The 119,903-nt window shown below is 40.1% G+C and overlaps 3 protein-coding genes and 1 long non-coding RNA gene across 9 annotated transcripts; 3 read left to right on the plus strand and 1 right to left on the minus strand.

Annotated features, from left to right (window-relative positions):
* Positions 1-4,278: 4,278 nt before the first annotated feature.
* On the plus strand, positions 4,279-8,447 carry LOC145454327 (uncharacterized). 5 transcript variants are annotated; one of them, XR_013920097.1, is made up of 7 exons: positions 4,279-5,779; positions 5,834-6,055; positions 6,835-6,991; positions 7,138-7,237; positions 7,640-7,807; positions 8,036-8,128; positions 8,202-8,447. XR_013920097.1 is itself a non-coding variant. In XM_080332318.1 (4 exons), the coding sequence occupies exons 1-4, from the start codon at positions 5,597-5,599 to the stop codon at positions 7,209-7,211; spliced, it is 720 nt and encodes a 239-aa protein (XP_080188444.1). In that variant the 5' UTR covers positions 4,279-5,596; the 3' UTR covers positions 7,212-7,574. The 5 variants fall into 5 exon arrangements, 2 of the variants coding, with proteins under 2 accessions (XP_080188444.1, XP_080188445.1); XR_013920095.1 differs by having other exon boundaries at positions 6,835-7,075; positions 8,202-8,446; XR_013920096.1 differs by lacking the exon at positions 8,036-8,128 and having other exon boundaries at positions 6,835-7,075.
* A 34,125-nt stretch (positions 8,448-42,572) lies between these two features.
* LOC145453248 (uncharacterized) lies at positions 42,573-101,429 on the plus strand. Its single transcript, XM_080331245.1, has 3 exons — positions 42,573-42,820; positions 42,936-43,037; positions 100,928-101,429. The coding sequence occupies exons 1-3, from the start codon at positions 42,614-42,616 to the stop codon at positions 101,075-101,077; spliced, it is 459 nt and encodes a 152-aa protein (XP_080187371.1). The 5' UTR covers positions 42,573-42,613; the 3' UTR covers positions 101,078-101,429.
* LOC145454395 (uncharacterized) lies at positions 88,670-91,957 on the plus strand. 2 transcript variants are annotated; one of them, XR_013920115.1, is made up of 3 exons: positions 88,670-89,192; positions 89,636-89,796; positions 91,891-91,957. It is a non-coding gene; the product is annotated as an uncharacterized LOC145454395 (long non-coding RNA). The 2 variants fall into 2 exon arrangements; XR_013920114.1 differs by having other exon boundaries at positions 89,148-89,796.
* Positions 101,430-102,779: 1,350 nt separating the features above from the next.
* On the minus strand, positions 102,780-119,691 carry LOC145453249 (uncharacterized). Its single transcript, XM_080331246.1, has 4 exons — positions 118,686-119,691; positions 118,040-118,263; positions 117,437-117,535; positions 102,780-103,233 (listed from the first exon to the last, which is right to left on the minus strand). The coding sequence occupies exons 2-4, from the start codon at positions 118,220-118,222 to the stop codon at positions 103,063-103,065; spliced, it is 453 nt and encodes a 150-aa protein (XP_080187372.1). The 5' UTR covers positions 118,223-118,263; positions 118,686-119,691; the 3' UTR covers positions 102,780-103,062.
* Positions 119,692-119,903: the final 212 nt, after the last annotated feature.

Below are 119,903 nucleotides of genomic sequence, written 5' to 3' on the forward strand. Positions count from 1 at the left end.
TGATTATTATTATGTGATTAGCGATTATAACGCAAGTGGTTTTGTTCGCGATATCCAAGAAAGCATTCAACATCTAGGGGTGGATATAACATTACAAAATTTACACTGAAATGTATGGCTCCGTAGCTAGAACAAATTCCACAACGTATGGAAAAATATGCGCGTCAGTCAACAAGTTCGTATCGGTGGGAGCGATATTCTTTCTCCGACACGTGTCCTCGAAAACTCTTCGCTGGTGTCTGTGATTTCAACATGTCAATAAATAATGGGTGACACTCTCTTCTTGGCGGCATATTGAGCAATTGGCGGAATCTGCTATTCCTATTTCAAACTTATTTGATTCCATTGTCACATTACGCATTATACGGTATGTAAACAAGCTATTTGGGGTACAGGACTTCTGAATAACGCGAAACAATAACTTCGTATTGTTAATTTATTCGCTAAAAGCTTTTCGAATGTCAATCAAATTGTTACGTCATAGGTTTCCAAATCCCTAATTCGTAAACCAAGTCAATTAGTGCTCGCGATTACAATACGACTCATTATATCTATCACCCATAAAGGATGAACGGGCATGTCAAAAAGCCGAAAATGAAATTCAAAGAAGGTTTAGAGAAGTGGTTCCCAGATTTTTTCGACTCATCGCCCCCTTATCAAGCTCAACACAAATTTTCGCCCTCTTTAATTGCGGTCCGATAAACGAAGCATATCAGCCGGTAATTATTCACCAATCTCTGATCGCTGGTGAATTGACTAACAAAGAAAGGTCCTTTTCCGAGTAGGTGCTCGGAAAACCGATTTCCGGGTCTATTTTCCATCTAGTTGACCTTTTTTTCGTCAATTTTAGAATCGGATGGAAAATTAGCCGTCTTCACTTGCATTTTCTGGCCGTGGTAATTGAATATATCTCCCTGCACGTTCTAACATATTCGCCCCCAGTCACCCCCTTGTTTCTCAAAATAGCCCACTGGTTTAGAGCACCAACTATTCGTATACTGGAGTCAGGGGTAAACCAGTCCTTTTAGTTTATGCCGAGCTTGACGCGGAGAATAAGGATTTCAATTGAAGTCAGTCTTACGAAGAAAAAAAACAGAGCAGTCTCTCAGCTCAGTGCAGTCGTTCTCGATCTGGGAGGTGGAAAGGCAAAGAAGTTCGAGAACCACTTTTTCAGAGTCCTAATGGAAGAACGTGGATAGGGGTTTAAAGATAATTGAAAATGTATCAGGTTTAGCATTGTTTCGAATCATGACGGCAAATAGATATTTTTTTTTCAATAACCGTCACTTTCTCATTACCGAACATCAGCACATTCACTGAGCAGCATTTATGAACTATGTTATTTAGAAATAAAATCAAAATACGCTGGGGAAAAATGCTAGAATTTTTCACTCGGCCCACCAACGTATTTTCTACTTCTCATTTGGCCCGCGGAGGAAAATGATTGCCCACCCCTGACTATGGTATCAACAAAATCATGCGTAAATATAACACTGGTAAACACAATTGTTGTTGACTTTGATCAGACAATTGATTTCGACTAACTTTTGGGCGCTAAATTCAAAATTAACTTCCGTTTTTCTCTATCACGTCAAGTTTTTGGGTCAGGTACCCACGCCATTGTCTCATAACCCACATTAAAGTACTATTTTTAATATTTTGTGTTTATTGTATGAAACGTTTCAAACACCATAAGCAGTCGAAAGTAAATCAATAGACTCCAAATTAACATTTGCACTGATTTAGTTACTTGATTTGAACTGATATTGCTTCTGCAGGACAAATAAAGTGCTAGTTTCAGGGTTCAAAGTTACGCTAATAAGTCATATTTATGTGGGTTGTCTCGTTTGATACTCGAGCAATAGTCAGCTAACATATGTAAGCTCAAATCTACTCTGATATCTTACCCCCATCATCTTCAGATATTTGGGGATGCCAAGGTTTTCCAGGAAATTATTTAGACATGTTAGCTTTTTTTAATGTCTGCTGTCCGACATAAACATATTGCAGTGGCCCATGTGTAACAGGGTTACATGTGCATTGTTACTGTGTGACCGCTAAGAGAACACAACATTTCAAAGCTGACACATATCATGCAATCCCAATTGTGCTTGTGATATTGCAACAATTCAATGTTTCTGTTTTATTCACGAATACTTACTGAGTGTGCAATTGTTACTGCACCTAGGACGTTGCCATTTCGGAGAATGTCACACTGAAGGATCCTTTTTGAGATAACAATAGGCATTTTACATTCACTTGAGTTGTAAATCTAGATTCCTATCTCCTCCAGCAACCCATAGTAACAGTATCATGCCAATAATGCCAGTATCACGGCAATACACAAATCTACCGAAAGTAGCCCTACGATGTAAACGCCGTTTCTCATGATCTCTTGCCAAGTAATCTTTTCACAATTCGCAAGGATGCTAAAAGTTCCGAATAATTCTCTGCACTGGGTTGTAACTGTGCGATAAGTCACGTGATGTAGTATTGTTCCATAACAGATAGGAGAGAGGGAGCAAGAGCTCCGCAAGATCTTCATCTTCATCTAAATTATTGAGCTCATAGGCGCCGAGTTATGGGGTGGCGGGGTGGCGCAGCCCCATGACATAATTATGGGGTGGCGGCCACCCCATACAAAATGCTTTAACGCCCGCCGTCTATGCTGTCAATTAGCGAGTCTGTGATGATCGCGTAACTGCCAACTATTTACTGTTAACCGATACGCGTGCGACTAATTGTATACGCAGCTTAAACTAGTCCTTAAAACGCCCCAATAAATTGCAATCCGTGATTAGTAATCATACAATCGAAGCGACCTCGTTTACGACGTCGATTTCGAAACGTGTGCTCTGAGAAACAACAACTTTCTCTACCGGACGAGCGATATCACGTTCTACTTCTCTCAATTAAATTGTATTTGCACGCATATTCGTTTACAAAATAATTCTTGAGTTAGTTTCGTAATAGCCTTTTTAATTGGAGCGCGAAATAGGACAGTGTGTTTGTGTATGCCTGCGAATTGAAAGTCAGTCCTGCGCTAAGTGCGCATATTCAATTGCAAACAATTGTCGCGATGTCAGACTCGGAACTCCGTTGTGCCATACGCAAGTTGAGGAATTACTGATTAGATGCGCGCTCTCACGTTTGCTATCATCTCTAGGCTACTACTTCTTGTCTGCTCTATACACTCGTATTCCCTCGAAGACACTTATCAGCAATGTTACCTCTAAGCTGCGCAGTGCTGAGACGGTCTCTGCGCACAGAAATTCCACGTTGCACACAAAAAATCCGAAGTGATGACCTTTTTTTTAGTCGTTACGCACTGTTGTCCAAGGGTGTGCGCAGCGAGTTGGTGAGTGTTCACAGATTTGTCAAAAATTAGAGGGAACATTGCTTATCAGTGTTTGATTTGTTATTAAAAACTGCGCATTGCGCAGTGCACGGCGTTGAATTATGTTGTCAAATATTGATGCATCAAGAGATTGTCGGTGGCGGAAATTCTGAATTTATTCGATTAGTTTGGGCGGGAACCTTTTAAGTTCCAATAAACTTCATTGCTGGACGGACTCTATCGGGCACAACCGTGTCGAGGATCGAATTTCAAACCACGGGGATTTGTATTTCTATTGATAAGGCTGCGGCATGCGCCCATACTGCTCTCGCTGCAATAACACCTGGTTAATTAAAATCGCACCATTTCACGATCAAATTCGACTGGCTGATCGGGACTCGCGTAGGCCGTAGGTCCCTGGCTGATATTAACCAGCACGTTGTCGGTATTAAAACCCTGGGTGCGTAGCCAGTGAGTTTCTCATTTAAAACTAGAAATCCAGTCCTTTTGAAATGGCAATTCACTAATTCGTATTATCGATACTGCGTACTGAAAATTAGCGAGAATCATTTGTATGCGAAATGGGTCATCGATGTCTCATTGGCACCATCGGCGGTGGTATGATTTAGAGCCGCCGCATGCAGTCCTACTACACTGTCAATTTGAGATCCCAGAATCGCGAAATTATCCGCTTGAGGCATCACAAAGGAGAGCTTTCAGCGCATGGCCGCAAAAAAAGCTAGGCGCTATAGAGAAAATTTCTCTTTTTTTCCGCTTTGCGTAAGTTCTGTGTTGCCCGTCTCGCTCTTTTGCGATTCAACGTGCTGGGAACGTGACAGGAACGGACTGTGCTGCAGATTTCAAAACTTTCTTGGTGAGTAACGGTGTTGCATCGCGCCATATCAAGAAATTGGAAGGTAGGTAAATAGCTTCAGCATTAATGTACCCTGTTATATAGATATCTGATATAAAGTACGATCCTAATCTGTATATAGCTCACGCATAGCTTCAGCAATATGCCAGGCTGTTATAACAGCTATAGCTATAGCTCTCCGCTATAAACTTGGAACATTGCGTAACTAGCGATTAGGGCTGGGCACAATGCTTATAGTACGCGGATTTTGAATGAGTATCAATTAACTCTTTCGACGCCACGTATCCCCATATGTTCGCTAGAGATTGTCTTCAAACGCCGCGTATCCCCATATGTTCGCTAAATCGAGAGCGTATTTTTGTCTCGAAAATCTGACATGCCGTTTTGCGTCCATGGCAGTCGGGGCATTGTGCGGTAATGAATTCAAAATTCAAGACTTGCTACTAAGAAACAATTTTGCTGGATTACCTGTTCGGAATAGTAACTTTATTTGATATATATTTCAACGACGGTAATGATTTTCAACAGATGCCAATACCTAAAGACATTTTACATCATTATCACCAATCTTTAGCGACACATCGCGCGTTAAGTTAATATAAGGATCTACTGAAGCCACCAAGTCAGTACTTGTACTGCGACAACACAGACTTCACACCAATATATACGTATTTATTCATGTTTTTCAAACGTAAAATTGCATCGGGAGATGACGAGGACTCAACGGAGACAAATAATGATGTTTTTGTGCAGATCGTTGCTTGTAATAGTACACAAATGGGCTCCGTCGGTATGTTACTGCGCCTAAAAAACAAACTTGAGTACCGGTACTAGCAGAAGTCAAATTTTCGAGCCATTATTGCGGATTTGACGTCACAATGATAACCTTGAAATTGGGGTTATTTGGTGAAAATCGCGGCGTTTTGAAGACAATCGTCAAATTTAGCTCGGCGTCGAAAGAGTTGAACTGATTTAAGTGTATAGTGGTAAAAGACGATATTTCGAAGTATGAGACGCTCTTTCGCCATGAGTATCAATTTTTCAACGGGAATTGAAGTTGTGATACTTATTTCTACTGTGTTAGCATTGATTGGCCGTATTGCAGCGTACCAAACAGTAAAAAGCTTTGAATCTTGTCAATTTATATTCTGTTATGTTGTCATAATGCGTGGTCCTAGAATACTCAACTTGAAGCATGAGTCGTGATCCATCAATGCACTATGGCACTCGATTTCGCCCAGCCCTACTAGCGTTGGTAATCTACACAATTTAGTGAGCAGTTGTGATCGATGCATCTTGTAGGGGGTTAAATGGTGTTACGAATTGTGATCTAGAATGTTTTTCTTTTCATTTTGTCTAAAAATAATTATATTAGAGTGTCGTAAATGTCAAATGAAAGATCATGTTGGCTGTGCCCATTTCGTTGGGAGTTCAGATCGGATTACAAAACATTTCTTGTAACGTCACAAGGACCATCCAAGTCTGATTTATACATGCAAGCTTGTGATAAAGACTTTTGGCAAATATTCACCATTGGTGTGACGCGCCATCTGTTAAATCTGCAAGAAGTAAGAAGCTAATCAACTGAAATGTGATCATGCAACTAAGTCTTGTTGTTTCAGTTGTGGAAAAAGTTGTCAACAAATCAAGGTCGAAACAATATATCCGATGAATCAGCCTCGATTGCTGAATCGGATACCACCTTGCCGGGAGAAGCGTCGGTTGATGAGGATTTAGATACCACCATGCCGGTAGAGCCGTCAGTCAACGACGATTTAGATACCACCGTGCCCGTAGAGCCGTCAGTCCGTTGTGATTTAGCTTCTTCTGAAGCAGCTATGCCAGTAAGTATTTGATAAAATTTTGCAATGAATTTAGCTAACCTGTCTGCCTCAGCAGTCCATACTTCCTCGAAGACGACAACTCGACAGATCTCCTTATTCTAGTACAGTGGTTCTTCAGTTCTTGGCCCAAACATAGGTCGCGAAAGGTGTAATTTTGTGGCGCGACGGTACCAGAGCGGTCTTTTATTATGTATGTAATATTATATGAGGTCATTGAAACAATAAAAATATCTTCGCTTTTCACGCGATTTACTGTAGTTGGTTTGAGCATATCAGAGGTCACTGAGTTTGGTACCACGGCCAATAAGCGAGACACGCGGAGAAGTCGCCACCACAACATGACTTGATCATGAAAATGTGCCGACCTTTGTATTAAACAAATTGGTTTGATTTCATGATGAGATTTTTTTCAACATTGGTTTCTCTGGAAAACACCGTCAGAGACCTGGGACGCTTTAGTGTAGAGTTGTACAACGAGCGGTTGCCGGTTTATGAGGCCAAAACCCGTCCACGCTTGGACACATGAATATATGGCGTTGGGCCAACATACGGCTGGGCAAAGTGCGGTGCCAAAAAGTTCGGTGGCGATAATTGACCGTCGTTGGGTGGCCAAACCATTCGTTATTGATATAATTGGTCGGCACCCAAATGCATTCATTTTGGTGTGTGTTGCTTGGGTCACGAGATACCACTAAAAGTCAGATTTGGGTCGCGGTCTAAAAAGTATTAGAACCACTGTATCTAGTAGGACACCAACTCATATTTTCATCAATTAACAGCCACCATGCAGTATCAAGCACCTCGATCCTCCGATGCCCTTGCCGGAATTCAGTGTGAAAGTTGAACTAGCGCTGAAGCAACGTACAGCTTATGAAGTCTTCAACCTCGTAGTGGAGCAGTGTGTAAATCACATCCTGAACAATGGTGACATGACCAGTAAGTCATCGTATCGAAAGTTTTGGGAAGGCACTTGTGGAAAAGTATCCGTGCTTAGGATCTACCTTACAGAACCCCCCCTTGGTAAAGTAAACTGGTCTCATTGGTCTAAATTCATTTGCACTGATCATCTCATTTTTTTCTAGAAAAATATCAACACGAAACTGTCTCAGAAATTGAGAGCGCTCAGACTTCTCAGAAAACGTCCTGCTTCCTTTAAAAACGCTTCCGTGTCAGCAGTGTCAGGTAAATTACTAAATAGTATGTAATGTGTGTATAGAAGTACATAGTTTGTACTGTGAGTATATAGAAGTAGTCCTGTGACGTGCGCCGGTTTAATTACAACGTAGTTTGTACTGTGAGTATATAGAAGTAGTCCGGTGATTTGCGCCAGTTTAATTACAACGTAGTTTGTACTGTGAGTATATAGAAGTAGTCCGGTGATTTGCGCCAGTTGAATTACAACGTAGTTTGTACTGTGATTATATAGAAGTAGTCCGGTGATGTGCGCCGGTTCAATTACAGCGTAGTTTGTACTGTGGGAATAGAAGTAGACCTGCATTGTTCATGGGCATAAGAGCGTTGTGGGTAGGAAATTAGACCAGACCCATTGGAGTATTGTGTCCCTACTAATATTTACACATTCAGGTGGATTCAAGTTGACTGTTAAGGAAGCGACTCGTCAGCTGCAAAAGGAATTCGACAACGAGGACTGCAACTGGCAATTGTACGGACACCGGCGTGCTCAGCTAACGAAGAAAGGGATCCCTCAATGAAATTCTGCAAATGTTCCCTTCCTTGGGTGATATCAGACTGGTGAGTGAACGCATGTATGATTTATCATTAGGCCTCAGCGATATCGAGTGCGGGTCAGTGTATTGACTCTGAATTTAGTATTAGGGTCGAGACTAGTATTCCTGTATCACTCATTCTGATGTCACCAACATGAATGATGTGGGGTAGGAATTATGTGCCTTTTATACGGCCACAAAGAATAAAGTGCCCGTTCTTAATATAATACTCGAAAAACTCGTATTTTTCCAGGTCAGGGAAGATTTCTGGAAGTTGATCGCACCAATTGATGAGATGAGAACTAATTACACAAAAATGATGCATACATTGGATAAGATATTCAGGGTGAATTGGGACTTGCAAAGCTATTATGATTTAGAACTGATTGATAATAACTTCTCGATTTTTTGTTTTTCAGTTCAGTGTGAATGATCAACTGAAAAATCTGCTGAAAGTACAATCGCAACTCGCCGATGGCAGAGTAAAGTGGAAGAAGACCGACGCCAGCCTGAACTCTAAGAAGAAGTCCACAGTATCTGCATTGTCAGTGGAACAGGTACTTGATTATAACTAAGTTTATATAATGATGTCAATCACTGATACATGCAGCTGACTTGTGCGGCAGTGGTGAACGAGATAGTGTAATGGTAATGCGTCCGGCTTCTCGATCGGTAGGTCATGGGTTTGATCCTACTACCGTCTGCAGAATCACTTTCGCCAAACAGTAACAATCTCTGAGTGTAATATTGTTTGTGTTTATGTTTCTTTTTGATTGAAACTTATGCCCACGTCAGAACAAATTGTGCTCGTTGCCATTGCCGAATCTGGGTATTTAGGTATGACTATAGCGCATCCTGTAATTGTAATTATTGCAGGTTTGCGGCATGTCTGCAATTTTGTTGTCAGCGCAACCGTGCCGGCCGATTGTACAGTCCGATAAAATTGATCACTACTATGTATTTCGCACAGCGTACCGATGCTGATTTCAGCAAAGTAACGATCCTTATTAGATGTACAAATTCGACCTCATCGCTAGAAACGTAGCTTTCATCGCGCGCTCTGAGAAACACTATCTCTTATTGTGATTTGACGACCAAATATACGTTCACCTTCTACAAATTAAAGGGCATTATTTGCATCGATGAGGGCCGCAAGCCGCGTTTAAAATATTTTGTGAACCATTTTTGTGATAAATATTCTCGTAGCGCAAAGTTGAACAGTGTTTTATTATGTGTGCCTGCTAGTTGGAATTTATTCCAGTGCCCATAATATTAATCCAATTATGCTTTGCGAACGTAAATCGGGAAATGCAGCAATGCTGTCAAAATCGATGTTTTAATTAGCAACCGATTGTCGCGATGTGAGCTACTCAATACTAAGTAAAAACCCATTGCGTTGACGGTAAGGGATAATTACTAATTGGCCGCGCGCGTCTGTAATCATCATTCTTGCCTGTCTTCCGTGTTCCAGAATTGTCGCGCCGTGTTAGTGCTCAGTCCAGCGACGAATGCCGAGTGCGCGGCAGTCAATGACCTACTTTCGCAATCATCTCAGCGGGAGATCGCGTCGCTATGCGATATGCGTGCACAGAATAATTTCACTAATTGGCCCCGCGTAACACTGATAACACGGCTTGTTGAATTGCAACTGAATTTTAGCGTCAGAATGGTCATTTCAAAAGGAAGGGGTTTTGCGTTTCAAAAGGTGGGGGTTTCGACACACCCTGGCTACGCGCCTGCCGCCACCCCATGCAAAAATAAGTCGGCGCCTATGATTGAGCTTATAGGAGTTTCAAATTACACTGGATAAGCTGAATGGGGCATTGGACCTATAGCTGATAGTAAATGTAATGTTAATTTTTCTTGCCATAACCTGCAGTCTGCATCAAATATGTGTCTGAAATATCCTCGGTTGATTGCATCGTCTAACCAAAAATGGGCGAATGTATCGGCCTAGATCGATACGAGTACCTTTTTTCTAATAATTCAATTGACACCTTGGCTATATAACTTATTTTATGATAAAAGTGTGGATTTCTATACAGTATGGAAAAGTGGCAGTATGGCTATAAATTCGTGAAAATTTGCAAATTTTGGGCATTTGTCGTAGTGCTGAAACTTGACGAGACAGAAGAAAACCAGCAGCATTTTCGGAATTAGCATACCAAAATTAGCCTGTATCAAGTGTAAAATCAAAGTCAACAAAATTTTCGGTCAAAATTGTTGGCCAGTGTAATCAGTCAGCTGAATTAAAACTAAGCTCGCTTGAAAATTACGGAGAGACCTGTTCAAACATTACTTTCAATTGCATGTAAGCGGTTGCTTACAAGATGGGAGCAATTGAAATATTTCAATACTTTTTTCATGTACAAACAGACGCTCGAAGTTGCAAAATGAACGTTGAACTCGTTTTATTGTGAAAATCGGACAATAAAATGGAAACACCGAGCCTGGTAGCGTCAACGTTGTAATTGGATCATATCCCTGCAACCTCGCTATGGCGAACGTCTCGTAGAAAGTTTCATATTTTAACCCCTATAATAATAATTTCTGCGGTTTTTATCGAGTGCGACGAAATATAATATGACGAAAATTGCAGTTGCAGTGATTCCGATCACAAAGCCCGCGATGTTCAATACCTTCGCTGCGTACGCTTTTGAACGCGCTTTATGTGGATCGCGGGTCCGCATTGTGTTGACCTGAAATGTATTGATGTAAAAATAATATCAGTTACATGATATAAAATAGAATATGCATGGACGTCCAACGGGAGCGGGCTATAGATGCCGTCACGGGATCTTAAAATCACATCACACCAGCACACCAGAACAATGGTTGTCATCCGGTGGACAATTACGTGCTCGCTTTTGCAATCGCAATATTCCCGGTTACAGAAGGATCAATTTAGTCGAATGTGCTTTTGGAACAGCACATGCAAATTTACGAGGACCACAGATTACGCACGGGCAATATCATATTACCGATACTTATTGGTCATTACGGCACTTGGAATTTCACTACAATTGTAAAGAAGTAGTGATCTGACAGCGTAGGTGGCGCGTGAATTACAGATCACCATCGGGCTGACTAACGCGAACAACCAGGGCTGTGGAGTCGGTATATTTTACCACCGACTCCGGCTCCGACTCCGACTCCACACATTTTCAATATACCGACTCCGACTCCGACTCCGACTCCTGAGTCTTTAAACGTACCGACTCCGACTCCGACTCCGACTCCTGGGTCTTTAAACGTACCGACTCCGACTCCCGACTCCGACTCCGACTCCAGCATTATTACCAATTTACCTCGAAAATTATATGCCACATTGTCGGTTGAATGACTATCATACAACTATTAAACATATGCAAACATATGATTAACTGTGGCATGCTGAATTATTTCATTGTGGCACAGCTCGAATAATCCACTATGCAATTAACATGAAATAAAGATTTGCTAAATATCCTTCCTTATTCAAGTTTTTACAACATGGACTCTCTAATATCCTGAAATGTATCAATCATTCAAATATGGCAGATATCCAATCCTGTATAATAAAAATGTAGATGAAAAATCCAAGTGTAGCTCTTGTGTATGACTCTAATAACAGCAACTAATAAAGAAATTGAACTTACTAATTTTGTCATTACACATCCTGATTACAAGCGCAAACACTCTTACTACTAGTAATAGACATTGGTCATAAATGGAATTTAGTTAAGTAGTCAAAGACCATAGCCTATGTCTATTCTACATGTACTTAATCAAGTATTCAAGGATTGGGACTTGCAGTCTTTCTTAATCATTTGTTCGACCCAAACAGCTAAGCTACAGTACAAATATTTTTAATTTTGTCAAATGGGAAGCATCGTTTGGTCATATTTACATATGTTTACAATTTTACAAAACCAGCCGATGCATTTTCTCTGTCACAGCATCATGTTATAATTCCAAAATTTGCATCAATTTTGACTGCATCGCGAAAACGCATCTTGCGATTTTCTTCCCCTCTGCAACTGAGTTGTAATTTGCAAGTAATGTCTTTTATCTATATCAGGGGTGGGCAACTTTTTCGGCGAAAGGGGCACCATAGATTTACGAACCATTGTGCGGGCAACGGGAATGTTGATAACCTTTTTTTAGTCGTCGATAGGAGCGAACCGAATTATGAAACATTGCAAACAAGACTTATATTACCACGCTCTAAAATTGATAACATTATGTCATCCAACTGTGCAGTGCGCAATCAGGCCCTGGTCGCGCGAAGCGCGCAATTTTTTGCAAGATAACGACTGAATTAGGCTATAGCTATATCAATAAATATGTCGCTAACATACATTGGGGGTCGCATCTGTATACCAATTGGCTCATTTAGCAAGGACAGGATTATTCGAAGTTTAGACATAGCAAAATCGACGGTATCAGTGAGCATGCCTCTATCATTTTGTGCAAATGTTTTGTCGACGATCTCGCTGCGAGTGCACAAGCAAAGCCGTATCTCATAATTGCGAATATAGTTAAACTCAATTCTGCGAAGAATATGTATTTATAATTTTCAAAAGGGGGCTAAAATACTGAATGCAAGAAATCTAGTGACAATGAATCATGCGAAGTTCCGAGAAAAATTTCAAGTCAAATAAATCTGCTATGAAATATTCTACTTCATGGTCATATACGAAGATCTGGGAGAAATGTGGCTGACCCCTGGATACGTCAATGCCTCAGAACTGTCGGTTTAGTCATCATCAAATTTCTCGGTCATGCTAACCAAATTTTCGTTGGCCTTGCAATTGTACCAGATGTCATAAATAATTTCGAGAATTACCTCGCAGACCACACCTAACCTTCTCGTGTGTCAAATTTGGCCTGCGTGCCACGGGCTGGCCGCACCAGATCTGTATGGTTATTAATAACAGTGATTGGTGGTACATAAAAATTATATTGAAAATTCTTTGATAGCAATAAATGTTTTCATGATAGAGAAGTTGGAGTCGGAGTCGGAGTCGAAATCATAGTCATTCTCACAAACTCCGACTCCGACTCCAGTCAGTATTTTCCCACCGACTCCGACTCCGACTCCAGCTATTACAGTTTTCACGACTCCGACTCCGACTCCGACTCCATCAAGCGAAAACTACCCCGACTCCGACTCCGACTCCACCGACTCCGACTCCGACTCCACAGCCCTGCGAACAACCGACAACTTTTATTTTGAGGCATTCCTGTGCGAAGTTAATTCGTGGAAACTCTTTCTCCCCACTACAATTCAGAACGGATATCTGGTGTTTATAAAGCCGAGCTCAGGTCAATCGAGATGAAGAAGACTTTCTCCACCTGCAACGCCGTTGTTTTGAATAAAGACACATAATTCTGAGCTTGCCAAATAAGGTTTCTGGAGGCCAATATATGCATCATAGAATAAAAAAATCCGTTAGGTATCTGACCCACAGTAAGAGTCGGTGATTTATGCAGGGGCTGCAAGATAGGCAGTGCCTGACCTGTCGTCGGATATATGGAAGAAAAATTTGAAATCCTTCAATCATTATTGATATTCATGAATGACTAATTTTGATCATTCTTACACCCAACAGTAAGTAATGTATATGTTTATTTATTCATTATTCATTGTTCATCAAACTGTCATCAAACGGCGTTGCTCAAAAGTACTATCGAGATTTACATTAGAACTGCTGGCAATATCATCTGCCTTCAGGTGGATAGTGGAGCGCTGGCAGGCATCTAATTACGTTATTCTTACAGACTGCCTGAGTGGCCTCTAGCATATAAGTAACAGGTCGCATTCGTGTCAACCCGGAATCCTGCGTGAACCCTCAAGCGACCAGCGTCGGTGCAAGTATCCATTACATATGGATACCAGAGCATGTTGGAATCCCGGAAAATGAAATTGCAGACGCAGACGCATAAGAGGCGGCAAGCGATGAATCGCCAGCTACAGAATTCGATATCGACACGCCAGCAAAAGACGCAAGTGTTTTATTACTCGAGCATTGCCGGCAACTTTGGAACAATGATTGCACCCGTGACCAAAATTTGTTCCGGGTACATATTAACTGCAGGCTATAGCGATGAACACTAAGAAAATTACTTTTCTTGAAAATAACATCATAGTATGTATGTAGAAATTGGGTTGACTTTTCATATTTCAAAATGAATCCGGAAAATGCATTTCTTCAAATACGCGGTCGTCCGGTCGTGTATTTGTTGTTGTTGTTGTTGTTGTTGATTGAGGTATTCATGATTTTCGTCGACTACAATGGTCATTAAAGCCAGGCCGATATTCCTTATTTCTGATTCCGCAACTGTCGACTTGTAGCACGGCGAGGGCTGTGGAGTCGGTAAATTTTACCACCGACTCCAACTCCGACTCCGACTCCACACATTTTCAATGGACCGACTCCGAGTCCGAGTCCGACTCCTGGGTCCTTAAACCTACCGACTCCGACCCCGACTCAAACCCCGACTCCAACAGAATTACCAATTTACTTCGTAAATTAAGTGCCACAGTGACGGTTCAATGACTATCATACAACCATTAAACCCCACGACGGGATAATTCGGCATGAGTCATTCCAGCACATATGGACAAATAGACATATTTGTAACGAAATTTACGGTCAACGTAAGGTTAATTGTTTTCGGCTAAGGTTTTCTCGCTGACTATCTTTTTGGCACATTTCTCGGAGTCCCATATTGGCCCAAACTTCGTATGTCTTGTTGCATCCTGGCGTGGTAATGCCTGCAGCCAAAATGCCTATTTCTATTTTCTATAAATTATGCGTATTTTTTCGTAGGGGAAGGGTATATAATAACTAAAAATGTATCAACGTTGAATCAAAAATCGAAGAAAGTTGCATGAATGATGTATAACTTATGTTCATTCACAGAAATAATTTTGGGCCCCTCAATTGGATGTTTTGAGGTGCAGCAGTTACGGTCCTGATAAGAGGTCAAAGTCCGATCGGTCTTTACGGGTTAGGACTTTTCTATTGGAGATATTCCGCGTTTCAATCGCGTCCGAGAACCACCCGACTAATAAACGATATAATAATTGTATGTGGTATATTCGGGATCAAATCCTGGTTTTTATAACCACCATCGGGTAAAGGCTCATACTATGTCTTTAGAACCAGACGTACACATCCCAAATTCACATTTTCGATTGGCAATACGGGGAAATTAACCCATTAGGGTTTGTTTGAGGGCTTTGTGTGACTAGTAAATCAGCCGAGAATGTGATGGAGATATCTGCTGACATTGAATTTAGTACTGTACCCAGTTATTTTAACATGAATGTATCCCAAACATAGCAACTCATATTATATAACGTTCATGTGAGGTTGTGCACCACACCACTAAATATTATCATCCTTTATCATACAACGAAGCAATATTCTGACGATTTAATTTTGTACCACACAAATACAAGTGTATTTAGTTAATCATTTTGTGCACAAAGTTTCAAAGCATATATAATGTACAAGGGGCTCTCAAGATTGCTATACAGCTCCTTTTTCTTGAACGAGCTATGCGCTGCGGGATACAATACCAGGGTTGTAACCAAGTCACAAGGCTCCGAGTCACAAGTCAATCTCACTTTTACAGTTTTGACTCGAGTCAAGTCGAGTCATTTTCAATTCATCACCGAGTCAAGTCCGAGTCCAAGTCACTGAGCAGAGGGTCGAGTCCGAGTCGTGGTGTTTTGACTCGAGTCCGAGTCCAAGTCATTGTGTTGACTGCTCAGTATCCGTTAAAGTCTTGCTGTTTGGTGATATCGAATGGTTCGATTTTATATTATACTGATTTTCCTCACTTTTAGCAGTTTCTGGTCGCATTTTCAAGTAGCAGTAACAATAGACGAAATGCCAATAGTGCGGTTACTTTACTATTCTTCCAAATTACAATGAAATGTCAGCCATTGTCTCGAGTCATATGACTTGGTTCGAGTGATGCGCAATGACTCGAGTCCAAGTCGAGTCAATACACAAATTGGCGCGAGTCGAGTCGAGTCATTTCCGAATTTAGAGAAAATGACTCGAGTCATGTCGAGTCATCAGAAAATCGTGACTCGAGTCATTACAACCATGTACAATACCTATAGTTCGAACCATCGTGTTGACAATAACCCTAGCAAGCTGTATTTTACCTGGGACTTGGTGATCTAATAGTACGCGCAATTCAGTGTTCATGAATGATAATAAGCCACTACATTTACGAAAAATAATTGACAAAATTTTTTAAGATTTGACATGTTTTGTCGAATTTTAATTGGCACTGAAATCTCATTAATGATATGTCCTACTACTAGGCTACACCATTTGCTGCGGAGCAATTTTTCTTCAGTGCCCGCATACCGTCTCTTGAGCCCCTCCCCCTATTTCGCTCCCTGATCATTTCCGCTCCCTTCAAAATCCAAATCACCCCTTGTGGGCGCTGGAGGCAAGGTTAAGAACCACTGCTATAAACGAACAGCAACCACGCGTAGCAATGTCCTTGCAGTAAGGTGTAGCTTATGACAGTATTACCTGACTAGCCAAGATGACAGCAGGAATTCCCAGCCAGAAGCAGCAGCAAAGCATGTTGATCATTGAGCATAGCAGCTTATCAGGCACATTGGGGGCATCCTGTGAGCAAAAGAACATACCTAATATTAATATAACACGCCCCGGTATAAAAACATGAATTTTCTTTCTTATTTTACTAGCTCTCTGATTAATATGTTGGATGGCCTAACTCTAGCAAATGTTGTAACCACATTATCAAGCAGTATGAGCAAAATTGTGGTGGTTGTTTTGGTATCCATGTTGTTTCGACAACAGTGGTCAATAATGGTATTGGTGTAAATTTACACCAGGCCAATATTATTTATTATGATGGAGTATCTGCCAAAGGAAGGCGTGGCCAGCTCCATTGCTTTCGCGGATCAAATGGCGAGGGGGTGCCTTTGGGCCATACGTCGGCGACCCACGACTCGCGAGCCATATGTGTCTTTCTTTTACATCTGATGCGCATGTTCGTACGGTTGAATCATAATAAATGATATGAAAATAATGGAAAGTAATAATCTGGTACAATCACGATTACGGGCTGCATCGGGTACGTTCGCCTACGCCCACGGCTAGAACCCGAAAGACGCGGTTAGGCGTACCCTTTCAATGTGAATTGATAGCCATCCATTTTAGGCTTAGGAATATCCTACTCAACAGTTTTTAAGACCATTTCAAATCAGCAAAGTTCGTCCAATGCAAAGTTGCGTGTATAAATGTTATATTTAACGTGACACATATTTTATTCACCGTCAGTGCAAGTAAATTGTGATTCAATAGAAGTATTTCCGGCTCAAGTTATCGCCAGAAATCCAAACCATCACTCACCCTGATATTCTCTTGCTGGTACCAACGAACGACCGGCTGACTCTGCACAGGGGTAAGCGGATATTGATTGGCGTGGTGAACATAATGCGACTCCGTGGTATGTGCTGACTGAAAGCCGGGCGGTTGTAGATTTGCAGTGTGCCGAGGTAGATCATGAGGTTGTGCGTAAGATGTGGCTACTCCAGGTATTGATTGTGGCTTCCTCACCGCCCCCGTAGCTTCGTTCTGATATGGGGGGGTGCATCGGCTTCTGGGGATTTCTTTTCTTGATGCATGATCGTGTTGCTTTTCAAGTGGTTCAACTTAGTGGGATACTTTGTTCTAAACATATTTTTAATAATGAAGCCAACGGAACAAAAGCTACATACTTAAATTTTATTCTGTTCATTGGTGCAGCGGTAATATTCTTATGCATATGTTCGCGTTCACAGAAGACATTCCCAAGTTTTCCACTTTATGTTGCCACCTATCATAACTATAGGGCGATTTTTTTCAATGTCAAAATAAGTCACAATTTTGTCAAAATTGTAGCGTTAGGTCAAAAAATTTTCAAAATTGTTTACAAAATCGAAATTTCTTTGACCCCTGCATTTCGTTTGTATCGTAGATTTTGCACTATCGGTAAGCTTATCATTCGATATTTTACAGCTTGTAGCCTACTTTATAGGCCTACCGTTGTAGACGGCCCTTTGTCAGCTCATTGTGAATCATAAACGGCCAAATGAAACAAATAGGTTGACATGGTGTTATATTCAGCGTACCTCAATATCCTAACTGAAGCAAAACTGCTTGGTCATTACATGGTTCTGATATCAAGAGGCGCATGATCAAACATTGTGATGTAGACTAGGGTTATCACATTTCTGCGACCCAAATTCCGGACACTCTTCAGCGCCCACTAGTGGATTTCAATATGAGTTTTGACGTCACACTAGAAAAGCTTTGCTCATAGACCAGAGGTGGTCACGATCCGGTTCAGGAGTATGTGGCTGTATGTTGGGTAACCGACCTAGTGGTTTCCGACCTTTCATGGTCGCGACTCCGTCTCCAATTTGAAAATGTTCCGTGGCCCAGATCAAAATTTGACGAACTGATTATTAGGGCAAGTTTTTGTTGCAGTTAAATCCGTGGATAGTTGCATTTATTTTTGACAAAAGTTGCAGTAAAAAGTTGCACTAAAAGACCACATTTTGCTCGGTTAACTAAAAAAAGGTCAACATTCTGGTTCAGCTCCCGAAATACCCGTAAGAGCGTTACTTCAGTGCTGATTTATGGTATTTCAGTCGAATTTGGCCGTGTATTTTAACAAAATCGAAAATACTTTCATGGAAAATCGAAAAAGTTGCAAGATGTTACAAAAAGTTGCATGAAAATTTAATGGACAAAAGGGGCAAAAAATTGCACTATAAGATTCCTTCAAACAGCTTAAGACAGCATTTGACATATCTTCCGAGTATTTAGGAAGCTGCCGGAAGCTGTAAAAAAAGAAGTTGCAAAAGTTGCAAAAAACTTGCCCCACTGATTACTAAAAGAAGTCAGCATCTTTTCCCAGACTTACTCACGGGCTATTTTGAAAGCTGATTACGTTCAACATATTCGCAAACCGCAGAATAAAGCCAAACGACCCCAACGTTTGGAACCACTATCTTTAAATAAAGCATTTAAACGGCCTTAACGATCTCTAGGAATATACCGTTCTCCTATAATTGTGATTACAATTAGGCTTATTCCAGTCAATGAAGGTTGTTTTTATTTATATTTTATTGCAGTTTTTGCGAGGGTCGTAGTCTCCATATTAAAATCAATAAATGTTATAGTAAATCGCACGCAGCGCGAAGAAAAATATCATGCATCAGCATAAATAGTCCCAAAAATAATGTCTTTATGTTGATTTACGAAAAAATTATGAGCCTACGTCAAGTCTTCAAAATTCCGGACATTTGGCATATTTTAGAAATTCCTCCCGGACGTTAGCTTGAACAGTAAAATTCCGGACATGTCCGGGAAATTCCGGACGTATGGCAACCCTGATGTAGACAAGATTGTCAGAATGAAGCAACACGGTAAGTCACCAGCAGTGTAAGCACAACTTCAGAGTTGTCAGCAAACAACTGCTGCTGTTTAACGTTCTCTCTCCATTCTTGGCAAGCTACTTAGTAACGACAGACACTTTCTATTCGAGAAGGTAGGAAAGTATCTTTCGTTGTACTACGACAAATCATAATTATTTCTACCAGACATGGGGTAATCGCGATTAGTAATCGTAATCGATTACGACGATTACAGCATTTTGAAGTAATCGTAATCGCAATCGATTACATTCGAAAAAAATCCGAAGCAATCGTAATCGTAATCGACTACTTCCCATATCTAATCGATTTCTTTGTGAAAGAACGATTACTTTTTGTTTGTACAAGGACTATGACATAAACTGAATATTCGTGAAAAATAATGAGTTAATATACCACGTTAGCGATAGCACAAACGTCTGATTTTCAAACGCCACTACTCATTATTACGTCAGAAGTATTAGCTCCGCTCGTCATTGCGTAAGAAGTATCCACACATAGTAAACAGACATGCGATGGACATTGTAGTGTGATTGTTAGAACACCCCCGTGGTGTATATCAGGTTATCAATACACTACTGAAGCCCCTACCTCGCAGCAGGATATTGATCACCACTCTGCCTATAGTTTCAAATAGTAACTTCATCATCATTGGTTTATGTATTGATGTTCGGTTGTGCCCAGTGAAACGCAGTTTCAACGTTTGGCTTGGCTTGGCGAGCAGTAGGCCTACGTACGCACGTACCGTACACCTGACAAAAATTCGGAGTTTTGTACTCGTCGAATAAAACATTGCAGTTTCCACAACGAAGCATTACAAATAAACAGCTGCTAGTGCAGATATATATCATAACCGAGCCGTGCTTAGCCGTTTCTCGTAACAGCAGCTCGCAGTATCTGTATTAAGTTGAAGGCAGAATTTTTATGTTCACTATATCTTATTCTCATATAACTACTTGAAACGGGCGCCAATCGTTATTTCACAGTTCGTTACTCAGCATTTGGACCTGCCGCCATAACCATCCGCTTATATAGCCTGACATGTTAGCTTGGGTTGTAGCTAGAGTCAGAACCAACAGCAATTCGTCCCCCAGTCCAACCGTTGGTCAATTTTCAAAACTGAATTTCGTCAATAATATTGGTCATTGAATTTGATTACTATTTATTTTTAACCTCTCTCAGCCCCGAGTGTCAGATTTACCTGTAGAGCTGGGGCACGTAATTCATAATTATAGCATCTGGTATGTTGTTATAATTACTTTATTGTATGTTGTTATTTCGTGACCTCCAGTCTGTTGATTAATCAACAGATATTGTACTCGCCCAAACATAGCAGACTAAAAGAATATCTTTCGTGAGACGCACACGCAAATTGTCATGGCTTTATTCCTATGTGGATGCGCCGGGTGGCATTTGCATTGTGGGCTCAGATTGGAAGGACAGGACTATTATTAGTCACGCCCACCTAACGCGGCTATTGACAATGGACGAATACCTTAAGTTTCGACCAAGGTATTTCCTTGGTATCACATCCCGTGGAGTTGCGTGTTGGCTGAAACTGCATATGCCTTTTGGTGTGTTGTGGGATCGTGGCGCGGTAATGACCGGCTCCGAAATGCCTGTTCCCATAAAATAGCCTATGCATGTTTTTTTTTAGGGGGAGAGGTATGCATTTCAAATCCAGCTATCTACTGGAGCAGGGGTCACCAACCGTTTTGAAACAAAAAGCTACTTCTTGTATAGTGTGTACTGATTATTCCGACGACCGACGGGTTACCACTTACTCCCGCCGTTTATCCGTTCAGTTGGATTTCTTCACTTAGAGGAAGACAATCAGAGCACTGGGCCGGGTTTCCGCCCCTTACTAAGAACATAAAACGCTCACTCGCCGGGACTCACACCAGCTCCTCCGGGCTCAGTTGAGTTGAGCCGCCGCGTGGGCGAAGACGGGCAATGCCCCGAGCGACTACGTTCGTATGTTCCCTGGGGTCGGCCGACCCATGTTTAACTGCTGCTCATATGAAACCAGCTTCAACTTTCAAATCTTTCATTTGAATATTTGCTACAGCGACCGCGGGCGACTCATTTGGTCCGCGTTGGTGACCACTGTAGAGAGAGAGAGAGAGATATGATATTCTTTTTCGCCTGCACCATCGAGATGCTTTGACGACGGAGTTGCGATACGGCCCCATGAGGTCATCTAGTCTGCGCCCCCGTTTTTTTTTCTACCCCATGCTATCCGTGATTGCTGAGTGCCTAGCAGGATAGCTGCGGATACCATTTTTCGAGTCTTTGGTATGACCCGGCCGGGAATCGAACCCACGACCTACCGCTCGACAAGCCGGACGCATAACCATTACACTATCTCGCTGTACTAGAAACATTTGAATCGCGAAGCTCGAAGAACATTTTCAAGAATTAATTGAATTCTCGAAAACACTCTATAATTTATGTTGATTTACGAAATACTTTTGAGTCCCCCTCGAGCACGCTCCCCACCCTATTAAGGAATTTGGGGTGCGGCAGGTAAAGACCTGGCAATAATGCAAATCGTTGGGTGCGACAAATCATCCCAATAAAGTTGGGCAATTGGTATATTATGACGTAATAAGCAAATGACGCATGATGTATGAAGACGGTTGATATCTCATTAAGCCTTTTCATCGCAATCCTTGTGTATTGTCTTCCAATATATCATTTAAGATTACAGTCCTAAGAAGCAAAACAAATGTAATCGTGAGTAATCGTGATTACTTTTCGAATGTAATCGTAATCGTAATCGACTACTTCCTGATTTTGCTGTAATCGTAATCGTAATCGTAATCGCGTGATTCTGAAGTAATCGTAATCGCAATCGATTACATTCATGAAGTAATCACCCCATGTCTGATTTCTACCATAATGCGTGATGTAACTACTGGAAATCTTCATAGGGCCAGATTTCGTGAAAACATCAGTCAGTTTTTAAGTCAAAAACGTTTTTTTCATGCCAAACTACTTCATAAAAACAGACATTTTCAACCAGTAATGAATATGAGTAGTACAATTTTAACATAATGTATGAAAACACATAATTTGCATACGTGAGGTCAATATTTACTCAAAATTAAGTTTTTTTAGGTAAAACAAATGCCACAATTTGGATTTTTTTGTCAAATTATTCCGTTGTTTTGGTAAAGAAAATCGCCCCAATATTCACCAATTGAGCTCGCTTATATGCAGCCATGTACCATGTACTATATTTGCGATAATCAAATATTTTTTTAGAAAACGTTCAGGAATCAAAGTTGAAAATTCGCTTAAAATTCTGTCTCTCATGAAATAATTTACAGTCACACAACTGCAATGCGGTATTATTATGCACAATTCTCGTAATGCGGTATTAACAGGAGCAATTAGCGAAGTTGCCTATATTTATTGTAGCCTATACTGTCATTCACAGCCATTGGGAGGATTGGCATTCTTTGGCAATTCGATTGGAATTTCGGAAAGTCACAACTGAGACTGACAAGGTTCTGATTTCACTGAAAAGTTCCGCCATGGAAACGCTGTCCTCCAATTGAGGGATTGCCCTGTGCTATAGCTTTTTACCCGAGGATGTCACGATCAGTCGGAGGCAGAAGTCGGAACAGCAACATCGATTTTACCAAAGTCGCAATAAATCTGATCTTAACTCAATTTCAAGTAGGTTTGACAAATTGCTATCACGGTCGTACTATCCTTAGACTCAGCATCTCGATATATCATACTTGTATTGCCCATCAAACTTTCATTGCCGAATGATATCAACTCTCACATCAACTGCTGCATAATCAATGGCAATTGCGCGATAGAATTTGAATGCATTGGTTTCCATCATACACACGCCATAAATAGCAGCTGTGTGCCGTTTTACGTGACCGAGAAATTAGTATCATGACGAAGTCACGTTGAATATCCTTTGAAGTTGTATTGAATAAATGTTATTACACCAGTCGCTAGTGATTTGAGAGCAAGTTGGCAAGGGATTGTCATTAATGAAAATACAATCACAAAATATTTTTTCTGACGCCTCACAGTTTTCTACAAAGAAACAGAGGATAACGAAGTTGGAGATTATTCTCCTTTTAACATCATCGACTGCTACAAGCCGTGATAGATTGTTCGTGACGACTATCGCATCGAGATAAAGGTATCCTTTTAGCAACATATTGAATGTTTTCGGAATGAAATAAATATACTGGGCATGACAAGCAATGCTGTGGAGTCGGTAAATTTTACTACTGACTCCGGCTCCGACTCCACACATTTTCAATATACCGACTCCGACTCCGACTCCCGGGTCTTTAAACGTACCGACTCCGACTCCCGACTCCGACTCCAGCATTATTACCAATTTACTTCGAAAATTATATGGCACATTGTCGGTTGAATCACTATCATACAACCATTAAACATATGCAAACATATGATTAACAGTGTCATGCTAAATTGTTTCATTATGGCACACCTCGAATTATCTACTATGCAATTAACATGAAAGAAAGATTTGTTAAATATCCTTCCTCTTTCAAGTTTTTATAACATGGACTCTCTAATATCCTGAAATGTATGAATCATTCAAATATTGCAGATATCCAATCCTGTATCATAAAAATGTAGAAGAAAAATTCAAGTGTAGCTCTTGTGTATGAGTCAGCAACTACTAAAGAGATTGAACTTACTAATTTTGTCATTGCACACTATCCTGATTACAAGCACACACACTCTTACTACTAATAGACATTGGTAACTAATAGAATTTAGTAAAGTAGTCAAAGACCATAGCCTATGTCTAGTCTACATGTAACTAATCACGTATTGAAGGATTGGGACTTGCAGTCTTTCTTAATCATTTGTTCGACCAAAATAGCTAAGCTACACTACAAATATTTTTTATTTTGTCAAGTGGGAAGCATCGTTTGGTCATGTTTACATCATTTTTACAATTTTACAAAACCAGTCGATGCATTTGCTCTGTCACAGTATCATGGTATAATTCCAAAAATTGCATCAATTTTGACTGCATCTCGAAAACGCACATTGTGATTTTCTTTCCCTGTGCAACTGAGTTGTAATTTCCAAGTAATGTCTAATTTTACCTATATCAGGGGTGGGCACATGAGAGACACATGAGATTTACGAACCATTGCGCAGGCAACTGGAATGCTAATGACCTTTTTATAGTCGTCCGATAGGAGCGAACCGAATTAGGTAACATTGCAAACAAGACTTATATTGATACGCTCTAAAATTGATAACAATATGTCGTTCAACTGTGCATTGCGCAATCAGGCACTGGTCGCGCGAAGCGCGAAATTATTTTGCAAGATAATGACTGAATTATATCCATAAATATGTTGCTAACATACATTGGGGGTCGCATATGTATACCACTGGGCTCATTTGGCAAGGACAGGATTATTCGACGTTTAGACACAGCAAAATCGACGGTATCAGTGAACATGCCTCTATCATTTTGTGCAAATGTTTTGTCGACGATCTCACTGTGAGTGCACAATCGAAGCCGCATGTTGGACGACACGTTATCTCCTAAGTGCGAATAGAGTTAGACTCAATTCTGTGAATAATATGTATTTATAATTTTCAGAAGGGGGCTCAAATACTGAATGCAAGAAATCTAGTGACAATGAATCATGCGAAGTACCGAGAAAAATTTCAAGTCAAATAAATCTGCTATGAAGTATTCCACTTTATGGTGATATACGAAGATCTTGGATAAATGTGGTTGGCCCCTGGATACGTGTATGCGTCAGAACTGTTGTTTAAGTCATCATCAAATTTCGCGGTCATGCTAATCAAATTTTGGTTGGCCTTTCAATAGGCCTTTTGCAGGACTTCGATCACGTGACTAGATACGCATAGCAACAACAAATTGGTTAGCAAGCTACTTTCTCGCGCACCTGCTTCAGTGCTAAATATCGCATAGTGTACTGTTGATTTCTGGTTGTAAACGTTTCGGAAATTTGTTGTAGAAGTCATCAGAGATTTACCTATGCTAGATGTCAATCCCGTACAAAGCACATAGAATGATATCGTCAGAATTACGCAAAAATCCGTCGTTAACGTAGCCGTATTTCGGATACAGTATATTATCGTTTTCGGGCTGTAAACGTTCGCAAGTGTCATGGAGATGCGCAAGGATTCAAATATGTTGGATGTATTTGATTCATGAACTATGTAAACTCCTTGCGTCAAAATGATCGACATTGTAGCCGTTATTTGGTAGTCAACTATGATTTTATGACACAAAATTCGACATTGCAGGACATTGACTGCGTGATATTTATTGCAGCATTAAGTTAGGTGTGGATAGTATACTATAGTTGTATTGTAGCGGTAGTTGGTAATCATTGCACCATTTTGATGATTGATATCGATTGCAATATATATAGGATACTGCTATTTTTAAGCCTAAGAGACAATGACTGCCAGTGCCAGTACGTTGATGTGTTATGAATTCATGCAATGTGCTACATACCATATATATATTAAATATCCTAAGCTATTGTATGACTTCTCAGTTAAACAATTCAAAATATTTAGACCTCTACACCTATATTACAAGTTATTGATCATTCTGTCATGCTGCCAAGTGCCACTACCCGAAGGAAAATGATCATCAGCTCCAATTGAGGGTGAAACAAACTGTCCCGGGGCCTGGATTACTTGATTGATTGATTGCCTGGATTGGATTACTTCACTCTATGGCACAGTGCAAATATCTTGAGTTTCAAGACATATGGCTATACCACATGCATTCGGATTAATGATCTGATGAATTATCCCAAGAGAGCCGAACATAGGCAACTAAGAAATTGATGATGCCCTCGTCAAGAATTCAGCCTGGAGCCAATTATTATCACCACATAAAATTTGGTCATGCGGTAGAAGGCAGCGTGGTTTCGTGCCAACAGAAAATGTCAGCAGATGATCTGACCACTGACTAACTGTCCTGAACTTCTTTCCCGATGTTGATGTCTGCTTTGAAAATGATATTTCATTTCTGTACAGCAAGACAAGCACTCTTCCGTGGATGCTATGAATATGTCTAGACAAGTGGCTATGGAGGTAGAGGAAAATACATAGGCATAACAGTCTCGGCAGTTACTGAACTTGATAAGGTTAACATCTATTTTTCTTCAACTATTTCTTATGCTCTGGGTATCGAATGCACAAAAATTAATAAATCGATCTTCTTTGCAAGTTTATTTGTAAATTCAATGAATCAAAGAATATCATAAGTTCAGAATATTACGGAGTGAATGCGAAAGAAACAATGTTAGTCGTCTTTAGAGGATGTTTTTGAGTTGGTTGAGCCAATACACAGAGGGGGTCAGCAACGAAGTACTATTTTACCTGAGTACAAGCGTCATTATGAGTTTAGGCTACTTCCACTTCTACTTGACACTTTTTAGGTAGTACTTTTTTGTCAGGTTTGGGATTTTGTCAACTAGAAAGTAGCTTTGGCGCATGATTGCATCCCCTTCAAGCGTGAGGTTGTCATAACAACTGGGCAAAATAGCCCCAGTACCACGGTAACTAAATTAATTTTTGAAAATTGCACTTATTTGTGGTGTCATCACCCTTTTGCATTGATCAAGAAGATGCAACATGCAATGTTTACAGTTGTCACATGGTATCAATTTCTAACACTAAGTGACCCTCAACCAAATCTACTTCATGTAACGAATTTCTTGACCGCTTTTCAGAAATTCATTTCTACTTCCACTTGAAGTACTTTGGACATGTCCTGGAAGTAATTAGTGCTACTTGTACTGGAGTATAAATTAAGGCATTACTTCTACTCGGTTCCCAACAATGACCACGTTGACCACCTCTCGGTATAGGATGACCGATCTTGTCACTGCGTTTGAGCTGCTCTAAGAGTTATATGATAGTTACTTCCCTTAGTTCGCTAAATATCGCACATATGTGACATCAACTATTTATCAAAATCGAGTGTGATTTGCCAAATCCACTTCAATCGCAGTTGCGAAGTAGTGGTAATAAAATTGGCATTGTATAAGGCAACAATAAAGTGCACTGATTTGCTTAGTCTTGACGGCAGGTTCTCCCAAAAGATACTTCCGATGTGTTCAGCGACATTTGTTTTATAGCAGCACGCCAGCACCCAAACCAGCAGACAGTATATCCTGATCCTTATGCGGGTCCCAGTTGCTTCAGCCATATCTTCCATCCAAAATCAGGCGCCACAACAGACAAATAGTACTGCTTGATCTAACAAATACTCTTACTAGAATATAAGCCAATCGCTTTAGGCCCTACTTCAAATGCATAAATTTAAGTACATATGATCAGAGTTGAGTACCGTAATACGACTACGTTACCGATGGATTTCTGCGTAATTCTGACGATATCATTCTAAATGCTTTGTACAGGATTGACATCTAACATAGGTGAATCTCTGATGACTTCTACAACAAATTTCGGAAACGTTTACCACTAGAAATCAACAGTACACTATGCGATATTTAGCACTGAAGCAGGTGCGCGAGAAAGTAGCTTGCTAACCAATTTGTTGTTGCTATGCGTATCTAGTCACGTGATCGAAGTCCTGCAAAAGGCCTATTGTACCTGATGTCATGAATAATTTCGAGAATCACCTTGCAGGCCACACCTAACCTTCTCGTGTGCCAAATTTGGCCTGCGTGCCACGGGCTGGCCGCACCTTATGTGTGTGGGTATTATTAACAGTGATTGGTGGTACATAAAAATTATATTGAAAATTATTTGAAAGCAAATGTTTTCATGATAGAGAAGTTGGAGTCGGAGTCCGAGTCGAAGTCAGGGTCATTCTCACAAACTCCGACAACGACTCCAGTCAGTATTTTCCACACGACTCCGACTCCAGCTATTATAGTTTTCACGACTCCGACTCCGACTCCGACTCCATAAAGCGAAAATTACCCAGACTCCGACTCAGACTCCACCGACTCCGACTCCACAGCCCTGATGCCAAGGGCGAACATAAGTCACGTGATGAAGTATTGTCGTTCCATGGCGGATATATAGGAAGGAGGGAGCAGGGTGCCACAGTTATCAGCTGCCATGTTCACGTGTGAAATTGTGGATATTTATTCGATTTTCACACTAATATGCTGCATTGCGTAGTAGAAGAAACGTGGGTTGTCATATGAGTCAGAGTCCAAGCAGTAATCATAACAAAGACCGTCGCCATAGTGAAAAATGACTGTAGATAACAAAACATCATGATTCCATAGAATCACATCAACTACGGAAATATCATTATTTCGGTTTGTGTTTTTCTGAGCTCAGCTTTCAATACAACATATTTATTAAACTCGAAGACTTTTCCGGTGCCTCTTTTCAAGAGTTATCGGCACACTAAAGGGATTTAAACAGATTTAAAAGCAAAACCAAAAAGGCAAAGTATGACGCAACAATCAAAATCACAGACCATGATATTCGCATTGTATCAATGGCAACAATAACAAACTACGAAGTATACGGACATACGGTAATATAGTAGCAACACAATTTGTAAATAAACAATTACACGCACGGAACAACACGCACTAATGAGAAATTTGTAGGTTATAGAGGAAATCTTTCTGTCTACATAAAATAGGTTTGCTCAACTGAATAATAGTAGACTCCAACACTTTTAAATGAAACACAGACCTACCACGCGCAATGACAGTGAACATATTGTCATCATAGCGCTGTGCACAGGCAAGGTTTTCGCTCAGATGCTGACCGATTGACGAAGCATATGCTTGGTAATCATCATAGCAGTCTGTTTTTGCAGCCAATTTGCACTGACGTGCGAGCTCCGTGCGATCATTTGCGCATCATTTGCACCTGAGCTTGTACAGCACCGCGAAAAAGCTCATTTACAGCGCATCAGACTCGTTTAGACGTTTGTTAGGATTTATTCGCACACCTGGTCTTGGAATATGCATTCGTAGTAACTAACTATGTTGTGAGACTTTTCACCAGGTAAACATCTGCTCCTTATTGTCTCTGCTGCATATATTACTATAAATTATTGATCCTATCTCAATCCACGTGATCTTATTACTGGTAGAGCTGATGGATGTGTATTCTCAAGCGAGAGCCCGTAATTAAACTACGTAACAAAATTTTAGTTTGTCTTCGTGTTTTTATAGTTTTTGGCTAATTTCAGGACCCTGGCATCAAAATGCCTCCAGTTTTTCACTATCATCGACCATTCACCGTCTGTATGGACCAGGGGTGACAAACTCAAGTTGCGTCGCGGGCTGGATTCAAGCTATCAAATCGCTCGCTGGCCGGTCCAGTCAACAGACTCCAAAATGTTACGTCGTGCCCTGGCTTTTCACTTGAATATTTCATTTTCAAGCGTATCATATAGGGCAGACCTGGGCAAAGTGCAACCTGCGGGCCAAATGCGGCCCGCGAAAGGTTGCTTGAATTTCAAAATACAAAACCTACTTTTTAATGTTGCTGCGTGGACTAAAACCATAGGATGTATAAACTGACGGCAAATTCGTTTACTATCAAGCCTGTTCATTAACATGCCACGAATATGTTTGAGGAGTATAATTTAAGTCGGTTCTATTACAAAAACACGAAGACATACATTCGGTCAAGGGATGTCGAATTTTGATTTTTTTCGGAAGAACTGCAAGCTTGGCTCAACATCATCAACACAATCCGTTTCGCCAAGCTGCAAACTGCTCGGAAGCTAGCGACCAAGACAATAAGCTCTATAGTATCCCCAGGACTGTAACTGCCGCACCAAAACCCGCCAATTGGGGGACGAGCTCGAAGGGAGCCTAAACTTATATCGTGTATGAACATAAATTATGAAGTATATTTTTGAAAACTTCTTTCAAATTTTTCTCGCGACGTGCGCGATTTAGAGGGCAATAGTAGGGCATTTCGGCGTCAGCCATAACAGCGCCACGACGCACCAAGACAAGTCTAGGCCAACACGGGACTCCGAGAACGCACTGCAATTGAAACTGCTGATCAAATTAACTAAGTAAAGGGAAAAAAGTTTGACAGCGAGAAAACCACATGTCCAATTGTCCATAGGCCATAATTCACATTGAGGAAATATCAATTTGGAATCGTGTGCGTCTTTTAGTTTATTACGCTTTGGCGATTTCAATATTTTTTTCACATAGCAGACGGGAGTTCGCGAAATAACAACATGTAACGAAGTAATCATACCAACGGGGCCTCCCGAATATTTCCAAGACAACACCTCACTCAGCTCTAACGGTAAAACTGAGTTCGTGAGTTGAGAGAGGTTAAAAATATAGCAAATAATATACAATTACTAATATTATTGACCGATTGAATCATGAATCATAGAAAAATTCCGCACTTCGCGCGATTAGGGCCTAAAACGTTGTCAATTAGTGTAGAAAAGAAATCTCGCACGGAAGTAGTGTAAAATACGTGCATCCCGATTGGGGTCTGGTGTGGGGGGCCACGCCCCCCCCCAAGAAGTTTGGTTTACAACTATATGGAGGGCCCAAAACCGCCGTTTTTTGGGGCGCGCGGGGGGAGGGCTAACGAAGTGCTGTTTCGGCCATCCCAAATACATTTTAATGTATTGATAGAAAAACGCGGATAGGGGTTTAAAGAGAGTTCAAAATGTATCATGTTTAACATTGCTTCGAAATATGACGGCAAATGAATATTTTTTGTAATTAACCGTCACTTTCTCATTCCCCGATATCAACACTTCCACTGAGCCCCAGTTAGTGTAATTCACTGATTTCAACTTAGAAATAAATCAATACGCTGGAGAATACAGTTAAAATTTCTGACTCGGCCCGCCAACATATTTTCTGCTTGTCATTCGGCCCGCGGAGAAAAATAATTGCTCACCCCTGATATAGGGGCTTTATTGTGGCAAGTCGCAACACTTTTTGTCGCGAACAATGGAATTGACAAAATACGCGATCCGATTAAACAGAGGCGCTAACGGCGATATAAGTTGGAATATTTTTGGATTCCGGTGACGATAGTCAAGACCTCAATTAACTGCTGTTGTAATATGCACCAGAATAGCGGGATTTGACTGGTATGTCACAAATCCCTTTATAAGCTAGCTAGCTATCTATTTCTGTCTCAGCTCAAGGGTTTATTATATTAGAACAGGATTGGCAAACTGCGGCTCTTTGAGCCTTTGATTGTGGCTCTTTAATTATTGCACATGAGTTTCGTCATTTAGCTGGATAGGTTGGACCTGATTATAAATTGATACATTTCATCACGCATTAACAATATGTGTGTTGTTTTCGTGTCGTTTTTTGTTTCTTTATGATGTATGTTCCATATCATAGCAGAGTTACTTCATTTCTAGTTTGATATCTTTTCACTACAAATTTGATTTAACGTCTATATCCAATATAGAAATCACAATTGATGCTTGTCTATGCGAAATTCACTAATTTTATTTTGTTCTGTTTGTGGATATTTCGTTATCAGTCAACCCATTGAAAGTAAGAGTGAAATAAATCAACTATAGTAAACAGGTCAGGGTTGTAATGAATCGAGTCACGATTTCCCGATGACTCGACTTGACTCGCATCATTTTCTCAAAATACGGAAATGACGCGACTCGACTCGAGTCAATTTTTGTGTTGACTGGACTTGGACTCTAGTCATTGCACATGACTCGAGACTCAGACGGCATAGGGCCAACATTTCATTGTAATTTCGAGGAATAGTAAGGTAACCACACTATTGGGATTTCGTTTATTGGTACTGGTACTTGAAAATGCGACCAGAAACTGCTAAAAGTGAGGAAAATTAGTGTATTATAAATGCGAACCATTCGATATCACCGAACAGAACTATGAAAAGTGGGGTTAACAAAAATTTACAGTGAAACTGAGCAGTCAACACAATGACTTGGACTCGGACTCGAGTCATAATACCATGACTCGGACTTATCTCTCTGCTAGTTGACTTGGACTCGGACTTGACTCGGTGGGGATTGAAAATGACTCAACTTGACTCGAGTTAAAACAATAAAAGTGAGATTGACTTGTGACTCGGAGCCGTGTGACTTGGTTACAACCCTGAAACAGGTTAAATATTGCATATTGGTTTGTCTCACTCTACAGCAGACCGGGGCATTGTGCAACCCGACGCAATTCTGGCCCGCGTAAAGCTCCTTGGAATTTAGACCATAAAATATACTCATTAATATTATTGCTCCTTTGTGGAAATGGATTTTCGGCAGTAGTTCATATCAAACTGAAGGCGTGAAATTTCAAGACACGACCACATATTTCAATAAATAAGAAATTCAGCGGCAGAAGTCCTTTCGAAATAATCAAAGTCTACCCATTTTACTGCATATTAGCCTGGTATTATTTCCAAGAACGGTAATTTTGTTACTGTTTATCACAAGCCTTGAGTTGATATTTGCACAAGACAGATGTCGGTTGCACGATAATTTGGCTAAATTCCAACTAATCCCCGAAGGGGTCCGCGGGCTCCGTCACAGTTCAAAGGGGATCGTCTCCGATCACAAAAAGGTTGAAAACCACTGCGTTAGAGCGTTACCCGAATGTGGCTACTTTGTGTAAGTGGCTTGTGCGGAGTATTCCATGAGTTGTCACGCGTTGATGATGATGAAATCAAGGGACTAGACTCCAGGAATGAAAAATATCACAACATCACAACGGTTCGCTCTGAAACCTACTCCGACTATATGATTTCTGAAAGGAACAGAGGTAAATTTTACTTCCATTGTAATCAACGTGTATCAAACTGTATAACAAACGAGCCTATATGTAGCCAGACCATAGTCTCAAGATTTCAGACTATAGCTGCCGCTGTGAGGTAGTGCGGAGCGGATCGACAAATTCTCTGGTCCGACTCCGATCCTGTTTTTCAATTCTCTGGTCTGGCTCCGATCCGGCTCCGGTCATATCAGAAAAAGTACTGATCCGGCTCCGGCCAAAATTGAAAAAATCCGGCCAGATATCCTGTCCGACTCCGATCCTGTTTTTCAATTCTCTGGTCTGGCTCCGATCCGGCTCCGGTCATATCAGAAAAAGTACTGATCCGGCTCCGGCCAAAATTGAAAAAATCCGGCCAGATATCCTGTCCGGCTCCGGTCCATGGTCCGCACTACTGTGAAGCGGTTGTGTGTTCTTGAAATTATTCCAGCTTGGTGTTTTCTCGGCAATACTAGATTTACCAACTGTTTAGTGTTTGTATACCTTTTATCACTCAGGCGCGCAGTACTATTTTACGCTGTCCGTTTTCATACGATGTTATTTTTAAAACTGATATTGTCGCGTCATAATTTTCCATTTGGTTTTGGTATTATTATTATTGTTATCATCACCGATGAAAGCAAGAATAATGTTTGTGGTGCTTTTTATTTGACTACGTCTGACAGGCATTGACTATTCATTGTGTCAGGTAGATGAAACTGTGATAATCGGCCATGGCATTGACTCTACTTGTTCATTGTCTGGTATACTCGTGCTCCTTAATATACGAAGATCTGGAAAAATTGAAATGTAAAAAAGTCTGCCATTCACCAAGCTATACAGTTTTCATTCGTACCAGGAAAACAAATGCCAGGACATTAACCTTACGTCGTCAGCGACCCGCGATTATTCAGCTTGACCCACATTTCATGGGTATCCGCGGTGATAAAACATAGCGTTTCTTTAGCCTATTTCGCTTGATGCTAATTTCGATGATACCGAGCTCGGCGGTATATCGCTAGCAGCGCTATTGCTACAGTCAGGGCCGTAACAGCACTTCGTCACCCCCCCCCCCCCAAAACGTTGGTTTTGGGCCCCCATAGGGTGGTAAACTGGACTTCTGGGGGGCTTCACCCCCCATACCCCCTTCGACTATACACTGTTTACATTGGATATACGCTGTTTTTTCACTGGGTGTCCGTTTAGTGAGTCAGCTTTGCTTGCTTAATCGCGCGAAGCGCGAAAAATTTCTTTAATTCGTGACTGAATCGGTCAATATGATCGGTATTGCTTAATATTATTATCAATTTTTATCCTCTCTCTGCTTCCGTAATCTAGTTAACCGGTAGAACTAAGTAAGGTGTGATTGAAAAAGTAGGACCCCTCAATAATAATTGTACATCTCCGGGTGTATACCCGTTGGCAGGAACGAAACAGCACTTCGTCAGGCCCCCCGAAAACTTGAGTCTTGGGCTTCCATAGGGTGATAAACCGACCCCCCTCCCAATCACGTTGTTCGCTTTTGCCATGAAATTACAGTTGTACTGTATATTGTTCAGTTAGCCAGCGCCAAGCGCGAAGATTTTTGATAATTCATGATAAAATCGGTCAATAAGATCGGGAATTGCATATATATTGCTATCAATTTCTTGTCTTCTCTACTCACGTAATCAGATTTACCGGCAGAGCTGAGTGAGGTGTCTTTGAAACTGTAGAGCCCGTAAATAATTATTAAACATCTTCTGACGGGTGGACTCGTTATTGGTATGACTTCGTTACATGATGTTACTTCGTGACCTCCTGTCTGCTATATCAAAAAATATAGGATCGCCCAAACGTACTAAACTAATAGATCACACGATTTCAAATTGGTATTTCTTCACTGGCATCTAATTTTTCCCTGCGGGGTGGTATTTGTCTTGTGAGGTTCAGACTACCCAGACAGGAACATTCAGCGCCAGTCATTTAGGCGCCTGTGAACAAATAAACCTACATGTATTTCGTATATATATAACGAAGTTTTCGGTCATCATAAGGGCAGTCCTTTTCGGCCAAGGTTTCTCGCTGCCGATCGTTCTGGCACGCTTCTTGGAGTCGCGTGATACATGGTCTAATACTGTATATGTCTTGGTGCGTCGTGGCGCGGTAATGGCCAACGCCGATATGCCCATTTCTATAAATCTTGCGTATTTTGTCTTGGGGGAAGAGTACCCAATAATGATAACATTTGGCAACTTGAAATCGCGCGCGGCGCGAAAAATTTTTGAACAATTTGTATAAAGTTTAAAAAAAATACCCTATAATTTATGCTAATTCAGCAAATATTTGGGGCCCCCTTTCGAGCTCGGGCCCCCCCCAATTGGGGTTTTGGGGTGCGGCAGTTACGGCCCTGGCTACAGTGATATATATGATCGAACATAATTTACATCGTAATGTGTCCTATGCACCTCAAATGAATCGCATATGAAGCCACAATGTGTCGGTTTAATATGGGTCCCAACCCAATCCCCAGCCATTTTAAGTCTAATCTACAGCCTGCATTACGTCATTGTACCTGATCGACTTGATTACTATCATTTACCGATAATTACAGTTGACTGGGTTACTCACCGAGATGTATTTATAACATGGGTGACTAAGTCACAGAATCAGCTTAGCCGAAATGATAATGGTAACACGTTACGCGTCCACGTCTACGTTCCTCAGTAATATTGATTCCAGGAAGGCGAACCACCAGTACGCAACCACTTTTTGTTGATCCAACTTCAAGCTGCTACGTTGCTGCTTCACGATCGGAATATCATCGCTCACCAAGTCTGGAGAGGTGGAATAGATGTTTCAAGTTTACAGCCTAACGAAAATATTTTGGCCATTTTATAACATGTCGGCCAAGATGTGTAATGAGCATGATGGTGTCCACGCACTTGTGCGGTGATGAAGGCTATGTAGATATCGCAGAATTGTTACTGAACTACCTAATAAAGTTAGATAAAAATAACTTTTAGGTATGATCATCGCTCCTCTATTACAAATGTGTCTTCACCTCGAAAAGCCGTGCTTAACGTCCAAAACTATATTGAATCTTGAAGCCTGGAATCTGGTATATATATAAAGATATATGCACTATTCCTACTTTACAATCAATTTCTGACAGTAACGAATATTATTTTTTCCGTATATACGTCCTAGAACAGGGGTCACAAACGCGGTGCCCGCTGGCCCCAGGTAGCCCGCGAGGACCAGATAAGTAGCCCGCAAGCATTTTCTAAAATCGATCGAATAGCAGCATTTCCCAATATTCGTCAGATTATTACCAGTGAGCTTTCAAAGATATAGATTGATGGAAAATACGTATATATAAACACTAGGGTAGTCCAAAATTTGGAAAATCTTAAAAAGTTTTCGTGATTGTGTCTCATTCTATAGATTATTGATGAAAAACAACAATTAGCCCGAAAGAAGCTTACAGGAAAGCCGTTAAGATTTTGGGCAAAGCGTTTGAAAGTAGCTGCTCAAGAATGGGCGTGCCACCGACCATAGAACGGCGAGAAGACTAGTAATCGCATAAACACGGCTCTTGATTGGCTAATCGGCTATGCTTCAATGATCATGGCAGCAGCAGCTTGCTGATTAGGTGTTCAAGGAGTCTGCTACCGACGGCGGTTCTGCCAGCGCATTGTTGCTAGGTTCGCAGATGATGATTTAAGATTAATTCAGGACATGTTGTGGTACGAAATACATGATGAACAAGCAACAGCTGCTTCACAAAACATTTTACAGTATGACTGCTTTATTGTGAAGAAAGCGGCTGTAGCCTACATGCCATGTTTTCATCGAGGAAAAGCAAAAGCGCTCATGCAAGCGGTGAACGAATTCCCCGTTTAAGAAGGGATCCATCATCAGTGAATACAATATAAAGCTTGACTATGACACTATACTTTGTGTGATCTTATTGGACCCAAGTTGTAGTATATAGTTGATGTTTTGAAGGTTCTAGGGATCGACTGAATCGGCCGGTTATGCTTGGCAGTTATGCTTACAGCAAATTGAATTCACTAATAAGAGTTGTGAAAGTCCTTAATGATGCTGTAGAAAAGAGGTGTAAGGGAAGCACAGGCTATGCTGGATATGATATCCAAACTGTGCTGGATATACTTTATGAAGCATAGTCTATGCTTTTCTTTACACCTCTTTTCTGCGGGATCAATAAGGACTTTGACATTCCATATCCAGCGTAGCTTGTGCGAGTGTGCGTACATTACCACCTCTGTTCTGCGTTATCATTAAGGACTTTAACAACGCCTACAAGTGCATTCAAATTGCTGTAAGCATCTGATAAGTGCCAAGCATAACCCGCTGATTCCGCGGATCCCTAGAGCAATCAAAACGTCACCTATATACTACAGCTTCAGCCCAATAAGATCACACAAGGTATAGTCTCATTGTTAAGCTTTATATATTTGTATTCACTGATGATGGATCCATACTGAAACGGTGAATTCGCTTAACGCTTGCATAAGCGCCTTTGCTTTCCCTCGATGAAAACACGGCATGTAGGCTTCAGCCGTTTCCTTTAGAATAAAGCAGTCACGCTGCAAAAGCTTGTGTGAAGCAGGTGTTGTTTGTTCATCATGTATTTCGTAACTCAACATGTCCTGAATTAATCTTAAAACATCACCTGCCAAACTACTAACAATGCGCACTCAGAATCCCCGCCGGTAACAGACTTCTCGAACACCTAATCAGCAAGCTGCTGCTGCCGTGATCATTGAAGCATAGCCGATTAGTCAATCAAGAGCCGTGGTTATTTGATTACTAGTCTTCTCGCCGTTCTATGGTCGGTGGCACGCCCATTCTTGAGCAGCTACTTTCAAACGCTTTCCTGTAAGCTTCTTTCAGGCTAATTGGTGTTTTTTATCAATAATCTATAGAATGAGACACAATCACGGTGACTTTTCAAGATTTTCCAAATTTTGGACAACCCTAATAAACACTTAAAATGATATCAGTAATATACCAACATGTAATAGAATCACGAGATATTGAAGACGTAGGATATCGCGCACTGCCTATACCAGTGGTCGGGAACCTTTTTCGACCGAAGAGCTATATTGGCCCAGTATTTTCAATTGTAACTCGCAAAGAGCCATACATGTCAATCAATTGTTACGTTACAATTGAACATCCGTGACGTATTGGTAGCACTAATATATGGGATTCGTAGTGTGCGCCTTATTTTTCTGCCCACATAAGTAGGTGGAGCCAAACATGGTCACTAAAGCGGTACATACCCACCGTGTGATACGGCAGTGACGTGGGGTCAAGGAATGCAAGTGAGGCAGTGCTTCAGATGTCGTCAGGGATGAGTGAAGGAAAAATTGTACACCATTCAATGGTCATTGGCATCTTCTATCGATGTTAATGAATGACTCGATTTTGAACATTTTTATTCCCAAAATCACGAAATTTTCATGTTTATTGTTCAGAAATAAAGCGCGAAAGCCTCACCTGTGACAGTGCAACTCATCGTAAATGGCTTAGAATTTATGGTCCCTGATATTAATCAAATGTAATGTTCGCGCTGATTCTGAGAATTCAAGTACTGACCAACTCCTAAAATATTTGGCGCAACGTAACTTTGCTTTACACACCTACATTTTACGGCGCTGCCAAAAAGCTATTAATCAATCAAGAAAAAGGAAAGGTTGTTATTAATTTGAATTTGTAATTCTGAATGTCACTTCCAAGGCATTTCATTTCTCGGTGCAGGTCAGGAAGACATTATTTATTTGAAAACTGCATTGTCCTACAAGTGTCGCTATGTCTGCTATTCTCTTTCGTCAATCAAGGTATCGTGCAAGACATGCTATGATTGGTATATCGAATTCGCGAGTAGTGTTAGTCGCCGGCACGACAGCAACTTATATTTGGGGAGTTTGTAAAGAGGGCGGTACGAGCATCCTCACCCTGGATACCCCACTGTCTTGACCTCTCAAAGACATATTTTCGGTTCCACGAGAATAGTTATTCTCACCGTCATGAAAATTCACTAACAAGTTGCTGCAATTTTGATAAATTAATTGCAAAATTAAAATTAAAACAAAGAACCATATCTTGTACCCAAAAAAATCATATATGGCTCGCGAGTCATGGGTTCCCCACCACTGGCCTATACAGACGAAATGATGGAATGTCACCCACGTTCTTCTTGAAATGGCGGGGGGTTCTGTTATGGTAGCTCTACGTCCAAGACAATTCCAAAGTGGTAAACAGCAATACTATTCTGTAGCAGATAGCAGTGAAGTACTAGCAGATTTTCAATATCTGTATGCCAATTACGTATGGTATCTTTTGACATAGCTTGTTTCTCTTGCACTCAACTCAGTTTAGCACCATGTTTTTAACTTTCTGTAATCGTTGCTGCTGTCCGGTATAATGCAATCTGTCATGTCTGGATGGAAATGTACAGTGGTGTATGCGCAGCAGCTATGAAGGTTGCAAGCGTGTTTCGTTCAACTCATCGTTGTGAATCAGCCTTTTCAGACATGAACTTCATCAAAAACAAACACAGAATACGCCTCACTAATGCACAACTGGAACACTCACTAGGAGTTGCAGTGTCAAGATACATACCTGCAGAGTACAGCGCACTAGTTGATAGCTTGCAATGCCAGCAGGCTTCCCACTAACTGATATAGAAACAGATAATATGAGGTCCAGTCTATAGTGAGACTTGAGACATGATATATTTCAAAATTTGAGCTGACTGTTGTTGTATAATTTATACAAACATGGTGCGAAGTAATTCATGATTTCGTAAAAAATCTTAGTGGTTAGCAAGTTGAAATGAGATGTTTTGATTTGAAAGACTCTCTTAGAAGTCATACCGCAATGTGATTCCTGCCCAGTGCTACGAATATCAAAGTGGAAATTCAGTCTGATGCGGGTAAACGGCAGGAGTAAACCGTAGCCCGTCGCTTCAATCAGTACCAGAGAAGTAGCTCTTGATTGCAAAAAGGTTGGTGACCCCTATCCTAGAACGTGCCAAAACTAGGTAGCAATATTTTTACGATGGATCAACTGCGACCATTTCATTCGACTTCAGTATGATCATTGATGTTTATATTTGTGATGCGTCATGCTCCTGCATTAATTTTAGTAATAATTCCACAAATAATTTCATAATGTACTGGTGATCTCAATGAAGGAATAAAAGCTACATAAGGCAAAAAGGCCGAAATATAGCGCGAGTAATGTGAATATGATTAAAACTGTTTGAAGAGCTTCTTGGAGGTACAGAACTTCAATATACAATTGAATAGCATATTCATATTGAAATGAACCCTAATATTTTCGGCTGACACTCGTCAGGGGTATTCGTCAGCAACTAGTAGAGAATTTGAAAGAACATTGTATATCAATAAATCGTATCACAAAATATGACGTCATCAGCATGAAATTACGAATGAGAGAGCGCTCAATGTACTATTTTTAGGTGGTACACGAACTCCCTTTGTTGACAGAGTTTTGGCTGGTGTATTTTGATAAAAGTCGACTCAAAGGCACACAAATAGAAGTGTGAACGGCCCCTCCCGACGACGCTGTCAACAAAAGGAGTTCGTGTACCACCTAAAAATAGCACGTTGAGCGCTCTCTCATTCGAAATTTCATGCTGGTGACGTCATATTTTGTGATACGATTGTTGATATACAATGTTCTTTCAATTCTCTACTAGTTGCTGACGATTACCCCTCACGAGTGTCAGCAGAAAATATTCGGGTTCATTCCAATATGAATATACTATTCAATTGTAGATTGGAATTGTCCATGACGTAAACATCTCGGTCGCATACCTTATTAGTTTGTGGATTTAATTACGGAGATTACGAATGGTCCGTGGACAAAATAGCACGCGACATAATAGCATGTGACACCTCAGCACGCGACAATTGGGCATGCGACACTTGAGCAAGTAGGTAAAATTTAGGGTTAGGGCAGGTTATGGTTTACAGTTAGATTGAGGATTATTAGGTTAGGTTAGGGTTTGGTTTGAGATTGGAATATATGTAAGGGTTGATTTCAGGGTTTGGTTCGGGTTTAGGGTAAGTTTTAGGGTCGTGAAACCATCATGTCAAAGTGACTCGTAATATAATATCACATGCTGATCTGTGGTTTTAATTGTGTTGCATACTTATATGTAGGGCAACCGGCATAATATCGAACTACTCTATGAAGCCACTAACTTCGCGTGATCGAAAGGTCACAATACAAACACTTATGGCGACCAGTATCGGTTAAGGCTTACCACTGCACTAAAATGCTGCGCGCGGACTTTCAGTAGTTCACAAAATTTGTTAAGGTTAATTCTATATGAAGTATGCGCTTATAGCCCGACGCTAGGCCTACTGTTGTTTTTGGCAAATAGAAGTGAAACAACATACTAGATTGCAAGTGCATTAATCTTGAAAACCTTCGAACCAATCAACCACAGAGCCGTAAACACACCGGTCGTAATGTATAAATACCAGTATAACTTCAATGTCAGTCAGTCAGTTGTTCCGTACAATGAATATTATTCGGCTGGAGTATGCAGAATAGTGATGAATAAAATCCGCACGACACACTACAAATGGTGTGAGCGCTCATGATGAAAATCCAATGTGTATGTTGCCTGCGCAGTACATCACTAAGCTTCAAATGATAACATATTTGTTGATGAAGAGCGTTCCTGCTTAGTGCTTATCTCATTCTTTCCGACTTCCTCGCCGATTTGTCTTCATCATGACCATTATGCGTTTGTCACGCTTCAGCGACGATGAAATCTGGCAGCTGTAATCCGCGAATGACGCGCTTCAAATAGGTACCAAAAACTATATATTGGTTCCGAATATCGAGTTCGGCATCGTCATGGACGTAAATAACATAATAGGCAGTACAATATAGAGGTCAATATTAATTGAGTCGCCAGATTACGTGGATCGCGGTTGTCGAGGAGATGATATTATAGTAGGGTTGGATTATCCGGATAACGGTTAACCGCAGTTGTTTTGTCTATCTGATATCCGGATATAATTCTGCCGGTTAACCGGATAAAAGAGTATCGTTGCTAATGCGTTTTTCTTTGTAGTAAGTTTCAATGAGACGTATTATCAGAATTGCACGCGGCCAATTAGCCAGAAGCGCGTTGCCAATTAGCGAGATTCGTCTGTGCAATGCACAAGTGCACAATGTAAGGCGACGCGGTCTCCCGCTGATATCATCTCGAATTAAGTCATTGATTGCCACGACCCCCCCCCTCCATTTTTTTTCCAACCCTCCTTATGTTTCGGCTGTCAACGCGCCTGACCACGTGAATTCATCAAGAAGGAATTAGAGCAGAGCTCATATTAGAGCGGAGCTCATATTAGAGCAGAGGTCATATAGAAACCGTTGGTAGTCGGCGGAGAAGCCGGATTTCATCGCCTTTTATCCTATCTTCATGCTTGATCTAAGCTTGCAATCTTGAAAGACACTTGCTGGCTACATTTTTGGTGTACGCTCATATATACGTAACGTCCTCGTATCCTAGTCTCTCCCAGTCTAGTCCTAGTAGTAGGTCCTAGTATCTTTGAGAATGGATTCATATGAATCCGAAGCGAACGATCAAGACGTCATGAGTTCACAGCAACAATGTGGATATATGCAGTATTCAATGCCTCTGTCGGAATACCAGCTTCCAGAATATCCCAACCAACAATCCATACTAGTACGACAAATGCCTAGTAATGCAACTTTTGTTATAGTCAACCAACCGTTGATTCAGGATCATGCACAACACATGGTGAGGATATTTCGACGGTTTTCCAGTCAGCTTAAATGATACCTGTCGATACACATGTGTCGTCGATTCGGATGATCCTACACATATACCATTAAGAATTTCTATTTCATTTCAGATAGGAGAACGATTGGTACCCGACTATTTCGATTTATCCATGTTCACGACGCTATTCTGTTGCTTCTGCGTAGGGATAGGAGCGATTGTCACTTCTAGTCAGGTAAAATAAATCAATGCTTCTCAATTATTTTTCAGAATGGTATCCCCTCTTAACGTTTAGACAATACCTAAACATCCCAGTTTAGCTATACGCAATACAATGAATTCGTAGAGTAATCATTATCATAATTAAGAGGAAGAAGGCTGTAAGATTTAGGAAATGTGTAGCCTACATTTATGCAAATACAAAATTCCATTAGTCATTAGCAGTCGATGCTAATGAATATCCTCAGCTAGTTTTGTACATCGAAGCGGTATCCATGATTCGAGTGCTACTCTCATAACCAAATCAACATCTGTGGTGGAATCTGCACTTTATTTGAACTTAATTTCAATGGCTGCTGAAAATGCATTCACTTGCAAATATATTTCGTGCCCATGCATACAAGAGTGGAAATCGCTTTCTGGCTGGGATGTCGCTACTCAGAAATGTTCAAACGCGATACTGGAAATTTAAAATAGTTTTTTAACTGTTTAATAACTGTTGCCTAATCATGACATCACAAATAAAATGACTTATTAAAAATATGCGTACTCTAGATTAGTGGTTTTCAACCGCCGGTTCGCGGACCGGTGTCGATCCCTGACACATTTCCTGCCGTTCCGTCAGATATATTAGAATATTATATCTCAATCTCAAAATGAGAGAAGTTGGGTTCTTGTCCAATAATGTGCCTTTGATCAAAGGGACGGAATGACGCAATATCCCGGTAGCAATCAGCCGTGCGATTTCCTTGTGTACTAATCACTGTAGGACACTATGGGGGAATAATCACGAAACCGCATATATATTTAGCTACAGTTCAAAAACTGTGACGTTCTGGAGAAAATGGTCGGTGCCAAATTCATTCATGTCAATTTTATCTTTAATTTGAGGCCTCGTCAGATGGTCATGGTGTATTTTTAGAAATGTTTCAGCTGCAGTTCGAATACTATGACGTTCTGAATAAAAGGGTCGGTCGGTGCCAAATTCCTATTTCTCAATTTTATCTTTAATTTGCGGCAACATCATATTTATTCCCGAACACAGAGCCCCTCTAGGTTATAGGCAAAAATTACGATACTGAGCAGCTAAAGATTAGTTAACGTCATTAGGATAGCGTCGTTAACACGCTGGTCGCAAATGAAACGTTGACTCCACTGAAATCGGTGAACATAGAAGGAGAAAATAAATTAACAAATATGAATATATTTGCGAACTGATGGTCAATATCTGGAGGTATCTTTTGTCGCGCCAGGGTATATCAATTTCACGAAATCAGAGCGAAGCTTGTTGCTGCCTTCCCGACAATGCAATACAATAGCCTATTTGTTTTACAAGACTTGGAAAATGACGTCGAAAACAAAGCCATGTACGTCGTAATTTGGAACATTCAAAGTTATCCGATTGACATTTCCATATCGTGATCTCGGGTTATACAACATGAAATGACAATGAATGCAGCTCGTGTCTGTAGAAGTCGATATGTAAATAATAGTCAGATAATCTCATGGCTGGCTTGCATATCTATTCTGTAAAAACTGTTGGTACTTCGACTTGTTTGTGGTCATGCTTGACGACTGTAGAGTGTAGAGTAGATATATATATCGAAATACCGTTCCCTATAGTTGTGGCTATTGATAGAACGAGGTATTTTCATGTTTTCCGTACTTCTGTAACTAATATCCTCGAATCTGATTTATGTGTTACAGGCAAATGCTATGAGGTATACCAAGCCTCGAGAGGCCAAAAAGAAATCAGAGACAGCGTTGATGTTGAACATGATTGCGATTGGGGTCGGCGTCTCAATCGCTATCACCGCAACAATGCTATTCGTTTTTGGTTGTATCAGAGTGCAATGAAAAGGTCTACAATTTATCGACGTATCACCTTACCATCACGTTTCAACCGGCATTGCAACTAATTTCAATAAAATATATACGATGACAAACATTGGTTTATGAACACCGAACAACGGAAGTAATTTTCGTGTATTAGGAATACTCGGCAATAATCTATTTTAATTCAGTTCTATACCGCGGTCCTCAAGTCTTGTATATATTTGTTATGTAAAAGCGAATGGATTTATGCGTAAAGGTGCGTCACGTGTTGGTAGTCTATTCATAATGCGATGACTAGTTCTCGCTACAGTGCCTTTATAAAGTAACGCATTTTACGAATTCATTTCCTCCGCATGGATTTGTAAGTGAAATCACGTATCCAGATTCCAGCAATATCATGGCGTTGATATGGGATGGTTTGATATGCACCTTTTTTAGGCAATAGTGTACAAACCGTTCATTTGTAGTTAACACACCCAATTCCCAATCTTCAATTGCTTTAATTCTCCTACCAAGTGCATATTGTGAATGCATAGTTGTATAGTAGGGGCCGGATACTTCTCCGGTCGGCGGGTCTACTGTGGAAAAATGAAGTTCTTGGCGGGTCGGATTACAAAATCGATAAATTAATCGCGTATCTATCCACCTATACAAGGAATAAATCATATTCAATGTAAACTTAAGTTTAGGGCATATAAACTAAAATCAGTATTTAATGAATTTATTAACCTAATGTATTTCAATATTGGCTGTTAGAATCAATCAGACATCCGTGGTCTACAAAAGTTGTCTGCAAGTTCTTTGAAATCTGGCTACATGTTGGATGTAGAAACACTTAGTAAAGACTTCACGTCTACGTGGACATCAGTTAGATTGAAACGTAGCCTTGTATTGTTAATGTTCATGGTCGAAAGCGTTTGCTCGCAAATGTATGCAGACCCGAACAGAACAAGTGTATAGTTTCATGGCAATCTTTCTCAGGTTGGTTACCTTGGGATCATGCTGTGACGTATACAATTTGCCAATAATTTCAGATTAGAATAGGCCTTTTGCAGCACTTCGATCACGTGACTAGATACGCATAGCAACCACAAATTGGTTAGCAAGCTACTTTTCCGCGCACCTGCTTCAGTGCTAAATATCGCATATTGTACTGTGGATTTCTGGTTGTAAACGTTTCGGAAATTTGTTGTAGAAGTCATCAGAGATTCACCTATGCTAGATGCCAATCCTGTATAAAGCATTTAGAATGATATCGTCAGAATTACGCAGAAATCTATCGGTAACGTACACGTATTACGGTACTCAACACTGATCATATGTACTTAAATTTATGCATTTGAAGTAAAGCGATTGGTTTATATTCTGGTAGGAGTATTTGTTAGTTCAAGCAGTACCATTTGTCTGTTGCGGAGCCTGATTTTGGATGGAAGATATGACTGAAGCAGCCGGGACCCGCAAGGATCAGGATATACTGTCTGCTGGTTTGGGTGCTGGCGTGCTGCTATAAAACAAATGTCGCTGAACACATCGGAAGTATCTTTTGGGAGAGCCTGCCATCAAGACTAACCAAAGCAGTGCACTTTTTTGTTGCCTTATACAATGCCAATTTTATTAGCATTACTTCGCAATTGAAGTGGATTTGGCAAATCACACGCGATTTTGATAAATAGTTGATGTCACATATGTGCGCTATTTAGCGAACTAAGGTAAGTAACTATCAAATAACTCTTAGAGAAGCTCAAACGCAGTGACAAGATCGGTCATCCTATACCCAGAGGTGGTCTACGTGGTCATTGTTGGGAACCAAGTAGAAGTAATGCCCTAATTTATACTCCAGTACAAGTAGCACTACTTACTTCCAGGACATGTCCAAAGTACTTCAAGTGGAAGTAGAATTGAATTTCTGAAAAGTAGTCAAGAAATTCGTTACATGAAGTAGATTTGGTTGAGGGTCACTTAGTTTTAGAAATTGATGTGACAACGGTAAACATTGCATGTTGCATCTTCTTGATCAACTCAAAGGGTGATGACACCACAAATAGGTGCAATTTTCAAAAATTAATTTAGTTACCGTGGTACTGGGGCTATTTCACCCAGTTGTTATGACAACCTCACGCTTGAAGGGGATGCAATCATGCGCCAAAGCTACTTTCTAGTTGACAAAATCCCAAACCTGACAAAAAAGTACTACCTAAAAAGTGTCAAGTAGAAGTGGAAGTAGCCTATACTCATAATGACGTTAGCACTCAGGTAAAATAGTACTTCGTTGCTGACTCCCTCTGTGTATTGGTTCAACCAACTCAGAAACATCCTCTAAAGACGACTAACATTGCTTCTTTTGCATTGACTCCGTAGTATTCTGAACTTATGATATTCTTTGATTCATTGAATTTACAAATAAACTTGCAAAGAAGTGCACTTTATTAATTTTTGTGCATTCGATACCCAGAGCATAAGAAATAGTTGAAGAAAAATGCATGTTAACCTTATCAAGTTCAATAACTGCCGAGACTCTTATGCCTATGTATTTTCCTCTACCTCCATAGCGACTTGTCTAGACATATTCATAGCATCCACGGAAGAGCACTTGTCTTGCTGTATACAAATGAAATATCATTTTCAAAGCAGACATCAACATCGGGAAAAAAGTTCAGGACATTTAGTCAGTGGTCAGATCATCTGCTGACATTTTCTGTTGGCATGAAACCACACTGCCTTCTACCGCATGACCGAATTTTATGTGGTGATATTAATTGGCTCCAGGCTGAATTCTTGACGAGGGCATCATCAATTTCTTAGTTGCCTTTTTTCGGCTTTCTTGGGATAATCCATCACATCATTAATTCGTATACATGTGGTATAGCCATGTCTTGAAACTCAAGATATTTGCACTGTGCCATAGAGCGAAGTAATCCAATCCAGGCAATCAATCAAGTAATCCAGGCCTCGGGACAGTTTGTTGCACCCTCAATTGGAGCTGATGATCATTTTTCTTTGGGTAGTGGCACTTGGCAGCATGACAGAATGATAAATAAATTGTAATATATGTGTAGAGATCTAAATATTTTGAATTGTCTAACTGAGAAGCCATACAATAGCATAGGATGTTTAATATATATATGGTATGTAGCAAATTGCATGAATTCATTACACATCAACGTACTGGCACTGGTAGTCATCATTGTCTCTAGGCATAAAAATAGCAGTATCCTATATATAGTGCAATCGATATCAATCATCAAAATGCTGCAATGATTACCAACTACCACTACAATACAGCTATAGTATAGTATACTATCCACACCTAACTTAATGCTGCAATAAATATCACGCAGTCAATGTCCTGCAATGTCGAATTTTGTGTCATAAAATCATAGTTGACTACCAAATAACGGCTACAATGTCGATCATTTTGACGCAAGGAGTTTACATAGTCCATGAATCAAAGACTTCCAACATATTTGAATCCTTGCGCACTTCCATGACACTTGCGTTTTATATAAAACGTTTACAGACCGAAAACGATAATATACTGTATCCGAAATACGGCTACGTTAACGACGGATTTCTGCGTGATTCTGACGATATCATTCTATGTGCTTTGTACAGGATTGACATCTAGCATAGGTAAATCTCTGTTGACTTCTACAACAAATTTCTGAAACGTTTACAACCAGAAATCCACGTACACTATGCGATATTTAGCACTGAAGCAGGTGCGCGAGAAAGTAGCTTGCTAACCAATTTGTGGTTGCTATGCGTATCTAGTCACGTGATCGAAGTCCTGCAAAAGGCCTATTGCACTTTCATGGTAAAAACTCTCTACGGAGCGCTCAAAATCCCCTCGCGGGACGGAACCGGCCCGTGGACAAATTGACGCCGTTCACTGTTGTTTAGAATAGTCACGTCTTCATTTGAATCTTTTTTGTAGTCGATACATTTTCGTTTCATTAGAGCAGTCGTGGGCAATTATTTTTCTCCGTGGGCCAAATGATAAACAGAAAATACGTTGGCGGGCCGAGTCAGAAATTATAGCTATATTCTCCAGCGTACTGATTTTATTTCTAAATTGAAAGCCGTGGATGTGTTGATATCGGGGAATGAGAAAGTGACGGTTAATTACCAAAAAATATTTGTTTGCCGCCATATTTCGAAACAATCTTAAACATGATACATTGATACATTTTGAACTCTCTTTAAACCCCTATCCGCGTTTTTCTATCAACATATTAAAATGTATTTGGGATGGCAGAAATAGCCCGTCGTCAGCCCCCGGAAACGTTGGTCTTGGGCCCCTCATGGAGTTATTACCCAAACTCCTGGGGGCTTCGCCCCCAGACCAGACCCCATCGGGATGCACGTTGTTAACACTGCTTCGGAGAGAGCTTTCTTGTATACACTAATTGGCAATGTTGTGTGCCCTTATCGCGAGAAGCGCGGAATTTTTCCATGATTCATGATTCAATCAGATAATAATATTGGTAATTGCTTACATATTGCTATATTTTTTAACCTCTCTAAGCCCGCGTAGTCAGTTTTACCGCTAGAGCTGAGTGAGATGCTGTCTTGGAAATACTCGGGAGGGCCCGTTGCTATAATTACTTTGCTATATGTTGTTATTTCGTGACCTCTCGTCTGCTATGTGAAAAGATATTGAAATCGCCAAAGCGTACTGAACTAAAAGAGGCACACGCTTCCTAATTGGTATTTCTTCACTGGCAAATATTGCCTATGGACAATTGGACAACATGGTTTTCATAAGGGCAGTCCTTTTCGGCCAAGGTATTCCCACAGTCGAGCTTTTTTCCCCTTTACTAAGTTACTTTGATCAGCACGTGCAATTGCAGTGCCTTCTCGGAATCCCGTGTTGGCCTAAACTTCGTATATATCTTGGTGTGCCTTGGCGCGGTAATGGCCGACGTCGAAATGCCCAATTCTATAAACCCCGGATCTCTAAATCGCGCATAGCACGAGAAAGATTTATGTTCAAATGTTCAGTCACGAAATAACTTTGGGTGCCCTTCGAGCTCGCCCCCCAATTGGGGGGTTTGGGGTGCGGAAGTTACGGTTCTGGGGATACTATAAAACTTGTTGTCTTTGTAGCTGGTTTCCGAGAAATGTGCAGCTTACCGAAATGGCTTTCTTGTTGACCCAAGCTTGCCGCTATTCCGAAATTCGCCGTCTCTTGATCGAGCGTATAGCATATGTCAACGTGTTTTTGTCATAGAACCGATTTAAATTATACTCCCTAATCACGGCGACGTGCGCAGCACTAACTACTAAAAAGACGGTTAGTAAACAAATAGTTAGTCCCCCGAACCTTCTTTGAATTTCAACTTTCGGCTTTCCATTTTTAGATCCTTTATGGGTGGTGATTAGGGTTGTTCAGATTTGAAAAATTGTCAGGAAACTTCGATGCTTGTGACCGAAATGATGGTTTAGTACATAAAAACACTTTTATGAGCAATTTTGGTCATCTTCATCGTGATCTTCTATCCCCGAAAACCCCCCAAAGATCCACGGGGCAATTCTCCTTACTACTGGATATGCAATGTTAACCACGACACCGGTTTATAGCTTTCGTGACGTTATCAGTTGAAAACGGCCGTGTAGAGATAATATATTGCAATAAAATAGCCATGTTTTCAAAATTGTACTTGAATGCAGTCCTATTAAGGCCACATGCATATCGATTTCACTCTGCACAACCTCTTTATCATGCTCATGGGAATCATGTATTGGTTGCACCATTGACATCGGCTTGATTTGGATCGTACTTTGAAGAAGCGCCGTTGCGTTGCAATTCGTGAAAAAATACTGATATTCCCAGCTAGTTTTCAGCCATAAGGTATTATTCAAAGGTATGTAATGTCAGTAATACTTTTCTCAACTTCAAATCATCTGTAAAATACCGAGTTATATTATTTCTTGGTAGACTGCAACTTAGTTGCAGAAGAATGTCTGAAACAAAGCGGATATGGTTTTTGCGGACCAAGCATGAACAAGATTCAGGTCTACCCACTATTTGGTCTGATATTCTGGTTACTATTCGGTCGGATATTTATCTGAGTGTATTAGTCACTCCAAGTAACCGACTCTAGATGAGGTTCTACTATAATCGCCATATCTGAAAGAAAATTGCCCCGAAACTACCACAACGCAGGACTGTGGCCTTTTAACTGTTGAAGAGGTTGCCAACGTATGGAATATGATAAGAATACCTATAAGGCAAGCGCTGAACATTGTGTTGATGCATTGTTTCAGGCATTTTTCTTCAACTAAATTGCAGTCTACCATAAAATAAGATAACTCGGTATTTTACAGATGATTCAACGTCCAGAAAAGTATTACTGACATTACATACCTTTGAATAATACCTTATGGCTGAAAACTAGCTGGGAATATCAGTATTTGTTCACGAATTGCAACCCAACGGCGCTTCTTCAATGTACGATACAAGTCAAGCCGATGTCAATGGTGCAACCAATACATGATTCCCATGAGCATGGCAGACAGGTTTTGCTGAGCAAAACTGAGATGCATGTGGCCTTTACAGGACTGCATTTGAATAACATTTTGAAAACATATCTATTTTATTGCAATATCTCGTCTCTACATGGCCGTTTTCGAATGATAACGTCACAAAAGCTATAAACAGGTGACATGGTCAACACTACAGATCAAGCAGTAAGGAGAATTGTCCCGTGCATCTTTGGGGTCTTTTCGGGGATAGAAGATCACGACGAAGATGACCAAAATTGCCCATATAAGTGTTTTTATGTACTAAACCATCATTTGGGTCACAAGCATCGAAATTTCCTGACAATTTTTCAAATCTGAACAACCCTAGTGGTGATATATTCATAGAAATCACAGGCACTGATTGATTAGTTTTACGAATTAGGGATTTGGAACGCATCACGTAACAATTTGAAACACAGACCGTTGTAATGCGTAATGTGACAATCGCAACAAATAAGGTTTGGTGACTTCTTGTGACTTTAATTCCAACGGCAGAATTTTGACATTGACTCTACTTTGAATCTGGATTAGGCATGTGATGTACGTATAGGCAGCGTAATCGCAGCATGTTAATTAACAGGCTTGATAGTAACCGAATTTACGGTCCAGCTCATACATCCTATGGTTTTAGTCCACGCAACAACATTAAAAAGTTGGTTTTATTTTTCAATTTCAAGCAACCTTACGCGGGCCGCACAGAATAGCTCCGCGGGCCGCACTTTGCCCAGGCCTGCATTAGATCATGGAGGGGCAACGTACGGACCGCGACGGGATTTTAAGCCGCACGAAAACAGTTTCCGGTCTTACATGATAATGCTGCCCACAGTCAGGGTCTACATGCATTTGAGAGCGAACATGTTCGGCCACGAACATTAACACGACAAATAAGCGTTCCAATCCAACTGATCTTTGCGCGAAGTCTTTACTAAGGACATGCAGCCACGAAACTTGTTGAAAACTTTGATTGACCACAGACGTCTCAATGGCTTCAACAGGTACTAAAGTACATTACGGTAATAAATTCATTGAATACTGTTTTTGTTCTCTATGTTTTGAACTTGAAGTTTACATAAAATACGGTTTATCCCTTGTGTAGGTGAATAAGTACGCAAATAATGTACCAATTCAGGAATCCGGCCAACCGATTACTTGATTTTCCCCTATCAGGCCCGCCGACAGGACAGTTTCCCGTCCTTGCAATAGATGGGCGGTAATTCAGGAGTGACGTCATCGAAGATTTATATTACCTCCAATTGTCGCTTCAGACACATTATTATTATACATATCGAATGACAAACTCACCTAACACGTAGCTGTAAGCAATTAATTAAACTTAGTTTATTTCGCAGAGAAACTAATACTAATGAACAGAAACCTGTTCACAATTACTTAATTCGAATGACGCTAATGGACGCACTGGCCTAATAAATATGAATGCTAAATATTACATACGAAGTAAATCAAGATATGTGTAATGAATTGTAAACCTGTGTTTCGTATCAAAATAAATATATTTTCTTCCCTGTCCACCATATGTGTTAAATTTCTACTAGCGCTACACATGTCGATTTGTAACCATAACCGTATGATTGGTTAAGGCAGATTTGAATCGTTGGTTTTCTAATATGTTCATTTCACGTGCTCCATTCGTTCCTATGTGTAGATGTTACGCATATGCGGCAGTGTTGATATTACTCGAGTAACATTTTCTAAATGACCTGACTTGATCTGCCTCGACGAATGAAAAATATGAAATGACTCCTGACTAGTAGACAAAATTCAAAGTCATCAAATCAAATCAAATATTCGAATGTGCTGCTTCGTAAAAGCACATGACCAATACTAATCATTTATTTAATCGATTTCATTTCTGCTCAATTGTACGATCTGGTTGCTATATCCACCCCCCCAGGCAAAACTGCCTCGACATTCTTTCAATTGTAGTCATAATGACTTTTACTATCACTGTATCAATATATTCATGCCTATATATAATCAGTCAGCTCAATGAAAACTAAGCTGTCTTGGAAATTACGAAGAAACATGTTCTGTTCAATCATTACTTTTAACTGCATTTAAGCAGTTGGTAACAAGATAGGAGCAATCAAAATATTTCAAAACTTTTTTCGTATTAGACGCTCCGTGGTGAAAATGAACGCTGAAATCGATTTAATGGGAAAATCGGACAATAATATGGAAACACCTAGCGTGGTAGCGTCAACTTTGCAATTGGATAAGTCCATGCAACCTCTCCATGGCGAACGTCCGATTGAAAAGTTCATAGTTGAACCACTATAATAATTATTTCTGCGGCTTTCATCGAGTACAACGAAAAACTTTACGAGCAGAATTGCAATGGCGGAGAATCCGGTCACAAAGCCCGCAATGTTCAATGTCTCGGCCGCGTTCGCTTTTGCACGCGCTTTATGTGGATCGCGGGTCCGCAAACTGTTGGCCTGGAATGTATTGATGTAAAAATAATATCACGAACATAATATAAAACAGAATATGCATGCACGTCCCAAGGGTGCGGGCTATAGATTCCGTCACAGGATCTTGAAATGGCATCACACCAGCACACCAGAACAAATGGTTATCATCCGGTGGACAATTGCGTGACAGCTTTTTCAATCGCATTGCGCTTCCAAACTGCAGAAGAAGTCAATTCCGTCGAATGTGATTTTGGAACAGCACATGCAAATTTACGAGGTACACAGATCACGAAGGGCAATATAATACTCCCACTACTGATTGGCCATTAAGGCACTTGGATTTTCATTACAATTGGAAACACCTGTTAAACTGATAGTATAGAAGACGATATGTGAATTACAGATCAGCAGCGGGCTGATTATCGCGAACAATCCGACAGCTTTTATTTTGAGACGTTCCTGGGCAAAGTTAATTCGTGCGCCTCTTTGTCTTGAATAAAGACCTGTAATTCTGAAGTTGCCAAATAATGATTCTTGAGGACCATCTATGCGTTATAGAGTAAAGAAACCAGACGGATATGTAGAAGAAAAATCTGAAAACCTTCAATCATCATTGGTATTCATGGAAGACTAATTTCGATCATTCTTACACTCAATAGCACGTAAATTAGATGTTTATTGTTCGCAGGTATAGGGCGAGAGACCATGCGATGCAGCGACGAGACAATCCGCCTATATGGAAGCGCCATTCAATATGGATATGTGACACATTTTGCAATTTATAATAACCAGCATTGTCGAAGTCATTTCGAAAGTACAAATATTAATAACGTTCGGACAGAACGCCCTCGAATTTATCAAGGGCTATGGAATCCGACTTTGTTACGTTTAATGACGGCTAAGTGGTAAGGAATAGGGATCATATCAATCCAATGCAACGTTTGTTGACCTAATAATTCGGCAATTCCAGCGCAGTGCAAAAATGCGCAATCGGCTGTCGACTTCGCCCACCTAGGGAGACATAGTGATGATGAAAATGCGAAAACTAATACCTTCTCTTACCAAGTGATCTGGTATGTAGGCTTCTTTCCATACCCACATTTAAATATGGATACGTATAGCACCGGTTGTCAACTGTTGCATTGATACATTTGTAAATCTTACTCTAAATGGGTCAGTGCCTCCCCAAAACGATCTTCACAGCGTATATGGGAGCTATATCGTATTTATGTGAGGCAATGTACTAGTGTATAGCTGCGTGCGTACCACCAGTTGCGAGCCACTCCATAACGCACTGAAAAATGCGACGTATGTCGCGATAGGACTATATTCGGGTTGCCATACGTCCAGATTTCTTCGGATTTGTCCGGAATGCAACAATAGTGATACCTGCTACAATAGTAATACCATGCTACAATAGTATTACCTGAGCAGCCAAGATGACGGCAGGAATTCCCAGCCAGAAGCAGCAGAGTACCATGTTTATGATTGAGCATATCATCTGATCCGGCACATTGGGGGTATCCTGCGAACAAAAACATACCTTATATTAATATACCACGTCTTTGAATACAGATGAGAGTTTTCTTTTTATTTTACTAGCTCTCTGATGGATATGATGGGTGTCCTAACAAACTTTACAAGCACAATTTCAACAAGTATGACCAGAATTGTTGTTGTTGTTTTGGTATTCATGATGTTCAGACTAAAATGTGGTCAATAATGGTACTTCTGTACATTTACACCAGACCAATATTATTTATTATCATGGCGTATCTGCCAACTGGTAGCGCGGCCAACTTTACCGATTACGCGGATCAAATGGCGACCGGTGCCTTTAGGCCATGGGTCGGCGACCCACGGCTCGCAAGCCGCATGTGTCTTATGTCTGCATCTGCTGCTGCGGCTGTTGTAATATACTAACTCAGGAGTTTATTCTAGCGAACATAATAGAAGGTCCTGGCAGGCAGGGCAACAGAAAACGAATGACTATCGTCGTTTACTCGACGCAGTACAACACAATTCACGTTAAATGTATAGGAATGGATATTCCGATGATGGTGACGGTCGACCGTAAATTGCTGTCTAGTGATTTAGTCCTGGTCCAAAATGGTTTTTGTCTTTTTAAGACAGGGGTCGGAAGACTTTTTCGTCAAAGAAGCGACATTGAACCTATATTTTCAATTGTGAATGTCAATCCACTATAACGTCACAAATAATGATTCGTTACGTAATGGCTAAAAACACAAAACAAAAAAATAAAACAATTAAAACATGTTTTAAAAATGTTTGTTTTAAATTGATTTTTTTTCTAATGAGTGAGTGCGTACGTGCGTGCGTATTCCGCGCGTTGTTATCCGCCATTCGCGACTCTCTGTACTTGTCGTTATTACGTCTCCATGACAAATGTCTTTCCATATTTCGGATTTGATTATCGGCATTGAGTGACGTTCGCTCTGATGAGATTGAGTCGTAAAGCTTCGAGTGGTATAAACTTGATCATAATAACGTATTGTTTGCTGCAATAGTGAAGTTCTGTACTTCCAAAGATAATGACAAGATAGCGAACTGGTGAAGCGTCCACCTTCTTAATCGGTAGGTCCCCGGCCGGGTAAGACCAAACACCTGATTACTAGGGCGATTTTTTTGACATGTCGAAATTTGTCAAAATTTTGTCAAAATTGTTGCGCTGCGTCAAAATTTTGTCAAAATTGTAGGGTTGTCTCAAAATTTGACTAAATTGTTAACAAAGGCAAAATTGTTTCGAATTATGCATTAATTTGTACCGTAGATTTTGCAGTGTCGGTGAACTTATCATTTGATATTTTACAGCTTATTGCCTACTTATTGGCCTACCGTTGTAAACGGCCAATTGTGTGCTCATTGTGAGTCATAAACGGTCAAATAAAACAAATTGGTAGACATGGTTGTATGGTCAACGTACCGCAATGTCCTAACTGAAGAAACACTTCTTGGGCATAGCATCATTCTTATAGAAGCGCATGATGAAAAATTGTGATGTAGACAACATTGTCAGAATGAAGCAACACGGTGTGTCATCAGCAGTATACGCACAACTTGAGTGTTGCCAGTCAACAACTGCTGCTGTTGAACGTTCTTTCTCCATTCTTGGCAAGCTTCTTAGTAAGGACGCAGATCGTGTGCATATATATATCATAAGCTGATATATATCCCGCAAAAAAAACATCAAGAACAAAAATAAACTACATCCGCTCCTTTAAAACGGAAATTTGCAATTAAACAATTGGACCTCGCAATGCGATGACACTTTCCTAGATGAAGCTTCGCTTTTCTGTTCTGGTTTACGGAAGGTTAATGGACCCGCAATAAATATACATTATAATATTTTCGTTTCGTGAGAAAATTTCATTATAATCGTTTTATTTTGTTGCTCCGTGTTGCACAGTTCCTTTTGTTCATCTGCAATCTACAGTGATGTATTGGTAGATGTATTTTGTGGTAGATTTTACGACTCAGCGAAAATTTGTTGCTCCGCGAAGGCTTGCAGGTCAGCGTAACTCTTCCGCGCTGGTTATTAAAGGCTGAGAACCAGCGCTTTAGAGTCACCTTTAAAAAATGAAATTATATTGAGTTGGCGACTTCTTGTTTGTTGTCACATGAACAATCTTCAAGCGAAGGTTTTGTAAGAAGAGAGGTGGTCAAAGTAGTCAAGAAAGTTACTTAAGTAGAAGTAGAAGTAGCGACGAAAAATTATACTCAAGTCCGAGTAGAAGTACTTCTTCCAGACGCAACGTAAAACTACTTGAAGTAGAAGTAGAATTGACTGACTTTAAATCTACTCAAGTAAGTAAGTAGTAGTGAAAACGATCGTAATTCGTTCGCATGGATTGTCAAAAGCTGCAAATTGAGCTATGCGAAAGGTGCAGAGCTTGATTCATATTGATGCATACCAGGAGGTATCCAATTTTCGACAGCAAAAGCATTCGTCCGCATTATGGGATGAAAATGATAGTATTGATATGGAAATGCGATGCTATAATCCTCTGTTTACTCGAACAGCACGTTTTCGAAAATTTCATGGTATGGCGCTCTCCCCCATATTATAGGGACCGTAGTTTAGTCGAAGAGCAATACGGAGAAGCTGTATCGGATACGGTGGAAACACTTTTTGCGATTAGTAAACGTTAATAAAAAATATGGGGGGTCGTATATATGTCATATTGTGTAATTTTATCTCCGTAAATTCGAGACATTATTAAACTTGCTTTTATACTTTAACAGGAATCTTTTCCAGAAAAAGGAACTGATACTAATTACTACTCAAAGTATGACACTGGGAATTGAAGTCAAATACAAATACTAATTCTAAAAGCGGAAAATGTATTTCACGTCTTTAGCAAAGAAAGTTTCAAAGGTGTTATAATAAAACCGGTCTAAAGCTTTAAAAAGACAGACTCGATTTTGCCAGATTAGGACACGCCATGGACTGCTAAATTATGATATGCTAAGTAGGCTAAATGCTAGATGATGAAACATCAGTTTCAAACGTTATGATGGGCCATATATACTCTGATGAAATATTTCATATGGGCGACAATGCGGTGTGAAGGAAACCACGCCAACCCGCTACCTAAAATCTATCCACCGACATTTTCGTGATATGATGCTGGTCATTCCATATCCACTATGCGCGACGCGCAACGACAATTCGGGGCTTTACTCAACTTTCATGAAAATTAAATGTTGATACCCCTTGAAAACAGCCCCGAAATTCCTCAGGATAACTTCCGGCTTGGAGGATAAAACTACTTCGACGTGACAAACTGAAAATAGCGAAAAGTAGCTAAGTAGATCACTAAATATTACGAGGTAGAAATAGAGGCAGTGGTAAATAAGATCTAATGGAGTAAGTACCCAAGTAGTGGGAAACCACTTGAGTACTTAACAAAAGTAGAAGTACTTCTTTATTGACCACCTCTGCGTAAGAAGCTACTATAAACATCCACACATGAAGGTAGGTGCGGAGGGTAAATACATAACAACTACTTAAGTACAGGAATGTATCAGCTCTGCACTAAATGTTGGTCTTCGCAACTACACAATTCATACGACGCTTCGGTTTGTGGAGGCGATTGCGAGCTATTTCGCAGGGCTGCGATTGCCGGAATATTTGCCGGCAATGAATGAGGCAAAGTCATCTTGGCTTGACAAGGTTATTGTTTCTCTGCATTGCAATTGTATACGTAACAGAGCCGAAGTATTATAAATTCTGAGCTGCTTACAATAAACTGCGCTATCACAGCTGAGACGTGGCACCTCATTGCCGTCCCTGCGTCTTCATTTTCATACGCACTGTATTTTCGAACAGTAAATACGCAAATTCTGTGATTTTGTGTGTGAAAATGTTCGAAATGTAGTCATTCATGAACACCGATAGAAAATAGCCATAGGTACTCGTCATCAGACATGGGGTGATTACTTCATGAATGTAATCGATTGCGATTACGATTACTTCGGAATCACGCGATTACGATTACGATTACGATTACAGCAAAATCAGGAAGTAGTCGATTACGATTACGATTACATTGGAAAAGTAATCACGATTACTCACGATTACATTTATTTTGCATCTTAGTAGTTATATTGGAAGACAATACATGGATTGCGCTGAAAAGGCCTAATGAGATAACATATTTCTTTAAAACAGACGCGACATTTGCTTGTTACGTCACAATGCACATATTGCCCATTTTATAAAGGACGATTTATCGCACCCAATGATTTGCATTATTGCCAGGTCCATAACTGCTGCACCCCAAATTCTCCAATAGGGTGGGGAGCGTGCTCGGAGGCGACTCAAGAGTATTTCGTGAACCAACATAAATTATAGCGTATTCTCGACAGTTTTCATTAACTTGAAAATTCTCTTTGAGCTTTGCCATTTAAATGTCTCTAGATAGCTTGATTTCGAAATGCAAACGTCTCCCCTCAAGAAATAAAGGATGCATAACTCATAGTTATAGGCATTATGGTGCCAGTCAATACCGCGCCCCGACACACCAAAAGACATATGCAGTTTAGGCCAACATGCGACTCTACGAAGTGTGCTATCAAAGAAAGACGTTGGTGGAAATTTGGGGTATGTGTCCATTGTTGATAGCCGCGCTGGGTGGGCGTGACTAACAATCCGGTCCTTCCAATCTGAGCCCACGATGCAAATGCCACGCAGGCACCCACAGAGCATTAGACATGACAATTTGTGTGTGCGTCTCAAGAAAGTTTTTCTTTTAGTCTGCTAAGTTTGGGCCACTACAATATCTTTTGACTATATAACAGACCGGAGGTCACGAATTAACAACATGCACTACAGTAATTATTGCAAGATACCAGATGTTATAATTATGGATTACGCGCCCCCTGCTCTTCTGGTTAGTCTGACCATCGGAGGCTGAGATAGGATTAAAAATGTAATATAATGCAATTACCAATGTTACTGACGAAATTAAATCTTAAAGTTAAAAATTGACTACCCTTTGGGGGCCCAAGACCAATGTTTGGAGTGGAGGACGATTTTGCTGTTTTGATCCTGATTCTAGCTACAACCCACGCTAACATGGTATATAAGCCGATGGCTATGGCGGCAGGTCCAAATCTTCAGTAAAGAATTGTGAAATAGCAATTGACGCCCGTTTTGAGTAGAATAATATGAGAATAAGAGAAGGTGAAAATAAAATTCTGCCTTCAACTTAATACAGATAATGTAATGCAAGCTGCCATTACGAGAAACGGCAAGAAAACGGCGCGGTTATGATATGTATCAGCAGCCGTTGATTTTTAATGCTTTGTTGTGGAAACCGTAATATTTTATTTGATGAGTACAAAATTTCCAATCTTTGTCTGGTGTACGTTCGTACCAGCACATAGGCCTACTGCTCGCCAAACAGCAACGGTCAAATTGCGTTTAACTAAGCATAACCAAACATCAATACAAAAGTTGCTATTTTAGACTAGGCAGAGAAGTGATTAATTATCCTGCAGCGAGGTAGTGGCGTCTGAAATATATTGATAACCCGATATACTGAACGGTGGGTGTTTTACAATCACACTAATGTACATCGACTATCTATATACTATAAGTGTGGAATGTGGATACTTCTTACGCAAAGACGAGCACAGCAAATAAGCTATACTTCTGACGTAATAATAAGCAATGGCATTTGAAAATCAGACGTTTGTGACTCAATAACTGGTATAATATCTCTTGCTTGTTAACGAATGTTCAGTTTATGTCAGAATCGTCGTACAAATAAAAAGTAATCGTTCTTTCACAAAGAAATCGATTAAATATGCGAAGTAGTCGATTACGATTACGATTACTTCGGAATTTTTTCGAATGTAATCGATTGCGATTACGATTACTTGAAAATGCTGTAATCGTCGTAATCGATTACGATTACTAATCGCGATTACCCCATGTCTGCTCGTCATATAATTATTTGAATGGTGTCACGATGTTATTTTACGCATCCTGATTACAGGTATTCCACGGCTTCACTTTTCTTCCCCGCCCATAAGCCACTTAACAGATTGCGAGAGAGCGGCACGAAGAATGCCATCAAAGTTTTGATGCAATTATGCTATCAATACATTGCACATGTCTAACATGTTTTGAAAATACACGATCGGCATAGTTATGTTACGTTGTCCTATCAATATTATGCGGATCTGCCGAGCTTATTTGACTACGATTCTATCTAGATGTTTGACTGGAAAAATATAACATACGATTTGGGTAGTGAAGAATCATCGGTTACTTGACCACGACAGGGGGCAGATTGTCAAGCGTGTCGTATACATGTTCAGGTTGGTTGGGATCTCGCGGATACAGGTCTTCTGGCGGAGGCATGTGACATGGCGTATTTTCAGGGTGCTGTTGTCGAAGCATTACGAGTTGTTGATTCGTGTCGCATGCCATCGAAACTGTTCCTAGAGATACTATACGGCTTTAAATATGTGTTTGCGGTCACTGGAAAATGTATCACTTTATTCAGTGATTGCAATACCAGTCAAGCATATGTATAAGAAATTTATAACCCCGAAACGATAAATGCTAGACAACGTTATAAGTAATATATGCAACAACAGGAGTAACAATTGAGGTCAGTTGTTTGGCTATGTTGCATACGTTTCTCAGAGCGCGTTTCCTGTACTCTTATTAGAAACGCGACCGTTGACTTTTCGAAGAGTCGATATCAACTTTCAACAGAAGTGCGCACTTGAGATATACCGTAGCTGCACGCAAACCTAATAACCGTTGATATATATCACGTCAACACCAATGGGTTGTGGATTCGAGTCCGACCGAGGTCAACTCCAGAATCCCTTCCTAAATGTTGGAGGCAGACTTAGATTAGTAATTATTACTAGACAATTCTAGTTGTCTAATTTCACTAAACTTGAACGAAATGCCACTTATCTAATTCTAAGCTAATTTGCGAAATCTCTCCATGCTCTAATTTCAATTCTAATCCATCTGATTTTTTGTCTTTCTGAAATTTCCTATTCGTCCGTTATTTTGCAACAAGTAAATAAAAATATTTCTCTCGAGCAGGGAAATCCAGTACCAAGCCACCATCGTATTACTGATACACCGTACAATCATAGTATAGTTATTCTGACGCAAAATAACCATGCTGACGTAGTAGCTTGTAGGATGCGAACAACCTTCTAGTTTCGATCACAAACAGAACATTAGAAAAGAAAAAGAGATAGTTGACTCAGGCTTATTCATTTTTATGCCCTTAACCACATCAAGAAAGAGAGGAAGATTGCTTCAGATTTATCCAAGCAAATTATATTAGAGGATGACGTGGAAAGATATTTCGCAGCAGAGAGTGCGGCGAGCATCGACTGTGATGTTACTGGAAAGGAGATAGTCGATGTCCTCATTTCAACGATGCTGCGGGAGAACTTGTAGGCATGACTGCAACATCACTACGACCGGAAAGAGTTTTCAGCCATGCAGGAGGATTATATCATGCGCAACGAGCCAAGCTTAGTGTACATACAATAACCATTGTCATGCTTATGAGAATGACCTCTTATATGATATGAACTGATCTTGAATTTTGCATTATTTCTTTCACATTCCGAATTTCATTCAATTTCCAAGTTTTTGCGAATTCAGTAATTCTAATTGTAATCTAATTTGAAAATAAACGCTCTACTGTGGATGCCAACAACTAGCGTTTTAGGGAATATATGAATGATAAAGTGATTTCTTATTACTGGATTCATGACATCGTCATAGCAGAATGGTAATGACCTTGCAAAAAGGCACGTTCTTAAAATTTGTCAGCTACGACGAAGTCCCATAACGACATAACATATCTGTTTTTCGAATATAGTCCGACGACGCCGTCCCACTCATAAACCTGCCTATAGTGCATAAATGACCAGATTCTCATAACTCGGTATCAGAATCCATTCAGGCTGTTACCTCCAATAAGGCTAATACTACTTATTTAGTTATATATAGTTTGAGCACCCTGCTAAAATCTGACCGCAAATCAATATCATAATCCAGAGCCTGTCCAGATACGACAACAAGGCATTGAAATTCCGTCTCTGTCCGTATTGAACTCTACAGCAGTGGTTCCCAACCTTTTTGTATGTCGGAGCCGCATACGTATGAATGCGCATGAAAAAACTCTAGTAGACTACATATAGCGAAATTTTAAAGGTAAGCAGGTCTAACTATGGATCCTGCCATCCAGATAATTCAGAAGCTTGTACAATATGTACATTGTACATAGACTTCTATAAATTGTATATCGCTTATTTTATAATTCATAGACGCAGATTGGCGTGTGCTATACATTGAAATAAACTGAAAATGCATATCATTGCTGCAACATACCACACACTACACACTTAATGCACAATACACATGCACAAGCTTACGGGGGATTATACGCTGAGTATTGTCGGACTTATTGCAATTTATACTTGACTATGAGCCGTTATTTTGATGTCAGTAAAATTGTGTCGAAATTTATTCTTCACTGAGACGGTATATAAAGGTCTATGACCTGCAGAACTGAAGATGTATCCTTGTCTGACGGATATACATCCATCCGTTTGACACCAGTGTGCAAGAATTCTCTTTCCCGTTTTCAGAATCGGCCTTGGACGGTTTTAGACATACTTAATATCCCTCATTTTAGCATTCATACACAAAAATTCACATTAAATATTCATAGAAACAAACAACAACTATCGTCTATTGTATTTTGTCGTATATTCAGAGGTCAATCAGAGCCGCAAGATAGCTACCTTGGGGCCGCATGTGGCTCTGAGAGCTGCGGTTGGAAATCACTGGTCTAGAGTCCAGCTAGACTAAACTCTTGAGCTTCATAATTCTTTGTATGTTTACTCAAATTTCTCCCCGAAGCCCTCTACATATCTAGTCAGATACTTTATTAATAGCGACTAATATGTTTATTATATATTCTCGCTATAATGCTTTGTGTTTCATTGTAGAAGTCTTCATTTCTATCCCAATCTATTACTACAGGCTACCGCGCATTGATACTTGAAAAAATTGCAAATGGTACAGTTTTAAATATGTTTCCTAGTCTCTATGCATTGTACCAGGTCGTGTAATATGATAGTTTTTCTGATACCAGTCTGACCCATTTCATTCTGCAATTGCAGCTCCTGGATTCCATGATCACTACCGCGTGACGAATACGGTTTTATGATCAAGATAAATCGGCCAGGAAGGCGAATAAATGAGATGCGCTCGACCGTGAACTCACCATTTCTGTTGAGAATTCCACGAAACTCCAATTACTATCACTCGATGCACGGTGTAAGCAACAGCAGATATTCAAAATAAACTACAATAAACTCTGTATTGCTATAAATTTAATTGATTTTCGGCAATTAATTCTTGCATGTCACGTTGTTTTGGTTGTGAGTGAAAAATTCGCTTAGGGTTAGCATATTTTTGTGAAGCAAATTCCGGATATACTTCAGCGCCCACTAGCAGATTTAAAATGAGGTATAGCACATTGTATAACAATCCGCTTGTTCTCGAACATAACCAGGCCATGGGTCAAAAGTCTTCTATCGGCAAACATTTACTGGAAAACCACAGATATGCTGCTAATTATCATGAGGACATTTATCTATATTGGCTAAGGGTCGCAATTTATTTCATTTGTCTGTTCTTGAGTCCACTATTATCACTATGAGCAAACCTAGTCTATATGCCAACAGAAAGAATTTGTGTATCATTTTAAAATCGCGCATTAACTCGTTTTGTTTCGCTATCTCCGTGCCAACGCTACTGTTCTCTCGTTTTTCTAACTTTGTATATTTTCTGTGTGACGTCATTATTAGCGATGTATATTGTTGTTGTACATAGTTATTCGAATCGTCGCATTATTGCTGACGGTATTTCCTGACGAGTGTCAGCCGAAAAGCTTCGGGAGTATAAATATGAATATAATATTCAAATGTGTAATGATGTTCCGTACTGCTAAGCGTCTCTTTGAACACATTGTCTGTCAAGTGTCAATATGACGTCACACTTGTAAATCATTGCCCATCGACTGTATACAGCAGGGGTCGGGAACCTTTTTCGGCCGAAGAGCCATATTGACCCAATATTTTCAAATGAAACTCACAAAGAGCCATAATTGTCAATCAACTATTACGTCACAATTGAAAATTTGTGACGTAGGCTATTGGTAGCACTAATACATAGAATTCGTAGTTCTCGCCATATTTTCTCCACTCACAGGCGTAGGCGCCGCCACACATGGTCACTACAGAAGTACACACATTGAAACCTTCAGTGATTATTTGTATTTGTTGTTGATGTTCATGTTCATGAATGACTAGATATTGAACATTTTTACTCCCAAAATCAAGCAACTCTAAAATTTACTGTTCAAAAATAAATCTCGAAAGGATAGATAGTGCACAGGTGAGGCACAGACGGGCCAAGGCTCGCCTGTGATAGCACAACTCTTCGTAAATAGATTAGAATATATATTCACTGATATTAATCGACTGTAATTGTCGCACTGGTTCTGAATATCCAAATATTGATTAACTTTTCCGGTATTCGGCTAACAAAACGTTGCGCTACACACCTAAATTTTAACGGCGGCATACTAGAAAGCTACTTACCAATCAAGAACATGGATAGCTATTGTGTTGTATTTGATTTGAATTTCTAATTGTGAATGTCACTTCCAAGGTAGTTAATTTCTCGGCGTAGATCAGGAGGACAGTGTGTATTTGAAAACTGCATTTCAATACAAGCCTTTGCTATTCTCTTTGATCAATCATGGTATCGTGCAATCCAAAATTTCGAGGCGCGCGATGTCGGGTAGATCGAATCCGGGGGTAATGTTAGTCACCACCGCGACAGCAACTTATACGAAGGGCATATGATACCCTAACCCTGGATACCCCATTGTTTTGGCCTCTCAAATACATGTTCAGGCTGCCACGAGAATAATTATTCTGGACGAAATCAAAATTCACTAACAAGTTGCTGCAATATTGATAAATTTATCACAAAATTAAAAAGTTGTTAAAGAGCCATATCTTATACCCAAAAGAGCCATATATGGCTCGCGGGCCATAGGTTCCCGAGCACTGGCATACAGGAATGGGCCATCTGTAATGTTAGCTCTGGTGATTGCTACTTGCTTGGGTCTGCAATAGATTTCTGCGCGGGTCGTCTGAAATCGTCTGGCGGCCGGTGTCTGGCTAGTCGGGATTGTGCCCTGCTATAGGTCGGTGCGGCTATCTGGTTGTGTGATTTAACCAGGTCCAAAACAACATTTTTTCAGCAACCTTCCGCCCAAAACAAGCACCGATCTTGGGCCCACCATAGGGTAATCGATGTAAATTCTTGGTCACTTACTATATGAATCTGGTTGTTAAATGTTATCAATGAATTCTAGTAATTAATAATAATTACCAAAAACTTCAAGCCTTCAAATCCCGGACATTTGGGCATATTTTAAAATTTCCTACCGGACGCAGTTTTTTTCGGTGAAGTTCTGGACATGTCCGGGAAGTTCCGGACGTATGGCAACTCTAACTCAGTTCCATTATTGCTTTAAGCTTAATTTATACTGTTATCGGGCTAGAAGGAGATCCCGTGCACATATTTGAGATTGAGCTGCATCGGCCGCATATTATATCTGCGTATGTCGTACACCAGCGTTATATTGGACGACTTGAAATTGACTCAAAATTGGAAAATATGAGTGCACTTGACTTTATACGCAGCTTTCTTCAACAATTTGCGGAGTGTGACTTATCAATAATGATGTTGAAATCGGCACATGTGCTGTGTTTAGCATTGTGTTATTTGCAGGATCTTGAAAGCGCTACAATCGGAAGTTTTAGTCCACTTTGAATTATTATATAAAAGCTCCCAAATTCGTGTTTGCCAGTGGCAAGTTTATCCAGCACTTATAGCGTTATATAGAGATACGCCTGCTATACTTTCTACATTTGACAACTGTGCATTCTTAAAATCAATTCCGTTGATGTCATTCATTCAAAAAATGATTTTTATTGCGGGCAAAGCTCACAGCAGACATGCCACTCCTGGGTTTTTCCACCCAGATCTGGGTTTCCGAGCATCACCTGGGTTTCTGGGTTTTTGTCCTTGAAATCTGGGTTTTTTCAATATGCTGTTCGTCAGGTCAATTTTACGCACGAAAATTAAATATTAGATTAGTAAGATCATAATGTCGTAAAATCCACGTACTTCATTTCGCCATTGTCGCTGGATTTCGTTGTTATTGTAACGGTAGAGTCTTAAGAGACTGTTTCCCTATTAAAATGGGAGGCCTTGCTATGTGATGGAGCTTCATTGAATACTGACTGCCCGGACGCAGAAAGCTAGTTCATAGGGCAACTGATTGGAACTGCTGTCTTACAATTCAAAACGATTTAGGACTTCAATGCTCAGGTGATTATCAGCAAATTCGATTATATACTAAAACTCATAAATGGCAGTTAATTTTTCGACTAAACTTACTGGTCACATAATTCCAGAAGAGTGATTGTCCCAAGATTAATCAATCGAAGACTTTCAATTTGGCCAGGTCTCTTAACATGCCCAAAAATCACCCTCAGAGATGAGGAATGGCATTGCTTTGCGTATTGGTGCGTACCTAATTTTCCATAGCAATTCGTCGAGAGGAAAAGTCATTTTTGTGGAATTTGCAGTGTTTACCTAGCAAAATTCATTTCATGAAGTGTGGGTATTTTCAATATCAAGCGCTGAAATTTACTTCCATGACTATATGACTGTAATTATTGACTGTCAGTTTCCACTTTCAAAGCTGTCGCATAGAAATTTGAGTGAAATATAGGATTTGGGTTTTTCTGGATTTATTTAGCGGTCACCTCTGGGTTTTTTCGAAATATCCGAGTGGCATCCCTGGCTCACAGCAGCGAGTCACTAAATATTCACTAACCTTTAATGACATGAAAAATTTTAATAAATGAGAACGGTTCATAGTGCAGAGCCTACCAAGGTTCGTTTGCGAACGCGGACGTTAAGTTTTCTGAGGTTCACACACAGAACGTAAACGTTAACTCCACTTTCACACATTCCATATATGCACAATTCCTACTTTACAATCAATTTCCGATAATAACAAATACAATTTACCGGTATCCGTCCTGGAACTATCCATTTTTACGATGAAGAAGACTAACTGCGGCCGTTTCATTCATTTATTTGTTCAATTTAATACGTTACTGGTGATCTCAACGAAGCAATAAAAACCTCATAGGCCAAAATGAAGACAATACGAAAAAATGAACTTGATTAGAATTGTCCATGGCAATCATCTCGGTCACATGCGTTTGTGAATTGAACACCAACTCCGAAAAATGACCAGCGATCAGAGTTAGGTGAATCAACTTCCAGTTTGTACGTCTTATTTTTCGGATCCGTGAATATGGGGGCAGAAATTTGTGTCGAGCTTGATCTAGTGATGTTTTTGATAAATGGATTTGCAACAATCTATTGGATGACAAGCGGATTTATCTTGTAAATCTTCTAAATCTGAAGAATCAATCACAGCGACGAGGACGAACTGTTTGTAATCAAAAAAATATTAGTATGGCCTCGATGTCAGTCAGTTGTTCCGTACAATTAATATTGTTTGGCTGGAGTATGCAGAACAGTGACGATTAAAATCGTTGAATATCCAATGTGAAGGTCCTCTGCGCAGCACATAGCAAAGCAGCGAATGATAACATATTTGTTGATGAAGAGCGTTCCTGTTTAGTGCTTATCTCATTCTTTCCGAGCTCCTCGCCGATTTGTTTTTATCATGACCATTATGCATTTGTCACGCTTCAGCGAGGATGAAATTTGGTAACTGGAATCCGCGAATGACGCGCTTCAGACAGGTAACGAAACAACTATATGTTGATACCGAATACCAAATATCGATTTCTGCATCATACCTGTAGTCAACGGGTACCAAAACAACTATATGTTTATACCGAATACCAAATATCGACTTCTGTATCATCATGGCATTGTAGTCAATACTCGTAAAATGGGATGTAAACGACATTATAGGCAGCACTATATAGATAGTCAATACTAATTGAATCATCAGACTACGTAGATCGGGGTTTTCGAGGGGATAGTATAGTTAGCAACTTGGAGAATTATGACAAAGCTCCAACTCTATTGTGGATTACTCCACACTCTAAAAAATCTGGTAGATTTACTGGGAAATCTCTGTAAATTTTGCAACGAATTACCGGTAGCTGCCAACAACTTTGCGCAGCTTGTAATTTTACATTTTGATATGTAATAATTACCTCAATGTAGCTCTAAAGTCAAGTTACCAGAATTTCTTCGCAAAATTACTGACAGTTACTCGTTACTGAAGTTTACCAGGCTATTGGCAAAATGGATTAGCTTGAAAATCTCTGCAGCCGATGTATACGTGGAACTGAATGTTACTGATATCATTTTCGTGGTGATTTGACCTGATTCAACCTCGTTCGCGAGACTGGGGTCTGTCATTCGGAAATTGTTGGCCCTAGTGCCAATTTCAGTATAGTACATAGTAGGGTAAAAGAAACAACTGACAATCGTAGATGGCCACTATATTATATTATAAGGCTGTGGCTATACGGCCGGTCTCGCTGGTTACATTCGTTGTCTTCTTTACCTTCATTCAGTGTGCATGCCTCCTCTTTACATCGCCTAGGCCAAGGTGGGTGTCAGATTCCATAGACTACTCCTTGTCGCTTCGACATCTTCCTGTCTTTTCATTGTATCGCATTTTTGTGGTGTATTGAACTGATAAAATTGCTAATAAACCAATGATGATGATGATGAATAGGACTGATGAGGTAAAATATCAGTTTAGGATGCATAATATTGTTCGGGAAATTAGAAATATCAGCACCGCATGCTAAGTTGACCAGTTGTTAATGGCGAACAAGGCGACCTGTAATGGCTTACATGAGGTTACCGTTACGCGTTACTGATTTTTCCAAGATTCGTAGTGAACAACCAACGCACCACTGTGACATCACAAGCAGCGTCTGGTTAAGTAAGTACGGTAAGTAGTGACAACACATGGAATAGATATCAATTTATACGCAAATAGATGGGAAAGAAAGAGACAAGATGTGATGATAAATGTTTCTGTAAAAAAAATACCTAAATCAAACATTATAACGAAGTGGCCAGTAAATATTATTGGTGGTATGTCAGCGGATGAATACCACTTATTTTGAAATGGTTAGAGTGGCGTATCGTCGTCTCGCCATTATTGAGATTTGAGCAAAGGGTGGAGCGAAGCTTGTTGTGCTAGAAGAAAGTGGACACGATCGTTGAAGATTCCTAGGAATGCTGATTTGGATACGCATCGCAAAAGGTACAGTACTACATAGTATTCGTTACCGTGAATATCTACGACTGTGCACACCACCGAGATGACTATAATTTCATGATTGAAATATTTCATTCGCCGCATTCTCTGTTCTGTTTTGGGATGTTAGTCGACCTATATACTGACCTGTGACACCACATAGTCTATCGCGGAGCAGTTGAAACTGTTGGCATGTTTATGTCATTTTTGCGCCATAGCATAGAGATGTTTCCATCCACTGCTGGATTTGTTTGGCACACATGCCACCTCTAATGAGGAACCTTTTGCTTCAATACATAAGATCAGTGGTTCTCAACCTGGGGAACGCGAGAAATTGACAAAGTCTGTATGAATTCTGACTAAACATGTGTTTCACAATCATTTTCAGAAGACGATTGTTGAAGATGAAACTTATTTCGTATTCAAGAAGCTGCCAAATTCAAACTCCAGCAGTCGCGCTCAACTTCATTTAAGAAAATTTGTGATATTCTTTGAAGATTTAGAGGAATTCCTACGTGTAAGTCATTTGTTACTTCATAGCTTTGGCAGTAGCCTAAAGCTCGTTGCGGTGGGTAGCTGTTGTAAATAGCTGGCGAACTGCACTGCGTAAGACAGACTTAGATGCGATATAGGTTGCTCGGTTTCGCCCTCAATTAAGCTACCCTATATCAACACAATTCAATTCAATTCAATTCCAAAACTGATCAAATTGGGCATGGCAGAACAGAACGACGCCTTGTTCTCTGTAGTCACTACCGGCATTAGGGTTAGTCTCAGTGCAACCTACCTTGAAACAAATTGATGTCCTGTCCAATGTGTTTTTGCTTCTTTCAAACAAGTTTGGGGAAATTTGTCAAAAATGTTGAAGACTGGAATACGGATTCAGACTTGGCGTAAGACATAAGATCAGGGATGGGAAACCTGCTGCCGTAGATGGGAATTTGTGCGGCCGCCAACACCTAATTCAATTAGTATGTGTTAGCATCCGTCGACATGCAAATTGAAATTACTAATTCACTCCTAATTTTTTTAGAGATTTTGATTGTTCTTGAAATTTTCTTCGTGCTCCACGCAATTCAACATAACTTAATTTTTCGATTCTATTATAGTAGCGCCCTTCTAAATCTGACCAGGAATCAGAATCGTGTGCTCCTCACGAAAGAATTTTTTATGGTACATTTGGGACATTTCAATATATTTCCACTACCGATATGCTGGACAATCCTGATCGGGGGTCAAGAAATAACAGCATGCAATAAAGTGCATGACTAATAATAATTGGCCCACACGAAGATGCAATATCATTTATAACTTGCCCGTGGCATTTGATGAAGTAAAGTCACGAATCTCTGCTATATCATGTAAAAGGCGGAGCCGTCTCCACACAATGTATCAGTAGGTACTTCAAAAATTGTTATATTTTTGTTACCCTCTTTGTCTTAGTAGTATTTATAATGTCATGTCTAGGTTGGGAACTTTGCTTAATATAGCGACTTACACATGAATTCTTTTTAGTGGAACTGCAAGATACCAGCTACACAGAAGGAATGAGGACGAGAAAAAGAAACAATTGGAAGTTTGGCCGATGGTGGGGTGGGAGACCACTCGTGTTACTGCATGTCTCCTAAAGAAGAATTAGACCTCCAACAGCAATACTTTTCCATCGATAATCTTCTTATCGTGAATCATGAATGAATATGCAGTTTGTTCCAATGTCGTTTTGGGGCTGTGAAGAAGCTTTTGAGATATTTTAGAATCGGGTTGCTTTGCGATAGGTATGGGATGTACTTGAATTTACAAGCTGGTTTGTAATCCTGATTTACATAGACAGCATGTATGTAGGAGGTAGGCGGTAAAATTACAGTCTCAGTGGCAAATATACAGGTAAAATGTAGATTGGATATACCGGAGGTGACTCGGGGAAGCGAGTGGCGCAGTTGGTTAAACACTGCTGTCACGACACCAATGGTTGGTGGTTCGAGTCACGGCTCTGCCATGTTTCTATGTGTCGGAGGTTTATCTGGGCTCCTCATCGCCGATCTCGCTGTATATACAGCGCCTCGAAAAGCCCAGAAGAAGAGAGAGCCGAACTCTGGAAAGATGGCAGCTAATGACCAGAAAGACGAAGCAAGAACGCTAAAGACATTGTGTTGATGCAATTCATGTGCTGGGCGCAAATAACCATATGTGCGATAAGCGCCAATGATGTAATAAAACAAACAAACAGTAACATTACAGTCTGGCGTGTAAAGTGAGATTACCGGACGAGTGTAAGTTCAATTTACATTGACTAATGGTAATGTTAAATTACCACGAAATGTCTGGCTACCGTGCTTCCAAATCGAGGTCGAGGTGAATCGAGGTTTTTATTTTTTACAGTGCAGAGTCTTGAGCAGAGGTGATATAGAAACCGTTCGGTGGTTGGCGTGGCAGACTGATTTCATCGTCTTTTATCCCATCGTTATGCTTGACCTGAACTTACAATCTGGAAAGAGACTTGTTGGCTACATGTTCAGTGTAACGTTCATATAGGTACCGTCCTCGTATCCTAGTCTCTCTCTCCCAACCTAGTCCTAGTAGTAGGTCCTAGTATCTTTGAAAATGTATTCCTATCAATCCGACGCGGACGATCAAGGTGTCACTAGTCCCCCGCAACAATTTGGAAATATTTCGTATCCAATGCTTCTGCCGGAATACCAGCTAGCTTCCAGAATATCCCAACCAACAATCCACACTGGTGCGACAAATGCCTAGTAGTCAGCTTTTTGTCATAGTCAACCAACCGTTGATTCAGGATCATGCACAACAGATGGTGACGATATTTCGACGGTGTTCCCATTCCGAGACTAAGATTTTAGTCAGAATTCCAGTCCTGCTCAAATGAAACCTTTCGATACACATGAGTCGTTGATTCGAATGATCCTACAGATTTACCACTAAGCCTTTCTATTTCATTTCAGGTAGGCGAACGATCAGTACCCGACTATTTCAATTTATCCATCTTCACCATGTTATTATGTTGCTTCTATGCGTAGGGATAGGAGCAGGGCTTTAGAGCCGGAGCCCCGCAGCCGTGCATTTTTGCCGGAGCCGGAGCTCTACATAAAATTCAGCCGGAGCCGGAGCTGGAGCCAGTTATTTGAGGGGTAGCTCCGGCTCCGACGTATTTCATAAGATGCTATTATATATGCCACAACCATATCTGCTGAGTTCACATGATTCAATATCAGGCCTTCGCGAAATTGAGAATCTTTTCCTCTTTGACTCTACCTTTTCCGACTAACCATGTTCCAGGGAATTTAACAGCAGAGCAGTCATATGCAATGTTCCCTCTAATTTTTCACGACTCTGCGCAAACACGTTAAGTCAATGCGCAGGCCCTTGGACAATAGTGCGCAACCAGCCCCCCACATAAGGTGATAAACCGAACTTCTGGGGGGCGAAGCCCCCCTGACCCCCCTATCGGCATCTGCGCTTTTTGCAGATACTTATCATCTACATCGGGGGACGTTGGGGTGGTTGTGTCGCCTGAACGCGCGAAGCGCGAAAATTTTATATCATTCATGATTGAATCGGTCAATATGATCGGGAATTGCATATATCTATTGCTATCCATTTTTATCCTCTCTCTGCTTACATAATCAGATTTACCGGTAAAGCTGATCGAGTGAGGTGTGTTAAAAAAGGTAGGTTCTCTAAATATTAATTAGCCTAAACATTTTCGGGCGCACCCGTTGGTAAAATGACTTCGTTACATGATGCTATTTCGTGACCTCCTATCGGCTATGTCAAAAGACATCGAAATAGCTCAAACGTACTAAAGCAGTGTTTCCCAACCTTTTTCGTCTCGAGCCTCCCTTGGCCGATATTTGAGCTAAAATTCTCCCCAATGAAAAAGTTACCTGTGACTAAAAATGTGCTTTTTAATGCGCAAACATTTGTTGACTGAGCAATTAATGGCCAACAAATTCAGATATGGCCGAACTATGGCGAACGCGGACTGCACTTAACTTTGGTAAAGTATACAGTCAAATTTGAACTGTTTTTGACCGGTCGGGTAGCCGCACACGAAAAATAAATCACCAAGTCCGCTTGCTATGGACTTGAGTTGAATCGATGAATTTGGTACGTTATGTTTTTCACGTTAGCTCATATGTTGGTTTGAAAAGTTAAAGAATTTTCCTAGCGGCTTTGTGCTGAACTCGGCTTGACGTTTTCCTGCTTAGTAGCAATTTGGTCGAGAGGCCGTCGCAGACCCAAAGCAAGCGTCTCGTGAGCCTCACTTTATCGGGGGGGGGGGGGGGGTGTAATATCTACGGAAGGAATTTAAACATACACCTAGCTTGAAATCCACCAAAGAAACATACAACTGGAAAGAACTATAATTTTTACTTAACAGTTCTATACCATAAAAATCTAAAAACCTTGTGAACCCAGCAGTTATCTTCCGATACAATGCAAAGCCAGATTGTCCCTAAAAAAATTTAGCCAGATTCCTGCCTAACAATTTCAAAATCCCCCCCCCCCCCCCAAGGGTTGGGAACCACTGTACAAACCTTGTGAACCCACTTTATCTTCCGATACAATGCAAAGCCAGATTTCCCTTAAAAATTTAGCCAGATTCCTGCCTAACAATTTAAAAATCCCCCCCCCCCAAGGGTTGGGAACCACTGTACTAAACTAAAACACGAACACGATTTAAAATTGGTATTTCTCTACTGGCAAATAATGTTCTCTCGGCATGGCATTTGTCTAGTTGATGGACTCAGATCGCCAGCACATGAACATTCAGCGCCAGCCATTTACGCGCCTGTATAGACAATTAAACTTATATGTATGAATCGAAGTTTTCGGTCAGCATATAGGACAGTCCTTTTTGGCCAAGGTTTTCTCGCTGCTGATCGTTTTGGCGCACTTCTCGGAGTTGCATGTCACATAGCCTATAACTTAATAACGCGTATTTTTTTGTTGTGGGAAGGGTCCGACCCAATGATTAAGATATGTGACAAAATTAATTCGCGCGCGGCGCGAAAAATATTTTGAAAATTTCCTAAAAAATACACCATGATTTATGTTAATTCACGAAATAATGTTGGGCTCCCTTCGATCTCGGCCCTCTAATTGAGGGTTTGGGGCGCGACAGTTGCGGTCCTGAGGAAATCTTACGCAATGTTCATGACACACGGAGAAGACTATGCGCTAGTTTCTCGCAGATTATCTTCGAGGTAGCCCATTGTTATTTATAACTTAAACCATGTTATTTCGCCATTCCCAGAAAATAATGCGCTATTGAAATTATATCAGTATCGCTCACGCGTACGAGACCATACTAAAAGAAAAGATTTTTCGTTAGGCGCTCGTGATTGCAAAGTCTCATTTCTTCACGGAGCGCAATATTTACCTTTGCGGGCCGCACTTGTACCTCGGTGTAAGACTTCAGCGATAACGCCATCTTAACCTGGCAATGTTCCCTCTAATTTTTCACGAGTTTACGTGCGTGCGTGTTCCCTTTGACAACAGTGCGCAACGACTTAAAAAAACGTCACTTCGGATTTTTTGTGCGCAACTTAGATTTTCTGTGCGCAGAGGCCGCTTCAACACTGCGCATTTGCGCACGTGCGCAGCTTAGAGGGAACATTGGTCATATGTTCAACGTTCAATTTTCATACATGAGTGCCAAACCTCGGTATGCGAAATATGCCTGTGAATATTGTGGGTATTCGGCATACCCGCAATTTCATCATCAGCACAACCTTGTTGGCCAATTGTATACGGTTCGAAAATAATGATCACTCTGTATTACGCGAAATGGGAGATAGGATGTCGTTGCACATGTCGATATGACGAGCACGAGCCGAGAAATTCTATCTTATCGATGCTATGAATCGGATGAGCAAATACTCGTTCTTTCGTGATAGTTCTCTGATCAGGCCGCGAAATTGGACAGTGTTATTGCGTATGCCTCCAACTTTTTATTGTTATGGAGATTGGCATTGGGACGCAACAATGCTGAACAATGCTGTCTGGCTCTTTTTCTCTTGAGCTACTCTCTCGTTTCGCCGGACAGGATTGTTGCGTCCCAATGCCAATCTCTATAACAATAAAAAATTCGTGGCTGATTGTGAGAGTTGCAGGGCCCAGAGCGGAATAAAATTTATATTTTCGTAATCAGTGTAGAGTCAGCTTTTTATTGATACCCGTTTTACCAAATTTAATGCTCGGCAAGCCGGTCAAAAATGACCGTCAAATTGCCTGTAGCCAAATGAAAATGGTGACGTGATACAATTTCACTGATGCGTGAGAGTTGCCTGTGTCGACACCATATAGGACACTATGATCGGAAAATCATGTGCATTTTATATAATCCGGAGATGGCATCTCGCCAACGGCACCGGTATAGTCCATTTATTTGACAAACAGACGGGAAAAGAGTAAAGAGCTAAAGTCAATCAATATGTTAGCGTTTTACTGAGGATACTAGTTAGCTGTTTGCGACATGCTGATGCTATTTCTGAATTACTGGTGGGATACTGCAAACAAAGCGCAATCTGGAGTCTCCATCGAATTCGAAAGATTCCCTCATCTCTGATCCAGTTTGCTGGCAGAAACCACTCCATCGATCAACATGTTTCCTCGCTACTAGAACAGATCAGTAGTTATCCCATGTTGCAGAATTTGTTATATCTTGTGGTACTTACTTGTAAATCGGTTATTGACCATATTTTGGTAAATCGCTCATTCTAGTCCGTGACGCACCTGGCCTTACAGGCGAAAAGCGTCACTCATCTTTTCATCAATAATAATAATAATAAGAACAGATCAGTAATAATTCTGGCGACCAATCATTAACGCATATAGGTTAAACATTTTCAGCTATCACTACCACATAGGTTAAACGTTGTCAGCTATCTGTATGATGATTCACAGCCTCACATTATTAAAGTTTAAACGTTATCCTTCATCCGCTTGATTGACACGGTTGTCATTCATCCCATTTTCTTTTGTTGGTGTTGTTGTTTGTTTTTTATTTGGGGTATTCATGGCGTTTGTCAACTACTATGGCCATTTACACCAGGCCGATATTCTTCTTTTTTTTCGTAACTGCCGACTTATAGCACGGCACGGTGTTGTTGTTAATTATGAGTAAAAAAAACAAGAAAATCAAATAAATCATGATTTGAAGTATTAAATTGATTTAAATCGATTTTAATCAAGGGCAAAATGATTGAATGAAACAAGAACCCTAGGGGGGGGCACCTTTTCGGCTAAAGGGCCACATGAAATTGACGAACGAGTGCGCTGCCCACTAGCCGCGCCAGGCGAGTAAAATTTTCTAAGGTAATATTATTATTAATACTTGGGTATGTTGCTGGTTGACTGTATACCGACCGCTGGACACAGATTGCAAGGACAGGACTATATTCGGGATCTGGACATATCGATATCGAAGATTTCCGCTAATATACCACGATCATTTTGTGCCTACATTTCATCCCCGACGATCTTTCTGCGAGCGCAAACGCGAAAATACTTTCTCTCGTAATTACGAATATAGTTAAACTCAATCGGCTAAATCAGGTGTTTTTTCATTTTCAGGTGGGGGTAGGCTACAGAGAAAGAAATCGTGTGACAATGAAACACGCGAAGCGTGAAGAATAATTTTATTTCTATTTTAGTTTATTGTAATGTACGACGATTTACTAAAATTGTGACTGGACCCTGGATCTGCCAATGCGCCGAAACTGATATTTTAGTCATCAACATCCCAAGTGTCGCGGGCAGACTAATCATATTTTTGGTTGGCCTTGCAAGTTCACAATCTGAGCAATTCAATTTCGATTCAATATAAAAAAATTTCGATAACATAATGGGAAATTAGCTCGTAGACTACTCAAAACCTTCTTGCGAGCCACATATGGCCCTCAGGCCGCGGGTTGCCCACCCCTGATATAGACAGACACCTTCGATAGTTTTCAGAGCCGGAGCCGGAGCTGGAGCCGGAGCAGTGGTAATAATGCGGCTCCGGAACTGGAGCCGGAGCTAATGTATGACAAAAGAAAGCTCCGGAACCGGAGCTGGAGCAATGCAAATTTACGGCTGCTCCAAAGCTCTGGATAGGAGCGATTGTCACTTCTAGTCAGGTAAAATAAATCAGTGCTTGTCAACTTTTCTCATAATGGTATACCCTTATATCGTTTACACCAGTGCTCTTCAACCGGGGTGGTCGTACACCCTAGGGTGTACCAGAATTCGCAAAGGGTGTACCACTCGGATTGGGTGTACAGGGGTGTACCAGATCCGAGTAACAATGAGCCGATGGCTAGCTATCACAAATGCCGGTTTATAGGTCAGTACAGACAGGTTGACGCACAGGTTAACGAGCAATATGGTACAATGTTATCTCAAGTGTAATACTGTACACCGCTTGATTGTGATGTCATAAGCAAATATTTCTTTTATTCATTTAGTCGTCGGCAATAGACCAATGGTTCCGTTTGGTGTTGTAAAGTAGGCAGTTAACAAACATGTGTTCAGCTAGTCATTTGTATTTTATTGATTTGTGAGGAAACCGCCGCGATAGCTCAGACTTTTTGAATCCGTGGTTCCTACCCGACGCTAATAAATACCGCAATGCACATAAATGAAGCGACGTAGCTAGCCAGGGTCGAAACAGCTTCCATATTGAAATCGAAACCCTTTAGTTTTAAAATGCCGATTGTATATGTCCAATCTTTCGCCATACATTTGCAATCTAGTATTTTGTTATAAGTGATGTAAATTAGCGACAATAGACTGTGTATAGCGGCATACGATCTGAGGTTACTGACATCTCTTGCAGCCCATGTGCTACTATCGACTGTGTGTGGTGTACTGGCGTGTGGCAGGCCTGATGCGCAGTAGGCTGGTGCGCCTGCTATCATCGCTGATCTGAATTACCGCTTCTGCAGCAGTAGCTTTACCTACTCTCCCCCCAATACTGTTACATTTAGGTTGATTATCGTTCGTTATATCATGCTGTTTTTGCTCTGACACGAAATAAATTCTAATTTGCGTAGGGTTACCATACGTCCTCTTTTAAGAGGATTTGTCCTCTTTTTTGACTTTTTTGAAAGTGTCCTCGGAGGACGCCCTTTTGTCTTCTTTTTTTGAGATTTTCTCCTCTTTTTTGAAAATTTAGGTCAGATTTAGAGCAAATTGATATGCCGTAAATCAGCACAGAAGTGACGCTCCGGCGGGTATTTCGGAGTGAAAAACTGTGATTTTAGCTCTGAGTGAAAAGTTGACCTTTTTTTAGTCATCCACCTAGCAATGCGGAGAGAAAAACGATATTTTGAGCTCTGAGCGGAAAGATGACCTTTTTTTTAGTCAATTGATCACCAAGTGGGAAAAATTCACCGGTTTTTTAGAATTCTTCTCCGGTTTTGCAAGTCTCAAATTTCTGAAAAAGTGTTCTCTTTTTAGATTTCCAAAATATTGTAAGCCTAAACTTGCGTGGCGGGCTGCCTAACTGGCTGCGAATAGACTCTGTGACCAAATACTATTTTATTCAAATCCATTTTTTTTTTGACGGCAATACCTCCTCTTCTACTGGTCGGAATTGAACCAAATTTGAAGAACATAGTTTTTATAGACAACCTAATACTTTCATGGGGTGAACAGAAAAATTTCAAATTTTTCATTATTTATTTTTGTATAGTAAATAGAAACTTTCCTCTCCCGTAGCAAGGCGGCTACTAGTTGGAATTGAACCAAATTTGGTGTGTAGGCTTAAGTAAGGTAACCTAACAATTTTATCAAGTAGCCAGTACGATTTGAGAAAAATAGTCATGTTTGAAGACCCCTAATGAACAGGGGTGTACGAGTTTTGAGCAAACCTTAAAAGGGTGTACCACGTCGAGAAAGGTTGAAGAGCACTGGTTTACACAATACCTATCCAACCCAGTATACTTACGCCATACACTGAATTCGTGGAGTAATCATAATCATATTTAAGATGAGGAAGACTGTAAGATTTCAGAAATGCGCAGCCTATATTTATACAAATACAAAGTTCCATTCAATCATTAGCTGTCGCAGCTAATGAATATCCTCAGCTATATAGTTTTGTAAATAGAAGCGGAATCCATGCTCCGATTTCTACTCTCATATAAGCGTATCAACATCAGTTGTGGAATCACTTAGTCTGAACTTAATTTCAATAACAGCTGAAAATCCATTTACTTGCAAATATATTTCGTGCCCATGCAAACGAGGAAGGAAATCGCTTTCTGACTCAGATGTCGCTGCTCAGAAATGTTTGAAAGCGATAAGGGAAATTTAGAATAATTTTTTAACTGGTTTAATATCAGCCGCCTAATTACGACATCACAAATATAATGTTCTAATAAAATATGCGTACTCTAAATTAGTGGTTTACAGCCGCCGATCCGAGACAGTTTTTTTTACGTTTTACGAAAGAGCTGTGTGCTGTCATAAAATGCATTGACCGATTAAGTCTGCAGGACTGATCTATTAAGATAGATAACGTAGGGAACTAAAGTAGGTAAGGAGCTATTAATCGCAATCTTCAAGCGAAGAGTAATAAATAACGATGATAACTGCTAAAAATAGTTGCATCCACATATAAATTTATGGGTCGAAAAGAGGCCCTGATCGAGAGAAGATAGAGAACCACTGGATTCAAGTTCTCCGAAAACTCAGTTATTCTGTTCCACAGCAACCCAGGTTTCATCATTATAGATTATTTCAACAACAATATTTGATCGGTTGCTGTTGTACGCTCACCGTAATGTCACTAACGAATGCCGAAATTTGGTTCATTTATGAAAATGAGAAAAATACATACCGAAAAAATCTGATTTGATAGAGAAATTCTGATCACAGAATCGGATTCAGCAACCTAATATTACCCTGAATCAATCATTAAAATTTGGGGGGCAATTTTTTTTTTGAAATTTTTAGACCAGTGTAACTTTACGGGTCGAAAAGAGCTACTGACTGAACGAAGATGGAGAATCACGGGATTCAAATTCACCGAAAACTCACTCATTCTGTACTACAACAACGCAGGTTTCATGATAGATGATGTCAATACCAATATTTGATCTGTTGCTGTTATATGCTTACCGTGATGTCACTAACGAGAGCCGAGATTTGATTAATTTATGAAAATGAGAAAAATACATACCGATTAAATGTGAGGGTATAGAGAAGTTCTGAGCACAGAATCGGATTCAGCAACCTTAAATTAGCCCAGATCAATCATTCAAAATTTTTGTGCAAACATTTTTCTGAAATTTGTAGACCAGTGTAATTAAAAGAGTAAACATTGAATTTTAAATCTATTCAGAAGTATAGAATGTATTTTTGCATGGTGTCGCAATCGAGAGCTCATAGTCTACTTTAGGCGTTCGTCACAATGGTACAAGTAGGCTATATGAAACTTTCGAAAAGTAGCCTACAACTCATTTCGGACAAGTTAGCCTATATGCGAAAGCAACGAGGACTTTTAACCAACTTCAATTAAGCTATTCTTGTCAGTATAATAGAGCTTAGCAAACAGCAAAGTCACAGTTATTGCAAAGGACAACGAACAATCACAATCAAGTTAGTGAGTGGTCTTTAACAGGACTTCGCGAACTTCGCCTTGCAAAAATTTCAATAGCATCACGTTTATATAAATATCTAGTACCAGAAAGCATCATGAAATGGAATTTCCAATATTAAATATACATTCAAGTTGCCGTAATTAAATTTAGGTTATATTTTAGTTTCGAAAGGTTCATCAGTCCGCAAGATTTGTTTTGCCGGTCTGCGAGGTCAAAAAGGTAGACAACCACTGCAAATAAACGTTGCACGGTATGTTGTACATCCCGTAAACCTGAAATGTTAATCTATCTATTTATTGTGATCAGTAATCATGTGGTATATTTTAATGCCGTGTTTGATGCACCTGAATAGGCGTACAGTGAAATGCAAGTGAAGAAATGCATGCCAGAAATATCTGAAAGGCTCAAAGCATAGTGTTCGATAGTGGTGTGGACAAACCCATATCGCACGGCTCACTGCCACTGGGGTGATATCATTCCCTCCACTTGACCAAAGGCAATTTACGGCACTATTTAGACTGACTTGCCGAGCTAGAAATTTGATAAAACTGTTATCAATCTAAAGGTCATGAGCAAGCGAGCAGCGGCGCGACTAGAGTGAGAGTACTCATTCGCCGGTTGAGCAATGGGCAATACGTTTGCTCCACTTCTGAGCTACGGCAATGTTATTCTAGACGGCATTGCTGCATCACAATGCTAAATTCGAGGCTGATTTTAGTAGGTTCCAAAGCCATTAGTCGAATAAAATGTATATTCTCCGTAGCACTACCACGCTAGCTGTCGGTTGATACCAATTTTATCTATTTTCACTGTCGGCAAGCGAGTCTAAATAGTGCCGTGAAATGTGCCTTTGGTCAAAGGGAAGGAATGACGTAATAACCCGATTGCAGTAAGCCGTGCGTTATTGTTGTGTACGCACTAGGGATGGTGCGAGCGTGAGGTTCTCGTTCGCGGTCTGTGTGTGAACCTCCGAAGTTTAGAGGTTCATGTTCACAAACGAACCTTGGTAGGTTCTGCACTGTGAATCATTTTCATATATTACAGTTTTCCCTTCATTATACCATATTTGGTAGAAATTTATTGCGTTTCAACTACGGGCCACTCCATTTGCATGGCGCTGGTAGCATAAAAAATCAGCACTAAGCGAGCCTGCACTTTGACAATCTCAAAAATTTTACTTGCTTTGTTACAAAAGTATGCTCGAAATATCCAGCTTTCCGTTTGTGAATATTAGTGACTCTCTGCTGTGAGCTTGATCCGCAATGACCAGAGGTGGTCAAAGTAGTCAAGTAAGCTACTCAAGTAGAAGTAGAAGTAGCGACGAAAAAAATCTACTTAAGTACGAGTAGAAGTACTTCTTCCACAAGCAACCTAAAACTACTTGAAGTAGAAGTAGAATTGACTGACTTTAAAAGTACTCAAGTAAGTAAGTAGTTGTGAAAACGATCCTAATTCGTTCACATTGAATGTAAAAAGGTGCAAATTGAGCTATGCGATAGGTGACGAGCTTGATTCATATTGATGCATACCAGCAGGTATCCAATTTTCGGTAGCATAAGCAACAGGTATTCGTCCACATCATATGATGAAAATGATAGTATTGATAAGGAAATGCGATGCTAATTCTCTGTTTTCTCGAACAGCACGTTTTGAAAAATAGCATGGTATGGCGCGATCCGCCATACTATAAGGCAGTGGTTCTCAACCTTTTTCACCTCGCGGACCGGTAAAATTTCAGAAAATATCTGGCAGACCGATAAACTTTCGAAAATTGAAATTAACCCAAAATGTAAAGTACGCCACCGTTTTCCTAAAAGTATATGATGCTAAAGAGTGACATTTTGAGGGTTCTGATCCTAGGGAATTATGTTCAAGATGGCATGGATGTGATTTTACAGTAATGGGCTTGCTGATTCGAAGTATAATTGCCTTACCCCGGGCAACGTGCTACCTCCGAGAGTAGTTCATAGTCTTTAGTGCCGAAGGCCGCGTTTTCAACCATCCACGCTAACTCTAATTATATTCTTCTCTTCGATAATATCCTGGAAGAAGGGTTTTGGAGTCCAACCAAGTACCTTGTCGCGCTACCTTGCCCATTGCCCACTACCACCCAAGACCGAAACAGCACTTCGTCAGCCTGCCCAAAACGTTGGTCTCAGGTCCCCATAGGGTATAGGGCAGTGGTTCTCAACCGGGGGTCCGCGAAGCTTTTTCAGGGGGTCCGTGAAGCCTCAAAATAGTTGATAACCTAATTTGTGTTTTTTTATTCGGAAAATCACGAGGCAGTTTCACTTCATTACTAGTAAAACTCCAGAGCTCACATCAACAGAATAACCATCTGAGATGAAATATCCTACTATGCAGAGTCATTTAAATTGCTAAATTGTCAATAGCCTATACTGATACCAACATTTTGCTGTCCAGACATGTTTGTTGGCGGTTGTGGAAAAAAAGTTGGATGAGTTAAGTCAATCACCATGACTTAATAATGATTACAAAAATCAATTTTCTCCTGTGATACACATAACCATTTTTCCATAATAACTTCAAGATAAGCTGCTAGATAAAAATGACCAGGCTTGACGTTATATGTTCATTAAATAAATTTGTTTGTCAATTTTGATGCCACATTTGTAGCGATCATACCCAACTGTGTCGTCGGAAGCGTTACGCTTTAATTTTACATTTACCACCACCTATATTTGTGGAAATGTATCTTCGGCACTTGTTCATATCAAATCGAAGGTGCGGATTTTCAAGAAACGACCACTTATTTCAAGAAATGCAATTGCAGAATTCGCTTTGAAATAATAGAAGTCAACAAATTTTTTACATGAAAAAATGGATGGTGCGAACCCTGAAAGGTTAAGGTTCGTGTAAACGAGAACCTTTTTAAAAGATTCTGTGTGAACGTGAACTTGAATCTATGACGCCCCCCGGAAGTACGGTTTATCACCCTATCGAGCCTGTTTACGCCTTAACGGTCTAGGCCAGGCCGGACAATGTATTCGGCGTCTGACTATTGCTACATTGATATTGAGCAGAGTGTAAAAATGTTTCTATACTTGCTACCGATATCACTATACATCATCAAGTTATGCAGTAGCCAACACCCCAATCGCACGGATTTGGTTTTTATGATACAATAAACATATCAAATCAAGAGGGATCCGATACTCCTGGTAGATTGTTTACGTTAGACGACGATGTATCAATTTCATTGATTGGTGTAATGAGCATCATTCGCAGGGTTGTAATGACTCGAATCATGACTCTACTCGAGTCAGACTCGAGTCACGATTTTCTGATGACTCGACTTGACTCGAGCCATTTTCTCAAAATACGGACTCGACTCGACTCGACCCGAGTCGACTCGACTCGAGTCAATCTGTGTATTGACTCGACTTGGACTAGAGTCATTGTGCATGACTCGAACCAAGTCGTATGACTCGAGACTCATACGGCCAAGACCGACATTTCATTGTAATTTCGAAGAACAGTAAAGTAACAAACCTATTAGGATTTTGTTTATTGGTACTGGTATTTTAAAATGCGACCAGAAACTGTTAAAAGTCAGAAAAATTAGCATAATATGAATGCGGACCATTCGATATCACCAAACAGAGTTGTAAAAGTGGGTTTAACACGACTTTAACTGGAAGCTGAGCAGTCTACACAATGACTTGGACTCGGACTCGAGTCATAATACCATGACTCGGACTCGAACCTCTGCTCGATGACTTGGACTCGGACTTGACTCGGCGGTGAATTGAAAATGACTCGACTTGACTCGATTCAAAACTATAATATTGAGATTGGGGACTTCTGACTCGGAGCTTTGTGACTCGGTTGCAACCCTGATCATTCGCTGACTATTTATACATGTGGTGTATTTCGCGTTCTCTATGTTGTGTGATTGCGGGTAAAGATCACAGTCTGAGTCTGAGTCACTAAATATTCACTAACGGGAAAATAATTATTTTGAGCGAACGTTTGTAACAAAGCAAGTAAAGTTTTTGAGATGCATGCTCGTTTAGTGTTTAATTTTTTTATGCTGCCAGCGCCATGCATAGAGTGGTCCGAAGCTGAAATGCAGGGAATTTTAACCAAAGATGTTATGAAGATGTGAAAAAACGTAATATATGAAAAAGGTTCGGAGTGCAGAACCCACCAAGGTTCGTTTGCGAACGTGAACCTCTAAATTTAAGAGATCCACACGCAGAACGAGAACGTGAACCTCACGATCACACCATCCCCAGTGAAATGTATGATATTATTTTCATGAAAAGTCATTTTGTTGCTGTTTATCAATAAGCCTACAGTGATCATTTGCACGAGACAGATGACAATTGCACGTTATTTGAGCTAAATTTGAACTAAAATTTATTGGGGGTCCGCGAGGTCCGTGACGGTCCGAAAGGGGTCCGCGAAGACAAAAAGGTTGAGAACCACTGGTATAGGGTGACAGACGAATTATGGGCGGTTCGCCCCGAAGACCCCCCCCCCATCAGAATTTTCGTTTTGGCCGCGAATTATCAGCGAGATTTGTTTACTGTTCAGTGAGTAAGCTTATTTCGCCCTAAACGAGCCTAGCGCGAAATTTTTCAATAATTCACGATTAAATCGGTCAAATGTGATATATTTTATATTTTATTTTATTTATCCTCTCTGCTCACGTGATCAGATTTACCGGAAGAGCTGAGGGAGTGTGTCCTGGTAACTTGAAATCACCCAAACTTACCAAACTAAAAGACGCGCACCATTTCAAATTGGTATTTCTTTACTGGCAAATAATTCAATTTGTCTGTGGTAGCCCAGCAAACACCCGATCTCCCACGGACTTACGGGTACGTCCACAATTGTGCCCAGTCGTCCCACGTCCCACTTTTTGTGACTGAGGACTTGCTCAGTAAGTCACAAATTGACGTCCAATTATGTAACTCCAAGAGACCCCCAGAGGAAGTAACTCTAAGAGTGCTCCTATGCCAGTCACCAATGACCATTCCAGTGGATATCATAATACTGTGATGCCTGGATGCCACCAACACAGGAGTTGATTTGGATGTCCTTACTGGGAAATCGTTTCTATGAACTCAAATGTGCATTATTCTGCAGTCAATGCTGAATAAGTTGTGTTGAATACAGTCATGATACAAGTGAAATCTAGTGGAGTGAAGCCGTGAATGTTGATATGGTGTGACTTTCTCATCGCGTGGAACTTCACAAGCCCGGCTGTCGATCATTGCGGTCGCACAGTGCTAAAGAGGCTCGATATAATGTGCGATACAGAGACACAGTAGCTTATTTTATTGTGACATTACTGGGTCGAAAATGCCTACATCAGGGGCAAATACTCGTAATGCATGTGAAATATTCCGACATCAGAACTTGATATTCGTCATGATGGGATTGTGATGACTATTCCAATCACGGAACAACGCAGTAAGCAATCCTCTCGGCTATTTCGATAATGGAGTCGAACACGCCTGTTGCTTCAGATTCATCCAACCATAAAACCAAAAGCCTGCCTTCTTCTATTTGGCGAGCATCGCGCATGCGCCGCGCGTGTAATTCAATTTGATCACCGTATGTAGCAATGGCGGAGGGACGAATTATCACAGTAAGGGTTTAGTTCATAATTGGAAACGTTATCAGCGTGGACTGTGAGATGTCTCTATCATGAGTACCGGAAGGGCAGGGAGCTTGGTATTTGAGTGCTATATTTAATAAACAGCAATAGTCTCGATCATCATGAACTGCTGATGCGATATAATGAATTCGATTATATGATTATAGTGACACGGCTGTAATATCACCTACAGACGGAATTGATCGACCCGCTGCTAGTCAGTAACTCATGCAAGCCGATAATTCTTGTGGTAGGCTACATTTGATACTATATGATAATGTATTGATCATAGAAGTCTGATTTATTGTGCCCTGTTCCATAATGTCTCACAAGCAATAACTTGCCATTTCATGTGCATCCTGTGAAAAGTTTTACAAGGATTTCCTAGGACTGCAGGACCCAATCAGCAAACCAGATGCCGCATAAAGTAATGTACCGGTATTTTATAACATATCGGTATATACTGAATTTTGAAATGTTATGTAGGCTAATAGAAATGTGGAATGTTCCTTTATGGAATGTGAGATTGCTGAATTTGTGGATGCATGAAGATTGTAGCATCACATTAACATCCATTTTCGTATTTTTGTGTCCACAACAGTATATAACCATAACCATCTATAATAGCGTTAATAAAATAATTAAGGCTTTCAGTGAACAAAGAACATGTAAGGATTTTTGGCAATATTGGTTTATATTTAGGGTATTTTAGGAACAACATTATAATAGTTTGTTAGCCCATCTTTAACCTCGCTCTAATCAAAGGATACTCAAACACTAAACCAATTATAAACTCTATAAACTTAACATGTTCATGGCCTGGTGCAGACTGGTTGTTGGCAATGTTACCGCAATGTTGGCACGGCCTCCGTGCATACTTTTATTGCTTGATTATAACTTTCGATATTAGTATATATACACGGAAACATTGCCTACATTGCAGCAGTATCAAAAAAGTAGGCTATGGATGGGCCCTAAGGAAGGCTGATTGCTCATGGTCATCTTGCCGTCGATAAGAAAACACAACCTTATTATCAATGGATTCTTACTATATATGGATGGGACATATCTGTGTTTGTGTATACAAAGTTACTTCATTTCTACCAGGAGACTAGATATTGAACAGGCAATGTTATGTAGTTCTAAACTTTAGAGGAAGGCGCCGCAGTGGTGCATTGTTCATGGATCAAGATGTTAAATTATGTAAGTTGAAGTTACGAACTATATATGATGATTTATGATATTTCATTAATTAGCAATTTATTACCCTGAAAAAAGTGCCATCGATGATGCGGAAATATACAATTGACGGTGGTTCGCAATCGGGCTGCTAAAACGTGCTGGGTGGAACTATAATTTTATTATAAACTGCATTGTTATAGTGGCACAGAGCGTGTAATTTCAGTAGGCTGTCTTGAAAATAGTCACATACTTGGCTCGAATCATAAGAATTGATACTCGTTCGAGATTTGAGTAACCATACCAATGTGCTCAACCCTACTGATTAGTCATTGTAGTGAGTAGAATGTGCGAATGGTCCAGCTTGAACTTCATTGTCTTTTTTTCTACAGGATATTCTAGATTCCTGGCTTGGCTTCTTGACAAATGGCTTCACTACAAACATTATAATATCTTTGATTATTTAGATCGGCAATGTCTTCAATTGATAGTGTTCAACAACGTCAAGAACACTGTACAAAGTATGTCTTGATGACTAGAACCAAAAACGTTCGGAAGAACTACTGCCACATGGAACAAGCGTTGCTGTAAAATCGGTGCTGCGTCATCCTCAGGAAAAAGTCAAAAGGTATAAAACATTGAATACACTTCATGGAAACCAGAGGCTGTGAAAGTAATCATCTTTTGAACTGAAGTAGATGTAATGTTATGGATTTATACACTCCTAGAGGTAACAACTTTAAAGTTGCGTTAGATCTACTCGAAATGGAAGTAGATAATGCACTTCTGGAAAGTATACAAATAATAAGTTTGAAAAAGTAGATTTGATCGAGGTGTTGCGTAGGCATTCTTAGCGTTTAATCATAGTCGGTGGTCAAAGTACATATTGTTTGCACCGGAGTTTAAATAGTTGCAACGACTTGAATTTCTACTGCTGTACAATTAGCCATTTACCAGGCTTGTAAAATTCACTTCAAAATGAAGTAAAAAGTTCTAAAAAAAGATTTTGTGCTCTATTCTATCCCAGGGGTTCTTGAACAGGGCCCGTAGACCCTTTTGTGGTACGATATGCATCGTGGAATTAGACCTATATGCTGTGGTTCTCGTGCTATGCGCAATTTTATGTGAATTGACTATCTGATTTTAATATAGGTACCATCAGAAATTGTGTTGAAAATAAATTTTGGGCTGCTAGAAATCTTATGAGTAGCATGAAGTGTGCGATCGCTAAGGCTAAGAAACAATGCTATTACTATGGCTAAAGTTGTTGATATGTTCCAATAATAATCGAAGCCAACATCTAATTCTGAATTAATTTGACTTTGGTAATGACAGTAGCAACAGCCTACTTATCACGACTATATCGAAACCCGGATTAGGCTACACCGCTCAAATGCTCTGATACCAGATCAAATTTCAGTAGATTTTAAAATACAACTGTGACACGTCAAAGGTCCACCAACTGAAATAGTATAACCCAGAGTTTGATGATTTCATGATGCATCCTATTGCATCATCTCTATAACTCATTATTTTAACAAATTATACCCAGCACAAATATAATTTTATTGAACTATTCAAAACTGTGATTTTTTTCGTGTCAAACGTGAATAATACAACAGTAAATTACATTCTCGAGATGTTTGTGGAATGCCTGTCTGCAAGCTCCCGTCAAATAAGGCCTACATGGAAATTATGCATTGAATATCCCTATCTTGCTGCGTCGTCAAAAATCCGGAAATTGACCTGCGACCACATTTGAATTTGAAGCCTCTGCTCTATATGATATGACAACATTATGAACAAGGAAAAGTTGAAATATCTATCTCGTATGCGAATTCGAAGAAAATGAATACCGGCTCTACATCATATCGAAGAATGTTTTTTAGATTTAAGATAATTCCTATTTTATTGTACTTTGAGACAATACATTTGTCATTCACACGATCGTGCGTAGCTACGTCCTACATGTGCCGTGTTCTGAGATATGACGAATCTATGTTTTTAGGCCTCGCAGTGGTACATAGAATCGGAATTCTAATTCTTGTTGAATACAATTTATGTACCCTAAAAGATCATCTGTTTCGACTTATCGTTACTCTATTCAGATTCGTGGCAAGCCCTAGTTGTAGTAGGTGATAAGTTCCAAATAAAGGTGGTCAAAGTATTCATCGTTAGTACCGTGCTAAATAGTATAAATAGCGATTTACAAGACATCAAACTACTTCCAATTGTCGACATGGTCAAAATATGGAGACTTGAGGAATGTCGTAGTTGTATGGTATTAAACAGAGATAAGGAAAGCAATCATGTTCAGCACTCAATTAGAAATATTTGTAGCGTCAGTAGTCTAGTACAAGTAAGAGTAACGCAATGTATTTCTAGTCGGGTTCAAGCACTCAAGTATCGATATACACGGCTTATCAAAACTATTTTAGGTAAAGTAGAAGTTCTGGAAAGTACTGAAGTATGTACTTGAGGTGTTTCCACAATATAATTTGATTGACGGGTTTCATACTCTGTATCACAACGTCAGAAGCTCCCGCACTCGAGTAGACATTGTAGTATCGTCATAAATTATCACTCAGCACAAGTAGAAGTAGCGGATCACAATTAATGCATGAGGGAATAGAAATTGAAGCAGCTCTGACGCAAATTTCATGTGCTATGTCAGCAGAGTGGCTCTACAAATGATTTGCTGACATTGTTGTATATGTTTCAGGCAAAACAAAGACCAAGAAGAAAACTGTTGTTGCAACCAAGTTTATTGCGAATACGCACTCGCGCTCTTAACATGATGCGGTGCAAATGATGCATCGTTTTATAATATGCAATGTGAATTTTACTTATGATTGCTCCATGCTTTTCCCTGTTTTAGTTGTATTAGCAGTTGTACTTTTTCAAAGTCATGTGACACGTTTATTTCTAATTTCATGATGCACTTCAATTGAAATGTTTGTAATGGTAATATAAAATTGACTTAGAACTTGCTGTTATATACAAAATCCCACTGACACATTTATTCGTAGTGATTTCCTGATCGATTTTTGACGTAAGCCTGAACTTTGTTTACCAGTAATAGTTCATTAGTTAATGTTGTACTTATATTTTGCAATTGTCGTTTTACAGTAACCCAATATAAACAGTTCGATAGTTTATATGATGTTGAATTCCATGTAATTGCACCAGGTTAGGAGGGGAGTCCTGATATGGTAATCCTGAGGAATAGAACAGGTGGTAAATGACATATCCATAGGGAGTCACGTCGCGTCCACAGTAGGTCTGACGCATCCATAGGGAGTCACGTCACGTTCACAGCAGATCCAATGAGTCCATATGGAGTCGCTTCACGTCCATAGTAGACCAACTCAGGAAGTGTTTAGGACGCTTCTAGTAGTCGACAAATCCACTCCAGGGAAGTAACACTGGGCGTCCTGCGTCTTTTCCGCAGGAAGTCAACTGGACATCGGGTGTTTGCTGGGAGGGTATTTGTCCCGTGGCGTACAAATTGCCAGGACAGCGAGATTCATCGCCAGCCTTTTAGGTGCCCATGGACAATTAGACATCTATATTTCGAAATTTCTGGTCAACAAAGGACAGTTCTTTTCGGCCAAGGTTTTCTCGCTACCGAATTTTTTGGTACACTTTTCGGAATCCATTTTTGCCTAAACTGCATTCGTGCGTCGTAGCGCGGTAATGGCTAACGCTGAAATGCCAATTTCTATAAATCATGCGTATTTCCTAGTGTCAGGGCACCCAATAATCAAGACGTATAACGCCACTAGATCAAAATTTGAAAAAAAATTGAAAAAGTCCCAAAACAAAATACTCCATAATTTAAGTTCATTCACAAAATAAATTGAGGCCCCTTCAATCTTGGTTCCCCCTTCAATTGGAGGTTTTAGGTGCAGCAGGCACGTTCCGCTACAAAATGAATGAATCGAAAACGAATGATCGCGCAAACTGCGCCGTTTAGCGAGTCAGCGTTCACTTGTCGCTCGCATGTCGTCAGATGGCATGGCTTGAAGATCAGGTCACACGAATATGTTACCTCACGAGGTTCTGAATCAGTTCAAAATTTGATGTTTTATTTATTTTATCAGTGGACTGCACAAGCCTTCAAAATATTACATATTGAAATTGCCGTATAAAATTGTACTATACCTTGCGGACCGACAGGAAAGTCGTCGCGGACCGGCGGTGGAGAACCACTGCTATAAGGCCGGTAGCTCAGTCGAAGAGCAATACGGAGAAGTTGTATGGGCCTACGATACGGTGTGAACACTTTGCACGATTAGTAAACGTTAATAAAAAATATGGTGGACCGTAAAAATGCCATATTGTGTAGCTTTATTTCTAGGAATTAAAGGCATTACTACACTTGCTTTTATACTTCAATATGTATGTTATCCAGACAAAAGAACTGATATTAATTATAACTCAAAGTAGGCTATATGATACTGGGAATTGAAAGTGAAATATAATTACTACTTCTAAAAGCGGAACATGTATTTCATGTTTTTAGTCCAGAAAGTTTCAAGCTAAAACAGCTCTAAAACCAAAGAAAAGTCAGAGTCCACTTTTCATGATTATGACACGCCATGGACAATGGACATGCTAGATTACGATATGACAAGTAAATGCTAGATTGCGAAACATCAGTTTCAAACGTCATGATGAGCCAGATATACTGTGATGAATTATTTCATATGGGTGAAGGGCGACACTGTGGTGTGAACGGAACCACGCAAACCCTTAAATTATATTCACCGATACTTTCGTGAAGTCATAATGGTCACTCGGTATCCAATGCATGCGAAGCGCGACGAAAATTCTGGGCTTTACTGAACTTTTATGAAAATTAAATGCTGATATTCTGTAAAAACAACCCCGAAATTCCTCAGGCTATCTTCCTGATTGGAAGATTGAACTACTTCTACTTGACAAACTGAAAATATCGAAAAGTAAGTATGTAGATCACAAAATATTACGAAGTAAAAGTAGAAGTAGTGAAAATCAGATCTACTTGAGTAAGTACCAGAAGTAGAGGGAAACTACTTGAGTACTTCGAAAAAGTAGAAGTACTCCGTTACTGACCACCTCTGGCAATGACACAACACCAAGAGCGAAATACACTACTTGTAGTCAGCGAATGATGCTTATTCAACCAATCAATGGAATTGATATCGTTGTCTGCTGTAAAAAGTCTAGCAGGTGTACCGGTCGATCATGACTTCATATGTTTATCGTTTCATAAAACAAAATACGTGCGATTGGGGTGTTGGCTACTGCTGTTTTATTTTAGTAATGGGGTAATATCGGCAGCAAGTACAGAGACCCGTTTTACACTCTGCTCAATATCACCGTCGCAATACTCAGACGCCGAATGCATTGTCCGGTCTGCCCTAGACCGTTAAGGCGTAAGCTTATGTTCCTTGCAAGCCCTCGCCGAAATAGTAGGCGAAGCGACGGAAGATATTGATTTTATTTATTTTATTATCATTTGATTGTCCCAGTTGATACATTTGGCGACGTTCAAAACGTCAATATGCTCTTCAGCATTGTGGTATTATGCGCCGAGTCGTCGCTAGGTATCGTGTACATTAATATAGGCCAGTGCTTTTCAACCTGTGTGACGGTTCGCACTTGTGCGAATGAAAAAATTTGCAGTGCGAATGACGAACATGGTGCGAACGGTGCGAATGAAAATCCCTGATGAGTGCGAATGACGAAGGTGGTGCGAACGGTGCGAATGAAAATCACGGATGAGTGCGAATGAAAATCGTAAATAATAATTGCTTTTCAAATAAACATAATACGAAATTCAAGGGCAGTGTAACTTTAGTTGTTGCGACGCAATTGTAAAAACTTGGTTAACTTACGACGCACCACTACTCCACTAGTCGTAGCTCTCACAAGCCGTAGTAAATTGATATTTTCGCACTATAATTATTACGTAACCAAACCCTGGTTTGGAAGCTGGTGTAGTAACAGACATATAGCAGCCCGTCAGAGGCTGGGAAAATGACGTTAAATTCACTTTCTGCTTACTTTCGCTAAACAATCATCAATACTTCCGTAATACCTGTTCGATTAGTGCTAGGCACAAGGACAGTAGTAAATACTATCATTACAGACTGCCATTTGCAAGTTACAGTAACGCAAAGTTTACGCTTTCAGGGGTTATTAAAGTATAGACCGCAAATGGTATAATTTTGGGTCGACACGGTGCCAGGACTATCTGTCTGGTCGGCGTAGCCAGCCGAAAAGAAGGGAGGGTGGTTGAAATAAAAGGGCGGGTTCGATTTTTACCAAATTTAGTAATATGCAGGGCCGTAGCAGCACTTCGTCAGCCCCCCGGAACGTTGGTCCTCGGCCCCATATGGTGATAAACCGAACTTCAGTGAGCCAGCGCTAAGCGCGAAAATTCTCGATAATTCATGATAAAATCGGTCAATAAGATCGGGAATTGCATATATATTGCTATCAATGTCTTGTCCTCTCTGCTCACGTAGGCTAATGAGTTTCTTTTGAGATAATTTTTTCCTGCAGGAGGGTATTTGTCATGTGTGTTTGTCTCGCTGCGATCGTTCTGGCACACTTCTTGGAGTCGCATGTTTCACGGCCTAAAACGTTATATGTGTTTGTGCTTCGTGCCGCGGTAATGGCCAACGCCGATATGCCCATTTCTATAAATCTTGCGTATTTTTTCTTAGGGGAAGAGCACCCAATAATCAAGATATTTGGCGACTTGAAATTGCGTCTAGCGCGAAATTTTTTTGAAAATATTACATACATTGGGTTTCGGGTGCGGCAGTTACGGCCCTGGTAATCTAGCATCAATTCATTAGGGTTAAGTTTAAGTACATGCGTAAATAACGATGGTACAACACAGGGTTGTAACCAAGTCACATTGTTCCGAGTCACGAGTCAATCTTACTTTTGTGGTTTTGACTCGAGTCAAGTCGAGTCATTTTCAATTCATCACTGACTCGAGTCCGAGTCCAAGTCACCGTTTAAAGGCTCAAGTCCGAGTCATAGTGTTATGACTCGAGTCGAGTCCAAGTCACAGTATTGAAGTCATGTTCAACTCGTGTTTTCAATCCTGAATTTGCTTATAGCTTATAGAGAATCAACGAATTCATTCTACATGCTATCTGATATAGAACCAATAACGAATTCACGTCTAAATACCAGCTGATCAATGATATATATATATATATAATCATTCATCATTGATTATATATGAGCTGATAGTGAATCAAACAGATGCATCATGTTTATGTAGACGTACAGTTTTTCTTTCACATTATCAGGTCAGTTTTCCTGCTCAGCTCCCGAAATAGCCGCCGGAGCGTTACTATGAAAGGAAATTTTGGATTAACTATAAATAGAGATTTTCGAATTTTACTGGACACCTCATGATATTGTTATATTGTGTGAAAATATGATTCATAGCAAATTTGGCTCAATTCCAACTAGAAAAAGCAAATTTATTAGAGTGGAATATTTTGGATATGAAAAAATAGTCGGCTTACTACTAGCATAAATTATATTATATGAAATAATTTCTCACCAAAAACACTCCCTTTATTTTCAAATATAAAATTTTCTCCTCTCATATCATTGATTTTACTTTTTAAAATTAAGCCAGATTCAGTGTTCTTTGTCTGCAACATAACAATTTTACCAAGCAGCCACCCAGTAAAATAAATAAGTTATTTTTGAACAACCCTACTGTACAAATATCACACAACGTGCACAATGCACATATACCTAACAAAACGTTAAATGGATGGAGTGTATTGTGTGTTTTCACTGACAGCAGATCGAATCAATGATGAGTTACAATTAGAAAATACTAAAGTGGAAAGGAGATCCTCACATATATTATAGCGGCAAAGCCATAGAATAAATCCACATCTACTGAAACACGTTCCACTGGTGCACTAGATAGAGGAATTGACAAGCATTTTTGAACCACATTGAAGAGCATCGGATACTCATTATTTCTGGTCGCCCAATAATGCAAAGAATCAACGCCCTCAAAGCTACACGTGAGCTTATCAGTATCTTCCAAGAACTTGACCATCTGAGTCATTTCATTGGCGCTACTTGAACTTTGCTTCGATTGATTGTATAATTGAAAAGTATTGAGTACTTTGATTGCGGTGGATCTATTACCTCTTCATCACAGGATGATTTTGTACAATGCATTGCTACCATTGTCTGCTGTTTTTACGGCGACATATCTGATATCAGTGCAGCGAAAGCAGTGGCGACAAATAGCGATGTCGGCATAATTCGTCAGATGCGTTGATCTAGCCATTACGATTCGAAAAATTTTTCATCTTCAAGTCATATAAAATAAGCCGAGTCAATGACTTGGGTCGAGTCATGCGTAATGACTCGAGTACAAGTCGAGTCAATCAAAATATTGACTCGAGTCGAGTCGAGTCATTTTCCCATTTCTAGAAAATGACTCGAGTCAAGTCGAGTCACAAAAAAATCGTGACTCGAGTCTGACTCGAGTCGAGTCATGACTCGAGTCATTACAACCCTGGTACAACATCCTCGTGTTGACGATTATACGCGTATGATAAGCTTGCCGACGAGTCCGAAAGAGCTGTTAATTAGCGACTTCCTGATCGGTCGTGAACAATTGAATACCCGCGCTTATGAAGGCATCGAACAATAAAATACGCGCTCTGACAAATGCGTCTTACGTAGCCCCTGCCAAAGTATGGTAGGCCCAAGACGCGGTAGTTAGGCTTGCGATATCTTTCGTATACTAGGCCTATTGCGCAGGCTAGCGATGATATCGTACGCACCAAGCCAATGCAGATGCGATTGTGTAGACCAGCGATGATATCGTGCACACACGACCAATTGCAGATGCGATTATTCAAGCCATTGGAACTAGGCTTGTTGGAGACGCGATAAATCAGGCTAGCAACGATTGCCGAGCGCGCGGCAATCAATGACCTGATTTCGCAATTATTTCAGCGGAAGATCATGTCACTCGTGTCACGTTACATTTGCAGTGAAATGCGCAATGACGAATCTCGCTAATTGGTATCACGCCTTTCGTTATTTTGCCGCGCGCAACACTGATAATACGACTTATTGAATTGCAACCGAGTATCAGGGTCTGAAGGGCCATTTCAAAAGGATGGGGTTTCACGTTTAAGGAGGGGGCTTCGCGTGTCTAAAGGGAGAATAGCACATTTTGAACAACGTCGACAATATTTTTAAACAGAAATGAATTTCAGTACTGGGCGTTCTTCTGAAAACAGATCCCGGGCCGCAAAAGATGACATCGCCGGCCTCATGCGACCCGCGTGTTGGTGACCCCTGCTTTAAGACCTGACCATCCAAGCACTAGTTAACTAGTAGAAGGGTTTTAGTGAAATAGCTGAAATCAAAACGTGCGGAAATAGTGGCATTTTTCATGAGACACTTGATAGCTTAAGATACATAGTAGCCAATTTGTTGCACATCTGAGCAAATAAATGTTGTATTTTCATCTTCTTTTTGTATATCAATATTCGGTTAGTTTGTGCGAATGAAATTTATTTTACAAAAAAAGTGCGAATAAAGCTCAAAAAGGTTGAAAAGCACTGATATAGGCTATCACTTCACTGAAATGTAGGGCTGGAATTACCAATATGACGTCACGTTCACGTTCACGTTCGCGTTCGCGTTCACTCAGAACCTTTCAAAAAAGTTTGCGTTCAAACGAACCTGAACCTTTCATAGGTTCACACCATCCCTAGTACGCACCACTGTAGGACAATATGGAAGGACACTAGGGGAACAATCTGGAAACCGCCGATATATATAGCTCTGCTAGGTGGTAATGGTGAATTTTTTCAGGATCTCTTAGCTGCAGTTCGGATACTGTGAAGTTCTGAAGAAAATGTTCGGTAACATATTCTTTTTCTAAATTTGATCTTTAATTTGAGGCAATACAGTGCCCTTTTAATTGGGCAAAAGATCACGACACTGGCTAGCTCAAGATTAGTATACGTCATTGAGATAGCGTCGTTACCACGCTGGTCGCAAATGAAGCGTTTACTCCACTGAAATTGGTGAACATAGGAGGAGAAAATAAACTAACAAATATAAAGAAATTTGCGAAGTCACGGTCAATATCTGGAGGTATCTTTTGTTGAGCCAAGGTAGATTTTACGAAATCAGAACGAAGCTTGTTTCTGCCTTACCGATAATGCAATACAATATTTGCTTGTCAGGACCTCGATAATAATATTGAAAACGACGTCATGTACGTCGTAATTCAAAACATTTAAAACAGGGGTGGGCAAACTTTTGAGCTCGCGGGCCGCATTCAACATCTAAATCCATTCGCGGGCCGCACTATATAAAATTTGGATTAAACCGAAACACAATATTGATATTTGATTATATGGTGAGGACATGGAGATAATATACATGCTTATTTAAAACAAGCCAAACACTGCTTTGATGACATCGTACGCCCGTCAGAAACATATAGTGGGGAGATTTTAATAGGCTGACGGACCTCAATATCCAATTTGTCAAAACTATAGAGATGAAAGTCGGTTGTCCCGATTCTTCGATCAGGTTTGAATTTTAAATCGGTGAGCAGCGATCTGTTCATAGATTTACTGATTCCACTTTTGGTTCAGTTCCAGGACACACAATGCTGACAGCATCACAACCATGTTAGCTTCAAACACACTTCTACTATGTGTAGATAAAATAAAAATACCCCAATTCTACGCATACAGACAACGAATCTACCTAAGACACGCCCGAATCGTTTTTTGTAAGCACATTCCTGGAATAATTAAAAATGGAATGGCCAATCAGAAATCCCACTGGTGATCCAAATTATGTCAATCTCGTTGTAGCTATCCCGCTGTGATAATAAGTATTTACCTTAGATCAGGTGTTCTCAAACTGTTTAAGACCCCCCCCCTTATGATGGTGGAAGATTTCGCGCCCCCTTGTCGTCATATCACAAAACGCAAACAGGATGCTAGCAAACCTAACGGGTAGTTTGATGGCATGGAAGGTTACGACTGTGTTTTTGACTGAGATTTTTAAATATGTAATTAAGACTTAATGCAGAGCAATAACCATCAATTGGATGTATATCGCGCGGGGCGCGAAAAAAAAATTCAGTTGGGCTCAGCTTCGCGCCCCCCTTCAGATGCTTTCACGCCCCCAAGGGGCGCACGCCCAGCCGTTGAGAACCATTGTCTTAGAATTATCATGGTGAAGTATACTAAAAAAAGAGTTAACCAAGTCCCTGCACTTATTCGATTTTTAGTACGCGTTTTATCAATATTGAAAACAAGTTTCTTTAGACTCTCGCGGGCCGCACATAACGGTGTTGCGGGCCGCATGCGGCCCGCGGGCCGTAGTTTGCCCACCCCTGATTTAAAATCATCCAATGAACATTTCTATAGTGATCACGGGTCATATAACATAAAAGAACAATGAAGGCGAAGACAATGAATGCAGCTTGTGTCTGTAGGAGAAGTCGATATGTCTGATAATGGTATAATGTCGCTTGCTAGAAAGTATATTTATTCTGTATAAACTGCTTGTATTTCGACTTGATTGTGAGCATGCTTTACGACTGTAGGTAGATATATATCGAAATACCGTTAAATATAGTTGTAGGCCGGTATACTTGATAGAGCGGGGTATTTTCATGCATTTCTGTAATTCTGTAACTAAAATCATCGAAAATGATTCATGTGTTACAGGCATATGCTATGCAGTATACCAAGCCTCGGGATGCAAAAAAGAAAGCAGACACAGCGTTAATGTTGAACATCATTGCAATTGGCATCGGCGTCTCCATCGTTATCGCCGCCACGATGCTATTCATTTTTGTTTGTTTCAGAGTGCAATAAAAAGGTCTACAATTTATCGACTTACCACCTCACCATCACGATTCAGCAGGCATTGTAACTAATATCAATAAATATATCTACTATGACAAACATTGGTTTATGAACACCGAACAACGGAAGTACTTTTCGTGTATTACAAGTAGGCCTACTCGGCAATAATGTATTTTAATTCAGTTCTATACCGCAGGACTTTGCCATTATCATGACGTGCATGTCTTTGATTTGCCAAAGCAAACGGATTTATACGTAACTGTTCGTCACGTGTTGGTACTATATTCATGAGGCGATGACTATTTCTCGTGACAGTGCCTTGAGAAAGTCACGCATTTTGCGTATTCATTTCATCCGCATGGTATGTATTGGAGCACTACACAACACATAGCGATTTGCAGGCATAAACTGTATGATTGGATGAGGCAGGTTTGGATCGTTGGTTGTCGAAGACGTTAATTTCATGGGCTTCTTCCTTTCCTATTTATGGATGTTACGCATATATGACAGTATTGATATGACTCGAGTCACGTTTTCTGAATGGATTGACCTGACTTGGATCTGCCTCGACGAATGAAAAATATGAAATGACTCCTGACTAGGAGACAAGATTTAGAGTCATCAAACCAGATCGAACAATCAAATATGCTGGTTCGTAAAAGCACATGACCAATACTAATAATTTATTTACTCGAATTCATTTCTGTTCCATTTTACAATCTGATTTTTATTTCCACCACCACAGACAAAACAGCCTCGACATTCTCTTTACTGCTGTCACAATGACTTTGAATGTCACTATTGCATTAATACAACCATACGTATATATATATATATAGCTGTGGTCGGGAACCTATGACTCGAGCCCTATATGGCTCTTTTGGGTATAAGATATGGCTCTTTGACATATTTTTAATTTTGTTCTTGATTTTATCGATATTGCAGCAACTTGTTAGTGAATTTTCATAACGACCAGAATATTTATTCTTGTGGCAGCAGAAACAATAAACATTATTTTCAGAAGTCAAGAGAATCACGTAACCAGGGTTAAGGGCTCGGACCCCTTTATAAATTCCTCAAATTTAAGTTGCTGTTGCGCCAGTGACCAAATCTCTCGCGAATTCGATGAACCCGACATCGCGCGCCGCGTAATCTGGGTTTGCCAGATACGTTGAAAGATCGAAGAGAATTGCAGATATGGGGAAGCCTATCTAACAATCTAGTTATCAAATACACATTGTCTTCCTGATCCACGACGAGAAATTAACTGTGTTTGAAATGACATTCACAATTTAAAATCCAAATTACAAACAACGCTTAGCTATCCTCGTTCTTGATTCGTAAGTAGATTCGTTTATGTTACCGCTTTATAATTTGAGAATTGAGAGGTCGAATATTGTGGAGATTTTCGGAATCAGTGCTATAGTTATAGTAGAATAATATCAGTTATTATATATTCTGAACTTTTCGATGAATTGCGCTATCACAGTAGCCTATGAGTTTTTACAGAGAAATATGGCGCCAACGACGAATCCCATGTATATAGTGAGTTCGAATTAGTATTAGCAATGGATTGACATGTATGGCTCTTTGAGAGTTAAAATTGAAAATATAGGGCCAACATGGCTCTTCATACGAAAAAGGTTCCCGATCACTGATATATAGCTACCTAAACTAGGTTAGTTATCTATAGTATATATAACCAATCAGCTGAATAAAAATTGTAAGCTCTCTTGGAAATTACGAAGAAACATGTTCAAAGATTACTTTTAACTGCATGTAAGCAGCTCGTAAAAAGAGGGGAACGATTAAGATACTGCATCACCGTATTCGTATATAAACAGACGCTCGATGGTGTAAAATGAACGTTTAACGTTTTATTGTGTAAATCGGACAATAATATGGAAACACTAAGCGTGGCAGCGCCAACGTCGCAATTGGATCAAATCCCCGCAACTGCGCTATGGCGAACGCCCCACAGAAAGGTTTATATTTCAACCACTATAAAAATAATTTCCGCTGCTTCCACTGAGTATGACGAATCGCAATATGATGATAATTGCAGCGGCAGCGATTCCGATGACAATGCCCGCGATGTTCAATGCCTTGGCTGCGCGCGCTTTTGAACGCGCTTTATGGGGATCGTGGGCCCGCAGATTGTTGGCCTGGAATGTATTGATGTAAAAATAACATGACGGATATAATATAGAATAGAATGTAATTGAATAGTATATTCATATTGGAATGAACCCGAATATTTTCGGCTGACACTCGTCAGGGGTAATCGTCAGCAACTAGTTGAGAATTCCAAAGAACAGCGTATATCAACAATCGTAACACAAAATATGACGTCACCAGCATGAAATGTCGCCTTGGAGTCGACTTTTATCAAAATACACCAGCCAAGGCTGTGTCAACAAAAAGAGTTCGTGTATCATCTAAAAATAGTACATTGAACGCTCTCGTATTCGACATTTCATGCTGGTGACGTCATATTTTGTGTTACGATTTTTGATATACGCTGTTCTTTCGAATTCTCCACTAGTTGCTGACGATTACCCCTGACGAGTGACAGCCGAAAATATTCGGGTTCATTCCAATATGAATATACTATTCAATTGTATATTGAAGTTCTGTACCTCAAAGAAGCTGTTTAGAATAGAACATGCATGAACGTCCAACTGGGGCGGGCTATGGATGCCGTCACAGAATCGTGAAATTGCATCACACTAACACACAAGAACAATGGTTATCACAATTGCGTGACAGCTTCTATAATCGCATTGCGCTACCCAGTTGCAGAAGAAAAAGGAACAGCACATACAAATTTACAAGGAACACAGATTATCTAAGTGCTATATCATTTTTCCTCTATACTGATTGCTCATTACGGCACTTGGATTATCATCAGAATTAGAAAGAACTAGTGACCTAACAGCTAGGTGTCGACATGAGAATTACAGATCAGCAGCGGGCTGACCAACGCAATCAATCCGAAAACTATTATTTAGAAACATTCTTTAAAAAAGTTAATTCGTGCAAACTCCTCTTAGCCACTAAATTTTATAACGGATATCTGGTGTTTATAAAGCAAAGCTCAAGTCTATCTGGATCAGGGGTTCCCAACGTGGGCGATATCGCCCCCCAGGGGCGATTTGGCGGTCTAGGGGGGCGAAAATAACGAAGGGGCGATAGGGGGGCTAAAACGGACGAAGGAGGCGATAGGGGGCGAAAACAACGAAGGGGGCGATAGGGGGGCGATGGCACGTTAAAACGGCTATATTGGAGTCGGGACCGTAACTACCACACCCCAAACCCCCCAATTGGGGGCGGGGGGACCGAAATCGAAGGAAGCCCAAAATTATTTCGTGAATTAACATGAATGATACAGTCATTTGTTAGAAATTCATGCGACTTTTTCATGCGATTTAATCTTTTCATGTATCTTGTTGTTTGGGTCCCCGTCACCCAACAAAAATACGCATGATTTATTGAAATGGGAGACTCCGGCGTCAGCCATTACTGCGCCACGACGCACCAAGACATATGAAGTTAGAAGCCATGTAACATGCGACTCCGAGAAGTGTGCCAGAACGATCAACAGCGAGAAGTAATTGGCCGGAAAGGAACGCCCTTGCGCTGACCGAAAACTTCGATATATATACAATATACATATATGTATAATTGTCTATATGCGCCTCAATGGCTGGCGTCGAATGTTACTGCCTGGCGACCTTAACCCTACAGGACAAATTCCATCCCGCAAGGAAAAAATTATTTGCCAGTAAAGAAATACCAATATGAAATCATGTGCGTCTTTTAGTTTGGTACGTTTTTACGATTTCCATATCTTCTGACATAGCAGATATAGGAGGTCACGAAATAGCATCATGTAAAGAAGTCAATATAACAACGACTCCGCTCGAAGATGTTTAATTATTATTTAGGGGTCCTACCTTTTCCAACATACCACATCGACCATATTGACCGATTCAAACATGAATTATATAAATTGTCGCGCTTCGCGCGTTTAGGCGAGATACGGTGACTCATCAAACAGTACATGAAAGGGTATAGCTGATATGTAGCGACAAAAGGCCCACTGGCTGAGGGGAACTGGGGTTTGGTTTATCACCCTATGGGGCCAAAGACCAACGTTTTTTTCGGGGAAGCGTCACGAAGTGCTGTTTCTCGGTTCTTAATATTTGGGGGGCGATGATTGGTGTGGAGCTTCAAAAGGGGGTGATGAGTCGAAAAAGGTTGGGAACCTCTGATCTAGATGAGAAAGATTTTTGCCACCTGCAACGCCGTTGTCTTGAATAAAGACACCCTGGTATGACCTCGCCAAATAATGTTTCTGGAGGTCAATGATTGCATCATAGAATTAAAAATCCTTTATTTATCCGACCCACAGTCCCACAGTAAAATTCAGCGATTTATGCAGGGGGTGTCAGGTAGGCAGTGCCTGTCCTGTCGTCGGATATATGGAAGAAAAATCTGAAACCCTTCAATTATTAGTGATATTCATGATCGACTAATTTTGATCATTCTTGCACCAAATACTATGTAATTTACATGTTTATTGTTCGCAGATACATGGCGAGAGGAGAGGTGAGGCATGGGACGAGACACGCCATGCACGCATATGGAAGCGCCATTCAATATAGATATGTGATACATCTTGCAATTCATAACAACTAGCATTGTCGCAGTGATTTCGAAAATAAAAATATTATTAACGTTAGGACAGAACTCCCTCGAATTATCAAGGAATATGGAATCAGGCTTTGTTACGTGCATTGACACCGAAGTGGCAAGGTTCAGACTAATCCAACACAACGTTTATTGACCTAACAGTCCGACAATCCAAGCGCAGTGCAAAAATGCACAATCCGCAATCGACCTCGCTCCGCAATCGTGTAGTATGTAGCGCGAAGCAAATAACTTCTCTTACTAAGGTATAGCTGTTATGTACTTTGCATAGCCACATATAACTATGGATACATATAGTACCTTCTTACGTATCCTACGGATGAAGGGTGATGCTAATGTGAAACGACCACTGAATCCGTTATACCATTTTGGGTTTATATATATAGCCTACTTGTGAATCTGACACTACATGGGTTAGTGCCTCCCATAAATGATATTCACAGCATATCTGAGAGCTATGTCGTATTTATGAGAATGAGGCCTTGGACTACTAGTGACCTGAGTCCGGATTTTCCCAGATATGTCCGCAACTGTGATGGTCAAACAGCGTTCGGCGGAAATGCAAAAGTATGCTTGAATGTACGGAATTTTGAATATTGTATTCGCCGCGAACATTCTCATCTCGTCAATAGGTTATGCCTCGAGCATATCTGCAACTATCTTTCAAAATAAACGGCAATAACGTTTTGCTTATAGTTCGGAGGTTATGTCAGTAGATAAGGAATTGAAACGCACAAATACAAAATTGCACCGACTTAACAGTATTTGCACAAATGATTGTTGCGTTACGAGCAACAATTTCTTCATGAACGACAATATAGCCTTTGTGCGCTACAGTGGTGTACCAGCGGTTCTCGGCCGCCGGTCCACTTTCCTGCCGGTCCGCCAGGCATATTGCAATTGTATACCTAAATTTGAAGATGCAATATGTTGAAGGCTTGTCCATTGATAAAATAAAAAAACATCAAATTTTAAACTGATTTAGAACTTCTTGAGATGACACAGGTCTGGAAACATGTTCGATTTGACGTAAAGTAGGGTTATCATATTTTCGTGTCACAAATTCCGGAAACTCTTCAGTACCGACTAGCGGATTTCAAATTCTAAGCCTACTCCTGCCCAAATAAAACACTGGTATGGGGCCCACCATACGGCGATCGATGCAAATTCTGATGGGCTTACTATATGCATCTGGATTCTATGTGCATATGGTTGTTGAATTTTGTGAATGAATTCCGTCAGATAATATTGGTTCTTCCATATATATCACAATACATTTTTATCCTCTCTTTGCCAACGTGATCAAAGTTAGCTAGCGGTAGAGCTGAGGGAGACGGTGACTTTAAAAACGCTGGTAATGTAATTGTACGATTGTGCATTGCTAAGTTATGTTCCTGTTACGCGGATAAGACTATTATTAAGACTACGTATGAGACGAAATGCCGGTCCGAACGAGCACGTTGGACATCCGGTGGTTTACAACCTTTTATGGCGGCGACTCCAATTCCAGTTTGAAAATGTTCCGTGGTCCACCTCAAAATTAGGTAAGCTTATTTGTAAACAAACGGTTAGCACCTTTGCTCAGACTTATTCACGGCTCATGCTCGAAGCTGATTAAGTTCAATATTTTCGCGATCCCCAAAAAAGGGCAAACGATCCCAAGCTTAAAAACCACTATCGCTGACGAAGGCATCCAAACGGAATATATTTTTCTCTTAAAATTGCAATTACAATTAGTGTTATTACAGTAAATGATAGTTATTTTTATTTATTCTTTATTGTAGTTTTTTGCGAGGACAAGGCTACCCATATTAAAACCAATATCTGTGACACTAAATCGCGCGCACCGTGGAGAAAAATTGCAAGTAGCGTAAATCTTCCCCTAAATAAGATATTGTTTATGCTGATATAGTGAAAAATTTTCAGCTCCCTTCAAGCCTTCAAATTTCCGGACACTTCAGCATATTTCAGCATTTCCTCCCGGCCGTAGTTTGAACAGTGAAATTCCGGACATGTTTGGGAAATTTCGGACGTATGACAACCGTAACTGGAAGCTCAAGACTGTTCAATGTTCATTCGTCATTTGACGACATGCGAGCGACAAGTACGAGCTGACTCGCTACACCACGCAGTTTGCGCGATCATTCGTTTTCGATTCATTCATTTTTGTGCAGGAAGGTGTCTGTGGCACCCCGAACCTCCTAACTGTAAAGGGGCCGAACTTTAAGGGGCCCAAATTTATTTCGTAAATGAACATGAATCATAGAGTTTTTTCTAACTTTTTAATTCAATTTTTTATCGCACTTAGCGTCATTTAGTGCCAATGGATAACTTGCTCATCGGTGCCCTTCCCCAAGAAATAAACATGATTTATAGAAATTGGCATTTCGCCGTCAGTCATTACCGCGCTACGACGCACCAACACATAATGAAGTTTAGGCCAGCAGGCGAATCCGAAAGGTGTGCCAAAAATCGGCAGCGAGTAAACCTGGGCCAAAATGGACTTCCATTTGTTGACTGCAAACTTTGACCTATATATGTCTAATTGTCCATAGTCGCCTAAATGTCTGGCGCCGAATCTCGCTATCCTGGCAATCTGTACCCCACAGGACAAATGCCATCCCACAGAGAAAAATTATTTGCTCGTGAGAAATACCAATTTGGACTCTTGTCCGTCTTTTATTTGAGTAGGGATGGGCGATTTCAATATCTATTCAATATATAACTGACAGTAGGTCACGAAATAATGACATATACATTTTAATAATATATACAACGACGGATATATTTAATTGCACTTTTATCGGAAAATCTGATAATTCTGAGAGGATAAAAAAATTGCAGCAATATATATGCAATTACTAATATCATTGACCAATTCAGTTATGAATTATATAAAAATTTTCTGCTTGGCGCGAATTACATAAACTCTCTATCAACATGGAATAGAATGAATGTGGTCAAAAGTAATGGAGAAAAGATCGATCCCACTGTGGGTATGGGAGGGGAAGTCACCAAGAAGTTTTGCTTATCCTCCTGTAGGGGCCCACGACCAACTTTTTTTGGGTGGGCTAACGAAGTGCTTTTTCGGCCTTTAATTTTATGGATGGCTGGTATAGCTGTTGTCAAGTGGGCGCATTGTATTCCTATAGTAGCCAGAGTAGTGGTAGTGAGCAATGATCAAACTAGCATGACAAGGGGCTTCGTTCGACTCCGAAACGCTTCGTCTCTCGACTAGCCCTGTAGAATTTGCGCTCAACCTAGAAAAAATTCTTATAAAGACGTATTATATACCGTTGGAAAGATAGTTTTATCAGCTTTTCAATGATGGGTTTTGTCATTTTTTTACCTTGGGGAAAAAAAGTTATGACCAAAAACGTGTCAGGGGGTAAAGCACTATTTTGCCTGACATTAAAATACAAATATAAACTAAAACACGACACCTTCGTAACAGAATACAACACCATATCTTGGAATATCACTCTCAGTAAAGCAAACTAACAATCGAACAGCAAAAAAATGAAACACAACTTTATTAAGAGGTATTTATCATAAGTTAAGGGGGCAAAAATTGACCGAGACGGAGATAACACTGATTTACGAATTTTGAAAAAAAATAGCGTCAAAAATTTTAATGATTGATTTAGGCTAATTTATGGTTGTTGACTCTGATTCTGTGCTATAATTTCTCGGTCACGTCAGATTTTTCCGTATTAATTTTTCTCATTTTCATAAATTAATCAAATTTCAGCTTTCGTTAGTGACATCACGGTAAGCATACAATAGCAACAGATCAAATATTGGTATTGAAATCATCTATCATGAAACCTGGGTTGTTGTAATACACAATGAGTGAGTTTTTCGGTGAACTTGAATACAGTGATTCTCTATCATCGTCCAATCAGAAGCTCTTTTCGACCCATACATTTACACTGGTGAACAAATACCAAATACCATACTTGAATAGAGGCAGATATGTTTTTAAATGGTATCGAGGCTTTTTCTTTGTGTTCTGCAATATTAAACGCCAGTTCTAAAAAGCTTTACATTTTCGGCGGTTTCTGATTTGCCCTAATATTTTTACTACGAACTTGAGCAGTGGTTCTCAACCTTTTTGTATTCGCGGACCCCTTTTGGACCCCCCCGCCCCCCAAGTTTTAGTTCAAATTGAGCTCAAATATCGTACAATCGTCATCTGTCTTGTGCAACTGATAACTGTATGCTAGTGATAAACAGCAACAAAATTACTTTTCTGGAAAATAACAGCATTCTATTTATGTAGAAATTGGGTTGACTTTTATTATTTCAAAGCTAATTATTCAACTGCATTCATTTTTTGAAATACGTGGCCGTGTCTTTAAAATCTGCACCTTTGATTTCATATCAACGAGTGCTGAAAATCCATTTAGACAAAGAAAGACGGTGGCGAATGTAATAATAAGGCATAACGGTTCCGACGACACATTTGGGTATGATCGCAACAATGATGACACCAAAATTGACAAACCATTTTTTTTATTGAACATATAACGTCAAGCCTGTTAATTTATATCTAGCAGCTCATCTTGAAGTTATTAGTGAAATGGTTATGTAGGCCTATATCACAGGAGAAAACGGATTTTTGCGAACATTTCAAAGTCTCCGTGATTGACTTAACGTATCAAACCATTTATTTTTACACAATGCCCAGCAAAACACCTCTATACAGTCGAATATTTGTATCAGTGGGCTATTGGCAATTTAGCAACTAAAATGAGTCCACACAGCAGGATATTCAATCTCAGACAGCCATCCTGTTGATGTGAGTTCTACTGCAATGAAGCAAAACTGCCTCGTGATTTTCCTAATTTGAAAAATATAAATTAGGTTATCAACCATTTTGTAAATTCGTTTGTAGTGATTGGCGTTGCTACTCAAGTAGCACAAGTAACTCCCTATATTTTCTACTCAATTAACAGTATAAGTAGTAATTTTTAAGACACGTGAAAACTACTTCAAGTGGCAGAAATATCTAAGTGTATTTGGTCGGGGGGAGGGTGGTCGCATACTTTCGACAGTTAGTCGGAGGTGGCTACATACGAAATCGCAACATGTATCTTCTCGGGCAACGCAAAATGTTTATAATGACACAATACCCATTGGTAGAATATTCGAAAATATATTCAGTTGCCGCGCTTTAGGGACTGTTAAGTCTACTACATTCATGAAATCATTTGAAGCCAACATCGTCGCGGAGCGGAGCTTTGTTTGCAATACATTCGTGTTAAAATTAATAATGTGGGCAGATATCTCCATGACATTCCCAGTTGATTCACTAGACACACAAAGCACTAAAACAAAACCCAATGCAATTAATTTTCCGTATTGCCAATCACAAATGGGAATTCGGATTGCGTACATCTGGTTCGAAGCACATGGTATGAACCCTTCCCCGATGGCTGTTATAACAACCTTGATTTGACCCCGAATAAACCACATGCAATTAATATATATATATATGCGATTGAAGCGCAAAATATTTCCAATAGTAAAATCTCAACGGGAAAACAGCGACCGGACTTAGACCTCTTAGGACCGTAACTGCCGCACCCCAAATCGTCCAATTGGGGGTCCCGAAATTATGTCGATGAATGAACATAAATTATTTATACATCACTTATCGACAATTTATGCAACTCTTTTCAAATTTTTTCGCGCTGGTCGCGATTTCATGTTGCCAAATTTTTGATTATTGAGTACCCTTCCCCCACGAAAAGAGCATGATTTATAGAAAATAAAAATAGGCATTTTGGTGTCGATCATTGCCACGCCGCGATGCTCGAAAACTACGAAGTATTTGTCAATATGGTACTCGGAAAAGTGTGCCAATAGATCGCCTGCGATAAAACCTTAGCCGAAAAGGATTGCCCTTATGTCGACCGGGAACTTCGAAATAAATATAAGCCTATCTAATTTTCCATAGCTGCCTAGATGGCTCGTGTCTAATTATTCTATCGTGGCAATCTGAACCAACAGGTCAAATAACATTTCTCAGAGAGGAATTATTTGCCAGAGAAGAAATACGAATTTTCGATAAAGCCTCCACAAACGTTTCTCGGATCTCGCATGGTTTCTCAATAAATTACGGCATGGTGTGTGGATGTACTGTAGGTCTTATGGCCATTTTCTTAATTTTTCTGAAAAGTTGTGATCAGCGTTTCACAATTCAGTTTCGAAGCATGACCAATTATAGTGTCTAAATTAGGGTTTCATTTAAAACAAACGGTGTTTTGAAACACTTTTTTTAAACATATTTTAAACGAAAGCCTTATTAAAAAACAAAATTGTATTTTTTCAAGGTATAAAATTATGCCATAATTGTGAATTGTGTAAATACTTTCCAAAAACATGTTGTATGAGCAGTGAGCACACGGACAATTACCACCAAATTTAGCCGACGTATATCGTTGGGATGGTTGGAACCCTAAAAAATAGTCGGTTCAACAGTTGTAGTACAGATATTTTGTCAAAGGGGCTATATTTACCCTATATTTTCAATGGTCAATTTATATCCATTATGACGTCACAATTCAATATTCATGACGTCATGGCTTAAAAACAAAAAACCAATGAAAAACATGTTTTAAATTAGGGCCTTGTTTTAAGTATGTTTATTTTTAATTGATTTTTGTTTTAAATGCAACCCTAGTCCAAAGGGTGTGTGGTACTATCACTCTCGCAGAAATGAGCTCCCGAATGACACAGTGAATCTCAAGTACGATAGCCTTTTCTACAGTTAACACAAACTGCTGGTTTCTTTTTTGACCAAGCACTTTCTAAAAAGCAAGCAAGGTAAATGAAACAGACTATAGTAAGTAAACAATAACATAATGAAGTTAAAACGGACAACGACAGCTCTACTTGCGCCCCCCACCCCAATCCCCTGTCTTGCTCACTCTTACTCCCTGAAACAGATATATAATTCTATTTTAGTTTCATATATTCCTTTTGCATATATATCCTGCTTTTCTGTTGATAATTCATTACTTTCTTGCACTTCATATTTTTATATTAATTTTTTCCCTCATTTCAATTTTTACCCCTTGGCACGTTTTTGGTCATAACTTTTTTTCCCCAAAGGAAAAAAAGTGACAAAACCTATCATTGAAAAGCTGGTAAAATTATCTTTTCAACAGTATATAATACGTCTTTATAATAATTTTTTCTAGGTTGAGCCATTTTTAGACCAAATTCTACAGGACTATAGTCACTCGCATCCATTTTCAGCTACGCCCTCAGCCAACTCCCTTACTCTACTAAGTCCAAACGCGGTCTCCAGCCGTACCACGCTCAACATAATTTCTAGACGGCAAACACAGAATATTCTGGAAACCTCTGGTTTCCACACAAGGTATACAAAGCTGAACATAGTAGGTAAAAATGAAGTTATGACGAACAACGACAGCTCAACTGGCCCCCCTCCCCCAACGCCCCCCTCCCCGTCTTGCTCACTCTTTATCCCTGAAACAGATATATCATTCTACTGTAATTTTCATTGATAGCTTCTGCATCTATATCCTGCTCTTCTGTTGATAATTCATTACTTTCAAGCCTTTTGTTCATGTTTATGTCAATTTTTTCCCTAATTTCAATTTCCACCCCTTCGCACGTTTTTGGTCATAACTTTTTTCCCTCAACGTCAAAAAAATGACAAAACCTATCATTGAAAAGCTGATAAAATTACCTTTCCAACGGTATATCATACGTCTTTATAAGAATTAACAGAATGAAGTTATAACGAACAACGACAGCTCTACTGGTGCCCCCCTCCCCCAACGTCCCCCCCACCCCGTCTTGCTCACTCTTTCTCCCTGAAACAGATATATCATTGTACTGTCATTTTCATTTATAGCTTCTGCATCTATATCCTGCTCTTCTGTTGATAATTCATTAGTTTCTAGCCTTTTGTTCCTATGTTCATGTCAATTTTTTCCCTAATTTCAATTTCTACCCCTTCGCACGTTTTTGGTCATAACTTTTTTTTCCCAAAGTGAAAAAAATGACAAAACCTATCATTGAAAAGCTGATAAAATTACCTTTTCAACGGTATATCATACGTCTTTATAAGAATTTTTTCTAGGTTGACCCATTTTTAGACCAAATTCTACAGTACTACGACATGGCCGAAGAAAAGAATATTAGTCGATCGTGGTCGAATATATCCACGATCTTTGGCGCGAAAGACTGTAAATGACTCTCGGCGATAGCAAGTTTATCTGGGCAAGGCAATTTCACCAAGACTCAGCAAACTCAATACCGTAAAATCATATGGATGCCATCATGAACATAATTAATTACGATCAAACCCCTCCAAATGTAACTCTCTGGCACCACCCACTTGCAAAAACGGTTGTATACTTTGCATTTCGGTTGATTTCAATGTTTGAAAGTTCACCGGTCCGCCAAATATTTTTTGAGATTTTACCGGTCCGCGAGGTGAAAAAGGGAGAGAACCACTGGTGTAGACACAGTCAAATCGCACGGCACGCTGCGCTTGGGTCGTTCTCATCATTTGACCAAATGCAATTTACTGTCACTGATGAAACCGCCACGAATCGAAAATTACTGCAGTAGTTATGACGACAATATATAGTTTATTTTCTTCTGCTCATGGCGCTGGAACTAGCGTTGGGACCCCGGGAAATCCCGATCCCGGGATCCCGGGATTTGAAGCCATCCCGATCTCGGGATTAATCGCAATGAAATCCCGGGATTTGTAAACAGCATCTACCAAGTCATGTCTCTTATTTTGGTAATAAAGCAGTGTTATTAACTAGGCTGATTGTCTGAAACAATTCACAATTATATGATAATAAAACCAGCTATGGCATAAAATGAACTGCACGATCATTTCCGTCGTAGTCTACGGATAGTAGCAGTGGCTTATTCTGCATACGACGCCAAAGATGACTAAAAAATGGTCAACTTAACGGCGGAAACCGGTTTTTGGAGCACCTACTCTAATCGGAAAAATTACCTTTTTATTTACTTAATTCTTTGGCGATCAAAGTAGTTAGGTGAATGATTTTCCCGTTTATATGTCCTCTTCTTCGGATCCGCAAATATGGGGCGATAGGGAATGGGGAGCGAAAATGTGTGTCGAAGTTGATAAGGGGGCGATAAGACGAAAAAGGTTGGGAACCACTGGTATAGCACAAAGGGACTGGTAACGCATTCAAGGTCCGTACACATGATAGTGATTAAATCAACCGCATGACTCAATCGGGCAAGTCAAAAAAATACCATTCCTTTTATAAATCGAATAATTCTCGGTTTGATGAACTTCCTAGCCAGTTAACTGCTGTGGACGGGCTAGCATTTAAACATATTGCTCCAAAGTGAGCAAATTCATCGGGCCTTCAAAGCTGACGGCTATAACTTGCCAAGATGTCACAAACGGGGTCGGGACTTCGTGATCGAGCACAAAAGAAATCCGCAAGTGTGTGGAAGAAGAGCTTATGGCAATGTAACGGAATGATGGACATTTTTTTATCACGTTGGACAAATCAACTCCTATACACGAAGCAGGCGGTACATGGATTTAAACGCTCATTATCCGGGTGGATTTCGATCGCTCCGTTTCATTCGTATTCACGGAAGCATGTTTTTGCGTCAATATTGTAAGGAATAAATGTTGTCTGTGTAGCTTGTATGTGCATTTTGCTACTTTGCCAATCCCGGGAAATCCCGGGATTGAGGAGCGAAAATTCCGGGAAATCCCGATCCCGAAGTCCCAACCCTAGCTGGAACCCCAAACCAGCCTCGAATTCGATATTGTGACGTTACAGTGAGTACTAAAGAGTTTCGGGATTATAGGCCAAGTTAATATAGTAGCCCAAGCCCAGGGGTGACCAACCTTTTCGGCCGAAGGGTCGCATGAAATTTACGAATCACTGTGCGGGTTACTTGAAGGTTGATGATCATTTTAAAGACGTCCGAGAGGAGCGCGTCGGATTTGGTAACAGTAAAAAAAACAGACTAATCTCACTACACATCGAAAATATATTATTTATATCATGAACAATCAGTGTTCATTTATGTCCTATAGTCGCGACAAGCGCGAATAATGTTCAAAGTGAATTCGGTCAGTAATAATGATAATATATTGCATATATTGCGGGTCGCCTCTGTATACCGTAGGTCTAGGTTTTCAAGGACAGGGCAATTCGGCTACTGGACATATCTATAACGAAATTTTCGGCTCATATGTGCATAGGCTTCATCGCCGACAATCTTTCTGCGAGCATACACGCGAAGTCGCTTGCTGGACGACACTTTCTCTCATAATTGCAAATATAGTTAGAGTCAATTCTGTAAACTCGTCGTATTTTTCCTTTTTTCAATTTTCAGTAGGGATGCCAATTTCTAAAGCAGAAAATTAAGTTACAAAAAATTGCGTGAAGCGCAAAGAAATATAGTTAATCTTGAATAAATCTGTCGCGAAATATCATAATTATAGTAATATACAAAGTTCTACAAAAACAATGTGGTTGTGCCAATGCACCCAAACCGATATTTTAGTCATCAACATTCAAAATATCGCGCTCAGCCTTATCAAACTTTTGTTTGGCCTTGCAAATTCACAATAAATTACCTTGGCAATTTAGCATTCAGCTCAGCATTCTCGCATTTTAATTCAAGTGCCGTTTTTGATTGTTACGATGCGCGAACACTGTTCGAAGGCTTTTCCGTTTAGGGTGAAGTTCTCTTAGGTATACCGGAGCCTAACTTTTTATTTGCAATCATCGAGTGTGGCAATATGGCCACTGACCGTTTTAACTGATCAATTGCTTCTTTTGAGGCCCGAATATCAGTAATCACAGTCACTCCGTTATCTAACAAAGTCGAATCATTCTATAGTTTTGTATGGATTTTGAACGCCCTCGAAATTTGGCGAAAATGAACAATTATTGTGCGATTTCCTCGTCCTTACTATTCAAGAAGCTATAAACCAGGGGTCGCTACTTCAAAAAAGGTCGCGGGCCAATCTGCAAATATCATAGAGGCCGCGGGCTTTATGAATCCAATTGCAACATCTAGATGAAATAGGCCATACAATTAAACATCCACGTCAGTACAACGCTGTAGCTGGGAGACAGGCATAGTCACCACAAAAGTGATAATAATTTACCATACAAATACAAATACAACCGACAGTATCATGATCATCAGTTTCATTCTATTTTGAACTATGAGCTGCGCATGATGCCTGACAACACTTTTCAGCGACTTAAGAATCCATTTTGGGGCTATGCAGAAACGTAATCTCCTCGTAAAGTCTGATCTGGCTGGGAACCACCAAGTTGTTTCTCAAGTGTTTAAGTCTCGGCAATGTCTGGGCCATTGTACGTCAAGGCAATATGTCTATTCATTCATATCAGCTAATTTATCCTCCATGTAATGATATTACCATCGCCGGAGCCGTGTAGGCTAGTGAGGAATCGCGATGTTGGGCAAAAGAGAATAGCTCATTTTGGACCACGACAAAATATTTTGAAACTGAAATCAATTGCAGCTCATCATGTGGCGTGGCGGGTCACGTGTTGGTGATCCCTGCTTTAAACGAACAGTAGCCACGCAGAGCAATGTAGGTTATGACATGCTACAAGATATTACTTGACAAGATAAGATGACGGCAGGAATTCCCAAGCAGAAGCAGCAGCATATCATGTTGAGGAGTGAGCATATCATCTTATCCGGCACATAGGGGTCATCCTGTGAACAAAACAAAAAACATATCAAATATCATTATAATACGCCTTGCAGACATAAATTGTCTTGATATTTCGCCAACTCTCTGGTTAATATGATGGTTGGCCTCTCAAATAGGCCTATTGCAACCCAAATTTTAAGCAGTATGAGCAAAATTGTGGTTGTTGCTTCGATATTCATGTGGCTTCGACTAGAGCGGTCAATAATGGTATATGTGTAAATTTACACGAGGTCAAAATTCGTTATTATGATGCTGTATCTGCCAAGAAGAACCAGTTACCCTATTATTGTGACTAGATGCCCATCCGTTTTAGGCTGAGGAATATTCGACTCGTGTTTTTTTAAATAACATTTCAAATCAGCAAACTTGGTCCAACACAATGTTGCCTATACCAACGTTTTATATAACGAGTCGGGTGTTCTAATCACTCACAGTGCACGTAAATTTTGATTCAATAGAAGCATTTCATGCTCAACAAATCGTCAGAAATCCAAATCATAACTCACCCTGATATTGTCTTGCGCGTAGTACCTACCCGCTGGCTGACTCTGCACAGGGGTAAGTGGATATCGGTTGGCGTGATATTTAGCTGCTCCAGGTATTGATTGTGACTTCGTCACCGCCCCCGTAGCTTCGTTCTGATGTGGAGGTGGTACATTGGCTCCTGAGGATTTGTTTTCTTGGTGCATGATCGTGTTGCGTTTCAAGTGATTCAAGTTGGAGGGATACTCTGTTCGGAACATATTTTGAATGAAGAAGCCAGCGAAACAATAGCTACATTTTCAATTTTCATTCGTTTGATTATTACGGCGTTACTATTCTTATGCGTTCACAGAAGACATTCGCAGATTTGTCATTTTATGCTACAATACCTATTGTTGAGTTGTTTTTGTCTTTTAGGTATCCACCTTAGTATTGAGGGTAACGACTTTATACGCCGGCCAATCAAATTACGCCACGTCGCCCTAATTACCACACCTCTAGGACGCTCATTGCCACATCATCTGCCACGCCTATAGTGCCACATCATCCGCCTATATGACGCCCATTGCCACATCATGTGCTACGTCATCTATCACAGCTGTTCCACATCAGCTAGCGCCTCGTCGATTGCTACACCTCTCTGACGCCCATTGCAACGTCAAAACTTACCTGGCAAGAATCGAAACCGGCTTGGTGGGGGTATAATTTCACGTCGCTCCCCACTCGACTATTGCACATACTAGGCGTATTGAGCTGTTTTGAACATATCAGCACTGATTCTCTCTAAAATCCGAGACTTGATAATAACGTGCTTTCGGGAAATAGCATTTAAATGTATGTAAGACTATGTTCGCGAGGACTATAGCACACTTGGAAAACTAGTATTTGGAAATACAGATATCAAAACCAGAAATGACAAATCAACAAACACGCATAAGCCCGTGTAGGCTATGTGTGCGGTGAATATAGCTGAATACGATCTCGAGAAGTTGACGCGTGTACGAATGTGCCACGAATATAGCTGATTACGATTCCAACAAAAGAAGTTGACGCGTGCACAGCGCCACGAAGTCACCCTGAAATGCCATATCGACGATATGAATTAGAATATTATACCAAAGTCGTGTTTCCAAGAAAATGCCGCGTCGACGATATGAACTAGAATGTTTAATTCTCACGTAAAACAATTTGCGCTCTGAAAACTTCATATTTCAGTTACAACTATTGGCGTGTGCACTTCAGGTAGCGATGCAGGGATCGCATCAACACTGACGCATCCAGGTGATATCCAGTTACGTTTCATTTTCGTATTGATTTGCACTTAATTTAGCTATAATTTCTCGACGCAGGTAGGTATGCACTTCAGATTAGGATATATAGCAACACACATCTTTAATAAATATTTAATATAAACCTTGCGCGAATTATACGCTTATAATGTTAATAATTAACACAGCTAATTTTAGTCGCTAGTGCACCGATATCATTTCCAATATTGAATCGCGCTAACATCTATATCGAATATAAACCTAAGCTCATAATGTTACATAGATAAGCTATATTTTATCACCTCTACATCCAGAATATAAATCTCACTATTTCAGATCATATTGCTTCACTTCAAGACGCAAGTATTCAAGCCTAATCTTGCCTATATTACAGCTATTGTGCTGAAGAATTCTGAGGTAAGTCGTAACATTTCAAATAGTAACGCCGTAATAATGCACACCGCGACTGCTGGAGGCTATAGGAACGAAGTCGCTCAAATTTCACTATCGATTGCGCATGTATATTGTATAATGTATTGCAAATATAGCCAAGTCGCTCAACTATAGCATAGATTGTGCAATGTAAATGTATGTGCAAATTCGTATTAACGGTCCGTAA

This window comes from Botryllus schlosseri, chromosome 13, assembly GCF_051294905.1.
Source record: "Botryllus schlosseri isolate E-star chromosome 13, Bs_hap1, whole genome shotgun sequence".
In the NCBI taxonomy this organism is placed as follows: domain Eukaryota; kingdom Metazoa; phylum Chordata; class Ascidiacea; order Stolidobranchia; family Styelidae; genus Botryllus; species Botryllus schlosseri.

Bases quoted from the DNA above. Each gene is read 5' to 3' on its own strand.
- LOC145453249 (XM_080331246.1), bottom strand. From the start codon at position 118,222: ATGCACCAAGAAAACAAATCCTCAGGAGCCAATGTACCACCTCCACAT. The intron at 117,536-118,039 runs GTGAGTTATGAT...TTTTGTTCACAG, and splicing joins ACGCGCAAGACAATATCAGG to GATGACCCCTATGTGCCGGA. The intron at 103,234-117,436 runs GTAATATCTTGT...AATACATTCCAG, and splicing joins CCGTCATCTTATCTTGTCAA to GCCAACAATCTGCGGGCCCA.
- LOC145454327 (XM_080332318.1), top strand. From the start codon at position 5,597: ATGTCAAATGAAAGATCATGTTGGCTGTGCCCATTTCGTTGGGAGTTC. The intron at 5,780-5,833 runs GTAAGAAGCTAA...TTGTTGTTTCAG, and splicing joins ATCTGTTAAATCTGCAAGAA to TTGTGGAAAAAGTTGTCAAC. The intron at 7,076-7,137 runs GTAAAGTAAACT...ATTTTTTTCTAG, and splicing joins CCTTACAGAACCCCCCCTTG to AAAAATATCAACACGAAACT.
- LOC145453248 (XM_080331245.1), top strand. From the start codon at position 42,614: ATGGATTCATATGAATCCGAAGCGAACGATCAAGACGTCATGAGTTCA. The intron at 42,821-42,935 runs GTGAGGATATTT...ATTTCATTTCAG, and splicing joins AGGATCATGCACAACACATG to ATAGGAGAACGATTGGTACC. The intron at 43,038-100,927 runs GTAAAATAAATC...CATGTGTTACAG, and splicing joins CGATTGTCACTTCTAGTCAG to GCATATGCTATGCAGTATAC.